The sequence below is a fragment of the Adiantum capillus-veneris genome, chromosome 4 (genome assembly GCF_014529385.1).
Source record: "Adiantum capillus-veneris isolate H3 chromosome 4, ASM1452938v2, whole genome shotgun sequence".
Classification (NCBI taxonomy): Eukaryota; Viridiplantae; Streptophyta; class Polypodiopsida; order Polypodiales; family Pteridaceae; genus Adiantum; species Adiantum capillus-veneris.
In genome coordinates, this window is record NC_140934.1 from 48,170,661 (window position 1) to 48,314,839 (window position 144,179).

The following is a 144,179-nucleotide window of genomic DNA, read 5'->3' on the forward strand; positions in this document are numbered from 1 at the left end:
ATCTTCGTAAGGACCGTGCATATGGTTTTGTTTGTTGCTTCAGCTTGTCCGTTTGCTTGTGGATGATACGGGGCTGATTTCCTATGGATTACCATGAATTCATCTAGAAGGATCTTTATCACCTCATTTATAAAATGTGTGCCCCGATCACTCACAATTTCTATTGGCAATCCATATCGTACAAAGACATATTCATACAGAAATTGTGCCGTGGTCCTGGCATCTGCTTTTTGAGTTGCCTTTGCTTCGACCCACTTTGTTAGATAGTCTGTAGCCACAATGATGTATTGTGCATGAGTCTTATATGCAGGAGGTGAAATGGGTCTGACATAATCAATCCCCCATTTTGCAAAATCCCTTGCCCCCATCATTGGTCTAAGCGGCATATCATCTCTTTTAAGTGGTACTTTGGTCCGCTGACAGTCATCACACCGTTTAACGTATTCCTCAGCGTCCATATGTAATGTTGGCCACCATATTCCTGCGGCTAAGACAAGTTTTGTTGTCTTATCACCTGAGAAATGGCCTCCACCTACTCCTCCATGAGCTTGCTCCAGGATTATCACATACTCAGACTCTGATGCGCAAATCCTAAGCTGGTTGTCTTTACCTCTCTTATAGAGTTGATCTCCTATTAAAGCGTACTCTCTAGCTTCCGTCTCTACAGATTTCTGACGAGCTTTTGACGTTCCTTCTGGGAAAGTTCTATTTGTGAGATATTCAACAATATACTGACTCCATTCTGGAGCGATCATTATCTGATATAATGTCGAATACTCGGCTGGCGGTTTTGATGAACATACAATACATACAGTGACATATTCATGTACGCTTTCTTTCATTCCTGGCCAATAGACTCCCAATTGTAACAAATTCCTATATGTGTACCTTCTTGAACAATGAAATGCACATTCCTGAACATGTGCTTCGCGCAGATATATATTATATTCCTCAGGATTGATGCATAGTCGTAAAACATGATCATTTCCCAATTGATACAACCTTCCTGCAATCAATTGAAGATTCTTGGATTGCTGAATAGCAATATGTTTCAGGTTGTATTCTCTTCTATCGAACTCTCCTCCATAGGTTAATAGGTTAACGACAATTTGAGACCACTTAGGTATCATTTCTATGTTGAACAAGTACGCGTCTGGCATGTCGTCATCTACTCCTATAGGGTCTTCTCCATTCGTTAATCGCGAAAGATGATCAGCTCTAAGATGTGTTTTTCCTTTCTTTACTACCACCGTGAAGTCGAATTCCAGTAAGATAATGAACCATCTCACTATTCTCCCGGTATTGCATGGTTTATTCACTAGGTAGAGCAAGGCTTGGTGATCCGTAAAAAACACAAACTTGTTGGCTAGAAGATAATGCCGAAATTTCTTCACAGCATAGATCATTCCTAATCCTTCTCGCTCTGTTGTGGTGTAATTCTTCTCTGCATGGTTGAGCTGTCGACTGGCGTAACAGATAGGAAAATCCATGTTTCCTTCTTCTGGCTGAGCCAGAATGCATCCTATTGCATATGCTGAAGCATCTATGTGCACATGGAATATCTTCTCCCAATCTGGTGATTTCAAAACTGGAGCAGTAATGAGTGCCTCTTTCAATTTCTTGAATGATTCCTCACACTCCTCTGTCCATTCAAAGTTCACTATTAGCCTGTAAAGTGGTTGGCCTATTATAGCGTACATGTAAATGAATCGTCTATAATATCCACAATGTCCCATAAAGCTCTATACTTGTTTCGCATTGGTTGGTCTAGGTATATCCACTATAACTTTTATCTTCTCTAAATCCGTGGATATTCCGTTTTGTGAAACAATATGTCCCAGAATTCTACCCTGGCGGACCATAAACACACATTTCTCAGGATTGAGACAAATGCGATATGTCCTACATTTCTCAAATACTTTTCTTAGGTGTTCTAGATGCTCATCTCTCAGTAGAGAATGTACACATAAGTCATCCATGTATATTTCGAGAAACAACCTTAAGTATTCTTTGAAAGCATGCGTCATCAGCCTCTGGAAGGTTGCGGGAGCATTGGTTAGACCAAAAGGCATAACCCGATAAGCATAAATTCCCCACTCCGTTGCAAAAGCTGTTTTATGTTGATCTTCTGGTGCTATGGCTAGCTGGTTATATCCTGAAAAACCATCAAGAAAGGAGTATGTTGTTTTCCCTGATACACGCTCTAGAACATGATCAGCTATCGGCAGGGGATAATTGTCCCTGATTGTTGCAGCATTCACTTTCTTTAAGTTGACACACACTCGGAGTTTTCCGTTCTTCTTAGGTACTACCACAATCGGAGATACCCAATCAGTGTGTTCAATCTCGTATATGAATTCAGCTTCCATTAGCTTATCTATCTCTTCCTTGATTCGCTTAGCAAAAGTATCATTATACGTGTATGGCCTCTGTCTGCTAGGCTTTGCGTCTTGTTTCACTGGGATTGTGTGTTGGCATATCGATGGGTCAACTCCCTTTAAGTCCTTATAAGACCATGCAAACACATCTCTATACTCTCTGAGAAGACTCAAAAGTCTCTCTTCTTCGCTTGGAGACAAATCTGTGGCTATGTACACCGGTCTAGGCGTCTCACCTGGAGCTGCTAAATCAACTTTTTTTGCATCCTCCGGTCCGTCATAAGATTCGTTCTTCTTCCTCTCTCGAATAGGTGGGGTTAATATCACCTTCCTATCCTCTATTGTGAATTTCCTATAGTGAGAGGGAACATCCATGTTTTCCTTGATTTTGACGTTTTCGTCCTCTCCACTCTCAATTTCTGTCGTCCAAACTTCCTTCAGAGTTTTCTTGAGCTCTCTGTACTTGTTTCTACGTTCTAACTTGGACTCCGTGTATTCTCTGTTGCGCTTGTTCTTTTCTGATTTTTCTGTTTCAGTTTTCGTTCCATTCTTTTGAACTTGATTTCTTGAGCCTCTTTTGTCTTTTCGTAAGCTCTTTTGATCACTGCCTCTCATTCTTCCAGAAATCTTATCCTTAACACAATCTTCAGCTTTTACTAGCATTAGGAATTGATTTTTTCCTCTTATTCTAGGCATCGGATTGGTTCTAACCCCTTTTGTTTTTTTCTTTGCTCTATAGTGTTTCTGGCGTTGTTTAGTTTGGTTCGGAAAATCATAAAATCGGACATCCGTTATAGTTTCTTCGTTTCCGCTTGAATTGTTCGTTGACTCGTTGTCTGCTTCATTTCCCCACTCTGGATGATTGGGAATGTCGTGAAACACCTCTTCTTCATCTTCCTTTTCCAGTGTATCGTTCTTTTCAGTTTCTTTTTCGAGTACAGTTCGCAACATGAAATACGGAACCACATCGTACCCGTCCTTATCGCAAAATTTCGTTGTGGGACCATCCGGAATTGCACAAACATCTAGGGTTGCTAGAATGTGTGTCCATTCTAATGGTTCGAACGTGTCCTCTGGAAAGGGTTCTCTTACATAAGTTTCGTCTTCGATAGCCCTTTCTAAAACACATTCTTCTCGTTTCAGACTTCCACATTTCGAAGCTCCACACATCCATAACTCCTTGGGTTTACCTAACCAAGCTGGAAATTCGGATCCCGCCAAAGTAGCTGAATCAAACTCCTCTACCGGTGTTCGGTTCACATCTTTGTAGCTATGGTCTTTCAGGTTCACACGTGTAGTGGTTTCCATATTTCTCAAGTATATGTGATCGTAGCCCCAATCTTGGACCATTTTCAACTGTCTCATGAATGGTCTTCCCAATATGATATCATAGTTATTCTCCTTGGCAAAATCGACAATAGCAAAAGTATGTTCGTATTCAATGCCGCAAGAAGTCACTACAACTTTCTCTAATAACCCCATAGGTTTCTCCATGTGTCCATCTGCTAATTGGAGTTTCAACCTAGTCTTCCTTATTGCTGGTTTCCCCCATTTTTTCCAGATTTCTTTTGTAGCAATGGCTACCCCAGCTCCGCTGTCTAGTATTTCCATCGTCTTCACTCCTTGGAAATCAACTGGTAAGGTTGTATTCCCCTCTTCACCTTCGCAATACTCTCCGACCTTGTTTAAGGGTACAGGCTTAGCGTTCTTTTGTGGCTTGCTCAGCTCCTCTATGCTCTCTTGCAGTCTCGATGTTGGATCTTTTATCCCGAATTTCTCCAAGCATTTTCCTACAGTGGTCCACATATGTGGTCTTAGCCTCAAAAGCTCAGCTAGAGTGATAGTGCATGTCACTGGTGTTGACAAAATCTCTATCAATCCTTGCGAGTCCATGACTTTTTCTGATGAGATTTTTCGTGAGGGAAGTGCTCTAATCTCGGATTTTGCTTCATACTCTCCTAAGTATGAAGGTAAGGTATTTAGTGAATGAGGTTTGCTCTCCATTGTTCTAACAGAGCTCCCATCTCCCCAGTAAGATTGCAGATCCAAGTCCACTTGAGATCCTGCCTCAAATTCCACTATGGGAGGATTCCTGATGTCCTTTTCCCAATTTGTCTGATTAGCTTGGCAACTTAGCTCGTTTGCAAAGTTTGCCTCTCTCACTTGTTTCCAAAATTCATTGTAATCCTCATCTTTTCCGTAAATCCTCTGTATGACTGGATGAAAACTCTCTATCTCCTGATCGGTTGTGTTCAATACTATGCGGTCATCCTTTTGTGTATTTTCAGGCTTTTGTGCACTGGGAGTCTTTTCAGCTACCCGTGAAACGATAGTCTCTTGCTGAATTGGGTTTTCCTTTCCACAATTCATTGTTTCTTTTGGTGGTTCTAATAAGGCTTGTGCAGTCTCGATCATTCTCTGGCACATTTCAAGTCTCTGCTTTTCCAATTCCGCGTTTGGGTATGTCATCCACCTCTGTTCTTGTGTTTGGTTGTTCTTTAACCTAGCTTCGTAAGCTCTCATCAGTGCGTCCAATGGTTCGTGTACTTTGTCGACTAGCACTGATCCCCCTGAGCTTAAGCTCGTTGTTTCTTTGATACTCTTTTGTTTCGTTCTTTCCGGGCTCATCTCTCGTTTCCCGTTTTGACTCTCAAGTTTTTATAATCTAGCTTTAGTTTGCTTTAGTTCCTCAGCTAGAATAGCGTCTTCACGTTCTTTTCTCAACTTCATGCGTGCTTTTCTAGCTTTCCATGTGTTTTTCTGACTCCGCGGTCCTTGGCTAACCACTTTAGTCGCTAACTTTCCATTCTCAGGTTCTCTAGTGGTTTTCTTAGCTTGAGCTCTAGTAACAACTTGCGTTGGTATCAGAGTTTCATTTTCAGAACCACTGCTGGTAGGAATAGTTTCTAGCATATTCAATGTCGTCTTTTGCACTTTGTTTGGATTCTTTGAACAATCCTCAATGAAGTGAGTAACCCCACACTCAGTGCAATAAGCGTTAATTCTAATGATTTCCGTATGTGGGCAAACATTCATCAGATGGTCACCTCCACACTTGTAACAGGGTCCTAGTGCTGGTCTTGGGCCCATTTGATTCGTTCTTTGTGGATAGGATGGTCTTTGTCCTGTTAACCCTCCATGAGCTATGAACATCAATGTTCTTGCGTCCAAATTGTATCTCTCTTCATCAGAAGCACTTGTAACTGTTGGTGTTCCAACATTCCCCATCATGCCCCATGGTTCTGGTTGTTTTGGTTCTTCTGGTGGGTAATACACTGTCGGAGACATGTGTGCACCCGATTCTTCATAATAGGCTTGAACAGGCACTAAGGCTTGTTCTTCCTGATTCTCTAAGGTTGGTGCATATCTAATGCCCACTGGTCTTGCTCCTGGTAAAGGTGGTTGTTGTCCCAATACCGGTTGCGGTCTTTCTATCCCCATAGGTCCTGGTACATTTCCCGTTGGGTATCGAGGTACTGGATGTATCTGAGGTGGTGCTAATTGAGCAGGAGGTGCATACTGGCGCTCCCTTACATACCCTTTGTTGTAATAGCACTCCTTTGTTGGATGATTTGTCCATTTTTGTTCAATAGCACACCATTTCAGTGTTTTTGGCAATGGCTTTTGGTATGGTGCCATCCTTTTTAGAGCATCTTCTATCATTTTCTCTACATTTGGCATGGTTGTTGTTTGAACATTCTTTTTAGTGGTAGTCTCGCTCGCTACGGAGGAGGAGCTACTGGATGCAAAATCTGTATCCGCTGACACCTCTCCATAAACCGTACAGTTATCCACTAAGTACAATGCCTCTCTCGTTACTTGCTCGAAACTTGTACAAGCTTTCAAGTGCAAGTCCTTCTTGAGAGTGTCGTTCCTCAGTCCCTCAATAAAGAGAATAGATAGTCTGTCGTCTTGTGGTCGTTCACGTACTGGACATCTCTCAATGTATTGTTTGAAGCGAAGTGAAGCTTCCTTCACTTTTTCGTGTTCTCTCTGTTTAAAAGCATATATTTGTGAGACCGTATTGTGCTTAATCCCTCGTTTTGAGAATTCCTCAGCAAACTCTCTTAGCAAATGGTCAATGTCATGGAATCCCTCTATGTTCATTGGTTGAAACCATGTCAATGCAGTACCTTCTAGAGTAAGACCAAATCCCTCGTATTGTGTATGGAAATCTGTTATCTGCTCAGCTCTTAAGACTTGCTTAAAGAGTGACACATGTGCATACGGATCTCCTGAACCACCATACTTCTTTGGCATACACTTGGCTACTTGAGATGGTCTCATACGTCTATGATCTGCTACCAATCTCATTGCTCCTGTGTCTCGGCTAAAGCTTTCTCTAGCATCATGGACTTCATGGGTTACCCTTGTCGGTTCCTCTGCCCTGAATCTACTACTGGGAGGTAAATGTGATGGTTCCGCTTCAAACCTTGGACCTGGAGTGGTATAGGTGGGGATTGGAACTGCACTACCTCGATTCGTCTCCATTGACTCTCTGGAATGTAATGATCCCATTGGTCCGAGCTTCGAGTCCCAAGGTTGACTGAAAGAGTCAGCAACCTGAGTTCTTTGTCCTCCTGTTGTCATTGAGTTTTGCACTCCAGTTGTTGGTGCTGGTCTATGTGAGCTAGAAGTAACATAATACTGATGTAGTGGTCCCCCAAAGTATGTATATCCTTCTAATTCTTTCTTGCCCATTGTTGAGTATTGCCTGCCATACTTATCGTAAGCGGCAATTTTCACTTCCGATCCCTCGGTGTAGGTAAAGACATAGAGTCTTTTTTTGTCTGTCAGCTCTCCGGTGTAGGGTTCTTCACATCTATAATAGAGATCTTGCTCCCCATTATTATATTTGTATAGCCCCACATAGATGTTATCAGTGTTGATCCTTGTAGTTTCATTCTCTCTTCTTAACCTCGCATTAGGGAAGTTCATTATTGGTGCTTTCTCCTCGAGTTCTTCATCTATTTTGGCTTTGGTGCCCATCAATCCCCACTTGTCCACAATGTTAGGGTTTAGGACTACCAAGTACATGGTACCCTCGTCATCTAGATATCTATCTCCGCTATAGCTCACAGGCACTAAGTCCTTGAACTCACTAGGTCTATCTTCTATCTTTACACAATAGCGGTCCATTCCATCTTTGTAGATCTTGGCACCTTGCTCATTGTCGTACTGGTATTTTATGAACAATAGCTTCATGGTGGCGGAAGGGTTTGATGATCCTGCTGCCATATTTTCTCTGTTGTTCAGGTTCAAGTGTTCCAAGTTTTCGGTGAAAATCTCGTAAGATCTCTCCGAAGAAGTATCAGAGACACTTCCTTCAAAGATCGGCTCTAATGGTTGCACCCAACTTTGGTTTACACTTCCCTCGGTTGATATGGCACTTGCTGGTTCCCCTTGTTTTGGTTGATTATTCCGGAGATTCCTGCCCGATCTCAAATTCATCAATTTCCCTAAAGGACTGTAACTTTTCCGTCTCGGCAATTTGTTTTCCCCAAGTTTTTGTGGTCAGAATTGATCCAAACTGACTGATACTTGGTCAATTGTTTAATCTTGTCAGTTGGACAACTTCTGTTTCATCAAGTGAGAATTTTGTTGCAGTTATGCTGAAATAGACATTATACGCGTATGATGTCTTTTTTCACAGATTTTGACTATTTTGGTTATGCTCACTCTCAATGACCCCTTTATGCTCTGTTCACTCACAAAATTCAGTTTGAACTCTGTTTGAGCAAGTTATGGCTAATTTAGGCTTTTCTTGGCAATTTTCCGCTTTTGACTTGTTTTTTGGGTCAATTGTGATCCAAATGGGATGAAACTTGAAATATAACCTCTAGACAGCTGTTACAATGGATCTGTGTTAGCAAAGTATCAAAATATGTCCAAAATTAGGTCAAAGACATCATACGCGTATGATGTCTTTTTCATCAATTTGGGTCCAAACTTGATATTTATGCTTCCTACAGTGCCTGTAACAATCTTGTCAGGTCAGATTTCAAAAATAAGCAGTGGAAGTGCCAAAAGACATTATACGCGTATGATGTCTTTTGTCCCAGATTTTGACTATTTTTGGTTTTAAGCCTTCTCCAATGTTTATAATTGAGTTTCAAGTGTTTTTGTCAGGTTTGAATGTAAAAACAAGATTTGAATCCAAAATTTCCTATTCTTTGCGTTTCTTGGACTCCGACTTGTCTTTTTGGGTTTCTTTGAGTGTTAATGCTCTTGTTTTAAGTTGATCTTAGGGTAAACCCCCCCTTCTAAACACTCTGGCAATGTCAAATTTTCAATTTTAGTCTCTGTTTAGGTCCTAAGATATCATACGCGTATGATGTCTAGAGTTGCAGATTTCCAGTTTTTCAGCACAGAACTCTTCCAATAGCTCTTTTAAGTGCTCAACAACAATCAGTTACACAGAAAATTTTTCTGAACTTTGTTTATTGCATATTTCACTACCAAAGTGACTTTTTCAGTGATCTAACATGCAATCAAACACATCAAGCACATAGAACACCAATTGATAGCTCTAGATCAGGATCAAATCAGGCCCTACCTAAGCTACTTCTAATCATAAAATGGATTTTTTGCAATTGAAAATATAAAGAGATTTACTACCACACAAGGAGTAGCAAATGCTTTTTATGTCAACAAACACTTAAACACCATCAAAAACAATCTAATCTAAACTAAACTAAAAATATTGTCAACACGGAAGACCCAGGAATACCCCACTTCCTAGTATCTCTCGAGACCTTCGGAGTCCACCACTCCTAGATCTTTTCTAACTAAAGTATACAAAGTAGTTTATACGACTCACCTCGTAGGATTAGTCTAAGGTCACCTACTTAGGGCTCTCGTCCCCGGCAGCGGCGCCAAATGTTAAGGCGGTTACGCCGCTAGCGGAAGCTAAATAGCGAGAACTCAACCAACAACAGAATTTGTCAGACGAGGACGGAGCTTGACCCGTAGGCGCATGGAAACAACTAGGTGGGTGTCAAATCACCTACTCGACCTTCTAATGACAATCACTACTAAGGAAATCAAATCTAAGTTCTAAAATACGCAAGTGACTGAAATCCGTACTACGAACGAATGCTATACGAAACAGGATCTAGAATCATTGAATCGATCTCAAACTCAAGGGGAAGTCTATACACTAGGTAAGAACAACACCCTAAAGACTTGAACTGCAAAATCAACCTATAACCACTCCATGCGGCAAACGCGTATGAAGACAGGCCGAAAAATACAGGTGACCGAAACTTGACCCCGATGGTACTAATGCGTAGCTCTACTCGTTGTGGTTCTATAGATATGCTGCACGCTCTATTCCGACACACGAGTTGGAAGAAAACTCACACCGAAGCTCGTAGGAACTTACCACACATAGAAGCCGATAGCGCGCACTCTTGGTATCTGTGCGTAGCTCTCACCGTTGCTAACACAATGGATGTGTCGCTTCTCCAATGGCGGCCCCGTAGCTCGCGTAGCAAGAAGATAAGACTCTCTCTCTCTCTCTCTCTCTCTCTCTCTCTCTCTCTCTCTCTCTCTCTCTCTCAGACACAGTCACGGCGCTCAAAAACTCACTTTGATTAATAATTGAATCTTTCTTAGGTTACAAAACTTTGGCTTATATACCTCAGCCTTGGAGGTGAGAACATCTCTAATTATTTACATCAGCAGGTGAAATTACTTCGGGATTACAAGCTGGAAACTCAATTGAGTCCCGGTACTTAATGAATGGCTCAAATCAAAATTAATGTCGGAAAGACATTTATTACAATCAATGGTTACAAAATGATGGGTGTGAGCAAAAATGTGGGTGTGATCCTCTGCTGGCTCAACAGCTTCTTAAGCCAGTATACCTGTGAAGCTGCACTTTGCTTCTCATAAAGATCACTCAGCTTTAACCATGCTTGATAAGCCGACATCTCGTCTGCTACATTGAAGTAAACGCTTTCTGCCAAAGTCAGCATAATGGTAGAAACTGCCAATTCATCCATTTCGCTCCATTCATCTTCGTCCATATCTTCTGGTTTTATCCCTTTGAGCTTTATAGGTTTTATCTGCTTCTTTTGTACCAACACGTGCCAAATCTGCTTCTTCCACAATGGGAAATTGGTTCCATCCAGCTTCTTGATATTGTAAAGAGCAGTGTCCTGTGATCCAGCCATAGCTACGCTTCACAGTAGTTTACTTTCTTGGCAAAAATTCGGCAGAGTTTCCTCTTTAAACTGACCTCTGAACCAATATCAACCTGTCAAATGAACCAAGAAATCTTCAGATTCTGCATAAACTTCGATAGAGTCTCCTTTGTAAAATGGCTCTGGTGTACTCAAAAACAGACCAAAAAACAGCTCAAAAACACTGTCTCTCTAACACTGTAAGCTGTGGGTAAACCTGTCCTGCACCTGTACTGTCTCTGACTGTTCTGTCACTGTCCTGTAAGCATAGACTGCGACAATGCCTCAATGACAGTAAAGCAAAGATGCAATCCCAACTGTCTAACTCACAGTCAATACATCCTAGCTGCCTATCTAAGGGTGCTCGAGGGATCGCTCCAAGACCTGTATCACCGAAAGGATCTCAACATTAGAGAATCCCCCAGCTCAATAAAACCTCACTCGACCCTCAACAAAGGCTGCAGTAAATCTGACACTACATAGACTTCCCACAAAGTCATACATCCACAAATTTCCCACTGTATGATGTAACCGCTGCTGCGGTTGTTTGCTGTGTGACTCACAGCCAGCAAACCCTCAACAAACATACATCATCTCTGACAATACATCCCATGTGGAAGTACCTGCAATGTCAGAATGAAATCTGGAATATCAAGCAGCAAACACAAGCTACCTGATGAACTAGTGGATGTCACCTACAGTCTGTGTGTAGATACGCCCGTGTCGTATGTGACACGCCTCCAAGAACTGTGAGCCGTCCTTCGATGTGTAGACAACCACAAATCAACACTCTGGGAGTGTCGATATCCTCAACACCTGCAGTCGTAGGCCGAAAACCCCAAATTTGCAGAGTCGGATCTGCACCCGTCGAGACCACGTAGTCGAAAATGGCCTGCGCAGACCTTTGTCGAAGCCGAACGGTGGCCGAGATGACCTGAGAATGAAATTCTGACAACACCAAGCCCTTCGGGCTTTCCCACGAGATTTGGGGCCGTGTCTTTGCCTGTCGAATTTCACTCCAATCTGAGTTGGTGACTCTAGCCTCCTGCAGTGCTGCCCCGAGCCTCGATCTCAGCTCTGATACCAGTTGAAGGAGTACGAGCGGAAGTGCGACGCGAGAGAGAGAGTGCGAGAAGAAGAGCACGACGATATGGTGAACTCGCTCTACTGTAATGTGTAGAGCATAGTGCGTTCTTATTAGGTTTTTACAAAAGAATATGTGTACATACCTGGCGGCCCGCCCACTTACCTGGGCGACCACATTGGGCTTTATACCCCAACAATTACACATTGCTCTTTGGTAGACCGTCTCCTTTTGGACCCCTATTGAGATGCAACCATTTCTCCTTTTGATCCCCTATTGAGATAGGTCTAGAAGCATATATATATATCCTAACTCTTGTTCCCCTTTTCTCTTCCCATATTAAGTGATTGGTTTAATACGACAAAATCATTTGGTAAAGTTAGATATTATATTTTATGACATTACCTCTCTCTTGAAATCATAGTCATCCTCGACTATGAGGTAGAGAAGATAAAGCTTAGTTATTAGTCCATGTTTCTTAGCGGGATAGAGGATCTCTTTTTACCCTACGACATCATTCCAGAATGGATGACTAATCCATTTGGTGCTCAAGAGACTTAGCTATCGCAAGCACATCTGCTCTTTAGCCCATATCATCCTTCCAGAGTAGAGTAACAAGTTCTACTTGGTGTTTGAGAGATGTCGTCTCACCACAAACATGATCCTAAGCATGCATACTTCTTAAATTTTGTGCACAATAAAATAAAGAGAATGAGTCTTATAAGAAGACAAAAACATTATTCATTTAAAATGCATTTTCATTTGCTTACTCTAGTGTAGCATTGTAAGCGTTGACAAGGTTCATATTATCCTTAATCTAGGTTTCTTATCCATCTAGCATAGTTGAAAGGCTAATTCTTAAACTTAACAAGATATCATTGGATAATCTTACCGTTTCTTAGTACCTTGTCTTCGTGTGTTGAAGAATCGATTCGGGCTGCAACACCTCTTCTTGATCTTCAATCTCTAGCGGGTCCTCCATTATTGGTTCTTTTTGTGGCTCTCCTTTGTAAAGCTTGAGTAGGCTCACATGGTTAACATTGTGAATGAGCCAATGTTTGGGCAACTTTAACTAAATAAGCCATCTCATTGATTGGCTTAAGAATTTTAAAAGAAAGGACCATAGTATCTTTTTGCTAGTTTAGCATAATACTCTTGGTGGCTCGTAGGATTTTTGCCCGTAGTAAGCTTTAGATGAGCCTTGAGAAACTTTAGCAAGACCCAATCATTTTTCTTAAAGACTAAGTCTCTTCTGTGCTTATTAGCAGCAGTCCTTTTTTCTTTTGTTGTGAAATGGATATAACTTTTTAATCTTTGGAAAAGATTCTCGTGAGTCTTGGCTATATTCATCAGCAGCGAAGATCTTCCAGTATACTTTAAGTAGTAAGGGACTTTTGGGTCTTCCCTCTTTAACCTCAAAAGGTGCTTTCTCCATAGAAGTATATACAATGTCATTGTACGCATACTCTATAAGAGGTAGGTACTTCTCTCATTGAAAACGTTAATCTACTTCCATGATATAGCTTTTAGTAGATTCAAGAATTGTTAGATTAGTTATTTCACTTTGGTCATCCGTTTGTGGATGATAGGCCGAAAGAGAAATTTAATCTACTTCCTAGATTCTCAAAGAGACCCTTCTAGAAAGTACTGGTCATTCTAGGATCTTTGTCTGACATTACCATGATACTTGAAAATTTAAGATCTAAAGAGGGTTGCCGTTTGATGTGCCTTAATAGTCTTTTTGACAGGCATAGAGTGTGTTTTCTTGCTAAGTCTGTCGACTGAAACAATCCAATTTGCTTCCCTCGATCAAATTTCAATTTTTGGTACACCATGCATTTTGAAACATACTCTTGTATGTTTACTTTTCATGGTAGACCAACAGAAATACATTTCTACTCCTCGAAGAGTAGATTATGGAATCCCTCTTTGACTCGCATAAGGAGAAGCATGGGCTTCATACATAAATTTCTTATTGTATGGGGTGAGTAACACAGCCTATTGCCGTTCAAAAGATAACCATCCTTCAAGGTGAATGGTTCTTTGTTTCTTCCCTAATGCCAAGGTTGTAATTACCTACTTAAAGTCTTGGTCAGTAGCATACTCATCTATCGTAAAAGATAGATCATTGTGAGTTGCTATAGACACCACATTTATCCTTGGCCGTTGTGAAAGTGCATCGATCACTTGATTGTGCTTGCCAGCAATGTTAGCAATATGAAATTTAAATTACGAAAGAAAATTTTCCCACCTCATTTGTCTGTCGAAAAGCTTGGTTTGCGTCATGAAGTTCTTGAGGCTTTTGTGATCCATTCGTAGGATGAACGGAGTCCCCCGAGAGATAGTGCTTCCATGTGTCTAGGGCATGTAGAATAGCTAAAATCTCTTTTTCATATATGCCCAAGACCCATTCAGTGGCATTGAGCCTTCGACTCTCATATGCTATGGCACGCCCTTCTTAAAGCAAGACTGCTCCAAGGCAATCACCACAAGCATCACATTGGACCCCAAATGGCTTTGAGAGATCCAGAAGCATGAGGACTAGTTGAGAGATAAGCTTCTCTTTGAGCTTGTCAAAAGCATTTTGTTCTTTAGCAATCCATGAGTACTTAATGTTCTTCTTTGTTAAGTCATGCAATGGTCCTGCTATTTGAGAGAATTTTTCTATGAAGCATCTATAGTATGCACACATACTAATAAAGCTTCTTAGCTCATGTAGATTCCTTGGATTAGGCCATGCTTTTATTACCTCCAACTTTGATGAATCCATACGGATACCATCTTGAGAGATAATGTGACCTAAATATTGAATCTCTTGTAGGAAAAATTCAATTTTCTTTTGATTAATAAAAAGCTTATTCTCTCTCACAACTTGAAAGATTACCTGGAGGTGTCACTTATACTACTCAAGAGAATTTGAGTGGCCTGAAGATTTTTGTCCATCGTGAGTTTGAATGCGGTTAGAGCATTTGTGAGGCCAAAACTTGTAACTTATGAAATAGATCTTCTACACACGGCACGGGAAATATTTTTTTTGTAGTGATCCTATTTTGTGCTCTATAGTCGACGCACATGTGATATGTGCCACCTTTCTTTTGCACTAAAAGTACTGGTGAACAGAATGGAGAGGAGCTAGACCTCACCATTCCTTTTTCCACCAATTCATGCACTTGCCTCATGATCTCCTCTTGTTGAGCTTGTGAAACTCAATAAGGAGGTTTATTAGGCGGTGAGCTTCCTAGTAGAAGATCTATTGCATGGTCATCATCCCCTCATTTTGGAGGTAGCTCACTAGGGATGTCATCAATGAAAACATCTTAGAATCCATTTAGGAAATTAGACAACTCTAATTCCTCTTGATTCCCTTTATTGCTACTTGTGAAAATATTAGAGTCATTTACAGATTCTCTAGCAAAAGTCATATACGCAAAAGTAGAGCTTTTCATTGACTTATCAAAAGCATACGTATTTCCTAGGGATATGGTGTTTCCTGACTCATTAGCATCTATGTACATGATCTTTTCCATGTAGGTGAAATAGATTCTCCTTTCAGGGGACTTTATGTTGGTAGCCATGCGATTGAACCATGGTGCCCCTAGGATAACATCCTCATGTTGGAGAGGTAAAAAGAATTCTTCTTTGTCGACGTAGCTTTGGACATGAAGCCTCAACTTCCCAATCAAGGGAGTAACAGAGGCTTGCTATCCCTTGAAAGCAGCATCGGTAGTTACAGTATCTCCCATCTCAAAAGCTTGAATGCCCAACTTAGTGGCCAACTCCGTTGATATGAAGTTGTGAGTAGAGCCAAGGTCAAAGAGAATAAGGGCATCATGCTCCCTTACTTTTTCCCAAGCATAGGAGAGGTATGAGCCTTTGCAAAGAGTATCCTCTTTGGAGCTTCAACCATGGTAGCTCTAGGAGTGTCATTGAGTACATTTCTTTTCGAGCAAGAACGATAACCATGTTCTTGCTCCCCACACTTAAATCATTTAAGGTCTTTATGAAAAAGCCTCTAATTCTTTGGGAGAGAGCTTATTTTTACCTTTGTAAGCTCTTTTCTTCTTGGCCTTGTTGTTGTTGGTGTTGGTGTTGCCTTGGGAAGAGTTTTAAGCATTGCTCTTCCCTTTAGCTTCATTTCGATCCCTGTTTTCCATGGGCTTGAAATTTCTTCTCACCCCTGATTGGAAATCAATCCTTGAAGCAACCATAGTCTGGTGGATGACTTCGGTGGTAATGCTAGGCCGTTGTGAGTTGACATACTCGGCCATTTCTTCAGGTAATACCACACAAAATTGTTTCTTTTCTTTGATGAAATCTATCATTTGAAAGACTGTAGCTTTGAGATGTAAATCCCAAAAGTTGTTTACATATTTGTGGACAGACTTGTTGAAGAGTAGCTTCAAACTCCACCATTTGGTAAGCACTTTGTCCTTTGCATCGCTTGCAAGGAATTGCTTTATGATGAAACTCATAGAGTTTTTCATGTCTTTGGGGCGTCTTCGTTTCCATGAAGGCTAGCCCACCATTGACGAGTAGATTTCTCGGAGTGCATAGCTACACGGTGTAACTTGGAGGACTCCGTGAAGCCCTCGTCTCCAAAGGTCTCATCAAATTGTTGGATGAAGGCCAATACTTTGTTGGTGGCACCAAAGGTGCCATCATAGGTGAGAAAAGAGATCCTCTTTCCTCCCTCTTTGAATTTCTTGAGCTTTTGGGACTTCGCCATGCATGGTAAGTTTTGTGATGTCCTCTCCTCTTGTATTCTCTAGGAGAAGAACTATTGCTTTCGTCGGAAGAGGAGGAAAGTGAAGAAGAAGAAGAAGAAGAAGAAGAGGGTGACCTCTTCCTTGCTTTTTTCTTCCTTTGTTTCCTCTCTTCCCTTTTGAAGTAACGAGGAGAAGGACTATGGGTTAACCATTTCCTCTTGGGAGGAGTTGGCAATATTCTAGACCGTCGTCTTCGTGGAGCCACATCTTTAGAGGAACTTAGGGATTCACTTCTTTCTTGTTCTTTGGATTCGTCCTCTCTTATGGGAGAGAGTCTTCTTTTGGGAGTCTCATCAAGAGACCTCCTAAACTCTCTCTCCTCTTGGAGAGGAAGGGAAATCCCATAAGCACAAAGTTGTTGGGTAACTTCGGCTTGCAAAGTAGGGTTGCCCATAGCTTAATGCAACCTAGTAACAAAATAATTGATAAACATGGGGGCATCATCATTAGCACCTTCATCTGCAAAATCAAAATTATCAATATTCATTCTACCCTCTCGGTTATTATAAGCCATGCTAATTATACTTATGTGTTTACCTAGTGTATCCGTTGGCAATTCAAAACCTTAGTTGCTACTCCTCTTAGCCTTTGACAATGAGCACTTAAGTATCTACACCCACGGCTTGAATTGGTTAACTATAGAGAGTAGTGAGGTGGGTCTAACATTGCAGAATTGTCGAGGGATAGCTCCTTTCGGACTTCTTATGTCTCAATAATGGTAATGCTGTAGGCAAGTCTTAAAAGACCCCATTATTAAGACCAAAGCTCCCAAGGTGTGCACCATATTCCACATAGTGGGCTCAACAAAACCGATAATAGATCCCAATCCCACTTACCCTAATATAATTAACAAAATCAACCATTAATAGGCTACTTAAGGACCACTCTTCTTAAGCAAGAAAACAGATACCAATGTAATGAAAATGGCCTATGAACTTTGAGAATAACGGAATTAAGAGAATTAAGGTGAGCATTTTTGTGGGATCACTTTGAGAACATAGAGGGTGAACTTAATTGATGGTAGCAACATAAGCATAGTACTTAATTAACTTGGCATGAACAATACTTTTGCAAGAGAGAGAGTATTAGAGAACTTGACAATAGTTGAGGACCCGATTTACTTGGAGCAGTCTCCCCTCCAAAAGCCGTTTGTATTATAGATTCTCCCATCAAGAGAGACTTTGTTACAATACAATCTTTGTGTTCCTTGTGACCTTGGTGATGCTATGAAGATGGAAAGCTTCATGCATCATGAGCTTAACATAAACTTTGCAAAAAGCGTTATCTATCCTAAGCCTCTACCTCAAACACCTTCGAAAGTGGGGAGAGCTATCGAGGAATGAGGGTAGGGAAGAGGAAGAAGAAACATTCCATAGGAGAAAGAAATAGTTCCTCACTTATCATCACTCTTCTTGCTTAGCATAGTAATGAAGATAAAGAAGATGGAAAGCTTAAGCATTGAAGCATATCTCTTGGTTGGATTTGCATTCCATAGCCAAGAGTGTTAGTGTAGGCTCTCCCCTTCTCAACAAGCTTGGAGAAGGAGATGGAGCTCTTGCACTTTGCACTCCACATAATGAGAGAATGTGTGTGGGAGTATACCCCCCTCTCATGCTTGGTCCACACCTCTCTCTCTCTCTCTCTCTCTCTCTCTCTCTCTCTCTCTCTCTTATTATTTTATTATTTCATTTGGACATGTGTCCTCTTTTTCCTCTTTGAGAGAAAGAACTTGATTATTTATTTTTATGTATCTAAATTCTCATCGGACTCCTTTAAAACCTATCCAATAGCATTCAAGCACATCATGAGGGCCACATGTAGAGATCATTTGAACATGTGTCTTTTATGCTTATTAAGTCATTTGGTTGAATTAAATACTTCAAAGATTTAGTCAATCAAGCATGGAAACCTTCATGCCTCTTGAGAATTTATCTTTGAATTTAACATTTCAAAAACCTTAGTCATTTAAGCATAAAAATCACCTCAAGCTTTGGGCAAGGTTCCCACAACCACTTTAAGCATCTTAACACCTCATGCTTGGGTAGGATTCCCACCTCGAGATTAGTCCTAGCTTGCGTAAGGTCAAAGGACTTTTAAACACTAACTTTTGGAGGTCTTTAATGAAGCTAACACTAAGGTCTTTTAAGCTCCATTAGATGCACGTTGCTCTTTGATAGACTACCTCCGTTTGGACCCCTTTTGGGATGTAACCATCTCTCCTCTTGGTCCCTTGCTGAGGTAAATCTAGAAGCACTTATTGCAAATTGCTCTTTGGTAGACCGTCTCCTTTTGGACCCCTATTGAGATGCAACCATTTCTCCTTTTCGTCCCCTATTGAAATAGGTCTAGAAGCACATATATATATATCCTAACTCTTGTTCCGCTTTTATATTCCCATATTAAGTGATTAGTTTAATATAAGAAAATCATTTGGTAAAGTTAGATATTATTTTATGACACCATCCTTGGGAAATTACCTTTACTTCATGACTTTCATTGATGATTACTCCAAGCATGCATGGATATATCTGCTTAAAGCGAATTCCGAAGTTTTATGTGCTTCAAACAATTTCTGGCTATGTCTAAAAATGTCTCAAAATGTACTATGGACACCCCCCGTTCTGATCAAGGGAGGGAGTATATGTCTCATGAATTTGATGTAATTTTGACTAGTTGTGGGATAAAACGCCAATGTACAGTGTCTTATACGCCTCAACAAAATGGTGTGGCTAAGAAGAAAAATAGGTCACTTATGAAAATGGCACGATGTATGGTCAAAAGTCAAGCTTTGCCGCATTTGTTTTGGCTTGAGGCCATCATGTGTGCCACTTATGTACTAAACAGGTGTCCTACAAAATCTTTGCAGTCTTTGTACCTGACAATCTTTTTCACCCTAGGAGTTTGGCAAATTTGAAACATAACTTGTTACTTTCAAATAAGTGAATTTTCTTGGAAGGTTATGGCTGGATTGCTTTCTTCTCCTGCAACTTGCTTTGAAATCCCTCATTTTTTTGCTTACACTGGTTTGGAACTACTCTAACCAAATCTCATGATATTGCGATAGGGCATCTGAATATCGGCATGACAATTTATCATCTTTACTGGCTTAGAAATGGTTTGAGTGTTCCTTGGCAACACCTTAATGCTCCTGAAGTTACAAAGCTCTTTGGGATTGTCATGATTTACATTCTTTGATCAATATTTTACCCCTTATTTGGCTAAAGTTCTTATATCTGATCTTGATTTGCTCCGCTTGCTAGTTTCTTAGGAGTGGTAATTTTAAAACGCTTTGCTGGGCTGCTTCACCCTAAGCTCAGCTGATGTTTGGCCTGATATACCTAAATCTTATCCCTAGCTAGTTTTTTTTTTTTTTTTGGTTGGCTCCTAAAAATGAGTATGGAGACTATTTTGCAATACTAGAAGGTTAATGTCCTCCAAGAACTCTATTATAGATTCCATTGTCCAAAACAAAAGCATGATGCTTGTACTCCTTTTTATTTTCATAAAGCACCGCCTTTTTTGTTGTCCTTGAGATGACTTTGGAACTGGACAATGCTGGTATAGAATATCCATGGTGCTATGAATATTTAAGGGGTTTCGTGTTGCTCAAAAGACTCGAACGGAGATGACTTGATTCTTTTCTATTGAGGTCCCATTAGAAGTTAATGTTCCTCTTAGAGGAATCTGTAACCTGGTGATAGTGAAGCTCCATGTTAATTTGTTTTTTCTTTTTTGGTGAAAGAGAAATATATATTTTCAAATTTTCAGGCTTCTCAATACAGCACTTGGTAGTAACTCTTATTGGACATATTGATAACATATTGATGGCTCAAACCATTAACTCTTGGCTTGCTGTAAAAAGAAAAATTATTTGCTCGCTCGGATATGTGATTTCTTAGTGCTTTTACTATGGTCGGGTCCTTAGAGAAGGGGGGGTCTCCACCTAGTTTTTGTTGACACCTCACTTAACGCTTGCTTATATTCCTCATTCTATCCTCATTTTAAGTAGATTGCATAAGCTGGTTTTGAGGTTGACCCAAACAATGTTAATAGGCTTTTGCTAATACGAGATAACCAAATTATGTTTATCTTGTCTAACACTTGCTTGCTAAACTTTTATCTTGGCTTTTGAAATTGGTGGTTGTATGAGGGTTGAAAAATACTCAAATGCTTATTATCGGTGTGTCGGGATACTACACTTAGCATATGGAAGGATGGTTTAGTCTATTGGCTTTAAGAATCTTGTGGAGAAAATACTTAGAACATCCATAAATTCGACAAATGACTCATGTTTTGAATAGTGGCTGCCATATTTCAAGGGTTCCCCTTGATGGTATTACCTGGAGGTGTTGCTTGTGTTCGTCTAGTGAGTTAGAGTAGATGATTATATCATCAAAGAACACTCCAATAAAGGTTCGGTGAGGCATGAATAGCTTCTCCATCAAGCGGTTAAATGTGGCTATCAAGCGGTTAAATGTGGCTGGTGCATTGGTCAAGCCACAAGGCATGACAATGTACTCGAAAAGACCAAACCTAGTGCAAAATGCGGTCTTTACAATGTCTTGGTCAACTATCCTTATTTGATGGTAGCCACTTTTTAGGTCAATCCTACTGAAGTAGGTGGATCTTTGTAGCTTATCAAATAGGTCTTCTACTCGTGGAACGGGAAACCTATTCTCTATAGTCGACACACAGACGATATATGCCATCTTTCTTTTGCACTAATAACACGGGTGAACAAAATGGAGATCAGTTGGGCCTAACCATGCCCTTCTCAACTAACTCATGCACTTGCCGCATAATCTCCTCTTGTTGAGCTTGAGAAACTCTATAAGGAGGTTTATTAGGCGGTAAACTTCTTGGAAGAAGTTCAATTGCATGGTCATCATTGCCTCGTTTAGGAGGTAGTTCACAAGGGATGTCGTCAATAAAAACATCTTGAAATCCTTTGAGAAAATTGGCTAACTCTAATTCCTTGTGATTGTTTATATTTTCTTTTGCTAAAGCATTAGGTCCATATTTAGAATCTTTAACAAAAATCATGTACACAAAAATAGAGCTCTTTATTGACTTATTGAAAGCTTGCGTATGTACAATGGGTATGGTGTTACCCAACTTCTTAGCATCTATGTACATATCTTTTTCCCTGAACCTAAAGTAGATTTGCCTTTCAGGGAATTTAACATTGGCAGCCATGCGATCAAACCGTGGTGCCCCTAGGATTACATCCTTGTGCTTGAGAGGAGAGATAAAGAAGTCCTCCTTGTTCAAATAGCTTTGGACATGGAGCCTCAATTTCCCAATTAAGAGAGTGACTGAAGCTTCTTGCCCCTTGAAAGCACCATCAGTGGGTAGGACATCTCCCATCTCATAGGCTTGATGCCTAGCTTAGTGGCCAACTCTGTGGATATGAAATTGTGAATAGAACCAGGGTCAAAGAGAACTTGTAAACCCACTTCATACCAATGGCATTTTTTGCAAGGAGAAAAATCAAATAGAGTCCATGTGTCATTTTCTATAAGTGCATCATATTCTGATTGCATGGCAACCATCCAATTTTTTGAATTATGTGCTTCATCAAAAGACAGAGGTTGCTCAACATGTAAGCTAGACACAACCAAAGCATAACAATCTGATGCATAAGATGCATGCCAAGAGCCTGAACGAGTACGACTAGACAAAGGTGAATCCAATTTACTGTCACACAATGTATGTACCGTCCATTTTGGCATACCTCTAACTTGCTCATTTTCAACCCTTTCCTCATCAAGTACATTATATACATCTATATCAATAATAGGATGACGTGTAACATTTTCAGAAACCCCCATGGACTGTACATTTGCCTCATTTACATTTGAACTTCCACCACCGAAAAGAGGCAACAAAGTGTCATATATGTCCTGTGAGCCAACATTATGTGTCTAGTATATGATATCTAAGGTCTAAACAGAATCTTCCACAAATACAACATCCTGTGAGACCAAGATACGCTTTGTTTGTGGATGATACAACATGTAACCTTTGCTTTCAGCACTATAAACAACAAAATATGCATCACCATTAGCAACGTGAAGTATCGCATACATAACCTCGTAAGTTAAGCATAACCATTTCATTTAACCATATTGCCCAATTGCCAGAGAGCCATCAAGGCAGGTCAGTTACATTCATATCATCAGGTTAGTCACTTAAAAAAAGCTTTCTCATCATTATCACCAACACCAACCCAGTTCAAGCAATAGAATGATCATCCAAACCAACCAAAGAGTTAAGCCAAGAACCCCCTCGTGTGACAAAAGTCTTTAAGACATAGCATTCCTTTAACAGTCACAGCTATAAGAACAAAACTGAGTAACGCCGGAATTGAGGGCACAAATTTTATGCAAGTATTTACCGATTTTATTAGGAAAAGGATCGAGCCCTCTACAATGTCCATGTGGGGAGAAGAAAAAAAACCACCCATTTCTAGAGAAGGCACCATCAACAATCCCACTACCTTTAATACTCACTTTTTAATTGTGAGACATCTAACACAGAAATGTCAAAAGGGTATTGTGAGGAGTAGAGGATTCTCTACATTCTTCCTTTCCACTCATTCTCATTAATTTTGGCAGACAGTAAATGAAGAAAGAACAAGGCTGAGGGATAAGAGATCTCTCACCTTTATAGTGTTTGGGAAATGGCAATAGTTGGCCATCACTTCCTCTCAAATGTAAAGTTTTGAGCAAGTCACCACAGCAATCAATAAGCACGGAGCCACGGGGTGTCCATGTGGAGGATGTGTGAGCAGCCATGTCACATAGCTTGTACCATCCATCATCCGCATGTGTTCCCTATAGTAAGATTCAGCAAGCTTAGGAAAAAATAGGATGAGAGGTGAATACTACTGGAGTAGCCATCCATATGCAGTGGTAAGATGCCTACCCATCATATTTTATACAAGCCCGCATGGGGCCATACTCAAATAAGAGAAGGGGGAAAAAGTCTGCACACCTTACAACAATATAGAGAGCCCATTGGCTGCACAGTCATCAGAGCAAAGGTAGCATGATGGAGAAGCAATCAACGAATCAAAGATCGAGGGGGGACGCAAGATGGGATATGGCAATAAAGAATCGTCAAGTGAGTCATGCTGCCTTGAAGGCAAGAAGCCTGCTGGGGGAGAGCAAAGCTGGGGAAGAAAAACAGGTCGAGAGAAGAAGAAGAAGAAGAGAATTTTAACGTCGTAGGAAACTATCCCAATAGACCTTAAAGATCTATCCGAGGAGGAGAGTTGAACTCAAGACCAAGGTAGGAAAAAGTAATTCAAAAATTCCAAGCCACCAACCTTATTTTGTTGGTAGGGGAGCATCCCACTGTGAGAGTGCCACTCAGAAGTACAAAGATTTCCCAAGGGACAAAATCCCACATTAATCACTACCAGAGTGACCAAGAGTGTGTGTGTGTTTGTGTGTGTGTGTGTGTGAGAGAGAGAGAGAGAGAGACAGAGATTCTATTAACGTCCTTTGAAGCCAAAACTGATCTTAAGGAAAACTCTAATACATTCAAGTTACACTATACTCTAGCTACCAAATGCCATCAAGGCATAAATCAAAACAATGCTTGAGAAAAGAATTTTTTGGACACGTAAGGATTATGAACAACAGAGATTGTTTTGCCTCTGCACATTGCCCACTGGCCATTCTTTCTAGCTTCTTTCACTTTGGCCAAGTCTCTTAGTCTCTTGGTCACACATCTTGTGCTCACCTGGTGTTCACGTTGCTAGGGCTCTTGCCCTCGGACACTCGAGTGCATCCTCCTCCTGGGGTGGGTCACCCGAGGAGGAGGTTCCTATCTGGTTGCTACTACGAGTTCTCTCCGTCGTTCCCAGCACATGGTGCATCAATTAGGTGGCCATGGTGATGCCTACGTGTGGCTCTTGCCCGACCATGTAACATGGCTAATATTTGGAAGGGATAAGCACCTCCCCTGTGGGCCCTCTGGTGTGTCGAAAAGGAAAAAATTGTACTCGAGTGAGCTCATCAGCTATCCATAACTTTGTCCTTTGAGGAACCGCGTTTTTTTTCCAACTATTGTTTTGTCAAATCTGTCCATGAAGACAACACTTGCATGTGTCCCTTCAAGCTTGAACCAAAGTGGACTCGCCGAAATCCACAAAAGGGATTACCTTGCTCATGTGTGCTATAACTACATTTGTTTTGAGTAAGAACTCATCTTAAGTTTTGAGGCAATGTTTTCCATATCCCAACCTAGGCGAAGCCCACCTATTCTAGCTCATATACCATTCTACCTAGTCATGTTGAGGTATATGCACCTTGAGGGCTTCATTCTTTGCTTCTCAAGTATTGAGCTTTGCTTGCAGCACATCCAATACGGCACTAGCTGCTTGGAATCCTAACTGCTCTGAGCAATAGTTATGGCTGCAATCCTTTAAACGTTCGCATGAAAGAAATCCTTGTGGTACAGAATCCCCATCAGGTCTCTACCTATACAAAACAAAGGCAGTTTGCAGAGGTTAAAGGGTAAATTGGGAGCACATTATTCAACAAAAATGTCCTCATTCATCCAGAAAACCAGGAGTTCTTCAGCTACAGCATGCATCATTATGAATGGAAACGGTAAGTTCATCTAAACCTTTCAAGACAACTAGCGTGGACTGGAAAGAAAAAATGGTCTAAGGAAATCAACAAAATAGCTACATAATACAGTACACGCAGAGAGTAGATGCTCAAAATACTCCCCTAGGGTCGAAGAAAAACGCATCCAACATATTTATTTTGCATTGTGCATTATACAAAATACTTGCACAATATTGACCTTCAAACATGCCAAGGCAAAGATCACCTACACTACTAGAAATAGGAATAACAATGGCAAAGAATTAACATTATTTAAGGTCCTCCTTATCATCATCCTCATCATCATTACAGAAAAAGAGAGAAAAATTACATTGTTTTTTAGGGGCTTGGCGTCGTCATTCAAGCAGCCACTCAGTCCAGCCCAAAAAATAAAACTTTGAAAAGAATAAAAATAGAATACAATATTCACTTGGTTTGCTAATGCATATAATTGAAGGAGCTTATGAATTTCTGTGAGTTTGGACACTTTAGGCTCGATGCGGCAAGCTTTCTATACCATTATTTGCAATAAAAACCAGATCAAAAAGGTTATTGCTTCCTTGGAGCTTGTTGCGAGAAGAAATGCCTGCCAATATGGCAGCGTATTGTATAAAGAGGGACATCTGCAACTCAGCAAGGCGTCCTAGAAATCCTGTTCTGGCCTTTCACCCTGAAAGTTTCTTCGAACTTGTGCTAGAGACAAGAGAGTCAAGTAAAGACTCACAAGCATCTTCAAGAAGATCAAGAACCTGAATAATGCATGAAGAGTATCTTACTCCGTACTACAAAAAGCTCTTAACGAAAAAATACCGGTATGAAGTCGAACAGATTACCTTCTCAAAGCCGGCTGCACCACCATAGTAAGGATCTGGAACTTCTGTCACATCGAACTTCTTGCAGTATTCACACATCAATTTCACCTGATGAAAGCAACACACCCCAAGCAATACACTGACATTCAAAAAACCCTACTTTTCCCGGGGACACACAGATTAAACATCTTTATTCACTTCCAAAAATGAACAACACGCCCGCCACCAACCTTTTTCTCCGAACTGGGAGGAAGCGCCTGTGTAGTACTCCAGTGCCTATGTGCTTTCAAGATATCCTCTGTTTTCAAATACAAAAGGATAGCTTGCAATCAGTCACTCAAATAACTATTCCTCAGATCGTTGAGGGGTAAAGCAAAACTTTAAGTGCAAGCACTAATAGCCACTCACTCAATTAGTGATTTACTAGTCCTGAAGTCCTTGATGGACAAAACAACGCTTGAAGTGCAAAACTTGATAGACTAGATGTCCCTCATCAGAGGCCCCTTACTGTGACACCATACAGAACTTTAAAAACAAATTACTATTTGAGCATGAGATAGAGACTAGTTGAAACCTTTGTTTTTCCTATCCATTGCGAGGATGATGTCAAATTCTTCGAAATCGGATGGACGGATTGGCCTTGAAATAGACATAAGCTTCACGCCACGCTTACTGGCTGCTGCTTTCATCCTTGCGTCTGCCGGTTCACCCTTCACAATGTGAGAGCTCTCTCTCTCTCTCTCTCTCTCTCTCTCTCTCTCTCTCTCTCTCAGTTTTCAGCCTTCCCATAGTTCCTGCTTTGCAGCACAGCAATACCACAGTGTTCAACGCGGAGTTCCTAGCGTTTCCTTCGCGAAGAACTGTTGCATCAGCATCTGTCTGTCAGCCTAGTGTTGCATCAGCATATTGCATTAGGTTCGTGCAACCGAAAGTAAATACCATTCCGGCAACGGAGTGGGGGACCCTTGGAGGGGGGTCTGAGACCCCATCTGGTGTATGTCTTTTGCGAAATGGTAAGTGAGCCCGATACATCTCTTGAACAACAAAACAAGGAAGCAATCTCCCCTGCACAGGACCCTGCACAGGACACGGAAGCCGTCAATGTCTCACCTGTTTGCAAGTCGCGTGTAAAGGCAACCTTCATGCTCACGAACAAGCGGATGGCGCAGATGGAGAGGGAAATGAAGGAGTGGAAAACAGAGATAGAAGGATGGTGGAAGGAGAAGGCAAATCTCCTTCAAATAGTCTTCAATGAAGGCGCACAATGGAAGAAGGAGAAAGAGAGCCTTAACGCAGAAATACAGACACTCAAAGAAGTCTCAGCCCTCAAACACAAGAACCCAAACGCCGAGATACGGACACTCAAAAACGAAGTCTCAGCCCTTAAACAAGAGCTTGCTGATAGAGTAAGCAGTGGACTAGAGGAAGGCGAATTTCAGCCCTCGGTAATAGATGAAATCAAGGAAATCCAGGAACAAGTAAGGATGATCACAGAGGGAGAGAAACTGAGTGTGGCAAAGACAGCTTTTCATGGGCGGAGATGATAACAAGGACACAGAAAAAGGCGGACAAGGCCGAAAAATGGATTGAGGTCGCCAAGAAAGGGAAAGGTCAAGAAACCCCTTGTACACCGACGCTTATCAACATGACCCTCGAAGAGGAACAAAGAAGGCGGATGCGAGCACTACATGTGAGAGTGACCGGTCTCAAGGACATAAACAATGTGGAGAAAGAGGTCACAAGCCTTACATCCATGATGGAAATGGAGAAGCCTTGGAGGGTTGGTAAGAAAAGTGATGGCACGGGAGAGTCTTCAAAGGAAAGAGCTCTCATACTACGCTTCCCCTCGTTGGAAGAGAAGAAGGAATTCTTGAGGAAGAGGCCTACTCTCAAAAAGACAGGTATTTTCCTCGGTGATGACCTGACTCTCTCACAGCTCGCACATATGAGAGAGGTAATGCCAGAGATTACAGCGGCAAGGGAGAAGGGAAAGATAGCCTTTTACAGAGATGGACGGGTGGTGATTTTAGAGCGGCGCACTGCATGACGGTGTGAGACCTATGGGACCACACTGAAGATAGCTACCTAGAATTGTAATGGGTCTATGAGGTTGGATGTGGGTGTATTTGAGGACAGTTTCAAAGACAAGAATATTGTATTCTTCTCAGAGACTCATCAGGCCCCTGGACAGGTGATGCCACATGTGATGGGATACAGATGGGAGACAGCTCACAGGACAAATGCGAGATCTGAGCATGGGAGTAGAGGTTCAGGAGGAGTAGCACTGCTATTCAGAGAGGAACTACAACCATTACTACATATTGTACGAAGAGATGATCATGCTAGATATATGTGGGTGAGACTGAGAGCTGACACAAGTCGATTCCTATATATTGCTATATGTTACTTTCCTCCCAGTACATCAGTGTATGCTGCATCCAGAGAGCAGTCGTCTTTCTCTATTCTAGATAATGACATATGGGAGTTTTCTAGGGATGGTGATATCATTCTGCTAGGGGACTTAAATGCCCAAACGGGCAACTCGCAGACAGTCTTCTACGACACTTCAAATGAGATGCTTAGAGAGCTGGATGTGGGTGAGTTGGGACTTGACACATGCTCAGATGACAGAGAGCGGACGGAGTATGGGAGATACCTCATGGAAATGACGACTACACATGGATTAGCCATACTTAATGGCTTACAACGATTTCCTGAAGCAGCCGGTTTCACATGCTTTCCACACAGACATGGGGCCAGTACAGTGGATTATGTTATGACACAACCGAGCTTTGTCCCTTGCATTCAGGATTTCACAGTGGGAGCCAGGCCAGTGGGCATAGCAATAGATCATGCTTTCTTGACACTGTCCGTTAAATTTCAGTATAGTACAACCCAGACATCAGGAGGCAGGTCACACACCCGCTATACATTTACACCAGAGACTGATTTCGTTTATACAGAGGAGATCTGAGACCGTCTATTGGAAGGCACAACTGGCACAAATGGTACAGGCCTCTCAGTGGAGGAGTGCACCACTCTACTGACTGAGACACTGCATGGGGCTGCATCAATGGCATACCCACACACTCAGCCGGGCAAGAGACGACATTCTGGGAGCATGCCCCAGAATAGTTGGTATGATGAGGAGTGCAGAGAGATGAGAGCCCAGCTTCAAAGGGATCTTCTTTTAGGAGTCATCACTTACAGAAAATCTCGGATTGCTTTCCGACGCCTTGTGCGATAGAAGAAGCGAGCTTACCTAGCTCAGATGGAGCGAGACTTATATCAGATGTTCTTGAGTAGGGACTCAGGAGAGGCATGGCGACTGACCTGATGTGTGGGGCCAATATGCGACATCATTATATACGGTTCCTGGACAGGAACCTCTTCTAGACCCTACCAAGCCTTGCCCAGCTACGAGCACTTTCTTTACACCTAAGATGGTACAAAGGGACATCGACAAGATGAGGACCGGGAAGGCATATGATCATGACGGTCTAGTAGCGGAGCACTTTATACATGCCAGGGATATGCTGATGGAGGTTCTCTTAGTGTTGTTCAATCGTGCCATGTGTGAGGGATTACCTGAGACTTGGAGGTTGTCTAATATTGTGCCCATCTTCAAGGCTGGTGACCCTAAAGAGCCTGGGAACTACCGCACTATTATGGTTGGACACACATTGGCACGGTTGTATGCATCTATTCTGGAGCAACACTTGAGTAAGTGGGCACAGGGCGAGGGTGTACGAGCAAAGGGTCAGGTCGGCTTCAGGAGGGGTTTCTCCACTCTTGATCATATTCTGACACTCAGGGCCACCATTGAGGAGGGCAGAGCACATGGGAGACGGATCTATTGTAGCTTTGTGGATTTTTGCAAAGCATTTGACATGGTACCAAGAGCTCGATTGATGCGCAGACTGCAGGAGATGGGGGTGCCCATAGAGGTGATTCGGGGGATTATGGCTTTGTATAGATCAATGGTGGGACATGTACGCACTCCGAAAGGGGTATCTGACTTAGTTCACTCTACTATTGGAGTGAAACAGGGCTGCCCATTGTCTCCTACTCTATTTGGTATGTATGTTGATGAGGTGTCTGATTACATTGACAGAGAGCGTGACAGGGGTGCCCAGCTGGCAGGGACGTGGATCCCATTGTTGCTATATGCTGATGATATTGTGCTGATATCTGACTCACCAGAAGGTATGCAACGACATTTGGATGCACTACGCAGTTTTGCAGAGGATAGTGGACTGTGTGTAAGCCTAGGTAAAACCAAGGTTATGGTGTTTAACACTGCACCGCAATGGGTCAGGAGATCAGTACCTACTTTCAAATATGGTCAGGAGATTGTGGAGTATACAGATGCATACACTTACCTGGGGGTAGTCTTTACTGGGCCGAGATTTTCTTTGAGAAGAGCAGCAGAGACTAGACTAACTAGAGCTGGTGCGGCTCTGGGAGGAATGGAGAGGATGTGTTCGCAGGTTCAATTCCAGGAACCTAGGACAAAGTTATGGCTCTTTGATAATCTGGCTGACTCTACTATTTTATATGGGGTGCAGGTTTGGGGACCTTCTGTAGGCCAGGATGGTTGGAGGCGTATGGAGAAGCCCCTGGTATCTATGATCTCTCGGTTGATTAGAGCCAAGGCTTCCGTACCACATGATATCATTCGAGCGGAATTAGCTGCCCCCCCTATAGAGATAGAGGCGCTTACCAGATCAGTCTCCTTTGTACACAGTCTGTGCGATACTACCAGAGACAGATATGCCAGGGTGGCTCTAGAGTCCTCCAGACAATTAGCTCTTAATGGGGATACATCATGCTGGTTTGCACAGATGGCATCATGGTTTCAGACACATGGTTTCACCATGGATAGGTTGCCTCCTTTTCAATACTCTCTACAGGCACCCTTGAGGTCTCTGACACGGGTAGAGATTAATAGACTTATCCGTCACAGTCTGATCCAGCTGGACACGAGGAGGACATGGATAGAGCCGTTACAAGAGTTGGGCACAAAGATGGCTTTCTACAACGGCAGGCAAGATCTCAGATAACGGGACATCTATTGGTGATGCAAAACTTGTTGGATAGTCAAAACCCTTTGCAAATGAGAAGACTCACTCTCCTACTCCCCCTCGATAGTGCTTACTGTAAGAGGCACTTGGAGCTGAATCTCCAAAAGATCCAAAGCTTGTTGAAATGGCCTATTCTGGGGCAACTCCAGCTGCTCTTGAATTACCATCAACTGTTGATCCTCATGCTCTAGCCCTCTGGCCAACTCCTCTGATATCTCCTCTCGATCCTGATTTGGTAACCTCTCCTTAAAAGGTCTGTCTGGAGGCTACTCCACCTCTACCAACCTCCCTCGCTACTCGTCTATAAACAAGGATAGGCTATGCCTATACCTATCTACCTGTTTGTCTCTGTGTCTGATCAACTCTATGCTGCTACTGAGCACTCTGCTACTAATGCTCTGACCCCTCCGATCTCTATCATGCTGTTGCAACATCTAAGGCACGGATTCGTTCTGCCCGTATACAATTCTTTGTGAGTGTAACACGCCTTTCCACTCAAAAGTAATGGTGTCTAGAAAGACTATGGAAGGGGTGGTAGCCACCTTGATAGATGGCAGAGATGTGTGGATCTATATTGAACACATGAATGGTATGCCAACTTCCAAAGATAGAACCCATATGCATCAACATGTTCGGCAACCAAAACTATTTGCATAACTTTGGAAAAGCTATTATAAAAGGATATTTTGGGACCTGAAAACAATCCTCAAAATCAGCTAATGTAAAATCTTAGTAACATGGATGCAAAAAAACCAATCTGTCCCCGAAGCCGAGAGAAGTGCGAATGATGGCCCTAGAGGCAAGTTCTTGTGATGAGAAAATAGTGATGAAAGTGCCTCTACTTAGTAGGATGATGTCCTCCATTGTGCCTTCATCCAAAGCGGCTAGAGTACACTTCAGCCACTCGCGAATGTTGAAACGGGCATAGGTACACTCCACTAGCCAGCTGACAACGCCACTTAGAGAGCAAACCAACTCGATCAGAATTTTTGTTGTATACCCTCTAAAGACCGCTCCATATTACCTGAAAGAGAGAGAGAGAGACTCTAATGCAAAACTCCAAAGACTGAATCCGAACCCTAACCTTTCCCTCCCTTGCCAAGCAAGCAACCTCTCAGAAAGTGAAAGAAAAAGCCATGCGTATGATCTATGGATGTAAAAGGGTGTGTGATGTGTAAGTGTGCATATGGTATGAGCACATGCACACACGCGTGCGCGCGTGTGCGTGCGTGTGTGTGTGTGTGTGTGTGTGTGTGTGTGTGTGTGTGTGTGTGTGTGTGTGAGAGAGAGAGAGAGAGAGAGAGAGAGAGAGAGAATTTTTAACGTCTACTAGAGGCCAAGATCGGCCTATGAGACAAATCAAAGTACATGAGGTGGGTGTCCTCTCTGTATCCATGAAGGATAAAAAGATACAAAAGTAAAAATAGTATCCGAATGTGATGGCTGGGGGATGGGGAAGTGATACATGGAGTGGGGGGGTGAAGCTCTAAATCTAGGGAGATCATGTAATCCTATATGCTGGGGGGAAGTACAATCATGAGAAAATGCTATCATAACTCTAGCTCCACCCAGTACTATAATGAAGGTGTAAGACATGATGCATGGGTGGGTAAGGTGCGAACAATCCGCGTAGGATGGCGGCCGGATCTACAAAGGCTCAGATGCGCCTCTCCTCCAGAGATCTATAGTAGCGCTCCTGGATCTCCTAGATCTCCCTCTGGTGTAGTCGTGGTGCCCTACGTCCATGGGTACATATGAGCTCAGATCTCCTCAACCTGTTGTAGAGTGACCCCTCTCCATGTGGCCGGGGGTGATACTGTAGTGGTCTGCTGGAAGAATCTGTCGCTCATCTCGTCGTAGATGGTGTATGAAGGAGAGAGTCCCTATGTTGTTGTGCCTCTAAGAGGAAACGGCCAGTTGTCGCTGGTACTCAACAATCTGGTGTAGAGTTACGAGTAGGCTGCCCTGTGAACAAGGTCTGATATCTCTCTCTGATCTCCTCATATGCTCAACATCTACATACATACTGCTCCTCCATCTCAATCTCCTATGTGCAAAGGCAGCAGATCCTCTATGCTCTAGGGCATGTGTAGCTCTCCCCGCCTCAATCTCTAGTTGATGTGAAGATACTCTGAGCTGTTCGATGGCCACCCGTGCTCTATGTGGTATGTAGACATCCATGTACCTCGGTCTCTGAATGAAACCATCTGCTAGAATGGTCAAAAAGTGGTCTCTGTAGTACTGCCTCTTTGTGGGGAGAGGCTCTCGAGGTGTGATCCATGTCTCTCGCATGTATGGCTGCAAAAGATCCAGTCTGAGTACTCTGTTCCGCTCACTGCGTGAGAGGCGTGTGTGGGGAGTGTCTGGATCATACTAAAAAGGAGGTACTAGGTCTGTGATGTCCAAGCCATGAGATGTAAACCACTATATAACCTGCAAGTACCACAATCTCGTCTCTCCCTCCTGGTGTAGCTGTATTGATGCCTCAAAAGCTCTGCGTGTAAGTCTGTCTGATAGTAGCTCTCTCATGCGCTGGATGAAGCAAACTGTCTGAAATAAGGCCTCCACCAGCATTGGTGTTGCAGCTAGCTCTGCTCTGATGATGTCATGTGGAACTGAGGGTTTGCTGTGAAGCAAACGTGAAATCATGATGATCTGTGGACGCTCTATCTGTGTCCATAGAGATGCCGATAGCCCGGGTGCCCATACGGCGGTAGCGTACATCATAGCAGGTGTGACCAAAGTGTCGAAGAGCCACCCCTTGGTGCGGGGTTCATGGAAGTGGGCCTGGTGACATCTACGCTCTAGCGTGGCCAGCGTTGCATATCCTCGTGTAAGGCGATCTCTAGATGCCTGGGACATAGAGAATCTGCCAGTGGTGCCAATAAAAGTCACCCCCGAGTATATATATGAGTCCACCACCTCTACCTGTCCTCCTACTGCGGTAAACACTGCTCTACTCCTAACCGTCCCGGAGGTTTGGAAAATCATGACCTTGATCTTGCCAAGGTTCACTGTGAGCCCTCTATGTGTGCAAAAATCATCCAAAGCTCTCGTAAGTGACTCTGTAAGCCCTCATGTGTCTCAGGAATCGAAATGATGTCATCAGCATAAAGCATAATAGACACTGATGTGCCTGCCAAAGCTGATCCCTCCCCTCGTGCTTGTAGGATATAGTCTGATACCTCATCGATGTAGAGGCCAAAGAGAGTTGCGGATAGGGGGCATCCTTGCTTCACACCAATGGTGCATGTAATGGCATCTGATAGTCCACCTGGGCATCGTACTCTACTTGTGACCTGTGTGTATAGAGAATAAATGGCCCATATCATCTTCGAGGGTATCTACAGCTCCTGGAGTCTCTGGAATATCTCTCTCTTGGAATCGTATCAAAGATCTTGCGGAAGTCCACAACGCAAAATTAGAGCCTCCTCTTTCGTGCCTTCGCTCCATCAATCAAACACTGAAGCACAAAAATGTGGTCAATAGTCGAGAAAGTGTGTCGGAAGCATGCTTGTCCTGGTGCTCATAGGCCTGATGCCTCTGCATGCATGATGGATGGCATGACGCAAGCCATACTCACACATAAACGAGCGTAGAGAGTGGACATCGAATTCACCTCTCAGCCATAGAGCCAATGCGGGCTCACCCTCAAGCGTGGGAGCCTGCAGCTAGCCTCTACCACAAGGGTTGGCGTCCCATACCACCAAACCCACACCAAGTGGGTAGAGGTGCCAAGGGCCTAGAGTCCAAGTGTGGTGATCAAACGAGATGGCTGACAAATGAGCAAGGGTCCTATTTATAGGATTCCTTAATCGCCCTAACCATAGGGCCATGTTCAAACTTGGTTGGACATAGCTTAGGAACATATCCTGATGTCCATGGACGTAACACTTTCCTCCTTATTGTGAATTGTTGTCCTCAGCAATATCATCGATTATAAAACCGGGAAACTGACTCTTCTATGATCGTACTGATTCCCACCAAGTAGCACTCGAAGAGGGTCGATGCTTCCACTTGATCAAATACTCAAGGTGATCAAGAACCAATTCAGGTTCGAGTGAAATGTAAGGAGTGGTATCCTCCAAACTCGAAACTTCCTCCAGAGGAGGAATTTGTTCATCCTATCCCAACCGCTGCTACAAACGGCTAACATGGAACACGGAATGCACAGTAAAATTCGAGGCTAGATCCAATTTGTTGGAGACATCACTAATCTTCTTGATAGTTTGGAATGGTCCACAATATCATGAAGACAATTTCAAGTATTGACTAGTACGGATCATTTCAGAATCCTCCAATACCTTAAGGTACACCCACATCCCCTCCTAGAGCTCACAAGCATGTCTTACATGTCGCACAAGAAATCAAGTACGGATTGCATCTTAACCCCCGTGAGTCGATTAGCAATTGGTGGTTTCGGCTCATAATCATACATAAGCATGAACGGGCTCTAACCTGTAGCCGAGTGCTTAGTACTATTTTAAGCAAATTAAATCGATAAGAGATAATGTTCCCAATCAGATTGAGGACGAAAGACATGTGCAAAGCATGTCCTCTATCATCTGATTAGTGCATTTAGTCTGTTCATCGATTCATGATGATCTGAGGACCACATAGCCAAGCAGATCTCCAGTTTCTGGGAGATCAAAGTTCAAATCACCGATGATAAAGCTACCAATGTTGGGGATAAGTCCTCGCACAACGATGCCGAGAGAAAAACCAAAATTGACAACGTGCTTGACCATTTTCTTGCATATACCAAGGATCCCCGTTATGTCAACCACATGAAGGAGAGAGTCATCAAGATCATTTTCAAGCAGTGGAAGGATTTGGTGGCCCTTTGAATGCCCAAAGCAAAGCAACCCTTCTGAAGGTGAGAGTTCCTACAGAACCCAACTTCTTTGCACACATACAACACATGGTAGGGAATACCAATTTTCGCCGTTCATGGGAAAATTGTAAATGCTTCACATGCAGAGAAGTGGGACTTATTTGCCCTGCTAAAAATTCTAAAGGAAAACCTGAGTACAAAGTTATGCCGAGGTTGGGAAAAGTCAAGGACCAAGAGGTTTATATCTTCTTTGATGATTGAACCAAGGCAAAGTCTATTTCTCTACGGCGAAGCTTGGAGTGAAACCAGAGGAGATGGGGCCACAAATAAATGTTGTATTGGCAACACCAAGACATGAAGTGGCGGTTACTCCTTTGATCCGCAAGCTGTGGTTGCATGTTCAAGGTTATGTGAAAAAGAAGATTTTTATATCATGCCTCTCTAACACTAGTTCTGTAATCGAACACGTCCTTGGACACTAAAGTATCATGTTTTTCCAACAACTTTTCATAATAAATTGGTGAAGCTAGGAAAACAATTTATAGGTCACGTTCATACCTCACGTCAGTTTTGAGGTGAAGAACATAGCCAATTTTTATTTTTTTCAAAATTAAAAGTTAATTTGATATTATTTTTTTCAAAATTAATACCAAATTAAGATTATGGTGATAAGTTTTAAGTTGGAAAAATCATAAAAATTTAGTGCAGTTTTAACAAAAAATTTTGAAATTGAATATAGTTTCTCATCAGAATACGATTTTGTATAGATGTCAAGGTGTATGGATAGGAAAAAACTTATTATAGCAATAAATCAAGCTTATAACTTAGTTATGAGATTAGATTTTTTTTATAATCCAAAAATCAAACTCTTGAAAACACTGACAAAGAGGAAACTTTTGGTCTTTCAAGGCCTCATTCATTAACAGGATGAGGTTATGGGGTAAAACTTAATCTATAATGTATCTATAGGCAAGTACCCATCAACTAAGTATTTTTCAAGGTTTCAAACTCTCAAGCATCTTGTAATTTAAGCTCATTTAAAAAAATTAATAGTGCATAATTTCTTGCAAAACAAAATATTGCTATGAAATAATATAAATTCCCCAATTGTGTTTATATTGGGTATATTTGTATACAAATAAGTGAGATGAATGGAAAAATCCAAAAGTGGATTTTATTTTAAGGCTAATCTTTAATAAATAAAAAATAAGAATTACAGCATGCGCAGTTTCTGGGATATGACATAAATCATCAAATGTGGCTTGCATAACCATCAAATAGTATCATCTTAAGTAATGGGGTCGCAGATCTAGTATACATGCATCATAAGACATTGCAAATTTAGATGAATTTTATGTGGTCGTTTATTGATCTAATACCACTGTAACAGACTTGGACACCCCAAGTCAAGAATCTATCACAGCACACGAGAGCAAACTGAGAGAGAGACAACACGGCACGCCATAGTTTTGCGCTCAGAGAAATTGGCCCCAAAGATTGACGCCCCTTTCGGTATTCTTCATTATTAATGCTTCACACAGTACAATGTCCAAGGATCCTCGTCTCAGCGCGCTCCCAAGTGTATTTGCCTTAGACCGAGGTCCTAGCACTTTATTTATAGGCCCTGGACCTCCAAAGGAGTGTACATGAAAAGCTTCAAGTCTAAAAGAATCTGGGTCCCAAAAGCTAGCGCTACTGCTGCCAACACAAATCGTGGATACTCCGTATAGGAGCCACGTCAACAGCCAACGCAATTTGCGGAATGTCTGTACAATGCTACCACATCAACATCTCCACACGATTTGGGGGATCTTGCTTTATATTAATCTTCTAGCGTCCCTTTAGGCCCTGTCTGACAAAAGCCCATAACTTGGAACAACTTTAAAATCCTTGGTCTTTATTTTCAATCTCCCCTAGGCTTTGCAAATTGGTAGCACTTGTAACAAACTTGGACACTCCAAGTCAAGATTCTACCGCGACACAACAGAGATTCACTTCAAAACAGTTCACAGTTCAGAATTGATTCGACACGGCCCGGCGGAGTTCCATGCCTAGAGATATTGGCCCCAAAGACCGGCGCCCCTTTCGGTATTTCTTTTTATATTAATCTGTGCTCAAAGTACAAGGGAGCAGGAGGGGTCTCACTCTCAGACTCTACATCCAGATGCTCTGCAGAGTGGGAGCCCAACCCACCTATTTATTGATTACAAGGGATGCCAAAAGCAAAGCCCCAAAAGCTTTTACTCAGAAAGCCTTGCAAAAATAAAGCAAATAATCCCCCAAAAGCTTTTCAGCCTTGTGTAGAAAATCAGCCCACGCAAAAGCTTGAATTCCGTACAGCTTTACAAGCTTTTTGCGCCAAAATTGCGGAAGGTCCGTACGGCATGCCACGTCGGCAGTCCTCCGCTTTTCACGGAATCTGCCACATCAACCGTTCTCCGCATTTGAAGGGCCCGTTCCCAAGGTGTGTGTGTGGATGTGTCCTCTGCTGCCCCACCTTGTCCATGCATGACACGTCACCAATTTGTGACATACACCCCTCTTGAAAGCATTGTAATCGCCCTCGATTACGCCTGCAAAACAGACAGAGGCCATAAACCGTCTTAGCAAACACTGATTGTTAGTACCGATGCACTAGGAAGACACATCTAGCACGTGTACCAATCGACAGGCACATCATAGGACATCACATGACAAATTACATTCAACAATTCATTCGGATCTCAGACCATGATTAATCTGCAATGTATTTAGCAATCACATATAGATCCACTCAGTACCTCATAGATGCCCGATTAACAAAATTTTATTGCAATCACGTCTATCGAGATCTTTCAGACCGAAATGCTGCAATCATTTCGTCTATCAGTTCCTACACTTGTATCTCATGCTAAGCTTTGGAAAAAGCCGCTCCTTTCCCTTTTTCTTTCTCAGGCGTGCCTTCTCAAAACGTAAGAGCACCCAATCATTCTCCTTTGATTTCAAATCGCGACGATGTCAATCTGCTGCTTTTTTGTGTCTTTCTTGAGATTTCTGCAAAGCCTCCCAGACCTTGGCAAAAGCTATGTCTAAGTCCCGTGTGTACTCGTCGTCGGCTTCAAAAATCTTATCTTTCGTGCTTAGGAAGGGTGGAACCTTCGGAGCACCTTCAATAATCTCAAACGGCGCCCTCCCTGTCGAAGAGTGAATCTATTATTGTAGGCTATTGTAGGCAAATTCCACCAAGGACAAATACTTTTCCCATTGAGTCTTCTGATCCAAGATGTAAGACTTCAATAAATCCAGTACGACTGAATTTGCAATTTCGATTGCCCATCTGTCTGCGGGTGGAAAGATGACAAGAACTGCAACCACATGCCAATGTTCTTTCAAACGGCCTTCCAAAACAAACTCGTGAATCTGGTGTCTCTGTCGGAGACAATTGTCTCACGCATGCCATGTAATCTAAAAATCTGGGCCACAAACAGTCTCGCTAAGTGATCCGGCTTGACTGTTTACTTCACTGGAATGAAATGAGCTTGCTTGCTAAATCTGTCAATAACAGTCCAGATACCATCCTGCCCACTCTGTGCTCTTGGGAGATCAAAAATGAAGTCCATTACAATACTTTCCCAAGGGCGGTTGGGTATGGGTAAAGACTGTAACAATCCCTGTGCTTTATGCCTGTCAAACTTGACCTTCTGGCATACCAAGCAACTGCGTACAAAATCGTCCACGTCCTTGAGTCTCGGTCAAAAGAAGTATCTCTCCACACCTCTCAAGGTGGTAGCAATGCTACAGTGACCCGTAAATGGTGGACAGTGGCATTCGGTTAAAACCTTTTCCCTCAACGGCTATGTAACGCACAACATTGTTTTCTTCATCAAGTAGCCATCCCGAATGGAATATTCCGCTACTACCTCACCATTCCATATCCCAGTGAAAATATCTGCAAAATCTGTATTTGTGGCATACTGATCGACCATATCCTCGAAGCTCCTATGATGTATCGCGGAAATAGCCAGAACCAACGGCTTCCGAGACAAAGCATCTACCACCAAATTCTTCCGTCTCTGCACATGGACAATCTAGAAGTGAAACTGTGACAAGATGTTTGCCCACAGCATCTGCTTTTCCGATAGTTGCTTCTGTGACAAGAAGTAGCGTAAACTCTGGTAATCTGTGAAGACCGTAAAATTGGCTCCGAGTAGGTAATGTCGCCACTGAGTAAGAGCATGGATAACCGCCAATAGCTCTCTCATATATCTATGCTGTCAATTCCGGCCTTGAGAACAATCAGCTCTTGTAGGCAATGACATGGCCTTCTTGCATTAAGACCGCACCCAGACTACAACCACAAGCATCACAATATACTTCAAATGACTTCTGCAAATCCGGCAAAGTCAAAACTGGTCCTGTAGTCAATTTCTCTTTCAATGTCTGAAAGGCAGTCACCTCTGTGGGTCCCCACGAGAAAGGGACTCCTTTCTGTGTCAAAATATGCAAAGGGGAAGCAACATCTGCAAACTTTCTAATGAACCGCCGGTAGTAAGAACATAACCCCAAGAAGCTTCTAACTTTATGGACTCGGCCATTTAACTAGCGCTTTCTTGTTCAATAGAAGAGTGGACCACCATGTTCAAGCATTTCCCTTGAAGTAAGAGGTAGCCCTCCAAATCTTGGAGTGCTCTGAGTAATGTCCTCCAGAGAAAGCTATATCAACCTGCTGTATAAAGGCCAAAGACCTCGAAGCATCTCGGAATCCAAAAAAAGTGTCAAATTTAACTGATTGTCCAGCTTCTTTAAATTCTCGAACTTTCTTGCTTTTATCCAGAAAGTCATACTGGTTGGCTTTATAGAAATTCTTCTTCTTTGCATAAAATCTGTGATCATCGGAGTCCGAACTATCTGCAGACGAGTCCTCTGTGGAACTATCAGAAACTGGGTGGAACTTAGGTTTCTTTGCCTTTTTCTTGCCCCTTTCCGAAGCTTTGCTTTTTGAGACGCTTTTTCCCTTTCCTATCTTCTTCGCTCGAGTCAGAAGAGCTAGAAGGACTGTCAGAAGAAGAACTGGATACTCCTTCAAATCTAACATGCTTCTTCTGCTTTCTTGCCCAGGCAAAAGTAGATTGACGACCCAAATAACCCGGGAAGTCAGTTCTTTTCTTCTGCTTTTTGTCGTGCTTTTTAGCTTTGTTGGTTGCGTCAAAAGTTCGGTAATCCGTGTATCAACCACCTCTTCTCATTCTTGCTCTGTGAACATCCTTGGAGTAGGGGGTTTCTTGAGTGCCGGTTTGAGGAGTGATTCTGTGGCCTTCCGTGTAAGGTGCAGCGGAAGTGATTCTTGAACTTTGATCAAGATGAGTGCTCCGAACTGTGCTCAAGGTTTCTTTTACTTACGGAAGGGAGAATCTTCCGTTCCTTTAGTGAGAGAGTGCAATGGACACAAACAAAGTGATGAACACTGTGAATGAAGGTGCATGAGACTGAGAGATAGAGAGAGAAGAATACGACACCAGAATGTTGTCAAAACCCTCCTCCGAAGGCCCCACTCTCTATGGCGAGAGCGGTCTACTTATGATTGCACAAATCTCTACAATACTTGGACTTGCCGACGATGTCGACGACGATGAGGACGATGACGAGACGGGCTGAAATCTGAAAATGCTAACGATTGAAATCTGCAAAACTTTATCTGCTGAATTCTGACTCTATGTCGGTGACGATGTCGATGACGACGACGCGCTGAAAACGTAGATGCTGAAATCTGCGTTTTCCTGGCTGAAACTGTAAACCTTGATGAATCTCACCGTGTGGCGAGGATCTGCTACAGGAAGGTGAGATCTGCGAGGTTTGGGGGTTCTACTGCGATGCTTGACTGCTGAAAACTGAAAACGCTGGTCTACTTGTTGATCTTGTCACGAAGGAACTGCAAAAAGCTAAGGGCTGAACTGCAATCCAAAAACGCTAGGGCTGAATGTCTTCCTACAGTGGAAATCTGCTAACGCTGGGCTGATCTGTTATGTGGCTGTGGAATCTGCTATCTTCTGTTGTCGCGGGGGCTGATCTGTTGTACAAAACGCCAGGGCTGATCTGTCTCGCAAAAACGCTAGCTTCTTAGATGGGCTGAAAATGCTAGGTCTGTTGCAGGGTTTGGTCTTGCTGAGAAGTTGCCTCTTGAGCAAGTGCTCCTGCTGCCTCTTCTACCAGAAAGTGCTAGCGCATGGTTTCTTATATACAAACTTAGCAAAATTGCCCTACCTAGTTTCCAACAAAAGTCACTTAAAATAATAAGTGAAAAATGTCAAAAATAGGGAAAATAGGTTCTATGCATTGGAAAATGCTCCTGATGGATTCTGATCATGATGTTGATGATCATGTTGTGTGCAACCAGAGGATATGCATCTACTCTAAGTGTCTGGACATACACGGTCTGCGAATAGACTCACAAAAGTGCCAGATCACTTCCTATTCTAGACTGACTTGACTGAACTGAACCCTGGTCATGCTGTAGCTTGTCCATGGACACATAGGATTGGATGTGTCACGTGACATCCCCTCCTTTTCAAAGTGAGGTACTGAACTGTATGGCGTCGAGGGAGATCACCAACAACATCCCGAATCCTCAAAAGGACTCTTCGCCGGCCCACTCTGATGTGTGGGTTGTACAATACTTGAACTTCATAAAGGTCTGCAAAGACTTTTTCTTTGGGCCGCGCCGAAAGCGACAAAATCTTATGTTGGCTTCTTCCATGCTTCTACTTCGTCTAGAGTCATGCGTCTACCTTCTTCAAGAATCTCTGAGGCTGAAAATTCTTGAAACCACTTCCAACACAAAAACATGAATATACCCATTCCATGTAAAATGACTTAAAAATTTCTATTCTTTCGAAAAAACTGTGCATGCAATGCACATGAACAAAGTGACGGAGTGCCAAACCATTCATCAAACACATGCAAACAATGAGACCGAATCTTTTCTTTCTGATCTAAATCAATCAACTGTGGCAAATCATAAGGGAAATGCCGATGCTTGATGCTCAATCCTTCTTGTGCTCTTTCTATGACTATGTCGTGCCAAGAAAGAGACATGGAATGTGACTTCCTTGAATGCATACTTTTCAAATTTTCATGAGAAATCCGCATATATCCGTGCTCATTCATGAGTGAATGGTGCTCAATGTACAATATGGCATGCCTATGAAAAGGGATCACATAAGACGCTGACTAAAATACAAGAAACGATCACGAATGAAACACTCGAACAATGAGTGTTGACTAATCATTCGAACACATAGTACTTCTTGTGAGGGTTCTTTGGACCTAGGCTCGAGAGCCAAGATCGGTTCTTCCTGAGGGGGTTCTGTAGACCTCGACTCGAGCCAAGATCGGTTCTTCGTGATTGATCGAATCTGCAATGAGGTTAGGTTTACTAGAAAAAGTATCAACTAACACATCATCCTTGTAAACAATCACATCATCTTCATGCAAATCATCATGCTTGTGAGAAATCACATCTTAATCATCATGCTTGTCCTTATCATCCAAATCATCATGCGCATCATTATCATGCAATTCATCATGCAAATCATGTGTGTCTTGCTTTGGAGAAGACGAGACTAAGAGAGTCTCCTTTTCCCGAATCTCTTGCATCTGTGCCTGCACTTGAGAAAAGATCGGAACAAGGCGGCTTTCCTTTCGTTGTGCTCACGCTCCATTTCGGCTCTTCTTTCTTTGTGTTCGCACTCTATGGCAGCCATTCTTTCTTTGTGTTCTGCCGTTCTTTCTGCTTTTCTTTCTTTGCGTTCTAACTCCCTATCCATCATCATCTTGTCGAAAGCCTCCATAGGAGTTAGTGCAATCCTTCGCGTAGATGAGAAGGGTCGGAAAAACCTCTTGGTGGGGAAAACTCTTCTTCACCACTCCCATGCTCACCACCTTCATGCAAAGTATCCATTCCGCTTCGGTAAAGCTCTGATACCAATGTAAGGTGCAGCGGAAGTGATTGTTGAACTTTGCTCAAGATGAGTGCTCCGAACTGTCCTCAAGGTTCCTTTTACTTACGAAAGGGAGAACCTTCCATTCCTTTAGTGAGAGAGTGCAATGGAGACAAACAAAGTGATGAACACTGTGAATGAAGGTGCATGAACTGAGAGATAGAGAGAGAAGAATACGACACTAGAATGTTGTCAAAACCCTCCTCCGAAGGCCCCACTCTCTATGGCGAGAGCGGTCTGCTTGTGATTGCACAAATCTCTACAATGCTTGGACTTGCCAACGATGAGGACGACGACGAGACGGGCTGAAATCTGCAATTCTTTATCTGCTGAATTCTGACTCTATGTCGGTGACGATGTTGATGATGACGATGCGATGACGACGCGCTGAAAACGCAAATTCTGAAATCTGTGTTTTCCTGGCTGAAACTGTAAACCTTGATGAATCTCACCGTGCGGCAAGGATCTGCTGCAGGAAGTTGAGATCTGCGAGGTTTGGGGGTTGTCTGCGATGCTTGACTGCTGAAAACTCAAAACGTTGGTCTACTCGTTGATCTTATCGCGAAGGAACTGCAAAACGCTAAGGGCTGAACTGCAATCCAAAAACGCTAGGGCTGAATGTCTTCTTGCGGTGGAAATCTGCTAACACTGGGCTGATCTGCTGTGTGGCTGTGGAATCTGCTATCTTCTGTTGTCGCCGGGGCTGATCTTCTGTTCAAAACGCCAGGGCTGATCTGTCTTGCAAAAACGCTAGCTTCTCGGATTGGCTGAAAATGCTAGGTCTATTGCGGGGATTGGTCTTGCTGAGAAGTTGTCTGTTGAGCAAGTGCTCCTGCTGCCTCTTCTGCCAAAAAGTGCTAGCGCTAGGTTTCTTATATACAAATTTAGCAAAATTGCCCTACCTAGTTCCCAGCAAAAGTCGCTTAAAATAATAAGTGAAAAATGTCAAAAATAGCGAAAATAGGTTTTGTGCATTGAAAATGCTCCTGATGGATTCGGATGGTAATGCTGATGATCATGCTATGTGCAACCAGAGGATATGCATCTACTCTAAGTGTCTGGACATGAACGGTCTGCGAACAGACTCACAAAAGGGCCAGATCACTTCCTATTCTAGACTGACTTGATTGAATTGAACCCTGGTCATGTTGTAGCTTGTCCACGGACACATAGGGTTGGATGTGCCACGTGACATTTGGCCACTGGGAGTACACTTCATCGAAGGATGTCTGAGTCAAAAATTTGGTAAATTTGGGATCGTACGCAAGATTTATCATCATCTTTGTCGCATCGTCAACCATTTGTCGACGCTCCATCTCTTCAATCTCCGCCTGAATAGGCCGAGGCGGCCATACTCCTCGTGAGCAGTGTGACATAAAAACGCGTTTCATAGGTATGAAGCCTCGAAACCCCGAAACGGACGAAACGTTTCGGCAAAACTCACAAAACGGGAAACTATCAGGGAAAAAAAAAAAGTCAATTTTTTGAAAAAATTTAGCAATTTTTTTTAAATTTCAGTAGTTTGAAAAGATTTTTTTGTACTCTCTTTGCACTATTGCCTCTCTTTTATGCACATTGTACATACATATACATACGTACATATATGTATATATGTACACACGTATATGTATGTATGTATGTCTATTATACACGTGTGCTTATACATATGCATATGTATGTGTATAAACACTAATAAGACTACATAATAAAACCAGTTTACTAGTCCGTATGTACACACACACATGAATCTTTAATCTATCCATCCATCCATACATAGATACATACTTACATACATACATCCATACATGCATGCATGCATATATAAATAAATATATATTTTTATATCTTTATTTAAATGTATTTCTACGAAACCTGTTTCATAATTTTTGTGCCCTGAAACGAAACGTTTCAAAACCTCAAAACCCCGAAACGGGCGAAACCACGAAACGTTTCATGTCACACTGCTCGTGAGAATCTTCTTCGTGATCTCTTCCCGCATCTCCAGATGCAGAGGAAGTCGAGCGATCTCTCTTGATTCCATAAGTGTCGCGAGAAAAAGGATCGGATTTCTCGGTAGAGGAGAAATCAGCCGCACTCAGATACCACTGTAACAAACTTGGACACTCCAAGTCAAGATTCTACCGCGACACAGCAGAGATTCACTTCAAAACAGTTCACAGTTCACAATTGATTCGACACGGCCCAACGGAGTTCCGTGCCTAGAGATATTGGCCCCAAATATTGGCGCCCCTTTCGGAATTTCTTTTTGTATTAATCTGTGCTCAAAGTACAGGGAGAGGAAGGGGTCTCACTCTCAGACTCTGTGTCTAGATGCTCTTCAGAGCGGGAGCCCAACCCAGCTATTTATTGATTACAAGGGATGCCAAAAGCAGAGCACCAAAAGCTTTAGCTCAAAAAGCCTTGCAAAAATAAAGCAAATAATCCCCTGAAAGCTTTTCAGCCTTGCATAGAAAATCAGCCACGCAAAAGCTTGAATTCCGTACAGCTTTACCAACGCTTTTTGCGCCGCAAATTGCGGAAGGTCCGTACGGCATGCCACGTCAGCAGTCCTCCGCGTTCACGGAATCTGCCACGTCAACCATTCTCCGCATTTGAAGGGCCCGTTCCCGGGGTGTGTGTGTGGATGTGTCCTCTGCTGCCCCACATTGTCCAGGCATGACACATCACCAATTTGTGACAGCCCTTCTCTGCATCTTTCCATAGAGCCCTGACCCCTCTCTATCCCGAGTCTATCCTTAGGTCATGCCACATCATCACTTTGTGACAACCCTTGGGGGCAGATTTGGACCTGGCTGGCAATTAGTGGAGGCTATTCACCTAGAGTTTTTGGCTAGTTTATCAGCATTTCTCAAATCAGCCCTAGCGTTTTTGATGGGCAGCACTTGCAATGTCAAGGGACTTTCTCTATGGTGCAGTACCTCCTCAGGGCAGCCTTTCATAGGCCGTGTGATCATGCAGTGTGGCAGGTTTCCTCATCGATGATCTAGATCCACATCTAGATCTAGCCAAGAGGAGATGCACCAGATCTATGCTCTCAAAGCATGTTGGAGGTGATGCCAATGTGGAGACCGTGTCAATGGTCTTGTGTGCAGAAGCAGTTGGCAGTGCCAGTAACAGTCGCAGTTGTGTGCACCTCGAGCATAAGAAGGTAGCAGACAAGCATCGACATGGCTTGTAACTGAAGGAAAATGATTGGGTGTTACTACGGTTTGAGAAGGCACGCCTACGGAAACGGAAGGGTAATGAAAGGCTTTTTCCAAATCTAAGTATGCAATACTATGGACCTTTCCAAATCCAAGAAAAGATAAATGATGTTTCCTTCAGACTGAAGTTACCAAATATTTGCAATTCATGTGAGTCTATTGAGACCTTTCATAGGTGAAGTGCTAGAGGACAAGGAGCCAGATGAGCAGCCCAAAGTGGAAGAAATGGAGGAGATTCTCGTTCCTGAACAGGTCCTGGCTCACAAGGAAAGGAAAGTGAAAGGTAACCTAACATGCCGGTATTTGGTCAAGTTCAGAAATTATTCGGCTCTGGATGCCAAGTGGATGGAGGAGGAGGATCTAGTAGGTACTCTTGAGATATTAGAGCTTTACCTTGAAGCTTTTGGTTTAGCACCGACTATTCAAGAGTTACCAATGAATCAGGAGGTTGAATCTCGTGCGGTGCGGACTGCACAAGAGGGGAGTTACTATGCTCCTTTGACACAGGTTACCTCCATGAAATAAAGTCAGTATTCTGTTGGATGACTTTATGAAAAGAAGTACTTTGAAATGGGCATTCCTAAAATGAATCTGTTACATGTGTTCTCTCACTTGTGTATTGTTTGAGTGCGTGTTTGAACGACGAAATGACTGTAACATTTTGTCTTGTTCACTTGAGGGGTGATGTGGATATGATAGTAACGAGATTTAATAGATCAAGACATCCATGAAAAGATCAGTGCGTTCTAGATGTGATTGCTAAATAAGTTACAACAATCATGATTCTCATCTAAGATCTCGACGGGGATAGTGATGTGAATGTTCACTGATTGTCGTCTTCGTGCAAGTGCTAGATATATGTGGTCTAGTACATCGGTACTTAAGAGTCAGTGTATGTTGAACTAATTTTTGTCGTATGTCTGTTTTATAGGCGTAATAGAGGGCTATTACAATTCTTTCAAGAGGGGGATATGTCACAAAGTGATGACGTGGCATGGCCTTAAGGACAGAAGCGGGCCTAAACCCTAGCAATAGAGGTAAAAGAAGTTTTACAAACTTACAGGACTCTTTCGAGTGGCCCAGAAAGGGTTGAGTTTAAAAACCTAACCCAATAGTGTTCTAACCTATGGTACCCCCGGCCGAGGGACCTAAACCCTTAAAAATAAAAGCAGAGCCCAAAGTTTGCGCAGCGAGCTGATGATGTAGTAGGTTGTACGGACACCCGCTATTTGCACCGCAAATGATGCTGATAGTGCTGATGCGGCATGCCGTATGGACAGCCCTTGGGACCCTAGTTTTTGGGTTCCCAAATGCTTATAGACTTATGCTTTTCATGTAGCTACTTTTGAACAAGGCCAAGAGCCTTTATAAGTGTGACAAGGCCTCTTCTCCAGGCAGATTAGCCTAGGAGCTTGCCAAAGAGAGGACCCTTGGACATTGTACTTGTTGAAGCTTAATAAATAAAGAAATACCAAGAAGGGCCGCCAATCTTTGGGATCAGTGCTTCTAGGCGCGAATACGCCGTGCCGTGTCATCTCTCTTTCAGTTTTGTTCAGTCATTTCAGCTTCTCTCACGTGTGTTGCTTGTAGTGTCACACACACACACACACACACACACACGTCTCCATTTAAAGGGCTGAATAGCCAACTGTAAGCGTATTTTTTTGCATCTCTCTCCCCCACTCAGCTCTCCCATAAGCGAGGCGCCACCTCGTTGAGAAGTCTTGTACTATCATACCTTCAATTAAATAAACAAATACCGAAAGGGGCACCTATTGAGGAGCCAGTGCTGTGTAGGAGAGGGATTCCGCCTCTCCCTCTCCATTTCTCTCTATCTCTCATTCGTGCTCCTACTTCTCTTATCTCTTCATCTTTATTATCTGAAGCTGAATTTTCAGTTTCTTATTCACTATTATAAGCTGAATTTTCTGTTTTTGCTGCCCATTACCACCTAGGCAGTAGACCAGCCAGTTTCAAACTCCCTCACAAGTACACCACGACCCACATAAATGGGGTGTCCCCCCATAAAAATGCCCATTGCCACCTCAACATAAATTACCCCTAAGGCAATTCAAACACATCATAATAGATTCCTATAGCATTAAAATGGGATAAACTAAGACTTTGACCCACACACTGCCTAGACTATCAGTCCTACGTCACACCGAGATGAGTGGACACCACGATGTCACAAACAGGTATGTCTACATCACGTACGGCCAGGGACGGCGACACAACAGCCTGCGCTCCCTAATCTGCTCTTGGGAGATACCGAGCCATCATCGAACATCCGGACATGAGGTGAAACTCTTTAACACCAGGTGTTGGCCATCACCTATAGTATGGCACCCATCATCGGTGAAGCGCACCTCACTGTAGCCGGCCCGGATGGCCAAGGTGCCGACGACTCCGACCAGCAATGCCTAGTCAGCAGACAGGTCGCCACCATGGCAAAAAATCCCGCGATCGGGGAACGACTATTCCGATAGAATCACGAGTTCAGGGCCTTGACAAGTAAATGGCGGAGTCTAGCACTGCAGCACATTAGGTGGCGATGTCAGACGTGGCGGCCCCAACTAACGACACAGTAGGACTTGATGTCCAAGCTGGTTTACAGCACAACCAAGGAGTAAATCCTGTAGCAGACATGTCTGCTGCTTCATTTTCTTTCTTCTTCTTTTTTTTTTTGCAAAGAAAGAGTCTGATTTCTATTACTTGGAAAATCCCTCAAAAAAAGCCCAAATAGTGCCAGTTCTGAGGGCAAGTACATCACTTGTTACAAAGCAAGCCCAAAGGCGACAACCGAAAACTGTAGAAACAGGATACAATTAGCCATACGACGGACTGTAAAAACTGAAAGACACGGTAAAAACCTCTCGTAGAGAGAGTAAAAATGCCTAGGCAAAATAAATGGAGAGAGCATGATAGCAACGTCTGAAAGATGGGCACTTCCACTCTAGAGATGGTGTCGGACCATGCTCCCATCTAGCCCAATCAAAGTAAGTCCTCTTGCCAAGTTGCCGACCTTCCTGGTCCGTAACATAAGAGTTCCAAATTAAGGGCTGCCTCCCCAGCTCCTCCAAGCATCAAGGTCTCTGTCGAATAAATGCAGGGCCCATAATCTACCATATGCCCAACAAGCAACCCATGAAAAATGATGTGTGAGACATATCCAGTGATGACTCTTGGCGCACGATGATCTGTTTCATTTTTACTGATGCCCACTGTCCATAAATTCAGAACACAAGACACATATAGATAAGTGGTTATAGGAGATTGCAGATATCTACAAGACAAGTCTTAAATAGAATACATCTTACCTACCACCAAAAAGACTTGGTGGTAGGTAACCAAAAATTGAGAAGTAAAAGCACCAACATGGGGGATGTATAGAGTTGAAAGGTGACTCAAGTGCAATGTGAAATGCAAAAATATGGGGAGGAGAGAGGAGAGGAATATGTTATACAAACAAAGTAAGAGACAAAGTAAGAGACAAAGTAAGAGACAGAGACCATGGTGAAGAAAGAGATAAGCATGAAGGATGATGAACTGAGGTACAGAAGCTAAAGCAAGGCCATCTTGAAGGAGGGAGCATGATTAAGTAGAAAACAGACTAAGAAATAGGAAGTAGGAAGTATCATCAATAATAGGGATAAGGGGGTTGGGAGGTACCAAGCTCTGGATTCTTGTCAAGCCCAGCCATAGGTGATTGAGAAGTGATTTAAAACATTACAACAACTCAAATCCTAATATCTATTTTATCCAAAAGCAATAAAAATACCTCATGATAATCTATTGTACCAGCAGAGTCGATGCAAAACTGTGACTCTAGCTCTCTCTTTTCGACTAAATATCTAAAAACAGCTTCTGCCGTTGGACTTCTGCATATGTTGCCTGCAAAATATCAGTATCATTCTATTTGCAGAAAGAATTAAAAAAATGTGCAATGCAAAATTTCTCACTTACAATACTAACTTTTGAGTGCTGATAGAAATTAGATCTAATACACAAGATTTTGAGCAAGTCTGAAACCCACTAAATCTATCGAACAAGCAGTGAAAGTGCACAAACAGAATACCGCACCAAATTTAAATCGCTTCATGACAAGACAAAACATCTGCACAAGGAAAAAGAGACGTACTTTCCACTTGAGATGCATTGGCCCCTAAGGTAGGTGCCCCTGGCAGCATTTCTTTAATGTATTGAAAACTTCAACAATAAGTAACGACTCTTCACTGTCAGCGATTCCAGTTGTTCCCTCTTGCAATTGGCACCCCATCACACACATAGCTCAAACGTTGCTAAAAGCAACTTACTAGAAACAATAAGTTTACAATACTAACATATTTCCCAAAGAGCTCCCACATAGGGAAACTACTAAAAAAACCCTTGTGATCAATAAAAGCATCTGCATATAGATCCATACGCTACCAATCAGAAGTCCATATGCAGCGTGTGTCAACAATTAGTAGGCAATGCCACATCATCAATCAGTTGGTCTAAGTTATCAACTTCGTACCAAGGTACGCAATGGTATGTCAAAAACAAAGAAGTATAATACAGGATAATACATATCATAATTAAAAACACACGATTTCTATTTTAAGCTCTTAAAAGGGATAGCCCTCATAACTCCATTCGAGTCCAAAACTTAAATACTTTCCAAACTTACAATGCTAGAAACAAGTATAATTGCAAGTAGATTCGAAAAACAGCCAGTAGTAAATGTGAGAACAGACTCCATTGGACCCTAAACTCGCAAATTTTCACCCAGACCTCCTTCGACGAGGTGCACTCACAGTGGCCGCAAACCACGGAGCCACCCTCAAACCAGCACTCAAGAAACCTCCTACTCCAAGGATGTTTACAGAGCAAGAATTAGAAGAGGTGGTTGATGCACGGAATAGCGAGCTTTTTGATGCATAGAACAAAGCCGAAAAGCACGACAAAAAGCAGAAGAAAGGCACCGACTTCCCGGGTTATTTGGGTCGTCAATCTACTTTTGCCTCGGCAAGAAAGCAAAAGAAGCATGTGCGATTTGAAGGAGTACCCAGTTCTTCTTCTTCTTCTTCTTCTTCTTCTTCTTCTTCTTCTTCTTCTAGCTCTTCTGACTCGAGTGAAGAAGACAGAAAAGGGAAAAAGCGAAGCAAAAAGCAACACTTCGGAAACGGCAAGAAAAAGGCAAAGAAGTCTACATCTCGCCCAGTTTCGTCAGCTCTACAGAGGACTCGTCTTCGGATAGTTCGGACTCCGATGACAGCAGATTTTATGCAGGGAAAAAGAATTTTTATAAAGCAAACCAGTATAACTTTCTGGAAGATAAAAGCAAGAAAGTTCGAGAGTTTAAAGAAGGTGGACAGTCAATTAAATTTGACACGTTTTCTGGATTTTGAGATGCTTTGAAGGCTTTGGCCTTCATACAGCAGTTTGACATAGCTTTCTCTGGAGGACATTACTCAAAGCACTCCAAGATTCAGAGGGCTACCTCTTACATCAAGGGAAATGCTCGAACTTGGTGGTCCACTCTTCTATTTAACAAGAAAGCGCCAGTTAAATAGCTGAAATTTAAGAGGCTTTTTATTTCTTCTTGGTTGACTCGGGAGTACGAACGCGACATACAAACTGCTTGGAACCATCTTCGAATGACCAAGAAAGATACATTGCTTCGGATGACCAAGAAAGATACATTGGACGCATATTGCGAGAGATTCTCGAGCTCTTTTCTACCAGCTTCTTCATTTAAGAAGATCTTGTTCAAAGAACAAATCGAGCGGTTTACCTTGGGACTTCCTACAGAGATCCGAGATAACTGCTTAGAGCAAAAGTCAGATTCCATCCAGGAACTGATGAGTCATGCGAAACAGGGTTTTGCCATTCATTCAGGCAGTTTGACCTACTCCACAAATGAAATCATGACGCAAAGAACCGAACACAGTTCGAACAATGAAAGTAGAAAGAAGAAGAGCAACCCAGAAAAGAAAGAAAAGGATGCGTGACCCAAGCTCACTCTTCGAGAGAGGGCTAACTACCTCAAAGAGGAGAAGTGCTTTGGATGCGGGGAAACTGGGCATATCTCCGCGAAGTGCCCTAAAAAGGCACCGAAAGAACTGAGCGACAAAGATGAAGACAGGCCTGAGGGTTTGAAAGCAGCTGAGGAACGTGGACGAAAAGGCAAGATGAAAGCAAGACTGGTTCTAGATTGCATGGGTACTAACCCAAGCACGATTGACGAGAGTACAGAACTTTGTCGAGCTTGGGGTAAAGTGAAAGACCAAGAAGCCCTAATTTTCTATGATGGAGGAGCCAAGGCCAACGCGGCTCGAGATCACACCCGATCGGATGGGACCACTAGCAGAGGCAGTTCTAGCGACACCCGGCAAGGACGTAGCCATTACACCTGTCATTGGCAAACTTCGGTTGCATTGTCAAGGGTATTTGGGGCACGAGGACTTCTACATAATGCCCTTGGAAGGTTGTGATGTCCTCCTGGGAATTCCCTGGTACCATAAGAACAAGGTCGTGGTCGACTATCGGGCGAGAAAAGCGACTTTGACTACAAAGAAGGGCCGAACCATTGTACTTGATGTGAAACTTAAGGGCGAATCTGTCCCTATTGTATCGGCTTCGGCCGTTTCAAAATTAATGAAATCCAGTTTGTTTGTTTACTCGATCTTTTTGAAAGAGTTGAATGATGAGAATAGGACAAATATGTCTGAACTTGATAAAGAACGCCAAGATTTTCTCCACACTCATGCCGATTGCTTTTCAGAGGGCCTACCAGGCGAGTTACCACCCGCTCGTCCTGAGGATCATACCATTGATATGATACCTGGAAGCACACCAACGAACCGGCTACCTTACCGTGTGAGCCGAGCCCAGAACGAAGAAATTATGAACCAAGTGAAAGACCTCTTGGAAAAGGGTCTTGTCCAGCCTAGTACTTCACCGTACTTCTCTCCAGTGTTGTTGGTTTTGAAGAAAGACTTTGCCGGATTTTCACAAGTCATTCGAAGTATATTGTGATGCTTGTGGTCGTAGTCTGGGTGCGGTCTTAATGCAAGAAGGCCATGTCATTGCCTACGAAAGCCGATTGTTTTCAAGGCCGGAATTGACAACACACATTTATGAGAAAGAGCTTTTGGCACTTATCCATGCTCTTACTCAGTGGCGACATTACCTACTCGAAGCGGATTTTACTGTCTTCACATACCATCAGAGTTTACGCTACTTCCTATCACAGAAGCAGCTATTGGAAAAGCAGATGCCGTGGGCGAACATCTTGTCACAGTTTCACTTCCAAATTGTCCATGTGCAGGGACAGAAGAACTTGGTGGCAGATGCTTTGTCTCGGAATCCGTTGGTTCTGGCTATTTCGACGATACATCATAGGAGCTTCAAGGATATGGTCGATCAGTATGTCACAGATACAGATTTTGCAGATATTTTCACTCGGATACGAAATGGGGAGATGGTAGCGTGATATTCCATTCAGAATGGCTACTTGATGAGGAAAACGATGTTGTGTGTTACACAGCCATTAAGGAAAAAGGTTCTAACCGAATGCCACTGCCCACCTTTTACAGGTCACCGCGGCATAGCTACCACCTTGAAAGGTGTGGATAGATACTTCTTTTGGCCGGGACTCAAGAAGGATGTGGACGATTTTGTACGCAATTGCTTGGTATGTCAGAAGGTCAAGTTTGACGGGCATAAAGCACAGGGATTGTTACAGCCTTTGCCCATACCCACCCGCCCCTGGGAAAGTATTGCAATGGATTTCATTTTTGATCTCCTGAAAACACAGAGTGATCATGATGGTATCTGGACTGTTATTGACAGATTTAGCAAGCAAGCTCATTTCACTTGAGTGAAGAAAACAGTCAAGCCCGACCACTTAGCGAGACTATTTGTGGCCCAGATTTTCAGATTACATGGCATGCCTGAGATGATTGCCTCCGACAGAGACCGCAGATTCACGAGTTTGTTTTGGAAGGCTATTTGGGAGAATATTGGCACGCAATTGCAGTTCTCGTCATCGTTCCACCCGCAGTCTGACGAGGAATCTGAGACTGCTAATTTAGTGGTACTAGATTTATTAAAGTCTTACATCTCGGATTAGAAGACTCAATGGGAAAAGTATTTACCATTGGTGAAATTTGGCTACAAATAACACGATACACTCTTCGACGGAGAAGGCGCCATTTGAGATTATTGAAGGTGCTACGAAGGTTCCACCCTTCCTAAGCACGAAAGATAAGATTTTTGAAGCTGACGAGTACACGCGTGACTTGGACACGGCTTTTGCCAAGGTCCACGAGGCTTTGCAGAAATCTCAAGAAAGACTGAAAAAGGCAGTAGATCGCATCGTCGCGATTTGAAATTGAAGGAGAACGATTGGGTGCTCTTTATGTTTTGAGAAGGCACGCCTAAGAAAGAAAAATGGAAAGGAGAGGCTTTTTCCAAAGCTTAGCATGAGATACTATGGACCTTTCCAGATTTCCAAAAAGATAAATGATGTCTCCTTTCGACTGAAGCTCCCCGATACGTGGAGGATTTACAATGCTTTTCATGGGAGTCTCTTGAAGCCTTTTAAAGGCGATGTGCCCGAAGATGGGGAGCCTGATGAGCAACCCGAAGTGGAAGAAAACGAGGAGATCCTTGTTCCAGAACACATATTGGCACATAAAGACAGAAAGATTAAGGGTAAAGCAATAAGGCAGTTCTATATTAAATTCAAGAACTATCCTGCATTGGATGCGAAGTGGATGGAGGAGGAGGACCTAGCAGATACTCCTCAAATCTTTACCTTAAAGCATTTGGATTAGCATAGTCTATTCTAAATGGAACCCCGAACTCAGCTTGGGCGGAATCTGGTGCAGTGGGTATGCACAAGAGGGGAGTCGCTCCGCTCCTTTGTCAACAGATTGCCTCGATTTTTTATACTTAAATCACTAATATCTCTTTGAGTTTCAGGGATACTGTGGGCTAACAGTATTCTGCTGTATAACTTTATGAATTGGAATTCCCGATAATATGATATTGATTTGTGCTTGACTTGATTATCTAGGTGCACATCTAACCCTATGTGTACATGGACAAGCTACTTCAAGACATGGGTTTAGTCTTTCTGGCAGAAGAGGCAACAAGAACCAAAGTGTTCAGCAGGCACCTTCTCAGCAAGCCCCCCCCCCCCGGGACAGTCAATCTTGTTGTTTCAGCCACAGACCAAAGATCAGCCAGCGTTTTTCAACAGTGGCGTTAGCAGACCACAACAGGACACCTAGCGTTTTTGCATCTGGACAGCATTCAGTCCTAGCGTTTTTTATTTGCAGATCAGCCTCGGCATTTTTCAGATCTTTCGCGACAGAACCATCAATTAGATCAGCGTTTTCAGTTTTCAGCATCAAAACACCGCAGTAGAAGTCCCGAACCTCGCAGATCTCACCTTCCCGCAACAGATCCTCGCCGCACGGTCAAATCCACCGAAGTTTGCAGATTCAGCTTGGAAAACGCAGATTTCAGCTTCTGCGTTTTCAGCGCGTCGTCTTGCATCGTCATCGTCGCCGTCGTCACAGACATAGAGTCAAAATTCAGCAGATACAAGATTTGCAGATTTCAGCCATTAGCGTTTTCAGATTTCAGCCCGTCTCGTCTCGTCTCGTCGTCGTCGACATCGTCGGCAAGTCCAAAGCATTGTAGAGATTTGTGCAATCTATAGTAGACCACTCTCGCTTCGGAGGAGTGGGGCCTTCGGAGGAGGGTTTGACAACATTCTGGTGTCGTATTCTTCTCTCTCTATCTCTCAATCTCAGTACCTTCATTCACAGTGTTTATCCACTTTGTTTGTGACCACTAGCACTCTCTCACTAAAGGAATGGAAGGCTCTCCCTTCCGTAAGTAAAAGGAACCCTTGAGCACAGTTCGGAGCACTCATCTTGAGCAAAGTTCAACTTTCACTTCCGTTGCACCTTACATTGGTATCAGAGCTTTGGCAGTGTTCTATATTACTCGAGGAAAGAACCACAAGAATTTTTTTTGCTTGTTGCGGTCTCACATAACCTAAGTCCACTTGGGCGTGTCGATTCCCAATCGTGTTTTTGAAGAGTGACAGGAATCTCAAGAAAGAAGGGCTTGTCCAGCCTCCCCTTGTTTCTCTTTTCACTCATTGAAAGCGGACCGTGCACTTAGCGGCCGGTCAATCGACGTGAGGTGGGAAAAAGCAACCTTGGTGTGAGCGCAAGGCCGCCAAGGGGTGCGCCCGCGGGAAAGAGAGGAGCTTGGGTAAGAGAAGATCCTTCTCTAACACAGATTGCAAGCTAAAGAAGAACCTCAAGAACCTCAAGACTCGAGCACCCAAGAACCCAAGACCCACAAGAACCCAAGTTCCTCGTGAACTTCAGAACCCAAGACTTCAGTGTATGGTCATTACCCGAAGCGGAATGGATACTTCGCATGGAGGTGATGAGCATGAAAGTGGCGACGCTAAGAAAGACCGGACTCCATGAAACGGGACCGCCAAGAAAGACGGGCATCCTTGGATCACGAGCATGAGCAAGCGTGCTTGGCGGCCGAGGAACAAAAAGAAAGAAAAGAAGAAAGAAAGGCAACTATTGAGCGTGAGCGTGAGCAAGCGCGCTTGGCGGCCGAAGCAAGAAAAGAGGCGGCCGAAGAAAGACAGGCAGCTCTTGAGAGTGAGCATGAGCAAGTGCGCTTGGCGGACGAAGCAAGAAAGGAGGCGGCCGAAGAGAGAGGCACTGGAGGCAGAGCGTGAGGTGCAGAGAGACCAACGCATGCAAGAGTTGGTCCAACAGGTTCTCACCTCGAAACACGAGCCGACCAAAGATGTTGGTGGTTCCTCAAGTGGCGCAAGCCAAGATTCGGACTCCAACAACCCAGTCACCGAGAAGTTGACTTTCAGTAAGTATGACGGTAAGATGGATGCTACTATTATTCATTCTTGGTTGCATCAATTTAATGCTTACTTTGCGACAACTAAGAAGATAGGAAATAACAAGGTTTTGACCGCAGCCATGTTCCTTGCCAGTGATGCCATAATTGGTACCACGCATGGCAAGAGGCGCAGTTGACCGCGCACCTAGAGGAAGCCAAGGAAGCACGCCCCTTTCTTTCAATTGGGCCAACTTCCAAGACGAGCTCAAGGCGCGGTTTATGCCCCCACGGTACCTAGCACGGTTGAAAGACGATTGGCGCGGTCTCGAGCAAAATGGTATGCCCATTATGTCTTTCTCTAATCATGTTTTGGAGCTCGGCACCCAATTATGCAAATCGGATGTTGAACACAAGGAGGCGTTCCTTTATGGATTGGACGAGTATATCAAGTATGATGTCGAAGTGCTCGATCGAATCAACCTCAACAAGGCGATAGCGATTGCTCTCGCACAAGAGATGAAGCACAATAAGGGAAAGCCCAAGGAGAACAAGACTTCTCCAAGTACCACCAGACTTCTCAGAATGGTAAGAACGGTAAGACTGGTAACTCTTCTATCCAATCTTTCTCTAGTCTCTCAGACAAAAACACTCAAAATGAACCTAAGGGTAAAGCAAACACAATTGCTAAACCTAAGCTCACTCCAGATGAAAAGGTAGAACAAGGAATTTTAGGAGGATACATCACGTTGGAAGAGCAAAGCATTTATTCTAAGGAAGGTCGTTGTTATCATTGTCACATCAAGGGTCACATAAAAAGAACATGTCCTAAGCTTGAATCAAATGAATCTAAAGAACCAACAGAACTCACTTCCTCTGTCAATGCAATAAATGAGAACACAAGTGTGACCCAAGTTTCTCATGATCCTCCCATTGATGAATCTCTCTTTAACTGTTATGGTCATGTGATTGTTTGACCTAGGTAGTATGCATGATGTGATTAGTGACTCTTTTGTCGAAAGAGCCCGCTTGGAGGTTAGCACGACATCTCCTTTCGAGGTGTCGGGCTTTGCTCCCGGTATGGACTCTCTCATCACGCAAGAGTGCCTTGATGTTTTGTTCACTATTCAACAAGCGTCCTTCCGCAGAAAATTTGGAGTCTCTCCTCTCTCAGGATGTGATATGCTTTTAGGCATTCGATGGTTTCGTGAGCATAACCCTCTCATTGATTGGGCACCTAATACGTTCACTTTCAATGCTAAAAGTGACTCTCCCATTGTCATTCGTGGGCAGCAAGTTGTTCAATCTTCATCTCTCATTTCTAATGTGCAGGCGAAGATTGAAAAGAATCAGGAGAAGGAGACTCTCTCAGTCTCTTCTTTTTCAAAGCACGACACACATGAGTTGCATGATAATGATAAGCATGATGATTGGCATGATCAAGATGTGATTATTCACGAGCATGATGATTTGCATGATAAAGATGTGATTGTTCACAAGGATGATGGTTTAGTGGATACTTTTTCTAGTGAAGCTAGCCTCATTGCAAATTCGATCAATCACGAAGAACCGATCTTGGCTCTCGAGTCGAGGTTCCAAGAACCCCCACAGGAAGTATTATGTGTGCGCATGATTAGTCAGTACGCATTGTTCGAATGTTTCATTCGTGATGGTTTCCTGTATTTTAGTCACCGTCCTTATGTGATCCCTTTTCATAGGCATGCCATATTGTACGATGAACACGAGTTGAGTTTTTTGCTCAGTCTTGTAGGTCCATTTGTAGAGCATGTCAAGTGTAATTGAAAGATCCTTACTTTGAGGCTCTCTCTCTCTCTCTCTCTCTCTCTCTCTCTCTCTCTCTCTCTCTCTCTCTCTCTCCCCAAGTCTTGAGTTCAATACTTGTCATCTTTGATTTCTTTATCTTGCTGGAAATGTTGAAAGTGTTCCTACAACATTAAAACTTCTCTTCTTCTCTCTTTCAATACACGTATGTCTGTTTCTGGTGTTCATGTTCACACAACCGCTACACTCATGATGAGTACGGATGTATGCGGATTATTCATGAAAAGATGACATGTTTGCATTCAAGGAATTCACATTCCATGTCTCTTCCTTGGCATGACACAATATCCGAAAGAGCACAAGAAGGATTCAGCATCAAGAATCGGCATTTCCATTGTGATTTGCCACAGTTGATTGATTTAGATCAGAAAGTCAAGATTCGACCCCATTTTTTGCGTGTGTTTGATGAACGGTTTGGCACTCCGCCGCTTTGCTCATCTGCATTGCATGCACAGTTTTTTCGAAAGAATAGAATTTTTCCAGTCACTTTACATGGAATGGGTATATTCATGTTTTTGTGTTGGAAGTAGTTTCAGGAGTTTTCATCCTCTGAGATTCTTGAAGAAGGTAGACGCATGACTATAGACGAAGTTGAAGCATTGAAGGAGCCACAGATAACTCGCTTTTGGCGCGGCCCAAAGAAGCAAGCGTTGCATACCTTTATGAAGTTCAAGTGTCGCATGACCCACGCATTAGAGTGGGCCAACGAAGAGTCCTTCCCAGGATTCCAAATGCTGTTGGCGATCTCCCTCGATGCCATACACTTCGGTACCAGTACCTCACTTTGAAAAGGAGGGATGTCACGTGCACATCTAACCCTATGTGTACGTGGACAAGCTACTTTATGACATGGGTTCAGTTCAGTCCAGTTCAGTAAGCTTAGGAAGTGTTCTCGCACTTTTGTGAGTCTGTTCGCAAACCGTGCATGTCCAGGTACATATCCTCTAGTTGCACACAACATGATCATCAGATTTCAGTCAGAACCCATCAAGAGCATTTTTACAGTGCATATACCTATTTTCCCTATTTTAGCCATTTTTCACTTTTTATTATCAAGTGACTTTTGTTGGGAAATTTGGTAGGGCAATTTTGACAAGCATGTATATAAGAAACCCTAACGCTAGCACTTTCTGGCAGAAGAGGCAACAGGAACCAAGTGTTCAGCAGGCACTTTCTCAGCAAGACCCCCCCCTCCCGGCAGTCAAATTCGCGGTTTCAGCCACAGACCAAAGATCAGCCAGTGTTTTGCAACTTGCAGATCTACCTGGCGTTAGCAGACCACAGCAGGACACCTAGCGTTTTTGCATCTGGACAGCATTCAGCCCTTTTTTATTTGCAGATCAGCCTCTGCATTTTGTAGATCTTCCGCGACAGAATCATCAGTTAGATCAGCGTTTTCAGTTTTCAGCATCAAAACACCACAGCAGAAGTCCCGAACCTCGCAGACCTCACCTTCCCGCAACAAATCCTCGCCGCACGGTCAGATCCATCGAAATTTGCAGATTCAGCCCGGAAAACGCAAATTTCAGCATCTGCATTTTCAGCGCGTCGTCGTTGCGTCATCGCCGTCATCACAGACACAGAATCAGAATTCAGCAGATACAATATTTGCAGATTTCAACCATTAGCGTTTTCAGATTTCAGCCCGTCTCGTCGTCGTCGACATCGTCGGCAAGTCTAAAGCATTGTAGAGATTTGTGCAATCTATAGTAGACCACTCTCGCCATAGAGAGTGAAGCCTTCGGAGGAGGGTTTGACAACATTCTGGTGTCGTATTCTTCTCTCTCTATCTCTCAGTCTCAGTACCTTCATTCACAGTGTTTATCCACTTTGTTTGTGACCACTTGCACTCTCTCACTAAAGGAACGAAAGGCTCTCCCTTCCGTAAGTAAAAGGAACCCTTGAGCAAGTTCAGAGCACTCATCTTCAGCAAAGTTCAACTTTCACTTCCGCTGCACTTACAGTTTAAGTGCGGGAACTTATAGACGAAATGACTGCAGCATTTCGGTTTGAACGGTCTCGATAGACATGGTTGCAATAAGGATTAGTCAATTGGGCATCTATGAGGTTCCAAGTGGATCTAGATGCGATTGCTAAATACGTTGCCGATTAAATATGGTCTAAGATCCGAATGAATGTGATTTGTCATGTGATGTCAAGTGATGTCCTGTGATGTGACTGTCGATTGGTACATGCGCTAGATGTGTTTTTCCTAGTGCCCCGGTACTAACAGTCAGTGTCTGCTAAGACAGTTTATGGCCTCTGTCTATTTTGCAGGCGTAATCAAGGGCGATTACAATGCTTTCAAGAGGGGGGTAGGTCACAAAATGGTGATGTGGCATGCTGACACATCACACACCTCTCTAGCAGGCAATGACGGTAAAGGCGAAGATGCTGACGTGGTAGTGACGTGGCAGATTCCCGCGATTCATGCTGTCTTGCTGACGTGGCACGCCCATACGGCAGCCCTGCAAATCACGCCGGAAAAAGCGCTTGCTGAAGGAAAAAAACCTACGCAAGTTTTTAGTAAAAGCTTTGGGAAAAATTGCTTTATAGGCTTGAGAGCTTTTAATTGGAAGCTTTTGGGGCTCTGCTTTTGGCATCCCTTGTAAACCTTTATAAGTGTGGGCAAGGCTCCCACTCTGCTGAGCATCTAGACGCAGAGTCTGAGAGTGAGACCCTCCCACTCCCTTGTACTTTGTGCAACAGCTTTAACACAAAAAGAAATACCGAAAGGGGCGCCAGTCTTTGGGGCCAATACCTCTTGGCACGGAACTCCGCGGGGCCGGTGTCGAATCAAATTGTGAACTGTTTTGAAGTGAATTCCTGTGGTGTCGAGGTAGATTCTTGACTTGGGGTGTCCAAGTTTGTTACACCAGCCCCCGTCGCTCAGCTTGCCCTGCCCCACCCGCTTCCCACTGTCAAAGTCGATGATGCGGAAGCGTAGAGACCAAGGGGAGTGAGCACGAGAGAGAGAGAGAGAGAGAGAGAGAGAGAGAGAGAGAGAGAGAGAGAGAGAGAGAGAAGAAGAAGAAGAAGAGAATTTTTAATGTCATGGGAAACTATCTACACACACAAAGAGAGAGAGAGAGAGAGAGAGAGAGAGAGAGAGAGAGAGAGACTTCTGAACCAATCAAACTTGGCAATGAATAAGTGAATGTGTATACAATGGAGGCAAGGGTTGCTTATATAGCAACCTCAATAAATTGCCCTACGTAGACTTTGACAAATCAGATCAAGCGGGAGCTGGAGGAGCTCAAGGCTCATCATGAATCTAAGGCTATGATCTGGTGTAGCGTATATACTCGTGTCTAAAACATGGAACAGGAAGCTACATATATTCTCGCTTCATATACTCGCGTCTAAAACACGGAACAAGAAGCTGGAAAGAGAATGGGGAACGGGGAACGGAGACATAAAAATGGCCAATCCCTGTAACTATAGATACTTCTGGAAAGTCAACGACCCCATGCTCTCTATCCCAAAGGACCTTTGTTACAGCCCCCTCGTCCACCATTGTTGAGCCCTCCATTCGGCTTTCTCTGTTGCAGAAGAGAAAGCGAGCCTCACAGCCAAGATCAATCGTTTTAATCAAAGAAAATTGATTTACCTCAAGGGTGCATCCGTACGTACGTACGATACAATACGTACCGTACGGTTCAGTACGGTCACATGGCATTAATTTGGGTGAAATCCAGGGTTCCAATGGTGGAGAATTAGCGCAAGCCTTTTGTGTGGTCTAGACAGTAAATTAAAGTGTGTGCCAAGGATCTCACGATTTCTAGAGAGTAAGTTTTTGCAGAGAACTTCACAGATAGTCACACAAAGACTTCTACCTGAGACTTTCCCGTGCAGAAAGGTAAGCTCCACTCTCTCGTATGCTCCTTCCACTCTTTCTTCCTACCTTGCGCGTACACTTCGCATGTTACATTTTTCCATAAAGTATGAGTTTTTTACAAATGGTACGTACCTAGTACGTACCTGAAAGGTGGTTCAGTACGGTAGTACATTTTGTACGTACCTAAAACATGTCGTACACTACGTACCTTTCCACCTTGATTTACCTCATGCCCATGAGTGTCTCCAGATGTTAGTGTCACATGAAAACGTGTTTCATCTCCTTAAAACGAAACAAAACACGAAACGCTTGAAATGTTTCAAAACAAACTCAAAACAGGGAAACGAAATACATTTCTCAGATTCTTTTTTAAAAAAAAGACCCTAAACTTAAACTAAGTTTAAGTACAAAGATGTGCTAGAGAGAGAGAGAGAATGCAAGAATGCTAAGTAGGTGTGACAAGAAAACTTGATGTAGCAAGGAGAGAGAGAGAGAGAGAGAGAGAGAGAGAGGACACGGAACTGTGTGAGAGTTTCACAAGGAAAACACAATTAAATGTGTGAGGGTATGTGAGAGAGAGTGCTACAGTAACTGTGAGTCTTCCATAACATCCATTCCTATGATTAGCTCAAACCCAACATCCTTCATTAAGTAAACAGCTTCAAGTATTTTAGCTTCATCCATGCAAAGGTAAAGATCAATTTTTTGGTTGATCGTTATCCTTTTGTTAGAGGCCACGGTTACTGTCATAGGTTTGCTCAAAGAGTTAATCTTTTGCTTACCCATGCTTCTTATTATTCTTTCAACTGCCAAAGTGATGATGGATCCCGTGTCCAGCTGTAGAGAGGTGTTTGTTGGTGGCTTGTATGTGAAGTTACCACTTACTTTCCCTTTTGTGGATAGAGCATACCGATTGTTAGGTAAAGTGTTGATGTCCACCATGCTTGGAGCTAGTCGTTCATTTTGCTGTGTAGAGGTGACATCTAAACACCAATTGTCTGGTAGCTGCTGCAGCTCTTTCCAAGAAATTGTTTCAGGTATGAGCTTCTCAGTAGTGTGGTCGGTCTTCATGATAATATTCTCACCTTTCTCTTTTGGGTCAAGAGAAAGCCCTTCCATGACACTTGGAATAGCACTGTTCACCATCCGCAACACAACTCTGTACTGGACTGCAACATGAATACTTCCATTTTTCATGTTAAGACCTTGAGTTTGGAGTTTTAGAGAGAGAATCTCAGAAAAATAGGGATCATCCAGGCTAACAAGGAAATTGAGACTAAGCTCCATATAAACAGGACCATTGGTGAGAGGGGCTACCATGGCTCCTAAAAGCATTTGGTCTAAGCTTTTATGGCGAGTGTCTAATAAGCAGAGACGGCAGAGTCTGCTAGCTGAGTTATGTGAGAATGGCGATGGAGAGAGAGAGAAGGAGCCAACGCTGGAATAGAGAGAGAGTGGGTAAACGGGTTCCCAATGGAACCTCTCTACTATCGTAAGTGTACAAGATGATAAATACATGTGGGGTGGGCCTAGCATATATACTAAGCCCCAAGGCCCCCACGACCTCATGAGATAAAAAAACCTCACGACCCTCATGGGAAAAATACCCTAAGGTATAAAACCATCCAATGTGGGTGTGGTGAATGGAAAAAGGAATGAACATGTGCAATGTGCACATGTGATCCTAGGCTAAGTGCATGACATGGGTGGCCAACCCGGACCATACTAGCCGTACAATATGAAGTGTGAAGCAGCCGGAGATGTAACTCTAACACCCCCTCTCAGCACCGGATGCTGAGCAAACAGAAAGAATGCGGTGAATAGAAGCCAAAGTTTGCTGGGAAACAGCCTTGGTGAAGATGTCTGCAGCATTGTCCGCCGTATGGACGTACTCCAATCGCAAATCTCCAACCAGAATCCTCTCGCGTACATAGTGATACTGCACCTCAATGTGCTTGGTCCCCGCATGGAAGACCGGATTCTTGGCGATGGCGATGCAACTCTGGTTGTCGCAGGAAAGAAGTGTCGCTGCAGTCTGTGGGAACCCCAGCTCCCCCAAAAGTCTCCGTAGCCAAATGCCCTCGCACGCAGCGTAGCAAGCTGCGCGGTACTCCGCCTCTGTAGATGAGAGCGCAACGGTAGGTTGCCTCTTGCTGCTCCATGAGATAGGTCCTGAGCCAAGTGTGAAAACGACTCCAGTAGTCGAGCGCCGAGTGTCGGGATTGCCAGCCCAATCCGAATCGCACCATCCACGAAGTGTGGAACCGCCTGAGCGACTATAGAAGATCCCCAGATCAACCGTGCCAGAAATGTACCTCATTGTACGAAGAGCACACTTCTAGTGTCGCTGCCGAGGCTTGGAGGAAAAAGAACTGAGTATGGAAACAGCGTAGCAGATGTCTGGGCGTGAATAGGTAAGCCACACTAAACAGCCTACGACATTGCGGTACTGTGTCTGGTCAACCCGAGCTGAGGGATCATGGATAGAAAGGTTCTCCCCGGGCTCAAGTGGAGTGCCTATAGGTCTGCACTGTCCCATTCTGTGTCGGTCAAGTATATCCGTAGCATACTTCCGCTAAGAGAAGAAGATGCCATGAGGTGTCTGGTAAATCTCAAAACCCAAGAAGAAGTGTAGCAAGCCCAAATCCGTCATCTCAAATGTCTTTTCCAAAGACTGCATGATGGAGCGGATCCTGATTGTCCAAGAACCTGAAAAGATCAAATCATCAACATATACAATAACAATAGCAACTAAACTGCCCTCTGATGCTACATAGCAGTTCGCGTCACCATGTGTACGCTTCAGCCCGAGTTTAATGAAAAACTCATCAATCTTCTGATACCAGGCCCTGGAAGCCTGCTTCAGGCCATATAGCGCTTTGTACAGTTGACAGACGTAGTCCTCGAACCCAGGTTTCGCAAAACCCGGCGGCTGCTCAACATAAATCTCCCCTGTAAGAGTACCGTTGAGGAAGGCACTCTTGACATCCATCTGATAGACAGGCCAGCCGTAGTGTGCTGCTAATGAGAGTAACATCCGAATAGTAGTCATCCGAGCGGTCGGAGCGAAAGTCTCGTCGAAGTCAACGCCAGGGCGCTGTGCATAGCCCTTGGCCACAAGTCTCGCCTTGTGCTTCTCGATGGAACCGTCAGCTTTGAACTTCGTCTTGAAGATCCAGCGCGTCCCAATAATCTTCCGCTTCTTAGGTCGAGGAACAAGCTTCCAAGTACCATTCCGCTCAATAGCGTCGAGCTCGATAAGCATCGCACGCTTCCAAGAGTTAGACTCAAGAGCCTCTTTCACTGAAGAGGGCTCTGGGGCCGCAGAAGAAATCCGCGTCATGAGAGCAAAGTTCACGAACTCGTTGCCCTCGTATACCTGCCTTCGCTGTTGAAGGCGTGCTGAGCGTCTAGGTTGCCCAGTATCCTGCGGCTGTGGTAACTCCGTCAATCCAGAAGAAGAAACTGTCGAATAAAGCCAACCAGGTACAAGTCGCTCCCGAGGTGCTGCCGCTCCGTCCTCTGGAGCGTCCTCAGCATCATCTGCAAACTGGAAAGAGTCGGTGTCAGAATCAGCATGATCCAAGGTAGGTACTGGCTGTTGTGGTAGAGGTGGAGGTGGAGGTGGAGGCCTGACTGGTGCGGGAAGGGAGAGAGGTGTCGATGTAGAAGGCTCCGATGTAGACGCCCCCTCTGAAGGGCCGATGAACTGCTCATCAAAGACAACATCACGACTTATTGTAGTGGCCCTGGTGACCGGATCATGAAGGCGAAATCCACTGGACTCCTGACTGTATCCAACAAAGATCATCTTCGTGGACTTAGGATCCAGCTTCGTCCGCTTCTCCTTCGGCACATGCACGAAGGCCGGACACCCAAACACGCGTAGGTGTGCCACAAAGGGCTTGCGCCCATAGTAAGCCTGATAAGGGGTCATAGATGCTACTGCTGATGTAGGCAACCTGTTCTGAAGGTAGACCGCCATGGAACAAGCTTCTGCCCAGAAAACCCGAGCCAGAGAAGCATGCTCGAGCATCATCCGAGCCATCTCAACAATAGTCCGATTCTTCCGCTCAACCACTCCATTCTGAGATGGAGTGTAAGGAGTAGTCAGCTGGCGTTGTATGCCCTCCGACTTGCAGAACTGCGCGAACTCCTTGGAAGTGAACTCACCTCCCTTTTCTGAGCGAAGAGAGACAATCTTTAAGTCCTTTTCCTTCTCCACCATAGTCTTCCAATCCTTGAAGTAGGATAGGCACTGCGACTTGAGTTTCAAGAAGTAAACCCAAGTGTACCTCGTAAAATCATCCACTAGCACCAACATGTAGAGGGATCCGCTGAAGGAAGGAGTGGCTTGAGGGCCACAAATGTCGGTGTGGATCAAGGCTAGTGGTCTCGAAGCTCTGGTTTCAGCCTGCTTCGGAAAGGCGTCACGATGTTGCTTGCCCATCTGGCAAGCTGTGCAAACACCCGTAGGAGAGCGAATGCTAGGAAGCCCATCAACCAAGGACTCCCTGGATGCCTGCTGCATGTAGGAATAGTTCAAGTGGCCATATCTGGCATGCCACAATGAAGAAGATACCGAGCCATGTGATAGTAGTGCTGTGAGCTTGAAAAGGGCGCCGTCTCGCTCACCATGGGCTAGCACTGTGCCAGTAGCAGAGTCGGAGATAACAACCTTACCTCCTCCAAATAGTACTTGTGCCCCCTGTGAGTCAAGTGAAGCCACTGAAAGGAGGTTGAAGGCTAAGTCAGGTACATACAAAGCCTCCAAAGCACTGTATCGTGGGTCAGTCGAAGATCTGAAAATGGGTATGTGGCCTGTACCAGAGACCGGTACCGTGTTGGAATCACCAAGAGTGATAGTCTGATCTGACGTAGCTGGAAGGGAACTGAACCAGTCCCTCATAGGAGTCATGTGGGCGGTAGCACCGCTGTCCACAATCCATGCTCCAGGCTGAGTAGAAGTCAATGCCGCACCGGTAGCAGCAACAAGAGAAATCCCCTCAGATGGCTTGGCAGTCGTCACCGCCGTGGAAGCTATGTTCTTCTTAGCTTTGTCAGCCTCGTCCCGCTTCTTCTTCCGACACTCCGCTTGCTTGTGCCCTTTTTTCTTGCAATAATGGCACTCGATGTCTTTGTTGTTGTTCTTCTTCTTCTTCTTGTCGTCCGACGTAGAAGATTCACCCAAATCTGATGTCTGGGCCTTCTTTCCCTTGTCCTTGCCCTTAGCCAGCAATGCACCATCCGCACCAACAGCTCCTCCGGCCCGAAACTCGGAGTGGCTCTCAATCTGCATGAGCTCGGGAAGAACCTCTTCCCAGGTAGGCGGGGCTGCGGGGCGTGAGCGTATGATCCCCTGGTAGTAGGAATCAAATCGAGGAGGGAGTTTGAAGAGCAAGTACTTGGCCATCTGCTGTGTGGTCATGCTGCCTCCAGAGGCAACGAGGTCGTCCCAGATCTCCCGCATCTTGCGAGTCAACCCCAGAAGTGAGTTGAACTGGCTGAACTGCAGGAGGTAAAGCTCCCGCTCTAGCCGAAGACACCTCGCGACTGATTTGTCCTCAAACAATTCCGTAATGCGTTGCCAAAGCTTGTGTGCGTGCTCCTCCGCTTTAACTTCCTGTAGAACAGTGTCAGAGAGGTTCATAAGGAGAAAAGTGTACACCCGACGGTCAGTGTCGACCCATGAATCAATATCTGCCTGTGAAGCAGATCCTGGAGTAAGAACCGGCTTCGTAGCCAATGTGCCATCCTGAAGCCAATCCCAAAATCCATTGTAGTGGATCAGGGTCTTCACCTTCGTCTTCCAAACACTATAGTTGGAATTATCCAGCTTGGAGGTCTCTGAGAAGACCGTAAAACCATATGCTGCAGGGGCAGCCATGTCTCGTCAATCTCCGTGCGGAAGCGTATGCCCAGAAAGCAGAGAGATCAAGTCGATGTGAGGGTACCGTGATCAACCGTGCTAGAGGATAAGTGTCAGGCAAACTGTCTACCCAAGAGCAACTGCTAAGGTGCTGAAAATCACTGCTAAACAGTAAAAAACAGCAAGCTTGTACGTCTCCGAACAAGATGGAAACGCTGCAGAAGCGGATGTTGAGTAATCCCTGTGTATCTCAGCTCTAAAGAGGCTGAAATGAGAGAAAAACAGCAAGCAAAACTCGTCCAGAATCGCACCGGAAGAGAGGGGAAAATGCCCGATGAAGAGGGTACCGTAAGAACCAATGAGATCGATGTCCTCACCTCGTGTGTGCGCTTAAAACGCAGCAGTAGCAAAAAACGCAGCAAGCTGAAAAATTGCCAAATTGCTGAGGTTAATACCCATCCAATGAGGGGCAATGAGGGGTAAAGTGGTAGGGATAGAGAGGGAACTCTGCTGCAAGGTCAACAGACGATTGGGCCTCTCCACTGTGTAACAAGTAAACACAAGCACCGTTAGCAAAGTAGGGAATAGGATAAAAAAACTGTAGTTAATCCTGGATGGAGTGGACCAAGGAGGAAAAAAACGCTGAATGGTAATCCCCTTGTAAGCGTAGATGGGCTGAGGCCTCAAAAACCGAATAGCTTCTGAAAACGCAGATGCTTTAGCCCAAAACGCAATGTGTCCAGATTCTGAAAACGCTGGTTTAACTGAAACGCAGCAACTTCAAAAAACCGCAGCCTCTTCAAAAAGTGTTTCCTCGCGATGAAATGTTGAAGGAAGAAGAGCGCTGCTGCCAGATCCCTGAATTCGTTGTTGGAAGGTGCTCCCCTAAATGGGCTCTGATACCATGTGAGAATGGCGATGGAGAGAGAGAGAAGGAGCTAACGCTGGAATAGAGAGAGAGTGGGTAAACAGGTTCCCAATGGAACCTCTCTACTATTGTAAGTGTACAAGATGATAAATACATGTGGGGTGGGCCTAGCATATATACTAAGCCCCAAGGCCCCCACGACCTCATGAGATAAAAAAACCTCACGACCCTCATGGGAAAAATACCCTAAGGTATAAAACCATCCAATGTGGGTGTGGTGAATGGAAAAAGGAATGACCATGTGCAATGTGCACATGTGATCCTAGGCTAAGTGCATGACATGGGTGGCCAACCCGGACCATACTAGCTGTACAATATGAAGTGTGAAGCAGCCGGAGATGTAACTCTAACAAGTTACCCGGAACGCGGAATGGGAACGGCGACGGGCCTCCCTGCAGAACGGGGAAACGGGAATGGGTCCGGAATGGGAACGGCACGGAACGGGAGGCTACAAAAACACCCAAATATTGTTTTTTTTAGCGTTATGTGTTTGAATACAAGTAGTACTAGAGTCCTTTGACTCTAATACCCACAAAAAACACGATTCGAAGAGCATTCAATCTTAATATGACTTGATTGGAATGTGCGGCGCCCAGAGTACATAGCACAAGGCGCTACAGAAAAACCAAAGGTGACATACCATAATGAGATTCGAGACTACAAGGGGGCCAAACCAGTGGCCACAATACCAAAAGACTGAAGGTAACAAATACTTGACATAGAGAGCTTGAGAGAGAGGCTTCACCTCTTGAAAATTGAGACCGAGAGAGAGATTGACCCTTGAGCCTTGAGGGTTAGCCCAAGAGAGAGAGAGGTTGAAACTTGAGAGCTAGAGGCTAGGCCCCTATGGCTTGAGAGTTGAGAGCAAGGGAGAGAGGGCCTTCAAACTTTCAAAGTTCAAAGCTCCTTGATGCTTTTGTGAAGAATGGGGGAAGAGGGGGGGATTTATATAGGGCTGTAAATGGCCGTTGGCTGCCCAAAGTTCCCAAACAGCTATTTTTTAAACCTTCAGATCTGCCCGTTGAGCCCGTTCCGGCCCGTTCCAACCCGTTCCAGCCGGTCCGTCCCGGTGACTGCCTGACTGTCGGAACTTGCAGTCCGTTCCGAGGCGTTCCAAGATAGTTTGACCGGCCGAAACGCCGTTCCGGCGTCCCAAGCCCCCAACTTGGCGTTCCCCCGTAACTCTGACTGGGAGGCCTTTCCTAAAGAGAGGAACTAGTCCTATAGCAATATAGCCTAAATGCACATAATTATAGCCCTTGCTTTTCAGTTTAGAAATTTTGCTCAAAGGGCTTTTCTAATAATTTTATAAAATGAGAATCAGAATTACTATCAGAGATAGTAAGATTACCTTTCTCATCCATATAGACACTCGATGCTTTGAAGAGATGAAACTTCTCTTCATAGATCTCTGTAGGTTGTATAGCAGGTAGCTTCCACTGGGCAGCAGGCCTTGTTTCCTCTATGGCCAAAGTGCTATGTGCTAGTGAGTGATACCTCTTAGATAGTACCTTGTTAAGAGCCATTCTGCTAACTCAAGCTTAAGCAGGTAGTGACAGCGGCTTACTGGCTGAAGAGCGGCCTCAAAACGCCTAAACGCCAACACGGCTAAACGGCTAAACGCGGCCTTTAGATGCCAAACGGAGTTCACAATTAGCTCTTTGGCTTGTGGTTAAGGAGATATGGGCTCTTGAAAAAGTAGTTCTCGAGAGGGGGAGGAGGGGCACTTCACAACACAATTACACTCCTCGGCTCTGATACCAAGAGGGAAAGTCAATGGTAACTTCACATACAAGCCACCAGCAAACACCTCTATAAAGCTCGTCTCCAAACCAACGGTCTGTGTGCATAAAGAAGTGTTGCTTGCTCAAGGAAAAATTAAGTGTGCACATGTCACGTGACACATCCAACCCTATGTGTCCGTGGACAAGCTACAGCATGATCAGGGTTCAATCAATCCAGTCAAGTCTAGTTTAGCAGTGATCTGGCACTTTTGTGAGTCTATTCGTAGACCGTGCATGCCCAGTCACTTAGTGTAGATGCATATCCTCTGGTTGCACACAGCATGATCATCAGTATTCCCTTCAAAATCCATCAGATTCAGTCAGGGGAATTTTCCAATGCATTTAGTCTATTTTCCCTATTTTTGGTATCTTCACTTATTATTTTTAAGTGACTTTCCAACAAAAGAAGGTAGGGCAATTTCGCTAAGTTAATATATAAGCAAACCCAAGTTAGCACTAAATGGCAGAACAGGCAACAGGAGCTCCCACTCAACAAGCACCTTCTCAGCAAGAACCCATCAGAACCCTTGGCGTTTTGGTGTTCCCTCATCGCCACAGATACCCTTAGCATTTTTGGATTCCCACAGCACCTCCCCAATACCTAGTGTCACCAGCGTGTGACTACTATCTATCCTTTGTGTTGATTTCTTTCTTATTATTTATTTACTTTCACTTTTTGGAAACACCCCTCGGGAAATCTAACTGCCCTGCATTGCATAGCTAGTGTGGAACTGTCCAAAGGGAGTCCAGGCCTAAGGGCAAGAGAGCACTAAGGTTGGACAAAGACTATGGTTAGCCAAAGTGGGGTCATTGACTAGCCAAAGTGGAATCCTTTGCTACAGAGGCTACATTTCAGTTTTGGGTGTGGCTGCAGTGTACAAAGGGGGTCAGATGACCTAGAAAGATACAATGGCAGTATCTCCTAAAATGTAGGGAACTGCTATTTTGGGACCTGAAAATGTGTTTGCGTCATTACCTCCGGAATGACAAGGGGAACATTTTCTTACTCTGTCGTGAACTCAATTGGGCAACTGGTTGGGAGATTTTTAGGCGGCAACCCCGAAACGGAAAAATGCTTGTAAATGTGCCAAGTGGCACCTTCTGGTGCACTTTCCTCATGCAACAAGAAGTGGCGCTGAATTTAGGAGGAGGAGGGCTCATTTTCAGATTCTGTCACAAGTTAAGAGCTATGGAGTGCTTCCTTTCCGTCCTATGTACAGTGCGGTGCCAGGAGTGATGCCCTGCACGCTACGCACTGCTTTCTCTCTCCCCTATGGCAGTGTGGTATGCCCCACTAGTGGGCTTTTCATTTGACCAATGTACAGTTGTGTGGGTTCATGCGCGATTGCCGAGGCAAGAGCCTCTTGCACGGGTACTGGATTAGCTAGCGGCTAATCCCCCGCAGATACAGGTGAATTCGGAGAGGTTTCACGCCAAAAATCTCGTCCGATTCAAAGGGCAAGTAGCCCTACAGGTGCGGGAGCTCGAGGACTTGCTACGAATGCGACCGGCACGCAAAACGGAGCCCGAAACAGTAAATTACAGCCTGCTGTGTATTTTTGCAAGTTTAGGGATTGGCCCTAAACGGTCCTTAATACCCCCGGGAGGTTCGGGGACGCGAGGGGACCGCTGTACAAGTGATCTAGCGCATTTTCGGGGCTGAAAACAGAGAATTCAGCGTGCTGCAGATTCTCGCCAAGTTTTGCAAAGTGCCCGTATGCGTCGGGAAAGTCAGTCAATGCGTGGGAATACTCACTGTGAAGGGTCCTAGTACAGTTATGCTGCCGAAATCGGGCCGGAACAGTTGAAATTCAGCCAAGTTTGTGCAGGGCAGCTTGTAGGGAACCACAACGTTTATTCCCTCTTTTGAACAATAGAGAAATACCGAAAGGGGCGCCTAAGTTAGGGGCCAATCTGGTGTCGGTCTACTCATGTAATCTAGCAGCCTGTATCCCTCTCCCCTTTGTTGTGTCTTGAAAGTACAGGTAAAGTGGACGACAAATTAAATGGGTGAAAGCAAATAAGGTGTAAGTTTAAAGTCTACCGCCCTTTTTGGATTGAACAAGCCGGTTTCATGGTTCCATCGACGGGATTAAATCCCTTTTTCCCATAGAAGTGAGCCTTGGTCACTTTAGGCTTGAAGACACAGTGGATCATAGACCAGACACAGGGAATTGCAATTATGACTGACAGACCAGACGATGTGACTAAAGAGGTTTCCTCTTCACAGGGTCAACAGACACATGAAGTGGGTGAGTCTTCAAGACCACCACAGACGGATGATGATATATTTAGGACCCAGTTGGCTATTGCTGTGGCTATGTTCACACAAGTAATGCAGAACCCGAGGTTTTTAGCTTTTCTGCAACCTCCTGTTCCGTCTCAGCAAGTTGGGTCACTGGATCATATTCAAAAGCCTGTTAAGGCTCAAGCACAGGTGATTCATACTGCAGAGTCAATGGAAACACCTGTACACTTGACGGAGAACATGCAGTCTCCACAACCTGTGCCTAAGGTGCAAGAACAGGTGGCTCAAATGCCAGTCTTTCAAGCTATACCAGTTCAGCCCGCCACCTTTCAGCAGCCTATAGCTGGTTCTAATGGGCAGGGAAGCAACCTACAGGCTATGCAACAGGTCTTCCCACCACCTTCAGTACACCTTGGCTATTTTGGAGGTGGATCGGTATTCCAGAGCATGGCTGGTCATGCACCTGGAAATCAGTTTTACACGCCAGGAACAGTGTTCGGGGGTGCTCAAACGATGATGCCTAACCCCATGTATGGTGTCACGGGCATGCTACCAGGATTTCAAAGCACTCAGGGCCAATTTGGGATGCCACAGGCAAATTTTGGTATGGCTGGAATTACAAATCAGCAGCCAAATATGGCATTCCCAGGTCAACTTAATTGCGGTCAGGGAACACAAATGAACCCTAACAGTGTTCCCATGTTTCAGTCACTTCCATATGACAATTTAACGCCACTGGAGAGGCCAACTCCGTACAAAGAAGGTGGCAAAGGTGTGACTTTCACGACCTTTACAGGGTTTGATGACAGGAAGAAGGCTCTCTCATTCCTCCAGCAATTTGACAAGGCCTATGCAGGGGGGGTCCGCAAGGCAGCCACTTTCTTGACAGGGAATGCGGGACAGTGGTGGACAACTTTATTGCTTCAAGGGCAAGCTCCGTCCACATGGATTTACTTCAAGCAGATTTTTGCAGCAGCATGGTTATCTGATGACTTTGAAGCAGATGTCATGACAGAATGGCACCAGCTTAATGCTGCCACTTGCAAGAATCTCGATGACTACAATCGGAAGTTTTGGAAAGCTCTACTTCCAGTAACTTCCTACAGGTTTGTGCCATTGACAAAACAGATTGAAAAATACTGTTGTGGCCTACCCAAAGGATTGAGGAAATACTGCACGAAGACCAAAGTCACTACTTTGAAGAAGCTCATCGAGGTAGCAAACACTGGCAATGGTTTGCTCAAGGGAGAGGATTGTGAATTCAATACTGGCGTCAAGGAAGGATCAGCCAAGAAAAATTCAGCGAAGAAGTATGTTCCCAAAGGAGGCTCCGAAAGTGCCTCGGGAGTCAGCCAACGCAGAGAAAGACAAAGCTACAGCTGAATCAGAAAAGGGACCAGCGAAGAAATGGAAAAGACGTTTTCCTCGCAAGACGGAAGAGCAAAAGAAGGTCCTGAGGTCAGAGAACAAATGCTTCATCTGTGAGCAGCCTGGCCACATTGCTTACAATTGTCCTACAAAGAAAAGGCCAGTTGATTCTGAAGACAATGAGGACAAGAAAGAAAAGAAGCCCATGGTTGATCTAGTGCCAGATATGGTGGGCGACAAGCCAAATTCAGATGCAAGTGAGCTTTGCAGAGCATGGGGAAAGGTTAGGGATCAAACAGTGCTTATCTTCTTTGATCCAGGTGCCAAAGCCAACTTCATTTCCCCAGAATTGGCTTCAAAGCTGGGAATCAGACCTGAAGAGATGGGGTATACAGCAGAGGCAGGTTTGGCATGTCCTGGCCATACAAAGGTTGTGACACCCATCACTGGAAAGTTGCGCCTACATATCTAGTCCTATGTAGATGCTGAAGAATTTTACATCATGCCACTGGACGGATGTGATGTGTTGTTAGGTATTCCTTGGTTGTTTCGTGTACACTAAATCATGGATGCCTACAACAAAAAGATCACTGTACAGAGCAGGGGAAAGACTCACATTCTGGATGTAAAGCTTAAAGGGGAGTCTATTCCCACTGTATCAGCTTCTGCTATTACTTCTGTAATGAAAAAGCATCTTTCTGCGTACTTGGTTTTTGCACGTGAAGTGTCAGATTGTGATGAATCAAATTTATATGTGCTAGATAAAGAAAGGTCAATGTTTTTACAACAGTATAGTGACTGTTTTTCCGATTCATTACCGTCTCAAAGAGACCCGAGGACCATGCGATAGATTTGGTGCCAGGCAGTAGCCCACCAAATAAGCCTCCGTACAAGGTTAGTGCGGCTCAGCAGAAAGAGATAATGGGCCAAGTACAGGAGTTGTTAGAAAAGGGGCTGATTCAGCCCAGTTCATCCCCATTCTGTTCTCTAGTGTCGTTGGTGCAGAAAAAGGATGGCTCATGGCGTATGTGCATCGACTGCCGTGCACTGAACAAGAATACCATCAAGAATAGGTTCCCTATACCTAGAATTGATGATATTCTGGACAAATTAGAAGGAGCAAGTATGTTTAGCAGGATAGATCTAAAGAGTGGGTACCATCAGATCCGCATTAGATCAGAGGATGTGCACAAGACTGCTTTTAGAACAACGTTTGGCCTTTACGAATTTTCAGTGATGCCCTTTGGTCTCACAAATGATCCTGCTGCGTTCAATAGGATGATGGACAGAATTTTCCGTCCACACCAGCAGTTTGTTGGTACATTCTTTGATGACATGATAGTCTACTCAAAGAATGAAGAGGAGCATAGGCATCACTTGGCCATTGTGTTCAAAGAGCTACGCAGTCATAAGTTGTTCATCAATGCAAAGAAAAGTGAGTTTTTTCTAGAAGAGATTCACTTTCTAGGACACATTGTCTCAAAGGATGGTGTCAGAATGGATCCTGCAAAAGTTGAAGCGATCAAGTCATGGCCAGATTTGAAGAAGGTGCACGATGTCCGAAGTTTCTTGGGACTATGCTCCTATTACAGAAGGTTTATCCGAAATTTCGCTCAGATTGCTTCACCTTTACATGCTCTTCAAAAGAAGGCAGTCACCTTTAGATGGACACAGAAAGAGATTTCAGCTTTTAATCTCTTAAAGGAAAAGATGACTTCAGATCCAGTCATTGTGTTGCCAGATCTTAGGAAGTCATTTGTGGTCCAGTGTGACGCCTGTGGTAGTAGCATTGGTGCAGTGCTAATGCAAGATGGCAAGGTAGTAGCCTATGAGAGCAGAATTTTGCAAGGGCCAGAGATAACCATGTAGGTCTATGAGAAAGAGTTACTGGCTGTGATTCATGCGCTCTTAAGTTGGAAACACTACCTGCTAGGTGCAGATTTCGTTGTCCAAACGGACCATCAGACCTTGCGATACTTCTTGACACAGACAAAGTTATCTGAGAAGCATATGCGATGGGCAAATATCTTGTCCATGTTCCATTTTCAGATTGTGCATGTGGAAGGCAAGAAGAACGTTGTGGCTGATGCCTTGTCAAGGAAGCCAAAAATTTCAGCTGTGTCAATTCCTTATCATCATGAACTTGATGATATGAGAGAACAGTATGCAAATGATGAAGATTTTGCAAGGGCCTTCGAACAGCTAATGGATGGACAACGTCATGAACACTATCTTCTCAAAGATGGGTTCATGATGATGCATGGCAGATTGTGTGTCACAAAGCCATTGCAACGCAAAGTTATGGAAGAGAGTCGTGTCCCACCGTATGCAGGGCATTGTGGTATCGATGCTACAGTTAAAGCGGTTGAGACATTCTTCTATTGGCCTACATTGAGAAGAGATGTGGATGCCTTTGTGTGAGAATGCCTAATTTGCCAGAAGGTCAAGTTTGACAGGCAAAAGGCACCAGGGTTATTGCAACCACTACCTATTCCAGACAAACCATGGGAAAGTATTGCTATGGATTTTATCTTTGATCTTCCGAGAACACAGACAGGAAACGATGGTATTTGGACCATTATTTGCAGATTCAGCAAACGGGCTCATTTTATTCCTGTCAGGAAGAAGATAAAACCAGATCAGATGGCACGCTTGTTTATGAGCAATATTTTCAAGTATCATGGCATGCCACAGTCAATTGTTAGCGACCGTGATCCACGCATGACAAGTTTGTTCTGGAGAGGCTTGTTTGAGAATATGGGCACCACGCTCAAATTCTCTTCGTCATTTCATCCTCAAACAGATGGGCAGTCAGAAGAGGCAAATTCTACTGTCCTAGATCTGCTGAAGTGCTATGTGTCAGAGCATAAAGGAAAGTGGGAGCAGTATTTGCCATTGGTGGAGTATGCATACAATAATACAGTGCATTCATCAACTGGCAAGGCACCTTTTGAGATAGTTGAAGGTGGCAAGAAAGTTCCTCCCATACTCCATACAAAGGACAAGATATTTGAAGCAGATAAGTATGTTCAGGACATGGATGAAATGTACAAGAAGGTCAAAGTGGCCTTAGAGAAGACTCGAGCAAAGCAAAAGAAAGCAGCTGATCGTCACCGTCGTGAAGTGGTATATTCACTTGGTGATTGGGTGCTTTTAAGCTTTGAAAAGGCAAGGTTAAAGAAGATGAAGGGCAAGGAAAGACTTTTTCCAAAGCTCAGCATGCGTTACTATGGGCCTTTTCAAATGTGCAACATAATCAGTGATGTTGCATATAGGCTGAAATTGCCTGACAGTTGGAAGATTCACAATGCGTTTCACGTGAGTCTTCTCAGACCCTATGTGGGTGATGTGCCAGAAGATATGCCAGCTGAAGATCAGCCGGAAGTCGAGGAACTTGACGAGATCTTGGTCCCCGAACAGATTTTGGCACACAAAGAAAGGAAAGTGAAAGGCAAGGTTGCTAGGCGTTACTTGGTAAAGTTCAGAAACTATCCACCAATGGATGCTAAGTGGATGGAAGAAGGTGAACTTGCAGAGTCACCAACTGTGTTATCACTTTACCTTGAAGCCTTCGATTTGCAACCTACCTTGACCCTTTGAGTTTCAAAGTTGCATGGATTGTCAATGTGACAATGGCTTCTGAAACCATAGTTACCAGGAACGGGAAACCGGAACGGGAACGCGGAACAAAATGCCATTCCCTGTTACGGGTACTCACGTTTGAAACACGTAACGGGGATTCGGAACGGGAACTTGGAATGGGAACGGGGAACGGAGACCTGAAAACGGCCATTCCCTGTTACTATGTCTGAAACGAATGATGTACATGGTATTTAAAGTGAGCTCAAATGAAATACTTGTTACATGAATGCTAGAGCTGTACAGATTGGCAGTTTGGCAATTGCTCTTACGGAATGTCCAAAAGTTTGGTTAGTGCTATAGAAGTGAGTATTTCTTGTCAGTTTGTCAAGGATACAGTAATTGCTTCTATTAAAGGGTACATGTGTAACTGCATTCTTAAACTGTCGGTTTGGGTATGCTCGAAAGTGTTACGGGATCCAACGTGTACTATAAGACAGTGGCAAAATGAGTAGCTACCATTTTGTCATTGGAAAGTTAGTGACTCAAAGCAATGGCAGAGTGCGAAGCTACCACTATGTCATTGGGACAGGGTTCACACGCAGGCAAGACATGTGTCGATGAGGTGTTGAATACACCAGGGTTGACAATGAGCATGTATGTGTCGTACATGTGTCGACAGGTGTTGAATACATTAGTGTTGACTGTGAGCATGTACGACATAGATGCAAACGAGGACGTTTGAGATTTCAAGAGGGGGATATGTCACCCACGTGTGACTACTATCTATCCTTTGTGTTGCTTTCTTTCTTATTATTTATTTACTTTCACTTTTTGGAAACACCCCTCGGGAAATCTAACTGCCCTGCATTGCATAGCTAGTGTGGAAATGTCCAAAGGGAGTCCAGGCCTGAGAGCAAGAGAGCACTAAGGTTGGACAAAGACTACGGTTAGCCAAAGAGGGGTCATTGACTAGCCAAAGTGGAATCCTTTGCTACAGAGGCTACATTTCAGTTTTGGGTGTGGCTGCAGTGTACAAAGGGGGTCAGATGACCTAGAAAGATACAATGGCAGCATCTCCTAAAATTTAGGGAACTGCTATTTTCGGACCTGAAAATGTAATTGCGTCATTACCTCCGGAATGACAAGGGGAACATTTTCTTACTCTGCCGTGAAGTCAACTAGGCAACTGGTTGGGAGATTTTTAGGCAGCAACCCCGAAACCGGAAAATGCTTGTAAATGTGCCAAGTGGCACCTTCTGGTGCACTTTCCTCATGCAACAAGAAGTGGCGCTGAATTTAGGAGGAGGAGGGCTCATTTTCAGATTCTGTCACAAGTTAAGAGCTATGGAGTGCTTCCTTTCCGTCCTATGTACAGTGCGGTGCCAGGAGTGATGCCCTGCACGCTACGCACTGCTTTCTCTCTCCCCTATGGCAGTGTGGTATGCCCCACTAGTGGGCTTTTCATTTGACCAATGTACAGTTGTGTGGGTTCATGCGCGATTGCCGAGGCAAGAGCCTCTTGCACGGGTACTGGATTAGCTAGCGGCTAATCCCCCGCAGATACAGGTGAATTCGGAGAGGTTTCACGCCAAAAATCTCGTCCGATTCAAAGGGCAAGTAGCCCTACAGGTGCGGGAGCTCGAGGACTTGCTACGAATGCGACCGGCACGCAAAACGGAGCCCGAAACAGTAAATTACAGCCTGCTGTGTATTTTTGCAAGTTTAGGGATTGGCCCTAAACGGTCCTTAATACCCCCGGGAGGTTCGGGGACGCGAGGGGACCGCTGTACAAGTGATCTAGCGCATTTTCGGGGCTGAAAACAGAGAATTCAGCGTGCTGCAGATTCTCGCCAAGTTTTGCAAAGTGCCCGTATGCGTCGGGAAAGTCAGTCAATGCGTGGGAATACTCACTGTGAAGGGTCCTAGTACAGTTATGCTGCCGAAATCGGGCCGGAACAGTTGAAATTCAGCCAAGTTTGTGCAGGGCAGCTTGTAGGGAACCACAACGTTTATTCCCTCTTTTGAACAATAGAGAAATACCGAAAGGGGCGCCTAAGTTAGGGGCCAATCTGGTGTCGGTCTACTCATGTAATCTAGCAACCTGTATCCCTCTCCCCTTTGTTGTGTCTTGAAAGTACAGGTAAAGTGGACGACAAATTAAATGGGTGAAAGCAAATAAGGTGTAAGTTTAAAGTCTACCGCCCTTTTTGGATTGAACAAGCCGGTTTCATGGTTCCATCGACGGGATTAAATCCCTTTTTCCCATAGAAGTGAGCCTTGGTCACTTTAGGCTTGAAGACACAGTGGATCATAGACCAGACACAGGGAATTGCAATTATGACTGACAGACCAGACGATGTGACTAAAGAGGTTTCCTCTTCACAGGGTCAACAGACACATGAAGTGGGTGAGTCTTCAAGACCACCACAGACGGATGATGATATATTTAGGACCCAGTTGGCTATTGCTGTGGCTATGTTCACACAAGTAATGCAGAACCCGAGGTTTTTAGCTTTTCTGCAACCTCCTGTTCCGTCTCAGCAAGTTGGGTCACTGGATCATATTCAAAAGCCTGTTAAGGCTCAAGCACAGGTGATTCATACTGCAGAGTCAATGGAAACACCTGTACACTTGACGGAGAACATGCAGTCTCCACAACCTGTGCCTAAGGTGCAAGAACAGGTGGCTCAAATGCCAGTCTTTCAAGCTATACCAGTTCAGCCCGCCACCTTTCAGCAGCCTATAGCTGGTTCTAATGGGCAGGGAAGCAACCTACAGGCTATGCAACAGGTCTTCCCACCACCTTCAGTACACCTTGGCTATTTTGGAGGTGGATCGGTATTCCAGAGCATGGCTGGTCATGCACCTGGAAATCAGTTTTACACGCCAGGAACAGTGTTCGGGGGTGCTCAAACGATGATGCCTAACCCCATGTATGGTGTCACGGGCATGCTACCAGGATTTCAAAGCACTCAGGGCCAATTTGGGATGCCACAGGCAAATTTTGGTATGGCTGGAATTACAAATCAGCAGCCAAATATGGCATTCCCAGGTCAACTTAATTGCGGTCAGGGAACACAAATGAACCCTAACAGTGTTCCCATGTTTCAGTCACTTCCATATGACAATTTAACGCCACTGGAGAGGCCAACTCCGTACAAAGAAGGTGGCAAAGGTGTGACTTTCACGACCTTTACAGGGTTTGATGACAGGAAGAAGGCTCTCTCATTCCTCCAGCAATTTGACAAGGCCTATGCAGGGGGGGTCCGCAAGGCAGCCACTTTCTTGACAGGGAATGCGGGACAGTGGTGGACAACTTTATTGCTTCAAGGGCAAGCTCCGTCCACATGGATTTACTTCAAGCAGATTTTTGCAGCAGCATGGTTATCTGATGACTTTGAAGCAGATGTCATGACAGAATGGCACCAGCTTAATGCTGCCACTTGCAAGAATCTCGATGACTACAATCGGAAGTTTTGGAAAGCTCTACTTCCAGTAACTTCCTACAGGTTTGTGCCATTGACAAAACAGATTGAAAAATACTGTTGTGGCCTACCCAAAGGATTGAGTAAATACTGCACGAAGACCAAAGTCACTACTTTGAAGAAGCTCATCGAGGTAGCAAACACTGGCAATGGTTTGCTCAAGGGAGAGGATTGTGAATTCAATACTGGCGTCAAGGAAGGATCAGCCAAGAAAAATTCAGCGAAGAAGTATGTTCCCAAAGGAGGCTCCGAAAGTGCCTCGGGAGTCAGCCAACGCAGAGAAAGACAAAGCTACAGCTGAATCAGAAAAGGGACCAGCGAAGAAATGGAAAAGACGTTTTCCTCGCAAGACGGAAGAGCAAAAGAAGGTCCTGAGGTCAGAGAACAAATGCTTCATCTGTGAGCAGCCTGGCCACATTGCTTACAATTGTCCTACAAAGAAAAGGCCAGTTGATTCTGAAGACAATGAGGACAAGAAAGAAAAGAAGCCCATGGTTGATCTAGTGCCAGATATGGTGGGCGACAAGCCAAATTCAGATGCAAGTGAGCTTTGCAGAGCATGGGGAAAGGTTAGGGATCAAACAGTGCTTATCTTCTTTGATCCAGGTGCCAAAGCCAACTTCATTTCCCCAGAATTGGCTTCAAAGCTGGGAATCAGACCTGAAGAGATGGGGTATACAGCAGAGGCAGGTTTGGCATGTCCTGGCCATACAAAGGTTGTGACACCCATCACTGGAAAGTTGCGCCTACATATCTAGTCCTATGTAGATGCTGAAGAATTTTACATCATGCCACTGGACGGATGTGATGTGTTGTTAGGTATTCCTTGGTTGTTTCGTGTACACTAAATCATGGATGCCTACAACAAAAAGATCACTGTACAGAGCAGGGGAAAGACTCACATTCTGGATGTAAAGCTTAAAGGGGAGTCTATTCCCACTGTATCAGCTTCTGCTATTACTTCTGTAATGAAAAAGCATCTTTCTGCGTACTTGGTTTTTGCACGTGAAGTGTCAGATTGTGATGAATCAAATTTATATGTGCTAGATAAAGAAAGGTCAATGTTTTTACAACAGTATAGTGACTGTTTTTCCGATTCATTACCGTCTCAAAGAGACCCGAGGACCATGCGATAGATTTGGTGCCAGGCAGTAGCCCACCAAATAAGCCTCCGTACAAGGTTAGTGCGGCTCAGCAGAAAGAGATAATGGGCCAAGTACAGGAGTTGTTAGAAAAGGGGCTGATTCAGCCCAGTTCATCCCCATTCTGTTCTCTAGTGTCGTTGGTGCAGAAAAAGGATGGCTCATGGCGTATGTGCATCGACTGCCGTGCACTGAACAAGAATACCATCAAGAATAGGTTCCCTATACCTAGAATTGATGATATTCTGGACAAATTAGAAGGAGCAAGTATGTTTAGCAGGATAGATCTAAAGAGTGGGTACCATCAGATCCGCATTAGATCAGAGGATGTGCACAAGACTGCTTTTAGAACAACGTTTGGCCTTTACGAATTTTCAGTGATGCCCTTTGGTCTCACAAATGATCCTGCTGCGTTCAATAGGATGATGGACAGAATTTTCCGTCCACACCAGCAGTTTGTTGGTACATTCTTTGATGACATGATAGTCTACTCAAAGAATGAAGAGGAGCATAGGCATCACTTGGCCATTGTGTTCAAAGAGCTACGCAGTCATAAGTTGTTCATCAATGCAAAGAAAAGTGAGTTTTTTCTAGAAGAGATTCACTTTCTAGGACACATTGTCTCAAAGGATGGTGTCAGAATGGATCCTGCAAAAGTTGAAGCGATCAAGTCATGGCCAGATTTGAAGAAGGTGCACGATGTCCGAAGTTTCTTGGGACTATGCTCCTATTACAGAAGGTTTATCCGAAATTTCGCTCAGATTGCTTCACCTTTACATGCTCTTCAAAAGAAGGCAGTCACCTTTAGATGGACACAGAAAGAGATTTCAGCTTTTAATCTCTTAAAGGAAAAGATGACTTCAGATCCAGTCATTGTGTTGCCAGATCTTAGGAAGTCATTTGTGGTCCAGTGTGACGCCTGTGGTAGTAGCATTGGTGCAGTGCTAATGCAAGATGGCAAGGTAGTAGCCTATGAGAGCAGAATTTTGCAAGGGCCAGAGATAACCATGTAGGTCTATGAGAAAGAGTTACTGGCTGTGATTCATGCGCTCTTAAGTTGGAAACACTACCTGCTAGGTGCAGATTTCGTTGTCCAAACGGACCATCAGACCTTGCGATACTTCTTGACACAGACAAAGTTATCTGAGAAGCATATGCGATGGGCAAATATCTTGTCCATGTTCCATTTTCAGATTGTGCATGTGGAAGGCAAGAAGAACGTTGTGGCTGATGCCTTGTCAAGGAAGCCAAAAATTTCAGCTGTGTCAATTCCTTATCATCATGAACTTGATGATATGAGAGAACAGTATGCAAATGATGAAGATTTTGCAAGGGCCTTCGAACAGCTAATGGATGGACAACGTCATGAACACTATCTTCTCAAAGATGGGTTCATGATGATGCATGGCAGATTGTGTGTCACAAAGCCATTGCAACGCAAAGTTATGGAAGAGAGTCGTGTCCCACCGTATGCAGGGCATTGTGGTATCGATGCTACAGTTAAAGCGGTTGAGACATTCTTCTATTGGCCTACATTGAGAAGAGATGTGGATGCCTTTGTGTGAGAATGCCTAATTTGCCAGAAGGTCAAGTTTGACAGGCAAAAGGCACCAGGGTTATTGCAACCACTACCTATTCCAGACAAACCATGGGAAAGTATTGCTATGGATTTTATCTTTGATCTTCCGAGAACACAGACAGGAAACGATGGTATTTGGACCATTATTTGCAGATTCAGCAAACGGGCTCATTTTATTCCTGTCAGGAAGAAGATAAAACCAGATCAGATGGCACGCTTGTTTATGAGCAATATTTTCAAGTATCATGGCATGCCACAGTCAATTGTTAGCGACCGTGATCCACGCATGACAAGTTTGTTCTGGAGAGGCTTGTTTGAGAATATGGGCACCACGCTCAAATTCTCTTCGTCATTTCATCCTCAAACAGATGGGCAGTCAGAAGAGGCAAATTCTACTGTCCTAGATCTGCTGAAGTGCTATGTGTCAGAGCATAAAGGAAAGTGGGAGCAGTATTTGCCATTGGTGGAGTATGCATACAATAATACAGTGCATTCATCAACTGGCAAGGCACCTTTTGAGATAGTTGAAGGTGGCAAGAAAGTTCCTCCCATACTCCATACAAAGGACAAGATATTTGAAGCAGATAAGTATGTTCAGGACATGGATGAAATGTACAAGAAGGTCAAAGTGGCCTTAGAGAAGACTCGAGCAAAGCAAAAGAAAGCAGCTGATCGTCACCGTCGTGAAGTGGTATATTCACTTGGTGATTGGGTGCTTTTAAGCTTTGAAAAGGCAAGGTTAAAGAAGATGAAGGGCAAGGAAAGACTTTTTCCAAAGCTCAGCACGCGTTACTATGGGCCTTTTCAAATGTGCAACATAATCAGTGATGTTGCATATAGGCTGAAATTGCCTGACAGTTGGAAGATTCACAATGCGTTTCACGTGAGTCTTCTCAGACCCTATGTGGGTGATGTGCCAGAAGATATGCCAGCTGAAGATCAGCCGGAAGTCGAGGAACTTGACGAGATCTTGGTCCCCGAACAGATTTTGGCACACAAAGAAAGGAAAGTGAAAGGCAAGGTTGCTAGGCGTTACTTGGTAAAGTTCAGAAACTATCCACCAATGGATGCTAAGTGGATGGAAGAAGGTGAACTTGCAGAGTCACCAACTGTGTTATCACTTTACCTTGAAGCCTTCGATTTGCAACCTACCTTGACCCTTTGAGTTTCAAAGTTGCATGGATTGTCAATGTGACAATGGCTTCTGAAACCATAGTTACCAGGAACGGGAAACCGGAACGGGAACGCGGAACAAAATGCCATTCCCTGTTACGGGTACTCACGTTTGAAACACGTAACGGGGATTCGGAACGGGAACTTGGAATGGGAACGGGGAACGGAGACCTGAAAACGGCCATTCCCTGTTACTATGTCTGAAACGAATGATGTACATGGTATTTAAAGTGAGCTCAAATGAAATACTTGTTACATGAATGCTAGAGCTGTACAGATTGGCAGTTTGGCAATTGCTCTTACGGAATGTCCAAAAGTTTGGTTAGTGCTATAGAAGTGAGTATTTCTTGTCAGTTTGTCAAGGATACAGTAATTGCTTCTATTAAAGGGTACATGTGTAACTGCATTCTTAAACTGTCGGTTTGGGTATGCTCGAAAGTGTTACGGGATCCAACGTGTACTATAAGACAGTGGCAAAATGAGTAGCTACCATTTTGTCATTGGAAAGTTAGTGACTCAAAGCAATGGCAGAGTGCGAAGCTACCACTATGTCATTGGGACAGGGTTCACACGCAGGCAAGACATGTGTCGATGAGGTGTTGAATACACCAGGGTTGACAATGAGCATGTATGTGTCGTACATGTGTCGACAGGTGTTGAATACATTAGTGTTGACTGTGAGCATGTACGACATAGATGCAAACGAGGACGTTTGAGATTTCAAGAGGGGGATATGTCACCCACGTGTGACTACTATCTATCCTTTGTGTTGCTTTCTTTCTTATTATTTATTTACTTTCACTTTTTGGAAACACCCCTCGGGAAATCTAACTGCCCTGCATTGCATAGCTAGTGTGGAAATGTCCAAAGGGAGTCCAGGCCTGAGAGCAAGAGAGCACTAAGGTTGGACAAAGACTACGGTTAGCCAAAGACGGGTCATTGACTAGCCAAAGTGGAATCCTTTGCTACAGAGGCTACATTTCAGTTTTGGGTGTGGCTGCAGTGTACAAAGGGGGTCAGATGACCTAGAAAGATACAATGGCAGCATCTCCTAAAATTTAGGGAACTGCTATTTTCGGACCTGAAAATGTAATTGCGTCATTACCTCCGGAATGACAAGGGGAACATTTTCTTACTCTGCCGTGAAGTCAACTAGGCAACTGGTTGGGAGATTTTTAGGCAGCAACCCCGAAACCGGAAAATGCTTGTAAATGTGCCAAGTGGCACCTTCTGGTGCACTTTCCTCATGCAACAAGAAGTGGCGCTGAATTTAGGAGGAGGAGGGCTCATTTTCAGATTCTGTCACAAGTTAAGAGCTATGGAGTGCTTCCTTTCCGTCCTATGTACAGTGCGGTGCCAGGAGTGATGCCCTGCACGCTACGCACTGCTTTCTCTCTCCCCTATGGCAGTGTGGTATGCCCCACTAGTGGGCTTTTCATTTGACCAATGTACAGTTGTGTGGGTTCATGCGCGATTGCCGAGGCAAGAGCCTCTTGCACGGGTACTGGATTAGCTAGCGGCTAATCCCCCGCAGATACAGGTGAATTCGGAGAGGTTTCACGCCAAAAATCTCGTCCGATTCAAAGGGCAAGTAGCCCTACAGGTGCGGGAGCTCGAGGACTTGCTACGAATGCGACCGGCACGCAAAACGGAGCCCGAAACAGTAAATTACAGCCTGCTGTGTATTTTTGCAAGTTTAGGGATTGGCCCTAAACGGTCCTTAATACCCCCGGGAGGTTCGGGGACGCGAGGGGACCGCTGTACAAGTGATCTAGCGCATTTTCGGGGCTGAAAACAGAGAATTCAGCGTGCTGCAGATTCTCGCCAAGTTTTGCAAAGTGCCCGTATGCGTCGGGAAAGTCAGTCAATGCGTGGGAATACTCACTGTGAAGGGTCCTAGTACAGTTATGCTGCCGAAATCGGGCCGGAACAGTTGAAATTCAGCCAAGTTTGTGCGGGGCAGCTTGTAGGGAACCACAACGTTTATTCCCTCTTTTGAACAATAGAGAAATACCGAAAGGGGCGCCTAAGTTAGGGGCCAATCTGGTGTCGGTCTACTCATGTAATCTAGCAGCCTGTATCCCTCTCCCCTTTGTTGTGTCTTGAAAGTACAGGTAAAGTGGACGACAAATTAAATGGGTGAAAGCAAATAAGGTTCAAGTTTAAAGTCTACCGCCCTTTTTGGATTGAACAGGCCGGTTTCACCTAGCGTTTGCAGATTTGTTGGATCGCCATCAGCACTCAGCCCTAGCGTTTTGCAGACCATCGCCAACAGTACCAAAAATTCAGCGTTTTCACTAACGCTCAGCAGGCAGATCAGCGTTTTTTATTTTCAGCCATTGCCGCATCAGATGGTCAGCGTTTTCAGCCCTATTGGACAGCACCAGATTCAGCCCTAGTTGGTTGCAGAAGACCCCCAATTTCAGCCCTCGAAAACGCAAGCAAAACAGTCATTTTCAGCCACCGAAACAGCCCCGAAATTCAGCAGATAGAAGACCACAGATTTCAGCCCTAAAGTCGTCGACGTCATCACCGTCGTCGTCGTCGGCATAGTCCCAGGTTGCATCAGTCCATTGCATCGTCATTGTACCAGATTGCAATCATAAATAGACCATTCTCGCCAACAAGAGTGGGGCTTTCGAAGGAGGGTTTTACAACGTCTCTTGTGTCGTATCTCTCTTCTCTCTCTCTCTCTCAGTCTCATACACTTGCACGCACAGTGTCCATTCACTTTGTTTGTGATCATAGCATTCTCTCATTAAGAACGGAAGGCTCTACCTTCGATAAGAACAAAAAGAACCTTGAGCACAGTTCGGAGCACTCATCTTGAGCAAAGCGCAAACAATCATTCCACTGCACCTAACATTGGTATCAGAGCTTTGGCAGTGTTCTCTATCACTCAAGGAAAGAACCACAAGAACCACAATAACTTTTTGCTTGTTGAGGTCACACGAACCCAAGTTCGCTTTGGCATGTCGATTCCTAATCGTGTTTTGTTGAAGAGTGACAGGAATCCCAAGAAAGAAGGGCTTGTCCAGCCTCCCCTTGTGTCTCTTTTCACTCATTGAGAGCGGACCGTGCACTTAGCGGCCGGCCAATTGACGTGAGGTGGGAAAAAGCAACCTTGGTGTGAGCGCAAGGCCGCCAAGGGGTACACCCGCGGAAAAGAGTAGAACTCGAGTGAAGAGAAGATCCTTCTCAAACACGGTTTGCAAGCGAAAGAAGAACCTCAAGACCCTCAAGACCCTCAAGAACTTCAAGAACCTCAAGGACCTCAAGACCCTCGAGAACTCAAGAATCCAAGACCCACAAGAACCCAAGTTCCTCGTGAACTTAAGAACCTCAAGACCACAAGAACCCACAATTGCAGAACGGTCATCACTCGAAGCGGAATGGATACTTCACTTGGAGGTGATGAGCATGAGAGAGGCGAAGAAGAATTTTCCCCACCAGGAGGTTTTTCTGACCCTTCCCCATCTATGACACCGATTGCACTAACTCCGATGGAGGAGTTGGAACTGTTGTTTATGGAACAGAATTTACAACGCAAAGCAAGAAATGCCGCAAGAATGGCAGCCATAGCGCATGAGCGTGAGCAAGCACGCTTGGAAGCCAAAGAACGACAAGCCAAATTGGATCGTGAATTCAAAGAAAGAAAAGCAGAAATGGAACGCAAACAAGCAGAGAACAAAGAAATACAAGCAGAATTTTATAGCGAAACCAAAGCACGAATGCAAGAGATGTTGCGACTCTTTTCTCAAGTGCCGACACCGATGCAAGAGATTCGAGAAAAGGAAACTCTCTCAGTCTCTTCTTCTCGAACGCATGATACACAGGATTTGCATGATTGTGAGAAGCATGGTGATGGTTTGATTGACAATGACTTGCATGATGTTTTGATTGACAATGATTTGCATGATGATAAGCATGATGCTTTGAATGACAAGCATGATGATTTGGATGACAAAGATAAGCATGATGATTTGAATGATATTGCTAAGCATGATGATTTGGATGCCAATGACAAGTATGATGATTTGCATGATCAAAATGTGATTTCTCACGAGCATGATGAGTTGCATGAAGATGATGTGATTGTTCACAAGGATGATGAGTTAGTGGATGCTTTTTCTAGCAAAGCTAACCTCGTTGTAGATTCGATCAATCACGAAGAACCGATCTTGGCTTTCGAGTCGAGGTCCAAAGAACCCCCACAGGACAATTCGATCATTCAGGAAGAAGAGATCTTGGCTCTCGAGCCTGGGGCCAAAGAACCCTCACAGGAAGTATTATATGTTCGCATGATTGATACGCACGCATTGTTCGAGTGTTTCATTCGTGATCGTTTCCTGTATTTTAGTCAGCGTCTTTATGTGATCCCTTTTCCTAGGCATGACATATTGTACGTTGAGCACGTTTCACTCATGAATGAGCACGAATGTATGCGGATTGTTCATGAAAACCTGAAAAGTATACATTCAAGAAAGTCACATTCCATGTCTCTTCCTTGGCATGACACATTCGTAGAAAGAGCATATGAAAGTATGAGCACCCAGCATGGGCATTTCCATTGTGAATTGCCACAGTTGATTGCTCTAGATCATAAGAGAAAGATTCGATCTCATTGTTTGCATGTGTTTGATGAACGGGTTGTCACTCCGTCTCTATGTTCATCTACATTGCATACACAGTCTTTAGAGAAGATAAGATTTTTTCCCTTCACTTTACATGGAATGGGTATGTTCATGGTTTTGGCGAAGTTGAAGCATCGAAGGAGCCACAGAAGACTTTGTGTCGCTTTCGGCGCGGCCCAAAGAAGCAAGCTTTGCAGACCTTTATGAAGTTCAAGTACCGCACGACCCACACATCAGAGTGGGCCGGCGAAGAGTCCCTTCCAGGATTCTGGATGCTATTGGCGATCTCCCTCGACGCCATATAGTTCGGTACCAGTACCTCACTTTGAAAAGGAGGGGATGTCACGTGACACATCCAACCCTATGTGTCCGTGGACAAGCTACAGCATGATCAGGGTTCAGTCAGTCCAGTCAAGTCTAGTTTAGGAGTGATCTGACACTTTTGTGAGTCTATTCGTAGACCGTGCATGCCCAGTCACTTAGTGTAGATGCATATCCTCTGGTTGTACACAGCATGATCATTAGTATTCCCTTCAGAATCCATCAAATTCAGTCAAGGGAATTTTCCAGTACATTTAGCCTATTTTCACTTATTATTTTTAAGTGACTTTCCAACAAAAGAACGTAGGGCAATTTTGCTAAGTTAATATATAAGCAAACCCAAGTTAGCACTAAATGGCAGAACAGGCAACAGGAGCTCCCGCTCAACAGGCACCTTCTCAGCAAGAACCCATCAGAACCCTTGACATTTTGGTGTTCCCTCATCGCCACAGATACCCTTAGCGTTTTTGGATTCCCTCAGCACCTCCCCAATACCTAGCGTTTGCAGATTTGTTGGATCGCCATCAGCACTCAGCCCTAGTGTTTTGCAAACCATCGCCAGCAGTACCAGAAATTCAGCGTTTTCACTGACGCTCAACAGGCAAATCAGCGTTTTTGGTTTTCAGCCATTGCCGCATCAGATGGTCAGCGTTTTCAGCCCTATTGGACAGCAGCAGATTCAGCCCTCGAAAACGCAGCCAAAACAGTCATTTTCAGCCACCGAAACAGCCCCGAAATTCAGCAGATAGAAGGCCACAGATTTCAGCCCTAAAGTCGTCGTCGTCATCACCGTCGTCGTCGTCGGCATAGTCCAAGGTTGCGTCAGTCCATTGCATCATCATTGTACCAGATTGTGCAATCATAAGTAGACCATTCTCGCCAACAAGAGTGGGGCCTTCGGAGGAGGGTTTTACAACGTCTCTGGTGTCGTATCTCTCTTCTCTCTCTATCTCTCAATCTCATACACTTGCACGCACAATGTCCATTCACTTTGTTTGTGATCATAGCATTCTCTCATTAAGAACGGAAGGCTCTACCTTCCATAAGAACAAAAGAAACCTTGAGCACAGTTCGGAGCACTCATCTTGAGCAAAGCGCAAATAATCATTCCGCTGCACCTAACAGCACATTACCAAAAGATTCTAGATTCTTCTAATTCTCCTACAATTAATGTTCTAAAAGTTGAACCTACAGTAATAGGCTATAGAGGTTATGTAACAAACTTGGACACTCCAAGTCAAGAATCAACCGCGACAGCACCAAATAACCACTTCAAAACAATTCACAGATCACAATAGATTTGCACTGGCCCGGCGGAGTTCCGTGCCTAGAGATAGTGGCCCCAAAGACTGGCGCCCCTTTCGGTATTTCTTTTTGTATTAATCAATCATCAAAGTACAAGAGAGCGGTTAGGGTTTCACTCTCAGACTCTGCGTCCAGATGCCCTGAGAAGTGAGGCCCTCACCACTAATTTAAAGGTTACAAGGGATGCCCAAAAGCAGAGCCCCAAAAGCTTTTAAAATCAAAAGCATCAGTTCTCTCTCTCTCTCTTAGAGACTCTTTTCTTTTTTTTTATAAAAAAAAAAACAAAAGCAAAATTCGCGTCGCTCATCATTTTCCAAAAAAAAAAAAAAAAATTAATAATCCGCCTCCACGATTTTCGGAATTTAGGGTTTTTGGCAAAAATTAGGGTTTGCAGGAATTTTAGGGTTTCTGGCAGAAATTAGGGTTTCTGTTGTCCGCCACGTCATCAATTTGTGACATACCCCCCTCTTGAAAGCATTGTAATCGACCGCGATTACGCCTGCAAAACCGACAAAAGCCATAAACCGTCTTAGCAGACACTGACTGTTAGTACCTACGTACTAGGAACACACATCTAGCACAAGTACAAAATCGACAGTCACATCACACGACATCACAGGACATCACATGACATTCAACATTCATTCGGATCTTAGACTATGATTTATCGGCAATGTAGCTAGCAATCACATCTAGGTCCAATCGGGACCTCATCGATGTCCGATTGACTAACCCCTATTGCAACCATGTCTATTCGAGATCAATCAGACCAAAATGCTGCAGTCATTTCGGCTATCAATTCCTGCACTCACAAGAAGTCAAGAACAAATCAGTATCATAATCAGGAATTCCATTTCATAAAGTCATCCAGCAGAATACTGTCAGCTCTCAGTATCCCTGAAGCTCAAAGAGACATCAGTGACTTTAGTATCAAAATCGAGGCATCTGTTGACAAAGGAGTGGAGTGACTCCCCTCTTGTGCATCCCACTGCACCAGATCTTCGGCCAAGCTGAGTTCTGGGTTCCGTTTGGAGTAGACTATGCTAAACCAAAACATCGAGGTAAAGTTTCACAATCCGAGGAGTATCTGCTAGGTCCTCCTCCTCCATCCACTTCGCATCAAATGCAGGAAAGTTCTTGAACTAAACCAAGAACCGCCTTCGGACTTTACCCTTATTCTTCGTATCATTATGTGCCAAAATCTGTTCAGGAACAAGGATCTCCTCGTTTTCTTCCACTTTGGGTTGCTCATCAGGCTCCCCATCATCAGGCACATCACCCTTAACAGGGTTCAAGAGACTCACATGCAATGCATTATGAATCCTCCAAGTATCTGGCAGTTCCAATCGGAAGGAGACATCATTTATCTTGTCAGTAATCTGGAAAGGGCCGTAGTATCGCATACTAAGCTTTGGAAAAAGCCTCTCCTTTCCCTTGTTCTTTCGTAGGCGTGCCTTCTCAAAACGTAAGAGCACCCAATCATCCTCCTTCAATTTCATGTCGCGACGATGGCGATCCGCAGCCTTTTTCTGTCGTTCTTGAGACTTCTGCAAAGTCTCGCGAACCTTGGTAAAAGCCGTATCCAGATCTCGCGTATATTCATCCGCTTCAAAGATCTTATCTTTCGTGCTCAGGAAGGGTGGAACCTTTGCAGCACCTTCAACAATCTCAAATGGCGCCTTCCCTGTCGACGAGTGTATCGTGTTATTGTAGGCAAATTCCACCAAAGGTAAATATCTTTCCCATTGAGTCTTCTGATCTGAGATATAAGACTTCAATAAATCTAGAACCACTGAATTGGCAATCTCGGATTGCCCATCAGTCTGCGGGTGGAACGATGACGAGAACTGCAACCGCGTGCCAATGTTCTCCCAAATTGCCTTCCAAAACAAACTCGTAAATCTGGGGTCTCTGTCGGAGACAATTGTCTCAGGCATGCCATGTAATCTGAAAATCTGGGCCACAAACAGTCTCGCTAAGTGATCCGGCTTGACTGTTTTCTTCACTGGAATGAAATGAGCCTGTTTGCTAAATCTGTCAATAACAGTCCAGATACCATCGTGACCACTCTGTGTTCTCGGGAGATCAAAAATGAAATCCATCGCTATACTTTCCCAGGGGCGGGTGGGTATGGGTAAAGGCTGTAACAATCCCTGTGCTTTATACCTGTCAAACTTGACCTTCTGGCATACCAAGCAACTGCGCACAAACTCTTCCACATCTTTCTTGAGTCTCGGCCAAAAGAAATATCTCTCTACCCCTTTCATGGTGGTAGCAATGCCGCGGTGACCCGTAAAAGGTGGACAGTGGCATTCAGTCATAACCTTTTCCCTCAACGGCTGTGTAACGCACAACATAGTCTTTTTCATCAAGTAGCCTTCCCGAAGGGAGTATCCCGCTACTGTCTCCCCATCCCGTATCCGTGTAAAAATATCTGCAAAATCTGTATCTGTGGCATACTGATCGACCATATCCTCGAAGCTCCTATGATGTATCGCGGAAATAGCCAGAACCAACGGTTTCCGAGACAAAGCATCTGCCACCACATTCTTCTGTCCCTGCACATGGACAATCTGGAAGTGAAACTCTGACAAGATGTTCGCCCACCGCATCTGCTTTTCCGAAAGCTGCTTCTGTGACAAGAAGTAGCGCAAACTCTGATGGTCTGTAAAGACAGTAAAATCCGCTCCGAGTAGGTAATGCCGCCACTGAGTAAGAGCATGGATAACCGCCAAAAGCTCTTTCTCATAAATCTGTGCTGTCATCTCCGGCCTAGAGAACAAACGGCTCTCGTAAGCTATGACATGGCCTTCTTGCATTAAGACCGCACCCAGACTACGACCACAAGCATCACAATATACTTCGAATGACTTCTGCAAGTCCGGCAAAGTCAAAATAGGTCCCGTAGTCAATTTCTCTTTCAATGTCTGAAAGGCAGTCACCTCTGTGGGTCCCCACGAAAAAGGTACTCCTTTCTGTGTCAAGATATGCAAAGGGGAAGCAACCTCTGCAAACTTTCGTATGAACCGCCTGTAGTACGAACATAGTCCTAAGAAGCTTCTAACTTCATGGACATTCCTCAAGTCGGGCCAATCACGGATAGTCTCTATCTTGGCCGGATCCATTTGCACTCCTGCTGCTGACACAATGTGTCCCAAAAAGTGTATCTCTGGTAGGAAAAATTCACTTTTCTTTGCATTAATTACTAACTTGTGATCTCGTAATGCCTAAAAGACTTGAAGCAGATGATCTCTGTGTTCTGCCTCATTCTTGGAGAAAACAATGATGTCGTCAAAGAAAGTGCCAACAAATAGCCTGTACTCTCGAAAAATCCTATCCATCATCCGGTTAAATGTCGCAGGAGCATTGGTTAAGCCAAAAGGCATCACCAAAAACTCAAATAACCCAAAAGTCGTCCGAAAAGCTGTCTTGTAGACATCTCCTGGTGCTATCCTGATCTGATGATATCCACTCTTCAAGTCAATCCTGCTAAAGCACGAGGATCCCTGTAACCTGTCGAGTATATCATCGATCCTAGGAATCGAAAATCTGTTCTTGATGGTGATTTCGTTGAGAGTGCTATAATCGATACACATTCTCCAAGATCCATCTTTCTTCAAAACCAACAACACTGGAGAGCAATACGGTGAAGTACTAGGCTGGACAAGACCCTTTTCTAAGAGGTCTTTCACTGAGTTCATAATCTTTTCATTCTGTACTCGGCTCACACGATAAGGTGGCCGATTCGGTGGCGTGCTTCCAGATATCAGATCAATGGTATGATCTTCAGGCCCTCTCAAAAGCAATCGGCATGAGCGTGGAGAAAAAAAAAATCTTGGCGTTCTTTTCTTCAGGTCAAAACATATTCAACTTTTATCCATCGTTCAGTTCTCCCAAAAGAATGAGTAAGAAAACTGAAGTTCTTCAAGTACAATCTCTAAGCCCTTCATTTATCAAAGTCGCTTTCTCGGCCCGGTAGTCAACCACGGCGTAGTTCTTGTGGTACCAAGGGATCCCGAGTAGAACGTCACTCACGTGCCCTAAACACCCCTGTCATTGCAAACGAAGTTTGCCAATGCTTGGTGTAATGGCAACATCCCATTCGGGTGCCAGTCGAACTACCTCCGCCTGTGGCGTCAGTCTGTCGGGCGTAGTTCCAAATCGAGCCGCCAATTCCAAGTGAAAAGAAGTTGGCCTTGGCTCCTTCAAAAGAGCTTCCCGATCCTTCGCTTTGCCCCGAAAGCTGCAAAGTTTGTACTTTCATTCATTAGATTCGGTGCAGGTCCCACGCCATGTGGTACCAGTTCTGCTTTTCTATCTGCCTTTTCTGCCACATTCCTCAGCTGCTCTCGAACTCTCAGACCTGTCGTCGTCTTTATCATTCTGTTCTTTCTGTGCCTTATCAAGGCACTTTGCGGAAATATGTCCATGTTCCCCGCATCCAAAGCACTTCCCCTCTCTGATGAAGCGAGCTCTCTCCTCAGGAGTAAGCTTGGGTCGTGCATCCTTTTTTTTTTCTCTGGATTGCTCTTTTTCATTCTACTTTCATTCCCAGAAGTCTGTTCGGCTCGTTGTGTCATGGCCTCATCTGTGGGGTAGGTCAGACTGCAAGAGTGAATGGCAAAGCCCCGCTTCGCATGACTCATCAACTCCTGAATAGAAGCTGACTTCTGTTCCAAGCAGTGATCTCAGATCTCTATAGGTAGACCCAAGGTAAACCGCTCAATCTGTTCTCTGAACGAGATCTTCTTGAATGAAGAGGCGGGTAGAAAAGAGCTCCAGAATCTTTCACAATAAGAATTCACTGTATCGCTCTTGGTCATCCGGAGATGGTTCCAAGCAGCTCGTATATCTCGCTCAAACTCTTGAGTCAACCAAGAAGAAATAAAAAGCCTCTTGAATTTCAGCCATGTAACTGGCACAGTCTTGCTTAATAGAAGCGTGGACCACCAAGTACGAGCATTCCCCTCAGAGTAAGAGGCAGCTCTCCGAATCTTGGAGTGCTCTGAATAGCATCCTCCCGCGAAAGCGATGTCAAACTGCTGTATAAAAGACAAAGCCTTCGAAGCATCTGAGTATCCTGAAAAGTATCAAACTTGATCGAGTGGCCACCTTCCTTAAACTCTCGGACTTTCTTGCTGTTATCTTCGAGAAAGTCATACTGGTTGGCTTTGTAAAAATTCTTCTTGTTCGCATAAAACTTTCCGTCATCGGAATCTGAGCTGTCTGTAGACGAGTCCTCAGTAGAACTGTCAGTCTCTGGGCGAGATGTAGCCTTCTTTGCCTTTTTCTTGCCCGTTCCGAAGCTTTGTGTCTTGCTTCGCTTTTTGCTTTTTTTCTGTCTTCTTCGCTCTAATCCGAGGAGCTAGAAGAACTGTCAGAAGAAGAAGAAGAAGAACTGGGTACTCCTTCAAATCGAACACGCTTCTTCCGTTTCTTTGCTTTGTCGAATGTCGGCTGACGACCCAAATATCCCGGGAAGTCAGTACCTTTGTTCTGCTTTTTGCCGTGCTTTTTACCTTTCTTTTGCACGTCGAAAAGCTGAGCAATCCGTGCATCAACCACGTTCTCCAGTTCCTTCTCCGTATATTTCTTGGAGGCAGAAGGTTTCTTGAGAGCGGGTTTCGGGAGTGGTGTTGTGGTTCTCTGCAACTCCATCTGTACCTCTTTCAAAGAGGTCTGGTTCATATATTTTGCCATCTTCGGGTTCTTGGCAAAATTGAGCATCATCTTTGTTGCATCGCCAATCAATTGACGACGCTCCATCTCTCTTTGCTCCGCCTGAGTAGGCCGAGGCGGGCCATACTCTCTGTCTGAATCTTCGTTGTGATCCCAACCCGCATCTCCAGATGCAGAGGGAGTCGACTGATCATTGCCTGAAGCCATAGGTGCCGCGGAAAAAAAAATTCGGGGATCGGATTTCCCGTAAAAGAGAAATCGGCCGTGCTCTGATACCACTGTAACAAACTTGGACACTCCAAGTCAAGAATCAACCGCAACAGCACCAAATAACCACTTCAAAACAATTCACAGATCACAATAGATTTGCACTGGCCCGGCGGAGTTCCGTGCCTAGAGATATTGGCCCCAAAGACTGGCGCCCCTTTCGGTATTTCTTTTTGTATTAATCAATCATCAAAGTACAAGAGAGCGGTTAGGGTTTCACTCTCAGACTCTGCGTCCAGATGCCTGAGAAGTGAGGCCCTCACCACTAATTTAAAGGTTACAAGGGATGCCCAAAAGCAGAGCCCCAAAAGCTTTTAAAATCAAAAGCATCAGTTCTCTCTCTCTCTTAGAGACTCTTTTCTTTTTTTTTATAAAAAAAAAGCAAAAGCAAAATTCGCATTGCTCATCATTTTCAAAAAAAAAAATAATAATAATAATAATAATCCGCCTCCGCGATTTCCGGAATTTAGGGTTTTTGGCAAAAATTAGGGTTTGCAGGAATTTTAGGGTTTCTGGCAGAAATTAGGGTTTCTGCTGTCCGCCACGTCATCACTTTGTGACAGGTTATGATCACAAATGGTCCTTATGATGCACGCCTATCCCAACAGCTGCCTATCCACAACCCTTCATCACTGGGAGTAAACCCCAAAATCTAAAAGACTATGTTCCTAAAATAGAGCACTATCATCTAAATGATATACACATATCTATTCCTTCTGCAACAAATCTGGAAGCAGAACCCTCATATGCAGAATATCTTCAAAATGTAAAAAGAAGAGGCTGCCACATTGCCTACTCAGAAACACACCAAGAATGCCTTGAACAAACAAAACCAACGGCAACATGGCGAAGCTGTGTCAACCCCAAAATGTATACTTCTCAGCTGGTTCTTAGAAATGACCTAAGAGGATTGTGTTATGAAGATCCAGCAGTTCTCTTCACTGAGAAGATATTCCTCCCCTTGAGGAACAAAAGTTGGAAGAAGACAAATGGAGTCTTGCTGACAACTACCTTGATGATTGGCTTGGATCAGAAGACCCAGACCCAGAGTTGGATGAAGAAATTATTCCTATCAACTCTAATGGAGATGACATCAACCATAAAGTCTTTGCAAATGGTGCAAGTTCTTCCAATACAGAAAATCGAAGAACAAAGATTGGCAACCTACCTTTGTAGAATATTGACCAGTGCAATGCTCAAGCTATAGAAGAGGTATTTCATGAAGTATATGGCTATTTCTTAACACTCACACGAAATCAAAATGTTCCAAAAATTCAAGCCATAAACCATATTACACATGGATTCACTGGTAATCTCAGATATTGGTGGGAAGCTATAAGTCCAGAACTAAAAAGAGCAATCTTACTCAGTCCTAGTCTAGGATCATTATTCTTTGAAATACTGCTTACTAAATGGATAGGAAATAGAAGTGATGAAACAAAAGATGTATTAGCCGCTTTTCACAGAGCTAAGTTATGTACATCAACCAGATCGAAGGATATATTGTCTACATGCGCCATCTCCTCTACAGAGCACATGGAGAGCATGATGAACTAACACAAAGGTATTTGTGCATTCTCTCCCAGAACCAGTCCCCAGGTTGGTCACAGAAAAAATATTTTTAATGGAAATTGATTTTAATGCATCATTTGATATGATTACACAAACCATCAGAAAAGTGGTAGATGACATGTGCATTCAACTCAAAGCTAAGAAATTAGCTAAACAGGTGCAACCAACCAAGAAGTTTTGCAAGCAGAACAAATACACAAAGGATTTTGGATGTGGAAAAAACCCTGTGCCATGCAAATGCACAAAGAAAAAGTACTTCACCGCTCCAAAAAGAAGAAGGAGAAGGTTTCAACGAATTTTCAGAAAACCTTCAGCCAAACCCACAAAATGCTTTGCTTGTGGTAAATCTGGACATTGAGCAAACAATTGTCCTGACAAAGCTAATCATCCAAGGACGCTTAACTTACTATATTCTGCAGGTTTTCCAATTGAAGAAGGCTATGAATATTTTGAGCAAGACCTAGCATCCGGTTCAGACATGCAATGAACTTCCTCTTTTAATAGTGAAGAGAAGGAAGGAGAATTTCTTCCAGAATAAGACTCTCCTTCATCACAACAGGAACCAACAGATGATAAAGAGAATGTTGTGAACACCATTAACATGATGAAAAGAGGAGGCTTCAGAGGAGGAAGAAGCAGACAAACAAACAGGTATGATTCTCAAAAGTCTGAATCTAAAACAAGCAACCCTTTCCTCCCCTTCCAAAACCATCTTGCAATGCTCCAGAAGACCTCATAATCGGAGATGACTCCTCAGAAGATGAACAGCAAAGCAAAAAATCAGACGATGAGTTTAGCCAAGAATTCAGCAAAAGTACTAGAACCTTTGGCTTCAACTCAGAAAGCTCTAAGAGGATTGGCAAAGAAACTAATGATGACACTTTTATACACACCAGTCTCTTTGAGGTCATTAAAAATCCACGGAGTGTCAACCAAATGCTTAAAGAGTTCAAGAAGGAAAGTGAAAACCCAAAGGAAACCTCTACAATGGGAAGGCTCTTGCTTCAAAAACAACACCTTATCCAACAACTAGAAAAGCAAAACCAATTACTTGCTGAAAATGATGATTTCTCAAAAGGTTAACTTTGACAAAGGAAAACAAGCCAAAGAAGAGCTAAAACCACTCAATGAGGACATAGCTACAACATCAGAGCATTTCTTGAACAACAGGAAACCTACCCATAGTCCCGATAATTCTCCAAATACCCCAAATCAAGAAATGGCAAGTTGATGCATTGCTAGACACGGGATCCACCATCACTGTGGCAGATGAAAGAATGATAAGAAGCATGGGTAAGCAAAAGATTAACTCTTTGAGCAAACCTATGACAATAACCATCGCCTCTAACAAAAGGATAATGATCAACCAAAAAATTGATCTTTACCTTTGCATGGATGAAGCTTAAATACCTGTAGTTGTTTACTTAATGAAGGATGTTGGGTTTGAGCTAATCATAAGAATGGATATTATGGAACATCTCAAACCTATCAAATTTGATAAAGAATATTTTAGCTTTGCCTACAAAAGAGTCCGCTACTTGGTGCGACTTCCCAAGTATTTCTCTAGAACACTTTCAGTATTACAATGCTCAACCACTTGCTCAGAAAAATTTCTAGCTTGGTTTGCCAAAGAAAAAAAAAAGCATGCTAAGGAACTAGGAGAAATAGCATAAAAGATCATGACATACAATTCTAGAAAATCCTCTGCAAATTTGAAAAAATAAAATATATTATGTGGCTTTGCCTGAAGTACCTCATGCAACCCTACCAAAGCATCACACCCAGACATGTCTCCAGTAGATACAGTCATATGCAGAGAGGAAATCCAGCAGCTCTTAATAGCAAGGTTAATTGAACCAAGTGATAGCCCATGGGCGTGTCAAGCCTTCTACGTCAACAAGCACTTAGAACAAAAAAAGAGAAAAGAAAAGGATGGTCATCAACTATAAGCCACTAAACCAGTATTTAATGGATAACAAACATCCTTTGCCTATTAAAGATGTTCTGATAGCTAGACTGGATGGAGCACAAGTTTTCTCCAAGTTTGATGTAAAATCTGGATTTTGGCAGTTCAAGCTCAGGCCACAAGACAGGTATAACACAGCCTTTACTGTGCCCCAGGGATACTATCAATGGATTGTGCTTCCTTTTGGGATAAAAACTGCTCCTTCACTATGCCAAGAAAGAGTAGACACTATATTCAAACCACTTCTTCACTGCTGCATAGCATACATAGATGACATTCTAATTTTCTCAAAGACATTTGAAGAGCATATCAAACATCTTAATAAATTTTATCAGCTCTTAGAGAAGGAAAGATTAACATTATCTCCCACAAAATGCTCTTTTGGAGAAGCAAGAACAGAATTTTTGGAAAGCACTATATGCAATGGCACTATTGAAATGCAGGAACATGTTATAAAAAAGATTGTCCAAAATTTTGAGGCACCTGTTACCACCCAGCAGGAACTGAAGCAAATGTTAGGATGCCTAAATTGGATAGAACCAAACTTCCCTATCCTAGAGAGATTCACATGCTACTTTTATCCTTTGCTTAGAAAGGATACCCCATTTAAGTGGACAGATGTTCATACTATGGCACTCAATTCTATCAAAAATATCCTTGAAAGAATGCCACCTCTCCGAATACCAGCATCCAAGGCACATATCACTGTTTACTCTGATGCGTCAAACACAGGATGGGGAGGAATCCTAACTCAACTACAGGAAAAGGAAGAAAGTATATGCTGGTTTGCTTCAGGGTCTTTTACACCACCGGAAAAGAATTATCCATCTAGTCACAGGGAAATTCTAGCTCTCAAAAAGCGCCTAAAAAGATTTCGGATATTTATTGAGAATGTTCCTTTTACTGCAAAAACAGATTTAAAGAATCTCATGGGATTCTTAACTTCCAAAAATCTGTATGAAATCGGCAATAAAAGGCTTCTGAGCTGGTCCCTCTGGTTCGACAACTTGACGATACAATTTGACCATGTGCCAGGAATTAAAAACAACATTGTTGACTTTTTATAAAGGTGGGAACAAACTCTACACTTTCATATCCAAGTGAAAGTGTAAGCTTCACAAAAGAAGAAATGGATGCGCATGAAGAAAGGAGGAAAGTAAAGGTAAGACAAAAACAACTTTCTTAATGAGGTGGAGACTTTTCAACAAAAAGAACAACTTCTCTCACAAGAAGGATTTACCAAATAAATTCCTTTGATAAAAACCACTATCATATTATAATGTTTTGTGCAATTACCCACAATATTTTGTACAACTACCGACAACATTATAATCACCTGCAATATTATAATATTTTATATAAACACCCACAATATTATAATATTATCATAAGACACCTCATAGATTCCTTGTAATAAAATATTAGTAGGACAAAAGCTATATAAAGCCTCCTCCTCCTTGGTGCCTCCTCCTCCTTAGTAGGACAAAAGCTATATAAAGCCTCCTCCTCCTAAGAGAGAAATCCCCTTCCTCTTAAGCCTTTATCTTAGCATTTCCATAAAGCCTTAAGCCGTCAAGCTTTTAGGCTTTCTAATACCTTGTAAGCTCTTATGCCCTGTATTTTGAGCTTACTCAAATACAAAAGATCTTGTTTTCCTAAACTCTTGTGCAACTCTCTCACTCTTTCTCTCCTCTTTTGTTAATTAAGACTTAACCTATGCGTTTAACGAGTAGCGTGTCTCTTAAGCTATCACTGTTCATCTTCTTCACCAAGAAGTTACTGTAGCACTTTCTCTCTCATACCCTCACATAAACTCTTGTTGTGTTTATGCTCACAGTTACTGTAGCACTCTCTCTCACATACCCTCACACATTTATTTGTGTTTTCCTTGTGAAGTCTCACAGTTCCGTGTCCTCTCTCTCTCTCTCTCTCCTTGCTACATCAAGTTTTCTTGTCACACCTACTTAGCATTCTTGCATTATCTCTCTCTCTAGCACATCTTTGCACTTAAACTTAGTATAACTTTAGGGTTTAAGGTCCTCTTGGTATAAAGTTTCAAAATTCAAAATTAGCCATATAACATGTGATGTGCAACATATTTTACAACGTGTGTGACCGTGTAAAAACCTACTACACTCCTCAATATTACATTTACTCTAACTTCTAGAAACATGTGTATTTTGTACTGTGTTTAAAGTTTTGTCTTGGTATTTTCAAAATAAAACAAAACCAAATGCCTCGAAAAGATGAAATGATGAAACACACGAACACTAGTGGATGATAAGAGCAAGTGGAGACCTATCACAATCTTGAACTCAACCTAGAAAATTGTACCAAAGGCTCTAGGTTGAGAGTCATGCCACTCCTTTGGAATTTGACTTATGCCACAAAAATTGAGTTTGTAAAGAGGAAAAGTCTCTGGATGATATCAGCTAGTGGCGACCTATCAGGATCCTCATCTCGGTCTACAAGATTCTAGTAAAGGCTCTAAGTTTGAGGGTCAAGCCACTCCTTGGGAATTTGTTTTATGCCATTCAGACTAGGTTTGTCAAGGAACAAAACACCCTTGAAAACATCTTCACTCTTTTGGAGGCCACAACTAGGGCCCATTATACATCATGAGGAGCTTATGATTTTGTTGCTCGACTTCCTAAAAGGCTTATGATAGGGTTGATTACAGCTTTCTTCAAGGGGCTATGCACAAGATTGGCTTCTCGGAGGCGCAAATCATGGGGATTACAGCATTGTATTTCACTATCCACAATTTTCATTGGAGGAGAGGGTTGAGGTTTGCATCTACCAAATCTTTCAGATAGTCATGGCACGGGAAACCGGTTCTTAATTGTGATCTTGTTAAGTGCACGATATGTCCACACAAGTAGGACTTAAAGCGCATGCATTCTAGCATAGTATGGGTGGAAGAGGCACGCATTAACTACTTGTCACACCTTCGATGGGTGCAGGTGCATCTGCATCTCTTGTAACTATGCAATAAGCATAGCTACGCAAGCAAAAACCATGCCCTGGGGGCAAGGAAGAAGAATCTACTCATGTAAACACAGTGTATCTGTGGAGTCTGGCATATGGCGTCCACAAGAGGCTGATATCAACCACCAGTGCTATCTTCTCTGTGCGGAAAAGCATCGTGTGATGCCATGGGCTTGGAGTATGCACAGAGAAGCTGCATAAACAACCTAATCTTGGCCAAATAATAGGTGTGTCAAGGAGTTCTTTACACTCCAAGAAGAAAGGTGGGAGTGGAACCACCTCTGCAATTCCACTCCCCTACAATAAATCAAGCAGTCGTGAAAATGGGCACGCCCTAGAGGCTCAAACACCCTCGCTGCCTGAGCTTGGTTAAATCATCTAGAGTCATGAAAATAATAGCCACCCAACAAAGCCCAACTAATCTGGCCAAGGGTTGACAGGGGCTAGCCTGGTCACCCAGGTAGAACCATTATGCACAGCCACACAAGGTGTAACACGTGGGTGTCTAGCCTTTAAAATTTTAATAGCACCAACTGCCACGGTAAGTTGCCCAGTACGAACATGTAGGGGTCACCCAGGTAAGCTTGACCTAGCCCAACTCTCTTGAGTGGTGCCGAATCAGTAACAGTAAAAGTTTCTCATAGTTTTCTAATCCGGTTTGATTCAATCAATTATTGAGGGTAAAGGCTAGTAGAAAAATACAAGAACTTTGCCATTGAAGAATGGCAATCAACTCCAAGAGTAGCTACTACATCACCATCACGCTTAATACTCCCGCAGGATGAAGTTTGAACACTACAAAAATTGAAAAATGGTTCAAGAACACCGCTAAGACACTTGAAATTTTATTTGTAAAAGCCGGTACACTCTCCTTCGCAGTCAATTCTCTATTGCTGATAATAAATGATCGACTCCCCTTTACATTCTGACTGACTCGTGACAAAGCTCTCTCTCTCTCTCTCTCTCTCTCTCTCTCTCTCTCTCTCTCTCTCTCTCTCTCTCACACACACACACACACACACATGCACGCACCTTATAAAACCTTACCCAAGCAAACAAAGAGCACTCCAATCTGATGATCCTCTCCGCGAGAGCTTGCATCTGCCATCGCTGCAACAATTAATGACCCGGATGGCCTGCTGATGACAGGGGTCTCTGTACGTTTTTGCAAAAGAAAGGCTTTTCGAGCTGGCAAAAAAGCAGAAGAAACGATGCTCGAGGCGGCAGCAAAGAACTGCCACGGGCACTTGCTCGTTGGCTTCAATGGCAACGGAAGCCCCGGACTGCGGAGTGCCATCTCCCCCAGTTATGTCCGATCAGCAATTTCATTTTTTTGTATGGGTTGTGCGCAAAATATGAGTACAATGAATCGAATGTCAACTGGTTGTGCTAGCAGCACTGCCTTGAGGATTTGGTTAGTTGCCCACATTTTAAATGGTCGGAGATACTACTCGAGTAACACTTGAGATTAGATTCTTCTCTCTTTCCAATTCGTGAGAGAATTGTCGAGGGAAATGGGTTCGAGAAGTGAATTGAGACAACTGGCTATGAGAGATGCATGGGAGAGAAAAGAGCAGACACAAATAGATGAATGCTACCACAAATTCAAAATGAGCACTATATCATTAAAACTGGAATAAACTTGGTCTAATCAACCTCTAACAATCACCACAATGGTTTTAAAAACAATTGGGTAAAGTTTAATCAATAGCTCTAGTATTTAAAGACAATCAATCACGGTATTGGAGTCTCCTCATAGCCGAATGCACTCAAGCCCCTTAGAGAACGTAGATTGGTGTTCGTACTTCAAACATCGGTTATTCATGTGTTGTTGAGCTCCCCTTTTTTTCCCCCAAATCTTATTAGTACATTAAAACCCCTTGTTTCCTTTCAATTCTAATATCGAGGAAATTAAATACCTTTCAACATGTGAAAGTGAGCAAGATATTAGAAATATTAGAGATATCAAAGATATTAGAGCTCATGAAGCTTGATTATGAGGGAGATATGGCTAGATTAACATGGCTATGGCCATTTAACCTTTACAAGAGAGACATATATATATATATAAAGAGCTTAGGATAATGGAGAGTTCGGGAGCTATGAAAGCTTAAGAAATATGGTTAGAGAGAGATAGAGCTTAGAGCTACGGAAGCTTAGACATTTGGGGGGGAGGGGGGGGGGGGGGGAGAGAGAGAGAGAGAGAGAGAGAGAGAGAGCAGAGCTATGGAAGCTTAGGCATATGAAGAGAGAAAGAGATATATCAAGAGCATACGATAATGGAGAGTTCGGGAGTTATGAAAGCTTTAAATTAGAGAGAGATAGAGCTTAGAGCTATGGAAGCTTAAGTGTCATAAAAACTAATATCTAATACTTCCAAATGATTTTCTCATGTTAAACTGATCATTTAATATGGGGAAGTACCAGGGGAGTAAAAGCTAGAATATTGGTAAGACTACCAGACTGATCTCTGTCAGGGATCCAAAGGAGGGAAAATAGGAATCCAAAGCGGGACAGTCTGCAAAAGAGCAATGTGCTTTAATGGGGCTTAAAAGACTTAAGGTTCAACTCCATTAAGACGTCCATAGGCTAAGGTTCCAAAAATTAACTCAATTATCCAATGGCCAAAGCAAGGGGAAAATTTGGATGGTCATGGGAAGACTAAAAAGTCTTCCCACATCCCTAGCAAGGAGGGGGCGAGCCCTTTTAGTAGGAAATGAGAGAGAAACACGCACGCACACTCCAAGGCTCCCCCTTTACACAAAGGGAATATTGGACACATGTCAGGCTCCTAGGCCAATTGCCCCCAATCTCCCCTCAAATCCTATTGGATGGCCATAGAGGTGGACCAATGAGAATTAGGCTAGAGTAAATTTAGTCTAATCAATTTAAAAATGCTTGATAAAAGAACCATAGAAATTAATCTCCCTAGAAGACTATTGAATAGTCTACCAAGGGGTCCAATGAGCATTCAGCAGCCCAATGGCTTGCCTGATTCCTATTGGCCAGAAGACTAAAAGGTTTAATGAGAGTTTAATTGAATTAATTAATTACCTAAAACTCTCACAAAAGGGGAAAGGGAGACACTTGTTAAAAGGCATTTAACTATGCTTCTAATTTGTGATTGGCTAAGCTTTACAGGAGCCAATGGGAGGCCAGCATGAGCATATAGCAAGAGGGGTCGACCAAGATGGGAGAGAGGGTTGCATTTTACTCTAACACAATGCTACACACACACACACACACACACACACACACACAACTGATGTGTGCAAGAAGAACTCCATCTCCTTCTCCAAGCATTGAGAAGTAGAGGCCTCCACCAACAACTCTTGGCTATGGAATGCAAATCCTACCAAGAGCCAAGCTTCAATGGCATGCTCATCTTCTCTACCATGCTAATTACTAAGCTAAACTATCCTATTAGAGTAATTATGTGAGGAGAATTCTTCTTTCTCGTAAGATACCTCTTCTTCCTCTCAATCTATCATCATTCCTTGCTAGCTCTCACCATTTTGAAGGTGTGTGAGGTTTTGGGATTGAGGCTAGGGACTCTAGGTGTGTCTTTCAAGCATAATTTGGTGCATGAAGCTTCCATTTTCATTGCACCAACGAGTTTTGTCAAGGAACACAAGAATTGTATTGTACAAAAGTCTCCTTTGATGGGAGAAGCTATAATACAAAGCCCTTATGGAGGGGCGACCGGCTCCATGTAAATCCGGTCCTCAACTGTTGTCAATTGTTCTATTTCTCTCTCTTTTCAAGTATTGTCAATGCCAAATTAGCTAGGTGTAAATTGCTATGTTGCTTTCTCAATTAAGTACTCTCTCTATGCTCATTAGAACTTGTTCTTAATGAGATGCTCACTATGTTATCAATTTTCGCTACACACAAGTTACTAGTGCATTAAATGTTACATTGGTATCAGAGCTATTGGTTTCTCTTTTCTTGCTCAAGAAGAGAGGTCGTGAAGCTTGCTACAAATGGTTGGTGTTATTAATTGCAGAAGAGTAAGTAGAATAGGGATTTTCATCCTTGAAGCATGCTTGCTTTATGCAATTAACGGGGACACCGTCGAGAGCTATGGTCTAAATAATGGAGTCCTACGGGGCTTGCTTATGGCTTAACCATTATTGAGCTATTAGAATCTTGACAGGAAACAGGGCTATCTTGGCTTTGTTGAACCCTCTCTTCTATTCCTTGCAATCAATAGTATTCGAGCCATGGGTATAGATGCTTGAGTGCTTATCTTTGAAGGTAAAGAGGAGTAGCAACTAGGGCTTGAAGTGCCAAAGTACAAGTAAAAGTTTACACCTAAAATTTGCTAGTATGACTGACAAAGGAAAAGAGATTGAAATGAATGTTGATAGCTTTGATTTTGCTAATGAAAGAGCAACTAATGATGCCCCTATGCTTGTAAACTATCTTGTTTCTAGGATTCAACAAGCCCTGGGCAACCCATCCCTCCAAGGTGAAGTGCTACAACAATTGTGCACCCATGGTATTCTCCAAACTCCCCACCAAGAAGAGAGAGTACCTAGGAAGCCTCCTTGTGAGACTTTCAAAAGAGCACTCTCTTCGATAAGGGAAGAAGAGGAGGATCTGTACGAAGGGCTCAAAAATTTACTACTTGGATGATGTATCTCCCTCTCAAAGGAGAACCCAAGTTTCAATGGTAGAGCCCCCACCGAAAGAACGAGAAAGAAGTGAGTCTCTTGCCACCTTGGCGGAGATGGCTCCACAAAGACGGCATGCAAAACGCTCTCCAACACCCCCTAAACGGAGAAGACCATCGCATACTTAGGTACACCATAATTCAAAGAGGGACGAGAGAAAAGAAGAGAAGAAAAAGGCGAGAAAGAAGTCACCCTCTTCTCCATCTTCTTCATCCTCTTCCTCTTCTGAAGAAAGTGATGGTGCAGACAAGGTGGAACAAGGGAGAAGAAGGCGAGAAAGAGGTCACCCTCTTCTCCATGCTCCTCATACTCTTCCTCTTCTGAAGAAAGCGATGGTGTAGCTCTTGAACCACCTAAAAGAAGAGGCCATAGGAAATCTTATGCCACCTGGAAGAGATCGTCCAAGCTCAAAAATTTCAAAGAGGGAGGAAAAAACATCTCTTTCCTTACCTACGATGGCACTTTGGTTCTACGAACAAAGTCTTGGCCTTTATCCAGCAATTCGATGCGGCGTTTGGAGATGAGGGCTTCACGGAGTCCTCTAAGCTACGTCATGTAGCTATGCATTTTCAAAAGTCCGCCAGGCAATGGTGGTCTAGCCTACGAGCAAACGGTGAAGCTCCACAAACATGGAAAGCTTTAAGAGCTTCCATTATGAAGCAGTTTTTGGCTACTGATGCCAAAGACAAAGTACTCACCGAATGGCGAAGCTTGAAGCTCTCTCCCTACGAATCTATTCATAAATATGTAGAAAAATGTAATCATTAGAACATAAGTACCCTATACCCAACGAATCTCATCTGTCATGGCACATAGACATGCTCTGATCAGGACCATAGACATCATCTGGTCCCCCTTGGATCAAACGGAATAAGAAATGACTACCCAAATACTAGAGCAATATAAAACCCTTTAGACATATGCGGTTGCAAAAACCCATAATGTGTGCAGATTCTGTAAGCTTCACACAATAGAACATCATGCATTGGACCCAATACCATACAACCATGTTGAGTATGCTTCCAAATTTTTTTAATCCACTCGGTTTGAACTTCATTTTGAGCACATAGCACCTATCGCCTTCGCAAAATAGAAAAAACTATTCTAAATCAAAAGGAAACACTCAAACCTATGAGTGTGTGAATGTGGTGCGTGTGTAGAGAGGAATAAGGAGAGAGATCATTAGTAAAGAATAGTAAGGTGTGTAGAATTGGCAGTAGGATGCCTCTGACGTGTCCAACCAGGATAAGAGGCACACCTCCTTTACCCCAACAATCTCCCACATAAAGAGGAATGTGTTGATAAGTGGTACTACTATAGGACCTAGCAGTATGTACATGAGGTATAGGGAGGAATCTCATCTCAACATATACCCATTGGCTCTCTTGAAGTCGATCCATGCCACCATATAAGCTCTAGTAGTGTGTAGAAGCGTATATCCGTGCTAGAATCAGCATGCATACCTTGCAGGTAGTACCCTGTAATGACTTTCACTACTCCATGATGCATCATCTTAGTGTCAATCCTCGCACAAATAACAATCCCAACTGCAAACGCTCCCAATGTAGCTGTTATATCGGGTCTCGACACTAAGAGGTCGTACATGAGATTCCTGATGGCTGATGGCAAACGTTTTCGTGTTGCTCAGCTTCCATGATGGGAAAAAGGGCAAAGAAATGTAAGTTAAGTTTCTTTGAGGCTTACACACTTATTGAGCAGCGATCAAGGCTTGTTAACTGGACAAGTTTAATGCAAAATGTATGCCAGATGCGGCTTTAAGGGGCCAAAAATTATGTTTTTTTATGCAGAAGTGAATATGTTTGAGGTGGCTAAAAATGGACGTTTATGTTCTAGAACTGTAGTGCTCAAGGTGCTCTACGAGCCTGTGTTTACGGCTTGTCAATTGGAGCTACGGTGAAGAAGTTATGTCAGCTTGAAGTTTGAGTTGATGCAGATCTGTACCGGATTGGACAGCTACTGATGAAGGGTTTAAGCTGGCATGAATTCATGGGCTTGAAGTTCTAACTTTGTGGAGCGTGTCGATTTTTTTTTATCGGCAATCGGAGCTTTGGTTGCCAAGATATTGGCAGTTTAAGTTTCCTAGGGGGCCAGTTCCCTGCTAGCTCGATCGCCTCGGTCGGTGTGCCATTGGAAATTTTATAGCCTCAGTAAGGTTTGTATGTGTTGCTTGAGAAGTCTGAAGGAATTTACGGCTCGTCAGATCGAGTTCGGGTTGAGGAGATAATATGGCTTGAGGCAACTGTTGATTGCCGGCACGGCTGAGCAGGATGAATTTTGGAATTTGAGATGATATTGTTCTACCAGGTTCCGATATGGTTGTGGCAAATAAACTCAAAAACAATTTAATCTAATGCAAAGGGAATGCCTTCCGGAAAAAACAATCGCCTATACTTGCATTTTAAAGGCATGTGGCATTATATGAGGTGCTAGTATGGGCAGTAAAATTCCTGATGATATTGTCATTAAAAACCAAATGTTGTGCTAGGCACTGCTTTGGCCGATATGTATACCAAATGTGGTGCCCTTACGAAGTGGTTAGGCCGCCCGAGTAAAGCCAATGGCAATGACCGCCCGAGTTAAAGCCCATGGGGCCAGTGGCCGCCCGCCCAATAGGCTTAATGGCCGCCCAAATTAAAGGCTCAAAGGCCACCCTAAATTATTAAGTAAGTGTGGACAAAAGAAGAAAAGAGAGGGAGATGGTGTGATCAGAGCAGCAGGCAGCGTGGAAGGGGAGGAAGAGCTCGCACTGGGCATCGTGTTGCTCCGTTGACGACACGCAAGAAGCGATAAGTTCACAGCAGGCAGAGCGATTCTGTTTGGGGCCATTTGCGGCGCATTTGGCGGAGGTCAAAATCCGTCGCTGCCACATCAGCAAGAGACCTTCCCACCTAGCAAGGACGGCGCTGTTGTTGCTTAGGGGGAAGAGGGGGGATTTAAAAAAGGGGGCATGAGGCGTCGAAGCGGGGGAGAAGGGTATTGAGCGAAGATAAGGCGAGGAAGGGGAAACGAAACTTTGGGAAGGGAAGCTCGGCAAGAAAGGAGCGAAGGCGAAGAAGGAAAGCGGCTCTCTCTCTCTCTCTATCTATCTCTCTCTCTCTCTCGTCCTCGACCTCGACCTCGACCAAGGTGTGCAAGAAGAGGAAGATAAAGATTTTTGTATGCCTAAATCACTTAATTGAAATAGCTCGAAGGGTTGTGACTCCTCGCTGAGGTTAGAAAATTGCATTAGGTTCTTTTTAAATCTTACAAGGGGGTATATCCGGAGCTTCTGTGGAAGTTTTGGGTTGTGATAAAACCCTGCTGACCGTGAGGCTTTATAGATTTCTGAAATATATTGTTGACCTATATTTTGGCTTGCTTAAATACTACTGGTTTCTAACTGGTTCTTTTAGACTATGGCTTTTGATCAATCTAAGCAGACTCTTATGATACTTATTGATCTAGCTGACATTCCTGACTTGCTCAGACTGGTGCAAATGGGATAAAAAGAAATATTGATTAGGTGAAGTAAGGCAATCTGTCCGCATGGTTCTTTTTGGGTGGTTTGTTCATAAAATACACACGGACAGTTATATGTTTGCAACTTGAGAACTTTTATACGGGGTCCACTAAAAAATGGGGTTGGGTTCTTATAAAGTGGTCTTTGAATTAAAAAATTGGCTTGATATTTCTCAAAAAATGATGATTGCATTATTTAGGTCTTGTACTTTTTGGTACTTGACTTTGGGTCTATTGTTGATGGCATACTGACGCTTTTTTGATAAACATTGGCTGATGGTGTTTTAGAGCTGGCTGGGTATATGACTTTAGCTAACGAGGCTTGACTATTTGGTTATGAGTTTCAAGAGACTGGGAATAGTCTAGGATTTCTGCATTCCCTGGGAGTCTCGATTGGCTCTTTGGCATAAAGACTAGGTCTTTGAGTTTAAGGTTTTTTGCTTTGATGGGTTTGGCATTATGATTTTTTCTGTTCTATATTGAATATTGAAAATATTATGCTAATTGTCCCCCTTTATGATTTCTTGGCTAGCAAAACTAGACATATTATCTAGATTTTTTTATATGATGCTCTGGCTTTCTACTTTGCCGTAATAAGAGACTTGCCCCAAGGTCACATCCACATAATGAGGTTTTGATGATATGTGCTCTACTTACTTAAACATAATTAATAAATATTGCCCCTCTATTAAACCGCCATGAAGCATGTTTCCAAATTCATGTTTTTTCTGGGAGAGTTGTCCTTACCTGGCTGACTGGCTAGTTTTATTTACGGATGAAGTTTTCATATCGCTCTTATGATTTGCTGATCCGGGTTCCTTCTTGATAAGGGGATGCTGTATGGTGATCCAATTTTTGGTCTATTTCCTGGTGTTTTCCTCTTTTGCAGATTTTAACCAAATATAATTGATTAGTAATAGATTAGTGGATAGTTTGTTCATACAAGGGATTACATCTATTGAATTGTTTAAAAACTTTGGGGATTCTTGATAAGGTCCTGCTGTTTATTTTGAGTACAAATGTATACAAAACATGGAATAACTTTTCTGATGGTTATAAACTGATGGATATACGCCTTTGGCTGTCTAAAATTAACTTTTGAAAAAAACCTCCACTAGCAATGAACTTTTTGGAAGTATCTTAAGTCAAACTTACTTAAAGTTTTTTTAGCATATAAGGAAACTTTAAACTGGGGAGTATTTTTGGTACTTACATTATGAAAAGTTGGCTACTCTAATTCTAATTTAAGTGCGACATGGATAAAAACTGATAGCTTCATTGACACCTACCATTCGTAGCCAAGTCTAACATGTGTTGTCTTTTCTACGTGGATGCACGTGAGAATTCTTGACTCGCCTTAAGTGGCTTAGGGTAGTTGTTGTCCAACTTTGATGATTATAGAGGACTCTAATCTTTTATTACACTGTTACCCTTGTATTATTTCATTGGGATGATGTCTGCATCCTTATTATATTTTACAAAGATGAATCTAATAGTGAGTGATTTTTTGTGCAAATCACCTTCCAAATGCGTAGGGTCAGCTGTCCTTTGAACTTGTAGTTATTTTGTTGTATATGTATTTATCTTGATACAACAACACACACATCCTAAACACAAGGACCACCAGTTGATGCGGGTTGTCCGGGATGTTGGCCTTAGTACTACTTATGTCCTTAGGCATAGTTAGGCCCACTGTCGATAATTCCTTGAGGGGTTGACAGGTGTTAGGCGGTCTGTCTATAACTATCGACTGGATTCTTGCACACGGCTATTATGGTCCCATGGCTTAGCCGGTTCTAGGTTGCAAGTTAATCCTAATCTATTTTCCCTTACTATACATACTTTGCTAAATATGTGTTTTGCTTACAGCATCATACTACTTTTAAACGGGTTGCTCTATGAGGGTTATACACAACCCTGAGAAACATGCTAGAATTATGGAAAACATTTGTCAATATTTAAAAGATCACCCCTTACAACATTCCTCTCCCCGTAGGACAAGGCCCTTCCTTGTAGGAAAGCCAAAAATAAAAAGATTGTGTACTCTTGTTAGTTACCTTTTACTAATCATCACTTTTTTTGAGAGCAGGCTTTAGCTCTTTCCCAAGGTCTTGAGCTAGCCTCCAAACCCCTTTCAGTGGCTAGTTCATTGGTTTTGTGATGTATTAACAATTTGGAAGCGTCTCAGCTTATATATAACTTTTCTCTTACAATGGATAAAAAATCATCTATTCTCCACATGCTTTCTTTCAATGAAAATTCTTGTTGCCATTGATAAAGATCATGAGGATGGTTGTACAATGATCTCTGAGTTTCTTCATCGGGTGCTGAGCTTGCTAATTTTTTGAAGAAACTTTGCAGTCTAAACCCATTCTTTGTCTCTACCCCTGCTACCCCCATTGTCCCGCAGACTGGTGGCCTATTTTGTCATGATGAAGCTACTTTGGAAGCTGTTAAGGATTTCCAAAACAATCTCTGTACCCATAGTGAATCCGCACTTTTAGAAATGGTCCCTAAAGTTTCTAAGGTGTTTCCCTTCCTCCCTGTGAGACAAGTGGAGGTAGAGTCCTTTGGAGTGGATAACAATTGTGGATCTTGACCAATAAAGCATTTTCTGTACCTATCCTAAGTGAGGCCTGGGTCTACCTTGCTAACCTTCCGACTGCTACTATCAAAGACTGTCGCCTCAAAATCTTAAAAGGAGGACAGTTCTTGGACAAAGGTGAACTCATCAAGGCGCCCTTTAACCTCAATTTCGTTGATCACGGTAAATGCTCTTCTAATGTTGGGCTCTATATTTGTACAAAAGGAGTCATGGAGTTTAACAAAAGTAACCCAGATTACTACATTGAATCCATTTGGAATGTTTACAGATCTTACTTAAAGTGTGCTTCTAAATTTGAATCCAAGGGCAACATGTGAGTCTAGTATCATGTGGTTTGACCATGCTATCTGGTTTATATTGAACCATCTTGAACTCTTGTTTCCTGAAAAATCTTTGGATTTTCATCTATCCCTAATCTATCTGGGCTTGGTGGGCAAACATACTCCTGATTGACTTATGGCCAGACATCACCTCACTAAGAAGATGCACTTCACTTAATGCTATCCCTAGCATGGTTTACCAAGATGGTTTGGTACCTCACTTAAACTTGTACCTATTCTAGTTAGAATTTGTTGTGAAAATATTGTCTCTACTGAATTGAGCTTAGCAGGAGGAAACAACCGACTATGATAGTATTTGGGCTGCTTACTTATTTGGGTGTTTTTTTGGGATACCTTTTAAATTTGACCGGCCTTTGCACATTAAGCTACTTTTTGTGGCCGACCTCTACACTTTTAGTTGGTACTCAAGCTCATATCCTATCTTGGAAGTTGATAGGCTTGCAGATAGTATCCTTAGGCTTGGAACACTTGGTCTCATTGTTCTTATCTAATGGGAATCGGCTCTTGGTTTATTTAAAGTGTGGTCATTATCTTGGGTTGGGGTTAAGGTGCTCCTTACCTACCTGCCTATAAATGATCGTTTCCACTATCACCTCTGGCATTCGAGCATGATTGGCTTCCCTCATTGATGTCTCTAACTCCTGCTCTGCCCCTGGCATTCTAATGGGCTGAGATGTGCCTATGGATGCGCTATGTAGCTGTACAAACAATCGTGTGGTCTCATTTGGGTGGTGAGCGAATGTTATGGTGATTATATATGAGCCGTAGGAGGTCTATTTCCTCATTTAAGATCTGTATTCTATGCTTCTATTGGGATGCACAACTGGTCTGCAGGGGGTACATTGGATTCTGATCCGGGTGGCTTTCACCTTAATGCAAGCAGTACATGACTCTCCTTGTTGCTTCAAACCTAGTATAAAAAGGTGAGGGTGTTCTACTCCCCTCACTTAGAGTTGGCTTAAGTTATTGGGAGTGTTTTAAAAGAAAAGGGAGTGTGTTCGTGAAGTGTTTCTGTTGGATGGGCTGGCGTAATGGAGCTAGTGGAAAAAACCTCACATCACACGTCGTTTGAACTTTCATTTTTTTTTATTTCTTATACTAAGACTTTTGTCTGCCTAAATCACTTAATTGAAATACCTCGAAGGGTTGTGACTCCTTACTGAGGTTAGAAAATCGCATTAGGTTCTTTTTAAATCTTACAAGGGGGTATATGCGGAGCTTTTGTGGAAGTTTTGGGTTGTGATAAAACCCTACTAACTCAGGCTTTATGTATTTTTGAAATATAATGTTGACCTATATTTTGGCTTGCTGAAATACTACTTGTTCCGAACTGGTTCTTTTAGACTATGGCTTTTGATGAATCTTAGCAGACTCTTATGATACTAATTGATCTAGCTGACATTCCTGACTTGCTCAGACTAGTGCAAATGGGATAAAAAGGAATTTCAATTAGGCGAAGTAAGGCAATCTATCCGGATGGTTCTTTTTGGGTTGTCTGTTCATAAAATACACACGGACAGTTATATGTTTGCAACTTGAGAACTTTCATACGGGGTCTACTGAAAAATGGGGTCGGGTTCGTATAAAGTGGTCTTTGAATTCAAAAATTGGCTTGTTCTTTATGATTGCATTATTTAGGTCTTGTACTTTTTGGTACTTGACTTTGGGTCTATTGTTGATGGCATACTTAGGCTTTTTTTATAAACACTCGCTAATGGTGTTTTAGAGTTGGCTGGGTATATGACTTGAGCTTACAAGGCTTGACTATTTGGTTATGAGTTTCAAGAGACTGGGAGTAGTCTAGGATGTCTACATTTCCTGGGAGTCTCGACTGGTTCTTTGGCATAAAGACCAAGTCTTTGAGTTTAAGGGTTTTTTGCTTTGATGGGTTTGGCATTACGATTTTTTCTGTTTTATATTGAATACTGAAAATATTATGCTAATTGTCCTCCCTTTATGATTTATTGGCTAGCAAAACTAGGCATATTATCTGGCTTTTTTTGTCTGATGCTCTGGCTTTCTACTTTGCCGTAATAAGAGACTTGCCCAAGGTCACATCCACATAATGAGGTTTTGATGATATGTGCTCTGCTTACTTAAACATAATTAATATAGATTGCCCCTCTGTTAAACCGCAATGAAGCATGTTTCCAAATTCATGTCTTTTCTGAGAGAGTTGTCCTTACCTGGATGACTGGCTAGTTTTATCTATGGATAATACTTTCATATCGCTCTTATGATTTGTTGATCTGGATTACCTTCTTGATAAGGGGATGTCGTATGGTGATCCAATTTTTGGTCTATTTCCTGGTGTTTTCCTGTTTTGCAGATTTTAACCAAATATAATGATCAGTATCAGATTATTAGATAGTTTGTTCATACAAGGGATTACATCTATTAAATTGTCTAAAAACTTTGGGGATTCTTGATAAGGTCCTGCTGTTTATTTTGAGTAGAAATGTGTACAAGACATGGAATAACTTGTTTGATGGTTATAAAATGATGGATATATGCCTTTGGCTGTCTAAAATTAACCTTTCACCAAAAACCTCCACTAGCAATGAACTTTTTGGAAGTATCTTAAGTCAAACTTACTCAAAAATGCTGCATGAATTGTTGGATGAAGGCCAAAGCTTTGTCCGTAGCACCAAAGGTTCCATCGTAGGTGAGGAAAGAGATGTTCTTTCCTCCCTCTTTGAACTTTTTGAGCTTGGACGACCTCTTGCACGCGGCATAGGATTTCCTATGGCCTCTTCTTTTTGGTGGTTCAAAAGTTTCACCATCACTTTCTTCAGAGGAGGAAGAATTTGAGGAGGATAAAGAAGAGGGTGACCTCTTTCTCTCCTTTTTCTTCCCTTGTTTCTCCTTGTCTGCACCATCACTTTCTTCATAAGAGGAAGAGGATGAAGAAGATGGAGAAGAGGGTGACCTCTTTCTCGCCTTTTTCTTCTCTTGTTTTCTATCGTCCTCTTTGAATTATGGTGTGGAGAAGTGTACGATGGTCTTCTCCGTTTAGGGGGTGTTGGAGAGCGTTTTGCCCACCGTCTTTGTGGAGCCATCTCCGCCAAGGTGGCAGGAGACTCACTTCTTTCTCGCTCTTTCGGTGGGGGAAGGAGATGCGTCGTCAAGTAGTAGATTTTTGAGCCCTTTGTACGGATCCTCTTCTTCTACCCTTATCGGAGAGAGACCTCGTTTTGAAGTTTCACAAGGAGGATTCCTAGGTATTCTCTCTTCTTGGTGGGGAGTTTGGAGAATCCCATGAGCACGTAGTTGTCGTTGCACTTCACTTTGGAGGGATGGATTGCCCATGGCTTGTTGAGGCCTAGAAACAAGGTAGTTAACAAGCATAGGGGCATCATTAGTAGTGTGCTCATTAGCAAAATCAAAGCTATCAACATTAATTTCACTCTCTTTACTATTGTCATCCATTCTAACAACTTTTATGTGTAAAAGTTGTAAAAGTTTTTAGGTGTACTTTGGCACTTCAAGCCCTAGTTGATACTCCTCTTAACCCCTTTAGAAAAGAACTCAAGCTCTTGTATCTGTGGCTCAAATATCTTAAATTGCAAGGAATAGAAGAGAGGGTCTTTCACCACCGATACAATACCGGTTTCTGTCAAGCTTCTAATAGCTCAATAGTGGTTAAGCCATAGGAAAGCCTTGTAGGACTCCACTATTAAGACCATAGCTCTCGGCATTGATGCCCAGTTATCTGCACAAAGCAGGCGCACTACAAGGCTGAAAAATCCATGTTCTACTTACTCAATTGCAATTAATAATACAAACCATTTATAGTTAGCTTGAGGACCTCTCTTCTTGAGCAAGAAAAGAGAAACCTTGTGCTTTGATACCAATGTAACATTTAATGGTCTAATATCTTGTGTGTAGCGGAAAGTAACATAGACATAGTGAGCATTTCGTTAGAATAGATTCCTAATGGCCAAGAGTGCTTGGATGGAGAGAGAAACAAAAGCATAACACCTAGTTAGATAGGCATGAACAATACTTCAAAAAGAGAGAGAAATTAAGCTATCGACAACAGTTGAGGACCAAATTTACATGAAGCCGGTCCGGCCTCCTAAAGGCTTTGTATTATAGGTTTCCCCCATCAAGGGAGAGATTTTACAAGACAATACTTTGTGTTCCTTCAATAGCTTGTTGGTGCAATGAAGATGGAAGCTTCAAGAACCAAGCTCACACTTGTAAAAGACAACATCAATTCCCTCACGGTCTCAGACCCGAGACCTCACACACCTTCGAAGATGGTGAGAGCTAGCGGGGTATGAGAGTAGATCGAGAGGAAGAAGTAGTATTCTTACGAGAAAGAAGTATGTCTCCTCACATAATCACTCATAATAGCTTAGCATAGCTTAGTAATTAGCATGGTAGAGGATATGAGCATGCATTGGAGCTTGGCTCTTGGTTGGATTTTCATCACAAAGCCAAGAGTTGTTGGTGTAGGCCTCACTTCTCACAAGCTTGGAGTAGATGATGAGCTTTCCATTAAAGCTTGAGAAGGAGAGATGGTATTCTTTACTTCACACATGAGCTTTGTTAACCCTCACGGCTCACGGACACCCCATCACCTACGACGGACGTGTATTATGTATTTGGTAGGGTCAGGTACCGGGCTTGTCGGACCAATAGGAAAAGGGTAAGAGTGATCGCCGATGAGAGGCACACTCTAACTGGGACATTCAAGGGATTAGTTGGCTAAGCATGGGCGCCCAAGTGTGAATGGGGTGAGCTCATATAAAAGCCAACTAAACCTAAAATTCACTCATTCTCTCATTTGTGCAATAGAAGAGTGCTCTTGCTCCATCTCCATCTTCTTCTTCTTCACCTCCTCGTGTGTGTGTGTGCATGTGAGAGAGAGAGAGAGGGAGAGTGTGTGTGCGATCGAGCATTACGAAGGCACGACGGCGACGAAGCGATTGAGCGCGGCACGACTGCAGCTTCTTCTTCATCGCGGCGAGGAATCCTCCACGGCAGGAGCATAGAGCGGTGAGTGACACACCATTGCCCTCTTTTGAGCTTGCTAGATTAGTCTTGTTGTGTGCTTGGAGCCATTTGCGGCTCGCACACGGTGTATCGGCAAGTCCCTTGCTTCGACAGTGCGACAAGGAGCGCACATTTTTGGCACCGCTGCCGGGGAATCGCCCTGCACTAAGCCCAAGAGGCACTTTGTGCTTCTCCTATGAGTTGTTTGTAGTAGGAAAGAAGAGGAAGAGGAAGAGGAATGAGTTGTTTTTCTACAAGCTGTTAATTTTTATATTGTCTGCAAGTTCTGTGATTTCTGCATAATGTTGTGTTTTCTGTTTGCACACAGTCTTTGCACAATTAGTAGTCGTTAGCTTGTTTGCAGTGAATGAATGAGGAGGAAGGCAGTTAGCAATTTCTGCTTGCACACAGTCTACACACAGTTTTCTGTCAAGGTTTGCATGCACACAGTCTTTGCACAATAAGGTAGTGAGAGAGGAAGTAGGTGGACAGTTAGCTCACTGTCAGTAAGCAGTTAACAGATTAGTTAGTAGATTAGTTAGTGGTTAGCAGCATTGTTAGTAAGTAGATAAGGTAGTGAGCTGTTGACTGGGAGGTTAGGTAGGTGATAGTGTGTGTGGCCAAGAAAGGGTCACCAAAACCGCGCGTGGTCGTCGCCCAAAAATAAAAAAAAATAAAAAAATAAAAAAAAAAAAAACCGAAAAATATTTAAGCGTGAGTGACTGGGGGGCTACACTAAAATTTTGATCGGGATCGGGATCATTTCCCCAGGCCCAGGCCCAGGCCTAGGCCTAGGCCTTAGTCCTCAGTCTTATGATATATACTAGACTCACTCTTATATATATACCCTACCCCCTCAAGAGGGAATGAGAGCATGTGGGGCAAGTCCTCCACTCTCCTCCCTTCTCTTCCCACTTGCACCCTTAGACTTTCTAATTCGGGCCTAGTTCCCTACTAGATATTGACGATTTTAGGGATTCCGATGACATAAAGTGACCAAACAGAGGGCTGTAAAGCACGACACGTCTCTCTAACCGAGACGCTCGTTTTGAGCTATCATACGTTCTATTCTATAGCTGGGTCAGAAAAAAAGGACCAAAAAATCAAAAAATAAGAAAAGACTTGGGTTGCAAAACACCCAAAATTACTAGGTGAGCAGCCTTCACGGGCCCTCACTGACACTTCTAGGGGATCCAAGTCATATGAACCTATGCTCTGGACGAGTGTTAGAGCACGAGCATATTGGTAGTGCCTCCATTTACACGGGCACCCATTATTCCTCTACCCTAGGTTCTGGACCTTCGGCCGGGACTCAAGGTAGCGCGACCCAAGATCCTCATATCGCGTCTAGTGATTCTTCCTCTGACTACGAAGTCATGGAGGGGTATCCTACACCAAACCTTGATAGTTCAAGTCAAGACATGCATGCCATGGGCCCACAGCCCGGGTCCAGCGTGTTTAGCCGCTTAAAAGAGACCCTTAGTAGAGCTACTCGCTCCGAACATGCGGTTAATGAAATAAATGAAGGGAGTGGGGAAGTAAATTCGTCATTCATGCCTAAAATGGACCCTATGCTTCTTGAGAGTGTGCATGTGAATGTTCCATCCACTGCATCTCCTGATCCTTTAGGACTATCTCCCTCTGAGGTTTTACTACCCGATGGTAGGAGTCTTGCCGAAGTACAAGAGATCGAACGCTATATGCAAGCAACAAGGGAGAGGGAAATTGAGAACCTACGAAGGTTAGAACAAAGTCGAGCCCTGAAAGCAAAGGCTCCTATGACAACAATCATGACAGCCGAGCAACCGAGTGCTCCCAAGGTAGCAGTCACGGAGGGGCAAGCTATGGGGAGCAATAATGCTTCCACTTCAAGGGAAACCTCCAGCATGCCGGGCCTAGATGGGATATTCCTAAACAAAAATTGGCAGTATGACCTACAAGCAGAAGCTTTAACTGATCGGTACACAGGACACACCTATCATGTGGGTTGGTTAGATGTTCTACAATCCACATCGGGTGCTACTAGCATAGATGAGCAACAACAGAAAGTCTGTGATGTCCTCCATAGGATTGTCGAGTTAGAAAGACAGAACACACGGATCAACATGCCTTCAACAGGCCTAATGAGATTCTTGGATACGGGAAAGGCCAACCAACCAACCCTATCACAAATGGAGACTCCCTCAGTGAGCCCCATTGATCCTCCATATGTTGTTTCGCCAGGAGCCTCAGTACAATCTGAGCCCACAAGTGGCAGCTTTACCTTCCCAGATCTAGCTCATCTTTCTCTTAATGACACTACGGCTACCATGCATATCCCAATGGTGAGCATGACAAGAAGTACACCATAGAGTTCATTTGTTAACAAAGCGCCGATGCCTAGTAGCACAGTGCCCCCAACTATACCTACATGTATGTATCAATCATGTGCACCTGCCGTACCTCAGCCTCATGTAGCTCCTACACCTCCGATTATTCCAAGAGCTTACAATCCACAATGGAATTATCCAAGCTCTTATACAGGTGGAGCCATGCCATTTAATAATAACATGCCATATCAGGCACCCCCTATGCCTAGGGCCACGCCTGTAAACTTTGGACCACCGTCTGGTACACCACCATACGAAATTTGGGACCCAAGAGCCGCGCGTATTCCAAGGCCAAGGCCAACTCCCATCTCACATGTGGTTCCAGAAGCACATACACCCATTATACCTGCTCAAATAGGAGATTTGGCAGCATTTGCTCAAACTATCGGTCGCTCTATTGCGGAAAACATGCGTAGTGCACCTGATAGAGAGCCTAGGAGCAAGGCAGTTCAAGTAGCTAAGCTCACACAGAAATTCAATGGAGACGGAGATGCTAGAAGGCATATGGAAGTCTTTGAACATGTGTGCGATTCCTTGGAAGAGCACAATGAGCTACATAAGTGTAAGGCTTTGAGTTTGACCCTAAGCGGAAAGGCTGGAGATTGGTATAGAACCTTAAGAGTAGAAGAGAAAACGATCTACTCTACTCTTAGGAGACTGTTCTTAAAAGAATACATACGAGAGGGAGTACTTTGGGGTGTAGCCTCTCAGCTCCAGAAAGCCCAACGAGAAGAAGGTGAATCCGTGAGAGACTTCATTAGTCGCCTAAAGAATTTGAATTCTCGATGCAATCCAAACGATCGATTCAACAACAACCAATTGCTCGATAGATTCATTAGGGGACTACGACATGAAAGTATCTATAATGGCCTAGTCATTAGAGGTATCACTACTTGGGAAGCAGTCACCATGAATGCAATCCAATTGGAGGATAATTTAATGATTGCAGGAGAAAGAGTGTCTGCCGAGCCGAAGTCAAGTAGCTCGCAAGCATCAGGGCATGAGCCAATGAAGATAAAGCCAATCGTGAAAGAGCAAACGATATCTGAGATGACTTTGGCAGATCTCACCAAGGCCATCCAAGAAAGCCTTAGGGGTAATCGTGCTACACAAAACACTCATATGTATCCAAGAAGGGAGCAACAATGGTGCTCAATTTGCTTGGGCCCACATACTACGAGTGAATGCCCTACTTTCAGAGTAAAGTTTAACGGGACTTGTAACGCATGTGGTAGGTATGGCCATCAAGCAAAGGATTGCCTAATGCTTAAACGCATCATGGAAAATAGACCGCCTATAGCTTGGGCAGACTCACCTCGAGTTCCTGCATTGATGCCTACCCCACCCATGGAGCAACAATTGCCATTACAACACATGGTCCCTAGAACCCAAAATGTGGTTCAAACCACACCGTTGCCACCTCCAGTGCTAGGACCGCAACCCCCTCATCCAAGAGTTACACCTATGAACCAAATAGGTTGCGAGTCATCTAATACTTATGTAGATTGCGAAGAGGACATAGACTCTAGTATCACCTATGGAGTCGACATGCTTGAAGAGTGTCCCATGTACTATATGGAAGACCATTGGGGACAAATCAAACCGGTATATCAAGCTACTGCGCTAGCAGCAAGAGGCCAAAACATTAATAGTTTTGCCAGGAGACCACCTCTTCAGTGCTACGAATGTGGTGGACCACATCGAGTAGCTGAGTGCCCCATTAGAATGCAAAAGAATGCTGCACTAATGCAAACAAGTCAAGGGAGTGCATTGGCAATGCCAATACTCACTTGTAATCGTTGTGGCATAGATCATTTGATCGCACAGTGTCCTAACAATCCAAACGCACCGAAAATCACACCATTGAACATAATAGAGATTGTTGATGGGACACCACCAACTATAAACATAGCACCAGTGAATGCACTCACACGGTCGATGCTCCAAAAGCAAAATTATATCCTCGAAGAGAGAGATGCTGCATCCATTGGCCGAGCGAGAAAGAAGAAAACACGAAGAAAGAAATCCCTTAATGCTTCTAGCTCAAAACCTAGTTCAAAGACTAACATAGGGACAGGAGAGGATCCCGTGTATATGAATGACCCTGAGGATGACTCAGATTCGATAGAGACCACGGAGACCAAAACTATTACTACAAAGGAAAAAGGTAGTGAGGAGGATCACGAGAGGGAATTACGACGAGCACCAAAAGAGTATTCAAAGTTAAACCACCCAGTTGCGAACCCCCAAGATAAGCCACGAGAGACGAAAAATGAGGATTGCAAGAGAAATATTGGAACCTATCCAAACCCAACAGTGGAAATTGAATGAGTCCAACAACTGAGGGGTTTGGTGGAAGAAACTCAATGAACATTAGAACCTGAACCCAAACACATCCAGATGTCAGACACAATGTTTCCCACACAAGTTCAACCTCACAAGAACTACAGGCCGTTAGCTATACCCAGTATCATTCGGGAAGAGAGTGAGGGTAGGACGTCTGAAAGTGGACACACACCTTTCCTACTAGAGAGAATGTTTGGTGAGGGAATATCCGACCCCCTAGAGGAAGTGGATATTCCATCTTCACCATTCTCTTGTCAGGGTCCTACGTCCCACAATGCCATTAAATGTTGCCAAATTGATGGATTTCATGTCTTCAGAAGTTAGAACCACCATCATGTCCAAACTATATAAAGACCCCGAGCTAGTCTCAGCTCTTCGAGCCTTCCTCAATGGAGAATTACAGGCCGGATTACCACAGTTTGCACATATGAACAAACTTGACTCGGTAATGAATGATGAGGAACGTTTAGCACCACCATCTGACCTAGCGGGACATGAATCTGTAATTGAAGTACCCGTTAACAAGTTGGGGCAATACTTTGAAGGTGATGAATCTAATGCTACTCTGCCGATCACTACTAAAGGATTAACTGTAAAGGGAGTCCTTGACGGTGGTGCGGGAGTCAGCATGGTGACAAAGAGTTGTTGGGAGTCTATGGGGCGACCTCACCTTGAAGCCACAAGTGTAGTGGTAAAAATGGCTAATGGATCTATTGTTATGCCTATTGGAATGCTAAAGGATCTCAGAATCAAGGTCTTGGGACACAAGGTAAGGCAAACTTTCATTGTTATGGATTTTTCGAAGCATCCTATGTCATTTGAGATGATCTTAGGGCGTCCATTCATGAGGGAAGCAAAAATGGTGCATGACTGGTCCAAAAACCACGTCTATTTACAGTTCCAAGACTCTATCATTCGAGTTGATCTTTTAAGTGGTCGAACGCATCCTCTAGGAAATAAATTCATCATTGATAATCGATCAGACACAACAATTCACTCAGCTCCATTACAGTATTGTTACACGTGTAACGAAGACACGAATATTGGGGAGAACTCTCCTTATATGGATATCCTACCCGGAATGGCTGAGTCAGACAATGTCGATTGGGTACACCTAGCGGCAACTATAGATACATGGGGAGCTAGAGGAACAACCTGGGTAACACCAGATGGGGAAGAGATACCACACATTGCACCAGTAAACATGTTAGGTGTAGCGCATGTAACATCCGATGATAAGAAAGAGGCACACCTACCTGAGAGTGAAACCGATGATTCCTCAAAGGCTTAAGGCCAATACACATCAGAAACGGAATCTCAGGGAGAAATGGATTCAGAACCTGAGGAAACATCGAGTGAGCCAAGTATAGAAACTGAACACTCAAGGTCTAGTACGACCATCTATGGTAATTTATATGAGAGTGAAGAAGATACAAGCGAAGACCTATCAAGTGAGTCGAGTTCAAACATTTACCAAAATCAAAACCTTAACAAGAAACAAAGGTCATATAAGAGACGAAGATATCGAGCAAATGTGAGAGCTAGGATAAACAAGGAAAGATCTACTGCAGAATGGCTTAGCTATCTAGGGGCATGTGATGCTCATCGAAAGCTAGTAGACAATTAGGGTGAACATCTCCAGAGTGTCGTGTGGTGCAGCCCGCGACCCATTGACCTCGGTCAATTGGAGGTTACAGAGCCGAAATTGAGTCGAACTATAAGAAGACGTCAAAACTGAGAGTTAGCACAACAACAAAAGGAGGCAGAACTAAAAGAAAGGTCTCCGTCAGGACAAGAGCCTGCTGACTTACATACGGCTCCTGAACATTTTAAATCTTATACCACGGGGGAGCGAAAGGTTGTGTATGCCAAGGCCCAACGAATACCAACCAATGAAAGTAGTGGAGTCTATGATGGTCCAGCGGTAGTTAAAGAGATAGAATTAGCAGAACCAGGTGAGGAGTCTAAACCAGTCTTTATTGCTCAAGACCTTACCGAAACTGAAGAGGCTGTACTTAAGGAGCTCCTCAAGGAATACAAGGATATCTTTGCTTGGACATATCATGACATGAAGGGCGTTCCACCTTCTGTGGTGCAACATACAATTCCCATGATCAACACTGCTAAACTCGTCCAGCAACGACCCTATCCAATGAATCCTAAGTACGCCAAAATTGTACAAGAGGAGATTGAAAAACTTATCCAATGTGGATTCATATACCCTATTGAGCACTCAGAATGGGTTTCTCCAATAGTCATTGTGCCAAAAAAGAATGGGAAACTAAGAGTGTGCGTGGACCTCAAGAAAGTTAATGCAGCCACTAGGAGAGATCATTATCCCTTGCCATATTCAGAACATGTGCTTGAAAGAGTTGCGGGCAAGGAAGCTTATAGCTTTTTAGATGGGTACTCTGGTTACAATCAAATCACAATTGCATTAGAGGACCAAGCTAAAACTGCTTTTATCACAGAGTTTGGAGTGTTTGCATTTCGTGTTATGGCTTTTGGCTAAACAAATGCCCCTGCTACATTCCAACGATTAATAAACACTGCGTTTAAAGAATTTCTAAGGGAGTTTTGTGAAGCTTTCCTAGACGACCTTTGTGTTTATTCTTCTTGGGAGAAGCATTTGTTATATCTACGAAAAATATTTGAAAGGTGCAGATTTTATCGCATCTCATTGAACCCTTTCAAATGCCAATTTTGGGTTAAGCATGGAGTCATTCTAGGGCATATAGTGTCCAAGAACGGGATATCCACAGATGAGAGTAAGATTAAAGCCATTGCCGATTTGCCACCACCTACGAACTATAAAGGAGTTCAAAGATTTATGGGTCATGTTGGTTATTATCGAAGATTTATTTTAAACTTTGACGAGATAGCGCGTCCATTGTACAAGCTTCTTATCGAGTTTCACTGGACGGAAGAATGTCATCAATCTTATGAGTTATTAAAGAAGGCCTTAACAAGTGCTTCAATCCTGCGAACACCTGATTGGAATGTACCTTTTCATGTGCATATTGATGCATCAAATTTTGCTATTGGGTGTGTTCTAACTCAACAAGGAGAACATAAATTGGACTACCCTATTAGCTTTGCAAGTCGCCAATTAAATGATGCCGAGATGAACTACACTACTATAGAGCACGAAGGTCTAGCTATGATTTACACAGTAAAGAAATTTCGCTATTACCTTCTTGCTACCAAGTTTGTGTTTTATGTTGATCATCAAGCATTGCTATATTTGGTAAACAAGCCGTGTTCCACAGGTCGAATTACACAATGGTTGTTAATTCTTCTTGAGTTTGACTTCACCGTTGTTGTGAGGCCTGGGAGGAAACATGTCATGGTAGATCATTTATCTCGTATCCCTAATGGCGAAGCTCCTACGGGGGTTGATGATGAATTGCCTGATACTCCTTTGTTCATTGTTGAGACAATGCCTGAATGGAGTGAAAAGATTGTTAACTTCTTAGTTAATGGTTTTCCACCCAAAGAACTGCGAAAAGATATAGCTCGAAAATTAATCAAGGAATGCCTACCCTATTGCTTACTGGCTGGAACTCTCTATAAGAGAGGAAAAGATGATGTTCTTAGACGCTGTGCCCGCCAGGATGAGTATTTATATATTCTACAAGAGGCACACATGGGCGTAGCTGGTGGTCACTTTTCAGGAAAGTTGACTGCCCGAAAGATCTTACAGTCAGGCTATTGGTGGCCCACTCTGTTTAAGGATGCATCACTTTTTGCAAGGGGATGTGATGAATGCCAACGCTTCAGCAAGCCACAAAGAAGGGATAGGATGCCTCTACATCCCATCAAGGTAACCCAACCATTTGAAAAGTGGGGCTTAGACTTTGTAGGACCGATTAGTCCGGCTGCACGTAACACGCAATCACGATATATCATTGTCGCTACCGACTATGTAACCAAATGGGCTGAAGCAAAAGCAACACGGAAGGCGGATGCAAAAACAACAGCTAAGTTGCTCTTTGAGAACATTATCACACGTTTTGGATGCCCCTTTGAACTTGTGAGTGACAATGGAACTCATTTTATAAATGAAGTAATAAACGAACTCACATCAAACTTCATGATATCACACCACAAGTCTACACCCTATTATCCCCAAGCAAATGGCCAAGCTGAGAGTACCACCAAAACTCTCATCTCCATTTTGACAAAGACAGTCGAGGCTCATCGCACTGATTGGGACCTAAAGCTTACATCAGCTTTAAGGGCTTATCGTACTGAGTATAAAGTTGCTATTAATTGCACACCGTTTAAGATGGTGTATGTCCAAGAAGCAGTTATGCCATGGGAGTTTGTCATTCCTAGTCTTCGAGTAGCTTCTCAAGAAGGTTGGGATGGTAACCCCTTAGTGGAGCGATTATATATCCGGGAAAGACTAGATGAAGAAAGGCAATTAGCTGTGCGAAATGCTCTAGTGGAGAAGGATAGGAGAAAGAAGTGGTTTGATAGCCATTTAAAGGATAAAGACATCAAGGTTGGTGATAAAGTTCTTATATACGGGGTACGTAATGAAAAGAAGAAATTGAAATACGCTGGTAAGGGACCATATCGAGTGTGTGAAATTACCCCGCAAGGTACCATTCGTGTGGAGACTCTAGATGGAGTTGAAACCATTGGATTCCTTAATGGGAGTAAATTCAAAAGATATTATGATCCTCTAAGCTAGGAAGAGTTGCAAGCCATCCATCAAAAGAAGGCTGCCAAGGAACAAGCAGAGCTTAAAAAAATCCAAGCAAGAGTTGAGGCTCGAGAACGACAACAACGTCTTAGACGCCACCGAGAGGCTAATCTGGGAATCACGCAAGCATTTTTCGAGGACACAGATGACGACTCATTAGAATCTGAGCCACCCCTACGATACCCAATTGAGCTAAATAGCCCCTATGGGAAAGTACTATACAATGCCTTATTAGATACGGGAGCTAAACACAATTTGTTATCCTATGGAGTTTGGTGTCAATTAGGGAAACCGACCCTATCCCCGAGTACGATGCAAGTCAAGGGCATTAATAAAAAGAAAACTGCTATTCTTGGAGTCCTTCAAACCCCTGTTGTCTATGACAATGGAAGCGTAGTGCAAAGGTTTCTAGTCATGCCCGCGGGAGCTATGGAAGGCAACGTAAACCTGGGACGCACGTGGATGTTGGCAACCAAATGCACTATTGATTGGGATACTGGTAGTGTCACGACACGACCACCGACTCTTACCCCCAGCATTCAAGCAAAGTCACCTACGTTGCAAACTCTAGCAAAGTTGAAGGATAGCCAACATTCACAAGCCAAGGTGGTTAACGCGTCTTTGCCGGCTACCCATGAATCTAGCACTTCAACACTTGTAGTTGCAGCAAGCAGTAATATTGCAAGTACTCAACCTGCACGACCTAAGAGTACATATCAATGGGTCCCCAAGGCCTTACTTCCAACTACCTCAACCCTCCCATCCATTCCAAGAAAAATTTCCCGGGAAAACCAAGAGCGCGCCCTTGGAGAGTCAAGACCAAATCACGATGGATTCCAAAACAACTATTAGAAGCCCAAGGCTACTATGATAGAAATGAGCAAATTTGGGTACCTAAACGTAAAATGTGTCCTTCCCTATCGACAACAAACCCATATGAGTCAAACAGTGTAACGCTAAAGCCAATGGCAGACCGTGGGAAGGGAAAGATCACAGAATGCTACACACCTAGTCCAGAGCTAGTTTGGGCTCCAAGGCAAAACCAATTTATTCCACCTAGCTCAGGAAGGGGGGAGTTCCATGAAGCTTCTAGCTCCTCATGTAATACATCCATAGAGGTAAAAGCTTCTACACAGCCTCAATCTATAGTAGTGGACCTCCATGAAGCTACAAAAGAATCCACACCTCCCTGTGTTCAAGAATCACCTGATGAACCACTTCAAGTTCGATCGTGGGAGAGTACCTTACCACCCTTGCAACTTGACGAGGCACCTAGGGTAATAGAAAACTACTGGCAAAAATCCTCACCTATTACCAACTGGAACAATTGGTTTCAAAGGGTGACGACATCATTTCAAACGGTATGATCTACCCAAGGAAGGGGGGAGTGTTTGTGGACATCCATCATTCACTTGCTTCCCTCTCAACCTTTCTCCCTGACCTCTTAATCTCCAATCTTAGGGAATGTATATATAAAGCCTTATACTCACAAAAACAAGATAAAAAAGTAAAAGAGCAAGAGCCATAACACAAAATCATAAAAACAAATTATGCACAAGAACACGACCCTTGTAATATTTGCACTCTAACCATCATCAATTTGCGTGTACAGATATGGCTAGTACACTAGAGTCATCCACTCCTGCCTTGGGTGAGAGGTACCCTCGTTACTTTTCACAAATATTTCACACGGTCTTTCCAGTGCTTGCATGTGAATGGGATTTGATAGGTACGCTAGCATGTGAGAGGAATTTTGAGGAGTTAGAATGGCTGATACGTCTCTTGACCACGTCTGATCCATACTTAGTAGAGAGCGTTTCTCCCATTTCACAAGCCTACCCTTTTGACCAAGATGACTATAGGCGTCTAGTGACCTTCTTAGTAAACATGGGCACCTATGATGAAGAAGAAAATTTACAGGACTACACGGATGGCACATATGGTCTCATGGATGATGACTTTGTTTATCTCGACGACGAGGATAGGGGTTTAGCCTTAAGGTTTCCCCCCAACCTCTACAATATCCTATTCCCTTGACTCTCTAGGGGGAGTGCAAATAATTAGGTTAGGGTTCCTTATGTTTTTTGTTGTGTTCAATAAGTGTTGGTACCTTTTCCCACTAATGTGCCTCTTGGAGGTATTCCTTTTGTTTCCTCGCGTGTACAGGAGCGTGTTGCTATTGATAGGATTTGGACCTTCATGGAATCTTTATCTCGACTCACTCTTCAAATCAAGCGCGACCATCGACACAAACAGGTGTTTCTTGTCCATTAGCATTGCCCCTTATCTTTTTTTCATCTATGATTGTCTGCTTTAATTGTGATTGGTAGCCTAATATTCACCGCATTTGCTTAGTATCAAACATTTAATTCAATGTAATTTTTTGTCATAATCACTTGTCTAGGTTTAAAAATCAAGCAGTCCGACTAAGCTAGTTTGACCAAGTTAGGTGTTAGAGATCTTCTCTTAATACCATGGGGAATGGCTTCCTAATAATCAATGGTTACTTAGGTTCTTAATCCGATTTAGGCAGCGTTGTGTGAAATGTACTAGGGCTTTCTAGTGGGCTTGACCCTATTGACCTTTAGCTTAAGTATTATAAAGGGAGTTTACTAGTGTGATGAGCCTGGGGAGGTGTATCAGTGTTGTATGACCCCCCAAAGTTACAAAATTAAAATGCTGAAAATGAACAAACAAAAAATCAAAGTGCCACACTGTAAAATCTTAAGCTGGAAGAGAAATCTCAGCTTGATTTGGTACTTCACTCACATGTATTGCCTATGGTACTAGAGCCCTAGAGGTTCCCGGTATGGGCGCTTTTACTTGAAAAGCAAAAAACCCAAGGCATACAAAATAAGCACACACATCAAAATTGAATCACTGTGAAAAGACTTTGGGGGGTCAAAGAAAAAGTAATCAGTCAGGCGATGATTTCATGAGAAATTCCTTTTATGGTAGCTTAACTACAAGGTCTTCTAGATATAGCCTCTAGTCAGCCCTCGAACATGAATACTTGGCTCTCGCGATTAAACAACTTAATTGACCACAGAAAATTAAGAAGCTTACCCATGGTATTAATATTCGATCTCTAGTGCCTTTCCACCGTCAAATTAGCGACCCCAGACTTGTTTAATTTTTTACCTTTACATCTATTTATGCACTTGATTACATTGCAATTTAATGTTCATTGCTGACAAATTGTTTGAAATTCTTTTACCAATCAATTTGTCTACCTAAAACTGCATATGCTTTTTAATCACTTATGAGAATGCAATTACTGTGCCAATGTTGTTTGATTTTGCAGTGACTGAAGAAGGCTAAGGACATTCGTCTCAAATGCTCTTCCACCTCGACGAACGAGCTTCAACTCAATAGCTTCCGAGGACGGAATCTACATCAGGAAGGGGGGCATGTTAACCCTCACGGCTCACGGACACCCCATCACCTACGACGGACGTGTATTATGTATTTGGTAGAGTCAGGTACCGGGCTTGTCGAACCAATAGGAAAAGGGTAAGAGTGATCGCCGATGAGAGGCGCACTCTAACTGGGACATTCAAGGGATTAGTTGGCTAAGCATGGGCGCCCAAGTGTGAATGGGGTGAGCTCATATAAAACCCAACTAAACCTAAAATTCACTCATTCTCTCATTTGTGCAATAGAAGAGTGCTCTTGCTCCATCTCCATCTCCATCTTCTTCTTCTTCACCTCCTCGTGTGTGTGTGCATGTGTGTGTGTGTGTGTGTGTGTGTGTGTGTGTGTGTGTGTGTGTGTGTGTGAGAGAGAGAGAGAGAGAGAGAGAGGGAGAGTGTGTGTGCGATCGAGCATTACGAAGGCACGACGGCGGCGAAGCGGTTGAGCGCGGCACGGCTGCAGCTTCTTCTTCATCGCGGCAAGGAATCCTCCACGGCAGGAGCATAGAGCGGTGAGTGACACACCATTGCCCTCTTTTGAGCTTGCTAGATTAGTCTTGTTGTGTGCTTGGAGCCATTTGCGGCTCGCACACGGTGTATCGGCAAGTCCCTTGATTCGACAGTGCGGCAAGGAGCGCACAAGCTTGTGTGAGTGTGTGTGTGATAATGCCTTGCAAAAATCATTCCCCCTCTCTCTCTTGATTGACCCCTCTTGCTATTTGCTCCTGCTGACATCCTATTGGCCCTTGTAAAGCTTAGCCAATGACAATTAAAAAGCATAAGTGATAGCCTTCTGACATGTGTCCGCCTTTCCCCTTTTGTCAGAGCTTTATGTATTTAAATAATACAATTAAATTGGACCCCTTAGTCTTCTGGCCAAAAGGAATCAGGCAAGCCATTGGGCTGTTGAATGCTCATGGACCCCTTGGGAGACTGTCCAATAGTCTTCTAGAGAGCTTAATTTCTATTGGTTCTTTTATCAAGTGTTTTTAAATGAATTAAACTAGATTGACTCTAGCCTAATTCTCATTGGTCCACCTCTATGACCATCCGATAGGATTTGAATGCACCTTGGGGGCAACTGGGCTAGGGAGCTGAAATGTGTCCACTATGCCCTTTGTGTAAAGGGAGCTTGCTAGAGAGAGAGTGTGTGTGTGTGTGTGTGTGTGTTTCTCTCTCATCCCCTACTAAAAGGGCTTGCCCCCTCAAGGATAGGGATGTGGAAAGACTTTTGAGTCTTCCCACAAGCATCCGATATTCCCTAGGTTTTGACCATTGGACATTACCTTTGAATTTTGGAACCTTAACAATTTGGAAGTCATAATGGGCTGAACCTTAGGGTCTTTGAAGCCCATTGATGCACATTGCTCTTTTGCAGATGGCCCCCTCTTTGGATCCCTATTTTCCCTCCTTTGGATCCCTACTGTGACCGGCTACCAGCCTAACCAATATTCTAGTTTTTTCTCCCCTGCTACTTCCCCATATTAAATGATCAGTGAAACATCAAAAAATCATTTAGGAGAGAATGGACCCGGGATGCAGCACCTCTTCTTGGTCTTCGATCTACGGTGGGTCTTCAATAGTTGGTTCTTGAGGTGGCTCTCCTTTGTAAGGCTTTAATAGGCTCACATGGAAAGCATTGTGTATGAGCCAATGACTAGGCAACTTGAGTTGATAGGCCATCTCATTGATTTGTCTAAAAAATTGGAAGGGACCATAGTAGCATTTTGCTAACTTAGAATAGTACTTTTGGTGTCCCGTAGGATTCTTGCCCGTGGTATGCCTTAATTGAGGCTTGGGAAATTTTATGCAAGACCCAATAATTTCTTTAAAGGCTTGGGCTCTTTTGTGCTTATCAGCAGCAGCCTTTTGCCTTTGCTGTGAGATAAAGATAGCATCCTTAATCTTTTGGAAAGATTCTTGTAGGTCTCGGCTATACTCATCTGTAGCGAATATCTTCCCATGTATCTTAAGTAGCAGGGGAGTTTTGGATCTTCCCTCAATCACCTCGAAAGGTGCTTTTCTTGTGGAGGTATGTACAGTATTATTGTAGGCATACTCCACTAAGGGTAAGTACTTCTCCCATTGGGACCTTTGATCTACTTCCATTACGTAGGCTTTTAGTAGATCAAGGATTGTTAGGTTAGCTGTTTCACTTTGGCCATCCGTTTGCGGGCGATAGGCCGAAGAGAAGTTTAGCCTTGTCCCTAAATTCTCAAAGAGACCCTTCCAAAAATTATTTGTCATTCTAGGATCTCTATCTGACACTATGGACATTGGCAAGCCATGGTACTTGAAGATTTGTGATATGACGAGGATTGCCATTTGATGGGATTTGATAGTCTTTTTGACAGGCATAAAATGAGCCTGTTTCCTGACCTCTCTACTATCCTCCATATTCTCGTATTCCCATGGATAGACTTAGGCAATCCAAAGATAAAATCCATGGATATGCTCTCCCATGGTGAATTAGGGATTGGCAAAGATTGAAGCAATCCAGGTTGCTTCCCTCTATCAAACTTTGTCTTTTGGCATACCACACATTTAGAAACACACTCTTGTATATTTGCTTTCATGGTAGGCCAATAGAAATATGTTTCTATCCGTTTTAGGGTAGACTGAATCCCTATATGCCCTGCATAAGGAGGAGCATGAGATTCATACATTACTTTCTCACGTAGTGAGTTAATAACGCATAGTCTATTGCCATAGAGAAGATAACCATCTTGTTAGGTAAGCAATTCCTCTTTCTTCCCTAGTGCAAGGGCTAAAATAACATCTCTAAAATCGGGATCAATTGCATACTCATCTATCATAGAAGATAGATCATTGTGAGTTGCTACGGAAACCGCATTCACTCTCGACCGTCTTGAGAGTGCATCGGCTACTTGATTATGCTTGCCAGCAACGTGAGTAATATGAAAATAAAATTGCGAAAGGAAATTTGCCCACCTCATTTGTTTGTCGGAGAGCGTGGTTTGCGTCATGAAGTACTCAAGGCTTTGGTGATCCGTCCATAGAATGAAAGGAGTCCCCAATAAATAGCGTTTCCACGAGTCTAAGGTATGTAGGACCGTAAGGAGTTCCTTTTCATATATGCGTAGAGCTTGCTCAACAGGGTCGAGCCATTGACTTTCATAGGCTATGACGTGCCCTTCTTGGAGCAAAACAGCTCCAAGGCAATCACCACAAGCATCACATTGGACCTCAAATGGCTTTGAGAGATCAGGCAGTGTAAGCACGTGTTGAGAGATAAGCTATTCTTTAAGCTTCTCGAAAGCATTGTTCTCCTTGGCAGACCATTGTATACGTATCATTTTTCTTTGTTAGGTCATGTAATGGTCTCGCAATTTGTGAGAACTTTTCTATGAGGCGTCTATAGTATGCACACATACCTATAACGCTTCTTAATTCATGTAGATTCCTTGGATTATGCCATCCTTTTATTACCTCTAGCTTCGATGGATCCATTTGGATGCCATCTTGAGAGATGATGCGACCTAAATACTGAATCTCTTATAAGAAAAACTCACTTTTCTTTCGATTAATATAAAGTTTATTCTCTCGTAAGACTCGAAATATTACCTGGAGGTGTTGTTTGTGTTCGTCTAGTGAGTTAGAGTAGATGATTATATCATCAAAGAACACTCCAGTAAAGGTTTGGTGAGGGCTGAAAAGCTTCTCCATCAAGCGGTTAAAGGTGGCTGGTGCATTGGTCAAGCCACAAGGCATGACAATGTATTCGAAAAGACCAAACGTAGTGCAAAATGCGGTCTTTACAATGTCTTGATCCGCGATCCTTATTTGATGGTATCCACGTTTTAGGTCAATCCTACTGAAGTAGGTCGACCTTTGCAGCTTATCAAATAGGTCTTCTACCCGTGGAACGGGAAACCTATTCTTGATAGTGGTCTTATTTAGTGCTCTATAGTCGACAGACATACGATATGTGTCGTCTTTCTTTTGCACTAATAACACGGATGAACAAAATGGAAATGAGCTAGGCCTAGCCATGCCGTTTTCAACTAACTCATGCACTTGCCGCATAATCTCCTCTTGTTGAGCTTGAGAAACTCTATAAGGAGGTTTATTAGTAGGCGATGAACTTCCTGGAAGAAGTTCAATTGCATGGTCATTATTGCCTTGTTTAGGAGGTAGTTCACAAGGCATGTCATCAATAAAAACACCTTGAAATACCTTGAGAAAATTGGATAACTCTAATTCCTTGTGATTGTTTATAGTTTCTTTTGCTAAAGCACTAGGTTCATTTTGAAAATCTTTAACAAAAATCATGTACACAAAAATACAGCTCTTTATTGACTAATTGAAAGCTTGCGAATGTACAATGGATATGGTGTTACCCAACTCCTTAGCATCTATGTACATATCTTTTTCCCTGAACCTAAAGTAGATTTTCCTTTCACGGAATTGAACATTGGCAGCCATGCGATCAAACCATAGTGTCCCTAGGATTACATCCTCGTGCTTGAGACGAGAGATAAAGAAGTCCTCCTTGTTCACATAGCTTTGGACATGGAGCCTCAATTTCTCAATTAAGGGAGTGACTGAAGCTTCTTGCCCCTTGATAGCACCATCGACGGGTAGGACATCTCCCATCTCATAGGCTTGGATGCCTAGCTTGGTGGCCAACACTGTGGATATGAAATTGTGAGTAGAACCAGGGTCAAAGAGAATAAAAGCATCATGTTCTCTTACCTTTCCCCAAGCATGGCATAGAGGAGATCCTTTGTGGTGAGCATCCTCTTCTTGGATTTTGACCAAGGTAGCTCTAGGAGTCTCATTTTGTGTATTCTTGTGGGGACAAGCACGATAGACATGCCCTTGCTCCCCGCACTTGAAACAGTGGTTATCTTTACGGTAACTCTCAAGCTCTTCAGGAGAGAATTTATTTTTGCCTTTATAAACTCCCTTCTCCTTAGCTTTGTTGTTGTTGGCGTTGCCTTTAGAAGACTTTTGGACAACGTCCTCCTTAGGCTCATTATTACGGTCCTTGTTCTCTGTGGGCTTAAGATTTCTCTTAGCCCCTTGTTGGAAATTGATTCGTGAAGCCACCGTGGTATGGTGTATGACCGCATATATGGTGTGTGACCTTTGGGAGTTAATATACTCCACCATATCTTCAGTTCGACCCGCACAAAATTGTTGTTTTTTCTCTCCAGAATCCTTCTTTTTAAAGATAGTGGCTTTGAGATGTAAGTCCCAAAATTTGTCTACATATTTGTGGATAGATTCGTAGAGAGAGAGCTTCAAGATTCGCCATTCGGTGAGTACTTTGTGTTTGGCATCGGTAACCAAAAACTGCTTCATGATGGGAGCTCTTAAAGCTTTCCATGTTCGGTGAGCTTCACTGTTTGCCCGTAGATTAGACCACCATTGCCTGGCGGAATTTTGAAAATGCATGGCTACATGGTGTAGCTTAGAGGACTCCATGAAGCCCTCATCTCCAAACGCTGCATCGAATTGTTGGATGAAGGCCAAAGCTTTGTCCGTAGCACCAAAGGTTCCATCGTAGGTAAGGAAAGAGATGTTCTTTCCTCCCTCTTTGAACTTTTTGAGCTTGGACGACCTCTTCCATGCGACATAGGATTTCCTATGGCCTCTTCTTTTTGGTGGTTCAAAAGTTGCACCATCACTTTCTTCAAAGGAGGAAGAGAATTTGAGGAGGATGGAGAAGAAGGTGACCTCTTTCTCGCCTTTTTCTTCCCTTGTTCCTCCTTGTCTACACCATCACTTTCTTCATAATAGGAAGAGGATGAAGAAGATGGAGAAGAGGGTGACCTCTTTCTGGCCTTTTTCTTCTCTTGTTTTCTATCATCCCTCTTTGAATCATGGTGTGGAGATGTGTGCGATGGTCTTCTTCATTTAGGAGAGTGTTTTACCCACCGTCTTCGTGGAGCCATCTCTACCGAGGTGGCAGGAGTTCTTTCGGTGGGGGTTCTATCATTGAAACTTGAGTTCTCCTTTGGGAAGGAGATGCGTCGTCAAGTAGTAGATTTTTGAGCGCTTCGTACGGATCCTCTTCTTCTTCCCTTATCGGAGAGAGGCCTCTTTTGGAAGTCTCGCAAGGAGGATTCCTAGGTACTCTCTCTTCTTGGTGGAGAGTTTGGAGAATCCCATGAGCATATAGTTGCCGTTGCACTTCACTTTGGAGGGATGGATTTCCCATGGCTTGTTGAAGCCTAGAAACAAGGTACTTAACAAGCATAGGGGCATCATTAGTGGCCTGCTCCTGCTCATTAGCAAAATCAAAGCTATCAACATTAGGTTCACTCTCTTTACTATTGTCAGTCATTCTAACAACTTTTAGGTGTAAAATGTTTTAGGTGTACTTTGGCACTTCAAGCCCTAGTTGATACTCCTCTTAACCCCTTTAGAAAAGCACTCAAGCTCCTATACCCGTGGCTCGAATATCACTAATTGCAAGGAATAGAAGAGAGGATCTTTCACCACCAAGACAGTACCGGCTCTTGTCAAGCTTCTAATAGCTCAATAGTGGTTAAAACGTAGGCAAGCCTTGTAGGAGTCCATTATTAAGGCTCCATTATTAATTGTAGGACTCTCCTCCTTTGTTAAGGTTTTGACCATTGGACATTACCTTTGAATTTTGGAACCTTAAAGGCTAGAATTAGAGTAATGTCCAAAAGACTCCCCTAGCTTAACATGAGAAAATCATTTAGGAGAATTAGATATTAGTAATTATGACAAGTAACCACAAGATTCAAAACGCTATCGAAAGGAGAGAGCTTTGGAGGAGTCGAGGTAAAGCTCAAAAATATGAAATGATATATCATTTATCTCAAAAATATGTAATGATGCTATTGTCAGAGGGAAATCTTAAAAATGGTAAACAAAGTGACATTGTCTTCTTGAATCCGCACGCGCTTGCTTGCACACATGTATTTTTTGGTGTTGACTTATGTATAACTGCTCATTTTTAGCCACAATTCATTTTTAAGGCTGGTCCCTTTCTTTCATAGGAAATGTACCCAACTACTCCAAGAAGGTCAAAATTTTATTTTTTGCCCTTCTTATGGTGGCACTGTGACTTTTCTATCTATAACTTCTAGTTTTTGGATTGAAAATTATGCAATATCTTATCAAAAATCGAAAAGTATTTTTACTTTGAGCTTTATTGAAGCAGTTTTTCCCTCCAAATTGCCTTTAAGTGCAAAGTGTATTAATCTTTATTCTTTTGTGAGAAGGGCATTGTTCTTTGAAGGTAACAAACAAGAATAGCTTCTTATCACCCTTCTCTTGCAGGTGAAAAGGCTTTGGAAGGGCTTTGCAACCTTTTAAAATGAAGCTTTCTTTTAGCCCTTTTCTAATCAAATGTATTGTGTACAATTGCACTAGTAATATGCTTATTTATGATGTTCTATTGTTATCCATTTGAAATAGGGCTACATTAATGCACAAAAATAGTGAGAAGAAGATTAAAGGAGACAATAGAACATAGGATTCTTTAGTGTGCTAAGATAAGATCCTCCAAGAGCTAGAAACTATGCCCTTGGAGTGCTAAGTGTGTTTATATATAACACTACCATCTCATGGTAACAATACTTGATTAATCATATTCTCTCTACCTTCATCCATTGCATAGTCACCCTTGAATATCCAACTTTGGTTTAACAGTGATGTGTTTTGATATTTAGACAGAGGCCTTGTAGAAACAAGGCCTCCACTTCTTTTTGGTGATGGATGCAATGCAAAATCAAGACAAGCCCCTCGTTTTTGTATCAGATGTGATGAAAAAATCCACAAATGCTATGAACAAATTTCCCCTTAATCATTTGACATCCCCATGGATTTGACGTATTTACATCTCCTGGATTTATCAACAAAAATTGAAGTATCGACATTTTTTGACTAAGGTAGAAGCAAGATGCACCACTTGCTACCAACAAAATTCCCTTCAGGTTGTCGAACAACCCACATTGACCACCTCGTTACTCATGTGTGAAGGCCCTCTTCACCATAGTGAAACATCATCATACTTTAATCTAAATGTCATCTCTATTCCTATCATGTTATAATATTTGGCAATAAAGTAGAATGGCCTTGAAGCCTTAAGTTGTGGAGCTTTAAAAAAAAAGTAAAGGTAAGGATGTGAAATGAAAGCTAAAAAAGGAAGATTCATTTAATATTTTAAAATGGAAATAACATTTAAGGTAAGTCTCCATCATGGCACTGAAAACAATGAAAGTCTGCCTAACCCAACACAACACTACGACTTCTTTTAGAAGCCAAAAATAACAATGTAGAACTAACAATTTTTGATGTAGCTTTTCATTGAAAAAAGCAAAAGTGAATCGCCTCGACTTTGCTGTCATGTCATTAATGCTTCTTTGGAGATGGAAATGTGAATTAAGTGCATTTGTATTTTTGCCAATGCATGGAATGAATCTCATTTAGCCCTTTGAATTATTAGTTTTCAACAAAGGTTAGTATAGAGAATATAGTATTTATAGGAGAAACAAATTTCAAGCACTCCCTATATTGATCAAATTTTCTTTGTGTTTTCTTGAAGAAACTTAGGAAAAATAACCTATAATCAGTTGATTGATAGACGGAGCCTTTCGTTTCCACATTTGGCCATTCTCGTCCAAACATCTTCAAAGAGTTGAACTACGAGAGAAAACAATTTCTATTGTGCAAGGATTTTCCATCACATTGACACATTTCTAGATAAGATGATCATACCTTTGAAATGCCAAATCCTCACTTACATGACTCCCATAGTTTTTCTATCCAAAACAAGGAGTGCTCTAAAGTTGCTCATTTGCCACTCATACCAGTTATATTAAAATATCTTCTAATGAAAACTGACATCATTGATACCTATCTTATTCTATGCATCTTGCAAGTTGAACATCAGCCTGTGTTGTCCACAATACATGTGTTATGATGATTTAGACTCGGGGAGTTCACCTATAAGAAATCATCTACATAACATTTCAAAGGGTATTTTTCAAACCTCTATACTTATATTGTATGAGGTAAGCAAATGACCCTTTTTGAAAAGAGATTTACACGTATTTTCTAGATTGGAGCAAAAACTCTCTCTTGTGAATGTAATATTGTAATTTTATAAAAAATTATCAAATAAAATACCCCTTATTTTGAACTTATGTGGTGCCCTTACATTTTTGGAGGTGAACCCCCCAAGGTTTTAGCTTCCTTGCGAACATGGTTTAGGATTCTCTAAGGAGTACTACCCCACCCTAGACCTCAACATAGATTTTCTAGTCTTCAAGGCTTTGTGTTACTTCTAAAATTGGAGATTATTCAAGCGATGCATACTTGTTCTCATGCGAGGCATTGCGAGATATTGAAGCTACTACAAACCTTAAATGAGAGGGTGTTTATCCCCCCCCCCCCCCCCACCCCCGTGCCCGTGCATGCCACCCCAAATCCAATAAAAAGAGGATTTTCCAACATTAAGATTTAAAAACCAAGTATTGAGTTTCTTTTGGGAGAATAGTTGCACGTTGAGTAAGGGGAGTTTGTCATTTTGTTGTGTTGTAGAAGTTCAGACATCAACAAAGATGCAACAGTAATGTTAGGGATTCCTTGGGCCAATATGTTCCCAAGTGATGATGAAGCAATGATTGAGGGAAGCCTATCTTATCATGGTTATTGAGCAACATTTCTTTCATCCACAACACATCAAGAAGATCAAGCTTGTCCTCTTTGATATTTATCATTGGTAAGTACCTATCAAATTTTATCGAAGCTTATGAATTTTTTTGCACACT

At 43.3% G+C, this 144,179-nt stretch overlaps 2 protein-coding genes across 3 annotated transcripts; one reads left to right on the top strand and one right to left on the bottom strand.

The window, feature by feature from the left end:
- Nucleotides 1-25,293: 25,293 nt before the first annotated feature.
- LOC147459110 (uncharacterized) lies at nucleotides 25,294-106,776 on the bottom strand. 2 transcript variants are annotated; one of them, XM_086510446.1, is made up of 6 exons: nucleotides 106,470-106,776; nucleotides 50,747-50,859; nucleotides 26,422-26,557; nucleotides 26,078-26,145; nucleotides 25,869-25,955; nucleotides 25,294-25,784 (listed from the first exon to the last, which is right to left on the bottom strand). In XM_086510446.1, exons 1-6 carry the CDS (start codon nucleotides 106,717-106,719, stop codon nucleotides 25,701-25,703), a joined length of 738 nt encoding a protein of 245 aa, XP_086366572.1. In that variant the 5' UTR covers nucleotides 106,720-106,776; the 3' UTR covers nucleotides 25,294-25,700. The 2 variants fall into 2 exon arrangements, with proteins under 2 accessions (XP_086366572.1, XP_086366573.1); XM_086510447.1 differs by having other exon boundaries at nucleotides 50,747-50,846; nucleotides 106,470-106,734.
- On the top strand, nucleotides 27,952-28,821 carry LOC147459111 (uncharacterized). The gene has a single exon (XM_086510445.1). The coding sequence runs from the start codon at nucleotides 27,952-27,954 to the stop codon at nucleotides 28,819-28,821; it is 870 nt and encodes a 289-aa protein (XP_086366571.1).
- Nucleotides 106,777-144,179: the final 37,403 nt, after the last annotated feature.

Excerpts from the sequence above, each read along its gene's own strand:
- LOC147459111 (XM_086510445.1), top strand. The coding sequence starts at position 27,952 with ATGAGGTTGGATGTGGGTGTATTTGAGGACAGTTTCAAAGACAAGAAT.
- LOC147459110 (XM_086510446.1), bottom strand. The coding sequence starts at position 106,719 with ATGGCACTCCGCAGTCCGGGGCTTCCGTTGCCATTGAAGCCAACGAGC. Across the intron at positions 26,558-50,746 it reads GTACAATAGATTATCATGAG|GGTGAACCGGCAGACGCAAG; the intron begins GTATTTTTATTG and ends CACATTGTGAAG. Across the intron at positions 25,956-26,077 it reads CTCCCAGTTCGGAGAAAAAG|GTGAAATTGATGTGTGAATA; the intron begins GTTGGTGGCGGG and ends TGCTTTCATCAG.